We start from the raw sequence: 116,184 nt of genomic DNA, 5'->3' as shown, positions 1-116,184 counted from the left end.
CTCCTTTGCTCAGTTGCTGGTGTAAGAAAGACTCAGTGCACACTTTGAAAGTACAAGTCATTTGCTTGAAGCATGTGCAATTCTCCTTTTATCACAGCATTTCTCTTTAACACAGTTTGCCTTTACCCTCTATCTCTCTATTATATTCATTTGTTACAGTCTATAACTCTCTAATTCTCTTACGAAGGAATATCTTTTAATTTTGAAACATTACTTCATGAACCTTGGAGCGTCTATGTATCAGAAGTAACATTCATAATGACGAGCTGAATGAAAAACATGATGTAAAAACGGTTTTTTTGTGGTTAATAGTTTTTCCACCCCAGCAAGTATATTGATTGCTCCGTATTACTCTGTTGGTATCATTTACGACAATCAACTTTCTAAACACGAACCTTCAATTATTCAGATAGCAAATGCTAAGCACGATCATTCAGTGTTCCATTTCTCATTACATTTATGAAAATAATTTATTGTAGAGTAATTGTTGAGAAAATTTCTTTTTCGAACTGAAATTTTCTGCGTTTTCAGCCTGATGACTGGTGCACCAAAGCTGTAAGACTTGTAAAAACACACTCCTATATCAGAATGTCCCGATATACTAACATAAATGATAAATTGCATCTTTTATCTTGTTTTATTTCCTAGCCACCTCTTTATTTATCTAATTCTGAGCACTGGCGATGAATTGAAGTCTCAAATATTTACAGTTTGGTAAATAATAGCGGAACTCCTGAAACTTTCTGAACGTTCATTGCCAAAATATGACCTGACATGTTTTTCTTCTACATGGTATTCGAACAAACTAGTATGATGATGTGTTTATATTAGTAGTGTGCTCAATCGCCATTGTTGTCTCTAATCTTTATGTCCAAGTATTCCTGCTTTCCGTATGCTTATGAGACAACATAGCATTCTTTATAGTACAGCTAGGCCATTTGAAGCCACCAGCACATAAATGGATTCGGATGCTTGCATGCGATAAGTTTATGCCTTTATTCATTAATTTTGTTTATTTTTGCCGCAAAGTCAATAAAGGATTATTCTGTAATAAGCCCATATCCAGATTATCAAGCTAATCATGGATGGTTTTTGTTACTTCATATCGCATCATCCTCTTCTATCTACTTTCTCAAGATATTTGTCTTCAACAATTTCTAGTTACAATTTTCGCTGAACACGCATTTTTTCAAGTAACGTACCATCACGTTAGATGACCTAATTATCAGTCAAACGATTTTTATTTGATTTTTACCGCCCCTAGTTTAGAAGTTAGAGGGGGTAGTAGTAACAAACCCTGTAACGTATATGGGAATGCCCATTATTGAGAGATAAAATTTGAAATTTGTTTGCATTTTTGTCCACGATGGGGTTGTAAATGGCTCAAACATACAGAATATTATCATTACAAAGTCGATTAAAATATGTTTGCAATTAGTGATACGTTTATTTATAATATCTGATAATTTTACAGTTTAATTCAGAAGAATAAACATATTTTTCGTTCCAGTCCATCTGGAAGATTCAATGCTATTCTCATCAAAATAGGAAATCCAATATCAAACAGAGCTTGAAGTAACTGTAACGAATCATTATTTGTTTGAACCCCTATTTTGTATTCCAATATCAAGTTACTCACTGTTAGTATTTAAATTCACTGCGGGAATTGGTTAGCTCCGACTTATCATTACAATATATACTTTCATTATTACTTATTCAGTATTTTAGAGTGGAGTGTCACTGTAATCTGACACTTCAGGGTATTTTCTGATGAAAATGAACATCGTCACTTTACTTCCTGAGCTCAAGAGCAAACCTCTAGCAACTGCCAGAGGCTAAGAACTTATATAGCTCCAAGTTAATTCTCCAATTTTAATGAATTCTGCTCGAGTTTTCCACGGATTGTCTACCGGAACAAATTCACCCAGTAATTCCAAAAAACACCTTTCAATCACCAAATACTCTTGAGCAACTTCAAATGCTGTTTACGATGCGAGGTGATGTCACATTTTCTGCTTCTCAATGATTTCTGCTGATTTCCAATGATTGCCAAATTACTGTAAAATCAATATATCTAGTCGCATGAGTAATCTTCTTAGCACGATGAATGTTGCTTCTTTAGATAGTGTAGGAATATTCTTGACGGTACTAACAACCAAATACCTTAGAATTTAAAAAACCGCGAAAAAAACACAGAAATCGAGTATGTATTGTACACAGATTTGTTGATAGTCAATTAAATTTAGATATCAGGAAATATACGGGAGAACGGAGAAGTGGTAAAATTATCTGAAAGGATAATCAGACACATAGTACAATATTGAATTGTTATCAGTATTCTGTTCTTTTATTTACGGAGAGAAAGGGAGCAATAAACCTTCAATATTTATGAAATAACTCATATCTTAGTTACTCTCATATTTTTATAATATACCAGATAGTATCATGTGCATGTATTATTAATTTATTAATTAACTTATCACGCATAATACATTTACACATTTCCCACTCACTCATCCATTCGTTTGTTCATTAATTATTATTTATTTTCAATTTTCTCCTTATTATTATAATAATAAACACGTGCTTCCTTGAGCGTGGTTTTCATTTTTTTGTTTCTTAATTTTTAAATTGTTCTGTGAATTGTCGGGCCTATTGCATTCAGACTCTCAATTTCTATCCTGGCGCAGTCAGAACAATGGCTCTCCGACCACTTATTTATTTGTTCCCGCCACACGTGAGAAACACAAGAAACGGTTGCAGTAGTGAGAGTAAGTACGAGGTCAGCCTGCAAATCTTTTCCTATATTATAGCATTGAGGCATTACGAATATAATGGTGTTCGAAGACTCCTCACCCTGTTGTTCATTAACCAAATTAACACGTCATATTCTAACACTTACAAGAAGAAACAGACAACATCAAAGTTGAGATTTTTTTGTGTTCATTTGAAGAACAAAGCTGCGGTGCAAACGATATGCTGGCTTAAAATAACAAGGAGACTAAGATGGAGAAGAATAACAGTTACAACAACATTTCCCTGTACGGTAATAAGGAACAATCTCATTATAATAGTGCTGTTCCTTCATTTTACATTATACATTATATATGTACATATATAAAGTATAATGTATATATAATATATACATATACATTATATATATTATAATATATGTATATATATATATTATATAAATATATATACTAAACTTTTTTACACAGCCTTTGCAGCACATGCAAGATTTTGAATTTGCACAATCAACAGTATGTATGAATTATCAAACTAAATATAGCCTGAAATTCGAATGAAAATCGAATGAAAATGTATAAGGAATCTTTTGAATATTTAATTTTCCAATTTACCACAAAAGTATAAATAATGAAAATCACTGCAATAGTACGAGAACAAGCCAACCTCACGCCCAATCTCTCATCCGGGTAATAAATCTGAACTGAATTATGAGGAAAGTTTTAAATACTAGAAAGATAGGAAATTGAGTTTTCTATAGATCTGAAATTTCTGATGAGCACTCATCAAAAATGGTCCAATACCAGTTCACTTTTTTTTTTTATTTTATTTTTTTTTTAAATTTTTTCTATATTTTACTTAAAAATTTTCCCTAAATTTTTCACTTTATGAACAACGTTGTTTTGTTCATTCAATAAAATGTCGTCTTTTTAGTATCCAAATACTTTACATTTAATTCAGCTCATTGTTTTTAATGTCAGTTTTATGTTAAGTCTCGCATTCGGGGCACTTTTAGCAATCGCAACTGATTCAGGGCTATCAGGGGGCATTCGGAGCTTTAACGCGTTCCTGAAACAAACGAGAAAAAAATTCTTGTTGAAATGTTAGCATCAGTTAGTCACAAGAAGAGGCGTGGTTTGCGGTGTTAGATTTTAGCAGATCAACTCCAGTTAATCATAGAACATAAAAATAATTAAATCCAAATTCTTCGATAGATCTTTTCATTTAGACTATAAATTTTGTGAATACGAGTATACAATACATTTTTTTCACTAAAGCGATGTAATTCGTATAATAAATAGAGTAAAAAATTCAAATTAATATGATTTGAAAGAATAGCAGTTTTCGTACAAAGGTAGAAAAGTTGTACGGCCGTGGTGCGGACATTATTTTTCGATGTAGTAACCGTCAGGTACTCTATTACGGTTGCGTTTTTCGATCATAAAATTAAACATGTGTTCAGTTGAATACGTGTCCGTCAAGTTTAATTTTATGACCGGAAAACGTGACCATAATGGCGTTCTTTACCGCTAGTACATCAAAATAATATTACAGATTTTGGTGATTGACAATTAGTGCACCACGTTCATAAAAATATCAGATAACGAAAGAATATACAGACACGTAGGTATATATTGAGAGACAGGTTTCTTGAACAGTAAAAAGTGTATCATTTTATTCTGGTACACCTTGTTTCTTCATACTTCAATCAACGACTACAAGAATCGATTGTAATGAACATTCAATCAATGTTTGTATATACAAGTATGAACTCCGCTAGACAGGACTACTGTTATTTATTCATGTCTCGTATCCTTTACTATATGCTTCAGTAGTGATAACAACAGCAGCAGCAGCAGTAGTAGCAGCATCAGTAATTCAACAAAAAAAATGTCGTTAATTTACTCAAAAATTGGATACAGAGGAGAACGTCAAAGACAAGAAAAAAACAGAAAAGTTAGGAAAGTCAACGACTACACCTGTACTCGAGACCTTCACAATGTCCAAAGTTCAATGTACCTCTGTAAGTCACTTAGAAAATTCATTTTTTTTTTTTTTTTTCATCAAATGAGATAAATTCGAGCAATACCTTTTTTGTACTCGAGGCACATATAAATTTCAAGTGAGTAAATCTTGGAAAAATTCAATCCATTGAAACTAAATACTTGATGATATTGCTTGATGAAAACGTTAATTTACACTACAAACCCGGAGTACAGATATCGCCAAACAATTGTGTTGGATGTTCATTCTTTAGATAATTTTTTATAGGTTTTTTGATGTTTCTCAACAGTAGAGTTTAGTTGATTATGAAGTAAATGGGATAGGAAGACGATGTAGCTAGTCCTTTTTCGTTGAGTTGTTCGCAGCATGAAGAGCTACGTTGACGCCTGCTGCTCGGAACTGTTTGACCACTTCACTCTCACCCGTGGCTAATTTTTTTCAATAATAAGTCCATTGACAACAAGAACAAATATAACAATGATACTCTGTAAAACTAAGACTTTTTTCTTCAAAGTATCTGTATTTTTTCATATTCTCATATAAAAAAATAGTAATTATTAAAAAACCAAGGAAAAAAGAAATCTCAAACAGAGTTTAGAATTTGTGAAATTTCATTGTTTGTATGGTGTGAATTTAACCCAATTAGTTTTTTCCTCTAATCAACAGTTAAATGCCATGCTGTACACAGAGAAGATCTCCACTCCACAGGCGCTGGACCACTCGCTGCTCTATTGTCCGAAACTAATCTGCTATTAACAGTTCAAATCGCAGTTTACCAAATTAATACAGATAATATTTCTGTGATCTAACAGAAAGAAATACAGTGAGGACGGTTCTGGTATTCAAGGGGAAGAATATAACAGATCTTTATCCAACTTGTTAGACTTCAGAGTAGCAATGTGAAATGAGCCATGAATACGTGTATAAAAGTAAATCTTTTAGCACAAAACCTATGGAAAATTGTATTAATTTCAAGCATTTTTCAATTTCTATTAAAAAGTAATTCCCACATTTGTAACGTGTAATGATGCAAGAAACATTACGACTAATTGTAATGTTTGAAGAAAATATAAGATTGGAATTGGGCATCAATTAGGAATTTTTATCCCATATCTGTTACGTAAGGAAATTTTTTTTTCTAAGCATTCTCTTTGTCGAAAAGAATTGTAAAAAAATTATTTGTTCCCGGTTATTCTCAAAATTATACGATTTTCACCAATAAAAACTACTATAGTCCAAAGAAAAAATGTAAGCTGTTTCAATTCATAAATATCTATAAATATATGGCTGTGACATATTCGTGTTACTTATGAAATTTTTTAAATACAAATAGATGGACTCGCGCGTTTGTGAAATTCGTTCAATTTAACAAGACAGAGGGACCCTTAAATTTTTCGGCTTTGGCATTATCTCATTTGGACACTAACGTTTTTAGGGCGATGTTCACGGAAGAATACTGAAGACAGTCAAGAGGCGATGAAATGGCCTGGGGGAATTAAACTTTTCATTCATTTATATTAGAATCCCACAAGTCCCACAAAAGAGTCGGTAAGTTTAAGATTTTATTATTCCCAGGCACATCTAGTCTCAATAAAGTATCACACTAATTTGCGCATGGGTCCAACCATCTTTACGAGTCTTCAGTCAAAGTTAGAGCTACCTTATGAAGCGTAGCTCGATTACTCTAGAACCAAAATAAAAAAAATAAAAAAATGAAATACCAGAGTAGTGATCATTATTCCGAATGAATGACCCACCTGGAAACTGTGCTCGCGTCTGTTTGGTGCCAATTTTCCATAAACCATATTTCTCCATACGTGAATTATTATTAATAAAAAATTAAAGTCCAGTCCAATTTGAAATTTACAGATTACATTAAGCGCATATGAATATATGCCCAGGTATAAGTAAAAGGAAATAGAATCGCATTGCAATAATTGATAAGTAGTTTAGACTGTAGAACCGTGATTGCGATTTTTTAACGAATATAGAAAAATTTGAGATATTATCTCTAATTAGTATTTCCCATATTTTTCAAATTTTAATTTCTGTAACTCTTTTCCAGAGCAGGATAGGGTATAAAAAAAAATTGCAGATTATCAAATCACGTGGACTTTGTTTTGGGATAAATCGAAAAATTTCTGGTGCGAAGATGTGTATCTAAATCAATGAACTATATTACACGTATTTTATCGAAGGTAAGAATGACTGAATTTTATCGGCGTTTCATTACACAATTTGACTGCAAATTACAACATAATAATTATTTCGACTATTTTTTAAGAACTCATTATATCAGGAGAGGCATAGCAAGGTGGATGGTGTACGATAGGATTTAGACCTCAGGCAAAAGTCGGACTACATTTATGCATGATTTATTAAATACTTCATCGTCGATGTTTTACGTGTAAGTAAGTTCAACGCACTTCAATGTATGAATGTTCCCTATTTAACCCTTTCAGAACTGAATTAAATCTAACGGTAGAAATTTTATCTTTCTAATATTTTAATTCTGTATCTTTCAATTAAGATGTCTTATTTTTTTTTTTCAGAATTTCCCTAAACCTATGTCAAATGTTATAAATATGTCCATTACAGTGGAGGTGTAATGTTTTCAAGATAACAACTTTCCATTAATAGATGCCGAGCTTATAGTATATATTTTTGTACAATATTCGAGACTATTTTAAAAACATAAATATTATTTTTCCAGACAATAAATTAATTTTGAATAGCCCATAAAATTAGAAATAAGTACAAAAATTATGCGCATCTTTTTTCGACTACTTTAGCTGCACTTTTTCGACTAGAAAACATACTTGAATGAAGAGACAATCTTAAATATATTTTTTTGAGATAGGTACTGGAACCGTTGACAAAACCCATCTCTTAAAGAAGAAAAATCAAATGACAATGAAACTTTAGTCACGAATTCTTGAAATGTATGTCCACTGGAATTGACAACCGTTTTGAAAGGGTTAAGTCGAATTTTATACGGAAAACATAGTTCAGGAAAGAATTGACGAGTAAATTTTAAAGGGTATAAAATTTTTAATTACTGAATATGACTGGATGTATCGGATATAGATTGATAATCCCTAAATGGTCATGGATAAGGCTCTGTTTAATTCTGAATTTTGGCGCGAGAACCTCGATCTTTCGACAAGGTGGGTTGCTTCATATGAGAGTATTAACCAGGTAACCATCGTCACTTGTATGCAGTAGGATGTGTTCCAATGCACGCACCTGTCTGGGCATTGGCTTGAGTAGGTGTTTGACCTTGGCCCTGACCTTGTGGTCCTTGGCTCGGTAGGACTTGACCGCTCGCAGATGGACCGCTGACAGGGTTGAGGCTGGCCCCCTTCTGCTTTAGCATTGTCCAGTCAAATGTATAATCGTACTGATGATTCAAGGTCCGGAACAATATGCGGAACAATTGACGCAGGTACATGTAGTCAGGACTCTCTTCAAATCGCAACTGTCGTGTGTAGTTCAGGTACATCGCGAACTCTGCTGGGAAGCCCTAGAATCATAAATAAATGAGTAAATAAATAATTGTGTTGATATTCATTAAGAAAATTAACACAGCTGATAGGCTCAGCTTTTGTGTCGGAATCTCTGCTACTGTTTTTATTCAGTGGTCTGATATATTGTTTCATAAAGTGTTTTCTTCAGTGCACAATACATAAATTGTTGACAAGATAATATTCTAGATTGAATGAATCACGTTGTGCACAGTTTAAATTATTCTGTCATTTTACAGAATTTTTCTGGCAACTTTATGCAAAGTTCTTTATATTGTAGAAAAATTCGCTCGTATCAGATTCTTTCTAATCTGGTACGAAAATTTAAATACAATTTTTGTTTTTAGACTTGTTTATTAGAAGAAACAAAAAGAAATAATCGAAAACTGCTTTTAGGAGAAAACGAATAACGTTGTTGCTCCTAAATTTGGTTTTCAGAGAACAAAAAACCAGTTTGAGTGGTGGAGAGACTTTCTCAAATCGTGTAACTCACCTTACACAAGACCTCAACTGGAGTGGACATTTTTTTTTCACTGATCTTTTCATATTTCTGCTTTTTGGTAGCAGCCTTGAGCCCCTGCCAAGGCAAGGATCCTCGATTGAAGTACATAAGAACATAACCCAAAGATTCCATGTCATCACGGCGGCTTTGCTCAATGCCAAGGTGAGCGTTAATTGAAGCATATCTTGCTGTTCCCGTCAAATTCTTATCCTCTCTGTATATTATGTGCGACCTGGTGCGACTGTCTCTGTATTTTTTTGCTAGTCCAAAATCTATCATGAAGAGCTGTAAAATTATTTATAAAGTACCGTGAACTTTCGATGGCTAAATAATACTAGAAACTGTAGTAATAGTCATAATAAGATGTTTGAAATGCAGGACTACGGCATGCTGAATTTAAATTAGATTTTCTTTCAGAATGCTAATACATTTATTGATCAAACAAAGCTTGGTTGTTTCATTTGTATATGAAAAAAAGACAAATACCTCACATACAGATGCTATGTTTGAATAACAAGTTATTTAAGTTCTGGTACAAGTAAAAGCTTGTACTAGTATTTAGAGATGTACCGTTATACGTCTCATAATTTTGCTATTTTGACTCACCTTATTGCAGTGGCGCCCGATACCCATCAAAAAGTTGTCTGGCTTTATATCTCTGTGAATAAAGTGTTTGCAATGGACGAATTCGATTCTTCCAATCATTTGGTCAGCCAGCATCAATACTGTTTTTATCGTAAATCTTCGCGAACAGAATGTAAAGAGATCTTCTAAAGAAGGTCCCAATAAATCCATAACGAGCACATTATATTCACGTTCCTGACCATACCTGGAATAGTAAGAGTGTTTTAATTTCACAAAGTTTACAAAAAGCGTAACGTAGAAAATTATCTTGTCAACTGCAAAAGGTTTCCCAAATTAGGAATATACATTTTTTAAAATGAATTTAAGTTCTAACCATTGTCATGTAGTTTATGAAGACTACAAAATTGTAGCACAAGGTTGTTTCATTATTAAACCCTTTGTAGTGACACTGAATAGAATCGACCCAACTATCAACTTTGGACTTAAATATCACGAGGCTGAAGCTAGCAGTTAAAACTAGCAGCCAAACCTTGTAATCTTCGTTCGAATAAGTTAATGAAGTTCGAAAATAAAAAATTTTGTGAAATACCTTGAATGCCCAATACTTCTATAGAATTATGAGAATAAAACTAAACTTCAATCTTTCATTTCCGAAAAGTTTTACACGTTTCGCTTCCAACTCTGGCTGTTAAGTTTGGCTTTATCTAAATATCTAATACCCTTTGGCTTCAAATGAGACTTCAGTAGCCATATATCTAGGGTTTAAAGTATCCCTATAAGTACGAACTATTAGTTACTTGAATCAAGCGTCAGTGTTGATCTGACAGCCGATCAAGCAACATTGTGAGCAGGGAAGATAAAGCTTTTTTTGGAACACGCACTATGCCACTACTTTTTTCTCGTAAGTATCACATGTAAGGAGTATCACCTTTGAATTTTAGTTCATAATATAAAAAATTGACAAAGTTATGATTTTTTAAGTGTAAGTGTCCTTTTGGCACCCTTTATGATTTTTTTTTTTAACATGATGCCATTTCATTTCTTGTAAACCGACTTTTGGTATGCAAACTAGAAGGTTCAAAGCATGTTCTGTAACTTTGTGATCCAAATCGTACGGATAGTTGTCTCACGATCATTTTTTCAAACTGATTGGGTACAATCAATCCAGCGTGACTACCGTGAAATTATTTGGTAATGTGACTATGAAGGGTTCAATAAAATGTAAAGGATCAAGTTAGTGACTTTGGCATGGAAAAAACAGTATTTTGTAATTGCCGAATATTTTTGAAATGAGGAGTTAAATTTGCAAGATACAAATACAATAGAACCTTGTTCATCAAGTTTTCGATTGACTGAAGCTCCACGCTCCCCGTATTAACTTGGATGAACGAGGTCATACTGTATATTGTTTACACTGTATTAGACTTTACTGAAAGTAATAAGTTTTGCTAGAAATCTGTGGTTGTAGTAACGTTATGAACTACCCAATACCGATGATATTTATTTCAAAAAGTTTTGCCATAACATTTCTGATCATGTAATCAATTTCAATAATTGGAAAATGAAACGTGATCATCAAATTACAACACAGGGTGTCCAGTAGCTGAACAATTTAAAATTCCTTGACGAGTGTAAGGTTTTCAAATCGACATGGATCATTTAATATAACAAAGAAATCGGCATTTTATTTCGATCATTTATAAGTTGTAAAAATCTGGAACAGATGTTTTTGCTCTTTTGTAGACTGGCTTCCATTTATGCATGATAAATAGTTATTGCATACAATCCGTTATTTCGTAAATGTGTGCTGTTTCTAAACACTGAACACTTTGTAACACGAATTTCTTTTAATGCCTAACATTGATTGGGAAAAAAATATTTTGCATAGTATTGCAATCATTTGGAAATACATTAAATTTAAATATTTTCCAGTTTTGTTTCGGTTTCCCTGATCTGTAAAAAAATCCTTCTAGAAAAAGCTACTGTTTTTTACTGTAAGCAAAGACTATGTTGTTTTTAATTCGTTACTCTTAATACTAATTTCTGTATTATTGTTATTACATAATAAGTTTGAATGTAATATAATAATTACCATCGTATGTGAGGTATTCCGATTCCGCCGTGTAAGATTTTGTATAATTTGGATTCGTAGAGGAGCTGCGGGTGGCGGGCTCGCATATTTTCCAGTTTCACTGCAACTTCCTATAGAAAAATTATAAAATAATATCATGAGATGCTAACGTCAAAGGTTTTAGTTCAGGAAAACAAATGAATAATAAATATATGAACAAGATGAAGAGCCTGAGCCAATAACATTCGCGACGAAATAAACATAATTGACAATCACCAAAAAAAATGTCATATTTAGGTGCTACGGACTAAGCCCCACGAGACAATACCTTGCAGCATAGTTTTTATCTATATTTTTCTCTACTCGATGTATATATCTTGACCATTCCCTCATTTACAGGCAGTTTAATCTTAAGACTGATTTTTAAGTTTTGAAAAAATATACGTACAATTTCTTGCACCAGTCTGCTGCTTGTTCGAGTGGAATCTAAGCAGTGGAGAAAAAATGTTATCCCCAGACTTCTTCTAAGAATAAATTCTTCGATAGATTTTCAAACAGACCATATATTTTTATAACGATTTTTGTGCACACAGTGAAAGATAAGAAGTGAATGGAATTCTAGCCTCATTGCTGCATCGCCGTGACATGAGAATAGTAAATTCGATGGATTTCAAAAACCAAGAATTGGTTGATACTGATTGTTACGATTTTAAGAAATAAAAAATTCTTGTCCAAACAATATTTCAAAACTTATCATTGTCAGTAAAAGAGCATGAACTATTGGTTTTAAGAAGGTAAAAAAATTGATACCAGAGATTAAAAATTAAGATTTAATACTAGAACGAATCACCAGATAACGATCGACGTTGCCCATGGCAGTCACCATTTTCATGAGTTTGGATTAGTAATGTTAAAGTAACGAAAGGTTGAAATAAAAATGATCATTTTTCAATTTCAAACAGTCTTAATAAAGTTGCGAAATAACAGTGTATTTTTCTCACATTCTCATTTTCTCAGACGCCATCAGTGGACTTCAAAGCTTACAATCTAACAATATAAATGTAAAGGTCAATGATTATATATTAGAAATTAAAACAAAATACAATCTCTTCAACTCAAAAAACACTCTTAAGACCTCAATTAAATATTATTTTCGATTTCATCTCACATTGGGATCCCAGGGAATGAAAATGTTGATCAGTGTGCCAAGGCAGCTTGCAAACTTCAAACAGTTAATATAAAATACGGTCCATTCGCTGATTTAACTGCTAATTTCAACTATTAGATTAGAAAAAGGTATATTTGACTTCCAAAATTTTTATAACGAAAATCATAAATCCTGGTATGCAAAGAAAAGACTCAGCAAAGAGAGCATAGTAACTATTAATCGAATGAGATTTAACCGCTACGATTTAGCAGCTTCTCTAGCTAGAATAAGAGTAATAAATGAATCCAAATGTAAATGCGATAATTAAGATGAAGATTTAAATTACGTCCTTTTTCAATGTTCACTTTACGATAAACAAAGATGAAAGGTACTAAAAAACACTGAAAAATATCAAATCTATCCACCTTATAAAGTAGAATCTCTGATTGTCAAACCTAATATCATATTTAGGGGAAAGGCGGGCAGCAAGATGAGCCCTTTAAGGACAGAATAACGTTAGACCAATTGCGACAACACAATTTTTTTTTTCTTCTCTATGACCTCAAAATACATTTCAAGCGTTATCGACATTTTTTTAAATAATATTTGATTGTATCAGGAGCCCGTTTTGCCCACTCTCCCCTACATTTATTACTTAATTATAGTTATTATCATCTTTCAGAAGCTACTATTGGTGTGAACGGATTTTTCATGTCGTATAAAAAAGATAATCTGCACTTTTTTAAATATTACAAATTATTTCCTACTAATAAAATTGCCCGTATTTATATAATTTCCAGAAGAATTCTGTATGATTTTCAAAAACATACTCGCAAGTTTAATATACACATATAAATATATATATATACACACACGCACACACTATCAGCTGATGCAGTTTGTCAGAGGAACAAACAGACAACAGAATGCAACCTTTGTCTATTTATAAGTATTAATTTTAGTTGATCTATGAATTGCTGACATTGAAGATCAAGATGAAATTTGCAAGCTAATTGACAGAAAATTTCTGTTCAGTACAGGTTTGAAAAATGGTAAGACTGAAAAAGTAGAAGGATATATATATTTAAAAAATTGAATTTTTCGAATGCAATTTTTTTCTGATATTGCTACGTGATTTTTGTTATATCAATTAATGCTGATATAAATACCTTCGTCCTTGCTTATCATTACCATTGCATATTCTGTGAACTTTAACACATATTTACAGAATCAATTCTACTGCTCCTGCATTTACAAATTGCTTGCAAAATCTGAGCAGTTTATTGAATAATTTATTCTGTGTAATTGATAAGAATATATAGAGTTGGAAATACATTTGTAATGAAATTTTCAAGTGTATCTGATGCCTTGGTACAATGAGGAATGGCATACTTCAGTGAAAGAATTGCAAATTGATATTTGATAATTTCAAATTCAGTTGATGTTTTTTGTACAGAGTTTTACTCTATTCAGAATTCTCTTCTGTACTAATTGCAATATTGCAAATTGCTAAGACTATTTCGTCATTGGTTGTGAAAATTAGTCAACTCTAATAGCAGGTCGGCAAAATGATTACAAATAACGGAAATTACGTGGTAATTGCAGTGAAAATTTTTATTCAGTTTGCGGTTTGACGTGAAGACGGAGTTTCAGTTCGGAAATCGATTTTCACGATCACCGTTCAAATAATACCAATCTTATTTGCTTATGGTAGCAGTGCAACGAGGTGTCATGTCACTCTTCCTGATAACTGTACAGCCTGTAACCTACTTTAGCGAATCGTAGAAAATGCGATTAGTCAATCCCGTCATGTATAACCGTGTATTGCATGCATTTTTTTTTAGTTTTTTTTTTTTATCTAGAGACTCAGCAACAAACAAGGTCGCGCATTAGGTTTGACAATAAAAATGGTGACCAAATGGTAAAGTGAGTTTTGATATAAATGGATTAGTAGATTATCGCTGTAATTCTGTCATGACATAACGGTGAGTGTCGAGTTTTGTTGTTGCGATGGCGGAGCGGGGAACGGAAAATTTAACTGGCAATTTTGACAGAGGAGAGTTTAGAGGAAAAATTGGGGTTTTAACTAGTGTCTTACTTCGCCATTTGAGATGTTGATCCCGAGATAAATATCACCGAATGATCCGGATCCAATTTTCCTCATCAGTCGATATTTTGCACCCACGATAAATTCAACCTTTGCGTTGCTGAGCGACATGTTGGACTCTTTTTAGTTACCACACAACGACGACGACGCGACGACGACGCACAAAACGCCACAGAAATAATACCGTCCCGCGTCTATTGGGTTGATAAATGTTCTTACAGAAAATTTTCTGAATAAAGAAGGTTTCACGAAATAACTAAGGGTTCAAAATAATGACTAATAATTAGAAATTAACGGGAAACGGAGGCGAGACGGGCGACAGTCACTAGTGGCACAGCAGCCCCCAACGTGCCGACATTTTCCCTTCGCTCGACAGTCACAACTGATTACTGACGTTACGGAAACGATGCATTCTGGGAAATGGGAATAACAGTTACAACGTCAAATAAACAACTATCTGAATGAAAACACCATGGTTTACCGTTTATTCGGACCAAAATCATGAAGAAAATACTTTTGATATTGTTTTTACATCGGATATATGGCCCGAAGAGGTTTTATTCTATCAAATATTCAAAGTTGTTATAAATTTGGTTGGTCGTTTGACTCTGTAGTGATCGTACTGACAAGGTCAATCAATAAATTTGAAACAACTGACAACTAACAATTCAAATCTGAGATGTTCTCGTTATTCGAAATCAGTAAATTAACGTTATCCTACAATTATAATATAATTCCAGAGGAATATTTCAGCAGATAAACCAATCAATCAGCGATAACAAAGGAGGTAAACGACGCGCGGTAGTCACCGTTACAATATGGCGATTTATAGTGTGCGAAACGGGCAGCCGATTCATAATTTTTAAACTGTAAACCGTTGTTGCGCAATAGGTAGGTGGCTGTGAATTGAAATTTATGCCGATAAATGGCAGTAGCTCTGTTTCGCGTGGGACGAGGGCTGACTCTGACTGGTGTCGTGAGGAATATCACGATTGAAGAAACAGCAAAAGGGTCGAGAAGATCGATCATGACTTCTGAACGAAAGCTCGAAAAGGCTTTAGACGAATTGAAGACGAATCCCTACTTTGAAAAGTATGCCGAGAAAATAGCTAAGCTTCAAGAAACGAGCCCTGAAGAATTTCTGAAAAAAATTGCGGAGAAAGAGAGGCAGTTACAAGTCGATAAAGAAAAACGTGAGCAAGTTCGAAAGTTTCAGCAAGCTTCTCAGGCAAAACCGTCCTTACCAGGCATCGATACTGGCTTGAAAAAAAAAGAAGCTCGTCTTAACGATGTTATGAAGGTTGAGCTGATAGAGGGAAAAGACAGAGATGAGATTATTCAAATATGGCAGGAATATCACAGGCAAAAAGACTGCATATCGGGAGCGATGTCTGCGGAACAATACAAGAAACTATTTGAGCGTGGGAAACAGTATCCTACATTTTTGCTCCCCTTGCCTCGTTCAGAAGGGTATGAATTTATCATGTCTCAATTTTATGATACGGAAATACACATGACTCCGTTATTGTGGTATCAAGTTCACAAAGAAAATGCTCCAGAGTGTCTCTCAATGACGCATTACGCCGAACTTGCGGAGACAAAAGATCTAGTATTGATGAGAGGAGAATTTGACACAAACTCAATAAACGTCCAAGAAGCTCAGTGTTTGGTGAATGAATTGCAGCTGTATTATGCTACCGATGATTCTGACCGGCTAAGATTACTGGAAAAATTCACTAAGAAACCCGACGAGTTCAAACATATGGATTTAATAGCAAATTTAGAAACGATTTCACTTGTACCTAACTCTGAAGCGGTTAATACTAGTTAGAAGCCATACAAATTTATATTTATTTTGTATATAATTTGGTAATATGTATAGTCGAATAAAATAATGCCATCTGATACATGTGAACATTGTTATACAACTGTGAAATCAGATTTGGATACTAACTGCGTTATTTTTCTGAACAACAATACTTGACTTTGAGAAATAGGTAGGCAAGAAGTGTTTTGCTCTGATTTCCAACAATTTTACTGCAGCGCAGACATCAAAAGATTTTCTTCGCACGAAACCTTTTTTTTACAAAACATTTCTCAGCAACGTTTTACAATTTTTTTTTAAAAAAGATGTCAGTGAACGTTTTGTTCAATAATCATAGGTGTGTTGATTTATTAATTACTAGAAGTATCTACTAAATAGGAAACTCATATAATAAACCAGTACATAAGGTCCAACTCAAATTGTTAGCTCAATGTGACATTTTAAAACAATCGCTCATAGGTAAGATACCCGTACACATCGATACGTTGATTACTGATATCCCTTAGCTATTTTGTTTAGATTACTTCCAACTTTTCTTTTTTATCTTTAACTAATACAATAACGCAAATATGTATATAACATCTATTTGATTGTGCTCCGGTCCCTTCTGATATTCGTTACGATAGTTTTCCCACTTATTGAAATTCGCGAGTTTTGAGAATTAATAAAATTGTTTGGACTAGTTTCACTATGAAATGCTTAAAGTTGTATCGACAAATGAATCCAATAATTCGCAATGGGGTAGCATATTAACACAATAAGGTATTCAAAACAATGTTGATCATCTATTAATTTTTATTAAAATCTTTGTATGAACTTATCAAAATGATTAAAATACATATTAGAGTATAAGAGAATACGCTTAAAAGTGAAACGATGAGAATATTTCATTACTGACTTGCTGTTACAGATTTTCCGTAACAATAATTTAAGTGAAATTACTAATTCTAATAATCATAATCGTCAGAAAAGTGTTGAAAGCATAATGACTTGTTCTTTGTTCACTCTAAGAGAAGCAAATTATTGGAAAATTTTGAAATCATGTAATTTCACGAGAAGTGAGCAGTAAAAAGTAGCAACAGATGCATTTCTCACCATCCAAGCATTCTGATTTGTTAACTAAGGTTATGTTAGGTTAGTCAACCAATCAGGATGCTCGGATGGTGGCAACGTTTTGCTGCTCATGAAATTCCAACCTAAGGGTGGATTCACATACGCGCGATTGAGCAGTAACCAATCAAAATGCTTGAAATGTAATAAACAACATATGTCGAGCATTTTGATTGGTTACCACATGACCGCGCCACCCCTGGTATGTGAACCCAGCCTAAGGATTTTTTATATAAACGGCGTAAGCCTAAAGTGTGAGAAAATGAGTGGGCTGTTGATACTAGAATCGTTAGTAATTAACTTGAATAAAACATGGAAGCAAAGATTAAACAGACATTATTCGAAAGTAGCCTCATCAAATTTTTACGTGACAACACCAATATTCTACGTAAATGCCGGTAAGTTTACATAACCTCTTCTCTTTGTATACATTTGAAGTCCCAAGTTTGAAATGCGGTTCTATCGAAGTTTTGACCATTTAAAAAATAAAGTTTTGATAAGAAAAAAATTACTTACTGAGAATTACAACTTATCTTGAATTGATAATCAATTAATGCTTAAAATACTTATTCACACTATATCAAACAACCGCACGTGTCAATGTCGGTGTAAGTATGTTTCAAACAGAGTCAAGCTCAATTGTTTATAAATACACTTGCTCAAAACTTACATTACTACTACTACTTGCCATTTTTCTAGGACCTCACATAGGCCACCTTTACAGTGCTATATTAGCCGACTCGTTGGCCAGATATAAGTCGATGCTTGGATACTCTGTGCAGCTAAGTACTGGCACAGATGAGCATGGGAATAAAGTAATGCAAGCTGCTAAAGTGTCAAAACTTGATACTGGACAGTATTGTAAACAGATATCGCAGCAATTTAAGGATATGTGCGACTTATTCGACGTTGGATATACAGAATACGTTAGAACGACAGAGCCACGCCACACAAAAGCTTTACATCATTTTTGGGTAGATAGCATCTTGTTTTTTTCACAATAATGTTCAATTCGTGAGCGACGTGATCAATTGTATAATCTATGCCTTACTTTCTGGAATGCATCCAAATATAGATAGATATATCAATCTGGAATATCACGACAAAGCTATTATTTCTGTCATAATGATATTGTGGGTAAGACTAATATGTTCATAGAAAACACAGATTTTATACCAGAAATATCTGAAACAGTCATTTTGTAAGGATATTTTATAATAGATAAATAGTGGCCACCCATCAAGACAAAAATTGAAATTTACTGGCACTGTATGGGATACTCAATGTGCTTCTCACATTTCAGAAAGTGTTGAAAGAGAATGGCCACATTTATTCTGGAAAATACTCAGGGTGGTATTGTGTAGCAGATGAAGCATTTTTAACTAACTTGCAATTAAAAGACATCAAAGATAGTGAAGGGAAAACTGTAAAAGTTTCAGCTGAGTCAAACCACCCAGTTGAATGGATTGAGGAAGATAATTACAAGTTTCGACTCAGTGCGTTTAAAGATGATTTGAAACATTGGCTCCGGGATGGTATGACAAACAAATATTAACAGCAACAGATTGAAAATATCTTGATTGAATATGCTAACTATTGGTAAATACATAAATCCCCAGTTTTCCCTCAGAATAAAGAAAGAAATTAAGTCGAGGAAACTTGGGAAATTCGTACTTTGTGAACTTTTGCTTTAAGTGGAATTTGCTGAAAACAGAAACTTGACCTGTGAAAAATATTACATATCTAGTGCATATAACAGAAAGTGTATTTATTTACACACTAACGTTTGGCTGCATTTCAAATCCGTTCATTTCTGTAACGAAGTTGGAAGTTAATACTTTAAAATACATATTTTAAAACAGTCTTCAACTGCATTAATTAATTTAGTAGGTACGATTTGTGGCCTAGAAATCTACTATTATCGTAAATAACTGCTTAGTTTTATTTACTATGTTCCCTAAAATTATTTGCTTTCTTCAATTTTTTTTTGTAATATTATGGCTCAAAGCCCTGTTCTCATAAAAAAGTTTGTAAAATATAAGAATTTCAGTAAGAGTCAGCTGTTGTCATAGAAAGTAAAAAATATTTTTTTGAAACCTTTTTTCAAAAAAATTTGAGAGGATTTCTACCCACAATGTCCAATTGAGAAAACTTAATGGACTTAATTTACATTTGAGATATTTTTCCAATCATGTATAACTCAAAAGGAAAGATATCGAGGCCTCCCCCCCCTTCAATTTCGTCCATTTTAGGATATGCTCTTCTTCATCGAAATCTAAGCAACACGTATTTTGTGGTGGTAGTTTAGCAGTTTTGCATGCGTCCAGCCGAGGTATTTGAATAAAATCAATTGGAGGATAATTCTCATGGCGAATAATGAAAAATACATTTTATCCGATTACGATGCAGTTAAATGGTCGAAAATTACAGGGATTGAAAGTTATAAATTATTTATAACTGAACAATGTAATCGGACAAAATGCATTTTTCATTATTTACCAGGAAAATTATCATCTAATAGGTTTTATTTAAATATCTCAACTGGAAATATACGAAACTGCGAAACTACTGCTGGAAATTACCAACTTTGGGGGTTGATTTCATTCCTTCAAACCGTTTTCCACCGTTAAGAAAAAGTAGGCGTCGCTTAAATTTTGATGAAGAATAACATATCCTAAATTGAACGAAATAGGGCGGGGAGGACATCGATACCTTTCCTCGTCGGTTCAATAATTGATTTCAATTGGCTGCTTCAACAATTTCCAGATAGCGTAGTCCAACCGGTAAAGTTTCATAAGATTTTGTCAGACTGGATTGAAGAGGGTACTTGTTTGGAAGACCTTAGTATTTCCAGGCCAATTACTAGGGCACCATGGGGTGTCCCAGTTCCTGAGGATAAATCACAAAGTATATATGTGTGGTTAGATGCTTTGGTAAATTATTTAACAGCCCTCGGATACCCTGAGAAAAGGTATCAGGAATTCTGGCCTCCTGCAGTACAGGTTAGTATCCTAATTCAAACAAAAGTACAAAAACTGAATTTAGGGATGAATAATGCTCACCGTTCAGATCAAAAAGTTGAAAAAAAAGAAAACGCTATTCAAAAAATCTCCAGCAGTTGTTTACGCCAATGTCAGTGAATGCAAATGAAAGATTTCGATTTGATAGAAATGCATTTGAGCAAATTTGAATGAAACAATCTAAGATATCAACAATTTCAGATTATTATACTTTGCAGTTAGTACAGGAAGTTGGCTATTCCTGACGAGTGCGAAGTTTTAAACACGAGTTAGGCTAGTGCAGCATTTTTACGAGTTATGATTTGCAAATCTGCATCAGTTACTGATCATATGTATTGCAAAAAAGGTTTTACAATTAAAATATTCAAAATGACTAAACATTTGTGTTTTTGTTTCTGTTGGAATGTTTATTTTGCTTCCCACAGGGAATTCTAGGGATCATTTGAAATGACTTGTAAACGACAATAGATGTTCGTAAAGAGTTATATTTACGTGTTATAACTGTACAATAATATCTGATTTTTTTAATATCTCTCAGACAGTTTGTGGAAGTCTCGTCAGCGAACAAAATGAGCTCTAAAACATTGGAATTGGACTGAAAACACCCGATTTGAATCATTTTGAACGTTCTTAGTATGAAACTTTCCTAAATGGTTGATATTCTCAAATTGTTTCACTCGAATTGCCTCAGATTCATTTCTATTACTATATTTGGAAAGACTACCGAAAATCTGATGTAATATAGTTATATGCAGTTGTTAATTCTTGATTCATATGTTATAGTTAGTTCCTTGCATTATCGAATTAACATTTTATTTGTTGAAGGTCATTGGGAAAGATATTCTCAAATTCCATGGAGTATTTTGGCCAGCATTCTTAATAGCTGCAGGTCTTGAACCACCGCGAAGTATATTGTGTCACTCGCATTGGACTGTCGATAGTCAGAAAATGTCAAAATCAAAGGGTAATGTCATTTCGCCATTTGATGCTGCGGGTTTTCTCACAGCAGATGGTCTGCGATATTTCCTCTTGAGAGAAGCCGTACCACATAGTGATGCAAGTAAGCATATGAATTAATTGGCTAACTTATATGTTACAGGAAGTTGGTTTCCATCGTTTTCCTTGATATCCATGATCTAATAGCTGCAAATTATGATTAGGCAGTGATGCACGAAATTGTTGTCTTCACTGCGATGTAGACAATAAATTTACAGAAACGCGTGTTTTTTTTTTTTTACATTCATGTAAACATCCTTTAATTTATTCAAACTTGAAACTGCAAAGTTCCGAAAAAACTGTCTACTGTGAAATTGAATTAGACTTTCGAACTTGCTTAGACTAATAAAATCAAGATTTACTTTGATAGTGTTTTAACTCCGTGTGATATGATCATTCTAATATTAAAAAATGTTGACATCATAGTTTAGTGTTTGACTGAACTCTTTATTCCACAGATTATAGCAAAACCAAAGCAATAAATGTTGTAAATAGCGAATTAGCACACACTTTTGGAAATTTGTTGAGTCGATGTGCGGGACGTGTCATCAATCCTAGTAGAGAGATTCCACACCCAGCAAAATATGTGAACATCCTCCAAACCCAAGAAGCCAAAGAACTGATAATTTCATTATACAGTTTGCATACAGAAGCACAAATTAGCTATGACAAAGTTAATCTTCATCATGTTGTTGACTCAGTTATGGATACGTTACACCTAGCCAATCAAATGGTTGAACATCACAAACCTTGGATACTTATAAAGCAAACTGATGATGAATCAAAGACTAAATTGAAGGGCACTATATCATTGGTTTTAGAGAGTATTAGAATATGCTCATTGATTTTATATCCTATTGTACCTAAACTGAGTGAAAACGTATTGGACCTACTGAATGTACCTAAAAGTGAAAGAACTTGGGAGCATACAGTTCCAGCGTTTCTAAGTAACAAGGAATCCAACTTAGGAACATTGGCCACTGATACACCCATTCTATTTAAGAAGATAATGAATTCAGAAGGGTGAATGTGCTTTTTGCAGTTCTTCACACGAACTGGAAGTCTTATATTCATAGTATTTACAGAGGGCAGCAATTTCTTGCATTTTGGTAGTATACATCATCATAAAGTTTATACATACAAGAGTATTTTGAGAAATTTATTCATTAATATTATGCTAATTATTCCATGTTTCAGAAAAACTCGATACTAGATGATAAACACGATGCACTAAAAAGTTAGTCTGTGAATGATTTGGAAAATGGAATGCTTTGATAGTTAAATAAAAAATACAGATTTATTCTAGCAGTCGTTTTGAATCCTTCTTTTCAAATTGAACACCTTACAACTGATCGAAATATTTCATTTCACGGCCTCTTTCTCTTTACGAAATATTTCACCGGAAACTTCTCAAAATAACCTGCGTCAGATTATTATCCGACTGAGCGTGTTGATTTACAAATACCAAACGTAAAGAGCATGATTTTACACGAAGGCAATCAATACTTAATTCTATAATATTCTGTACTATACCTACTGGTGAAGATTATTTTGAAAATGTCAAGATTATACGTAATACATATAAAATACTGCTTTATTATCTAAATGGAATATTGCTCTATTGATTATACGTTCCTTCTATCCCATTTACCGTACCACTTAGAAAAATAAATAAATGTCTATGTACAAGATATACGGAATAAATCTGTCTCACACGCCTGCTTGTTACATTCTCGCAAGCGTTAATCAATTATCTTATGATATCATAACATCTTTGGAGTAGCAACTAATAAACGGCTCTATATCAATTTAATATACAACTGCGGTGTCTCATTATTTCTTGTACAGTTTTCGATTTGCACCGTTCACAATATATTCAAATAATATTATAAACAACGTATACAGAATAATGGACATGTGACTATTTTAATACTGCGATGTCAAGTACAGACGGTAAATAAGAATAATTTTCTCTTGCCTCATACTGTTGATTTATATTTATCTCTAAATAACTCAATATATCGTATAAAAGAAAAGTTGGCATCGATTGTATATTTTTTCTAAAATTCCTGTACGAGTCGAAGTTTTTTGTACGTCGTAAAAAAATGGTTATCACTAATTTTGGAACATTATAATGCTCGTTTCATGTTTTCAATCGTATCCATATAATAAAACTAGCTGCATAGAATATAGGTAGGCTATGAAAGGTATAACCTCTATTCACTTACGTATGTGTTGATACAATACTTATTACGTGATATCATCCCAATAAGAATAATTTAATTAAATTTCTATGTACATATATGTATGGCTACTCTGTGATTTGTATGTCTGGTTTTGGATATGTCTCAAATTAATTTTACATGATTGTCTTCCTAATCATAATTTTACCTCCGAATATGATCTATTGCATTTCAAAACTGCAGCACACAAGCAAAAATTCTTATCTCATTAGCAAAGTGAATTATTTGATTAACGTTTTAAAAAACTGTTGGGTAAAGTCGTTGAAACGTAACTATGTGAGCAATGTTCATCTACATACTATCAGCCGATTGAAACATTTTATCAAACATTTCAATTTAATAATTTCAACACTTTTGCGGTCTGTAAACATTTTTGGCTGAATTTAGGTATTCATACTTAGAGTCTTGTATTTTTTCTCCAAATTCTTTCGCATTCTATGTCATAATTTGCGGACTTCATAAACGTTAAAAAAGTGTGAAGAGAAGGATTAATTTTAGTGATTTCTTAATCGTCCGAGAAAATGTAAATTTTTGTTCTTTTTTTTCATTTACGTTGAAAATAATGTTTTGGCAAAACTCTTGCGCTAAGGTCGATAGGAACGCCATGGAAAAAAGTGTGAACTGAGTAATTCTTACTTCTATAGAATCTCACACTAAATAAGATATCGATTCGCACTAAGCAAAGGCCATATGATGACCTCTGTATCTTATTGTTAGATAAATGCTACGTGAATAATTAATCATTGTCACTTGTCTGCGTTCAGAGTCAAGCGTTATTGGTTTTTGATCGCAAATGAGTACATGAGGGTAAAAAGTGAAAATTAAAAAAAGGTTATATATTTGTCGTAGCCCTAAGACCATAAAAATATCAATTTTCTAACACCTGGTTGGAAAATTAGATTTTCGAACTGTGGAGCGTTCGTAAAGTTGCCCATTTCCGAACGGTGCGGTAAAACGCTGTTCGCGTATTTCGATTTTACAACGTGTGTCCATTAACCGAAGATATATCTGTTCGCAAGTCTGCATAATCCAAAGAAAGTCCGCATATGTAAAACATAGCATTTCAATCGTGCGCATGCGCCAAAATTTTTTCTGCTCTGTACGGAAATGGGGCACTTCGTGCACGCTTAACAGGCTTAGAAAATCGATACCCGCGAGCAGGTGTTGGAAAGAGCGACTTTCGATCGAGACAAATATTTTTCTCATATTACCAGAGGTTATGGAATGTATAAAAATCTAAATGAGGTGACATTGCTGTTACATGATTCAGCTTGATGAAAGATATTACACATGTGTGTAATTTCTAATGTCTACAACTATTAGAGATGAAATTGGAAATGAATTTTCATTGATTGTTAAAAACTTGTTAAATGTTGCGACACGATCAGATCACTGCTATATATATATATATATATATATATATATATATATATATATATATATATATATATATATATATATATATATATATGTATATATATATATTTTGTTAAACATGTATGTACTTATACTTAAATTTATAAATTATTCTACGATTAATAACATATCTACAAGACGCGTGAGCTAATGTATGATACAAGTAAAAAAAGGAAGAAAGTGATTGAGAATGAGAAAATGAAAAATGGTAACTCTGCACCTTAATTTTTTTACCAAATTTTTTTTGTTTCGCATGTCAGAATTAATCTAAGTGTCCGCACTTACTTACTATACATATCTATACATGGAGTGGAGTATATATTGACATTGGAATTGAAACGCATCTGAAGAATATGGTAACTGTTTTTTATGACGCGATTATATCGCGCTGACAATCGTGTCACGATGTTTGTTTGCGCCTGGAGCTACTTGGCAGCTGTCGGCACTCGATCTGGGACTAATGTTGCATTCCACGATCGAACCATTTCGTTTCTGAACGATAACCGATCGGAATTCACCACATTCGCTCGTTGACGGTTGATTGCATCGACCTCTTCCACCCCTCGTCAAAATTCTTTTGAAAGCCTCTCGAAATTCGGTGTTGAAGATACTGTAGATTATCGGATTGAAAGCTGAATTGCTGTAGCCGAGCCACGTCAGTACCTGAATGAACAAAGTCGTTGAAATTCTTACTATGTACAATGCCTTAAGATGGTGTAACGTTGAATTCAACAGTCAATTTAACATGTTCGTTTTATAATCATAGGTTTGATGGAAGAGGGCCAGTTGAGAAAATTAAATTTTTTCGAAATCAGCTGGCAAATCTATAAGATGTTTAGACTATGCATTTCTTCATAGCTGGCACTCCGGGGATACTCAAAAAGTGTAAAAAAATGTGTATTCCAGTCGTGTTTGAAAACAAACTTTTTAGATAAAAAGGTTTTTATATTCGTACGACATTCAGATACGACTCAAGCAATTTTCATAAAAATCCGACTATGTAGTTCTAAGTTCCACAAAATTAAAGAAATGCAATCGGTTTCGAGTCAACATCATCAGATTTTGTTCAAAGTCTAGTCAGCTGTGAATGAGGAGAAACGATACTCATGAAGATAAAAATCATTGAAATTCATTTATTCGATCTCGAAACAGTTGATCACACATCACACATAAAAATGTACAAATGCATGCACATTATCGGAATTGATTCTCGTAACCTCAAAACGATGAGATAGGTTGAAAACTCAACGCATTATTCTTGGTGTAATTACAATAACTTTCCCTCTAGTTCTAATAATACAGATACATATGCAGAAAGTTAAAAATTGGAAGCCTATACATTTAACTAGTAGTATAAATTTGTTTTTATCATTTTTTGGAGGGGATCCGTCGTATCCCGGAAATTTTTTTTTTTTTGGGTTTTTAATTATGGTAAAAGAATTTGTAACGTCGTATTATATTTGTATTCTTTTTAATATCCTGTAATCTTTATAAACCATTAAATTCTTTTGTAACACTTTATAATCACTTGCAATCTTTGGAGTCCGTTTTAATTTTATTGTGATCTATAAGTTATATTTTACGTGCCATCTTCTGTAATACTTAAAATCCTGGTAATATTGTGATTAATTGTAATTTTCTCTTTCGTACTATAAATCTTGGCTTTTGTAATCTTTGAGATACTGGTAATCTCTGTAATCACTTACAATTTCTGTAATTCGTTATCATGCCGCGTAATATATTTTTTTTTTTAATAATCAAACTCATTTCTGCAGCTTCTATAATTTTTCTAATTCCTATAATATTTGTAATCTCGTTGTAATCTTAGCAATCTTCGTACCATCTCTCTAATTTCTGTAATCAATTTCCAATCTTTTTCATCGAAAAAGTGTCCGTCATGTTTATATGTATAGTGAATAACCTTCAGTTCATTAATCTCATTACATTATTACATCTCTTTTATTGTTAATAATAATCGAAATTTCATTTACCGCTTGGATAGAAATGGGTTTATTTTAAATCGTACGTATAATCTCAATGCTTGAAAAATTATAACCTGTCTGGGTCTGATTTCAATTAACTTCAGACCTTTGAGATTTTTCTTCATCTCGTGAATTAAAACTTAATTAAAACGGCGAAGGCGTAGGGAGTTGAAGAAGTATTTATTAAACTCGGTACTAATTTGAAATCGTTCCGTGTGGTTGTGTACACTTGAGTGTAAAATTGACCCGAATCGTAGTGTTCACGGAAGTGTTGACAATTCGCTGTTCAAAGCCTATCGCAATTACGTAGGTGATTAAGACTATCGAAGCCGATTCACATGGATTGATAACCGGTGCCATATAGGTATACAGCGAAACTACAAAATGTGTGTCCCTAAATTCGGACCCACGAATCATCCAGCGTGATACCTGGATGAAATCTAACCGAGAATTTCTTTACCGGAAGCTCGTCTGACGCATAGTTTTTGAATTATAAGAGATAGCGCTAGGCCAATTGGTCCGCAGCATTTCATCTGGATTTACCGCCACAGAAATTATCATTTTGTTTTTCTGGGTGAATTATTATTATGAATTTACGAATTAAATATCGACACTTTTACACACACGCTCGTGCGTGTGAGCAGAAGCGCATCTCCAGGTTGATAATACTACGAAACACACATCTATAACATGAAAATAGAAATAAATCTCCAAATAAATCAGGAAATGTAAGATTCAATGTTGTAAAATGCTCGCAATCATCGCTGTATGCATAATGGGGATCTCAGATGATTAGCATGCCGTGAGAATCCGCAATTGCTCATTTAATCAAGCAGGTTTGAATCATCAGAACATTGTTTATTCTACATTTCTAGTGTATTTGTAACGGAAATTATTCACTGGTGTGAAAGTAATCGTCAACATCCGATTTTTGAGTAATGCGGATATAAAGTGGCAATTTACCGCTAAGCACGGACATCGATCGTTTTTTTTATTGCAATCGATTCAGTGAATTTGCAATGTCATGTCGCGAAACTCATCAAACGAGTAGAACAATCTCTTCTCGAATTTCTGGTTCGATGTTGTGACGTAGGTGACAATAGGAACACAAGTGAGGCTACTTAAGTAATTAATCACACCACAGGTTGAAAAGGTTGTAAATAATTTGCCACCTCCTGCTAAAAATTTCTTACGTATTTAAGGGACTAACGGAAATTTTGGATTCTTGCACTCGTCCCAGAATTTTTATATCTCTACTCGACGACTTTAATTTCAACCTGAATACCGAGGGGGAAATGACTCAAGATTTGAGTGACCCATTAATTTCAAAGGTTAAAATAATTCAGGACAATTCTTTTAATTCAAATAATTGAATAGTCTTGTCTTCAACTATCGATAATTCACTTTAATTCAAATTAATTCATTTACTTCGGCACATTTAAAAAAATTAAATTCAATTATTTTTTCCCAACACTCCTCCACTACTTGCCCTAATCGACGTTAATACCTACCTGAAAATTTTATCGATTTCTCTTGAAATTTTTTATGAATCCAAATTAATTATTTCAATCCAACTTAATTTTTTCATTTTGGACTATTTTTGGCCTCTTCAACGTAATTTTCTCTTATCCCTCATGCTAGTTCGAGGTTATTTTAAGATTCCTGTAATATTACCATTATTCTGGTACCTTCCGTACTACGAAATACAGTTATTACCTGGATTAATTCTCTGATAATCCTCATTGAGGCCTTGCGTACGTCTAGGATTATCAAATAATCGATTTTTTTCAAAACAGATTGTTGTTCTCTACAGTTTTAGGCTTATTTCTGTGAAAGTCGATTGCAAAAATTTCCCACAGATTCAAAGTTATGGTAGAAAATGTGACTGACCGCCGAAAGAAGCCAGAACAGCTCGTCGACTGTAAAAAAATAAGCAAAAACAATTAACTACCGACAAGGAAAGCATACGATACGAAGACGGAATGGCAGATTAAACGTAAGTTTACAAGACAAAAGAAAAAATTCATAAAGTTCTTGCTTTAGCTGCGCGTAACTTCGAGCAAAACGCACTTAAAACTTGAAACACGTTTTTCTCGGAACTACTTTTTTCGACACGTTCGGTGTGATAACTCATACAGTTTTTAATATTTTTTTATGCGTTTTTGTTAAATATTCGGAATTGTTTTCTCTATAGTCTGTTGAGTCGGATTTTTGATATTTTGATTTAAAAATTTTATAAAAATAATTGAAGTGTAAAATTTATGACGTAAAATGCATACTTTTTTTTAAACTGCCATAAATTGATCAATTTTTCGAAATAAAAAATTCCGTCTCGACATACTATAACTGCAACCTTATTTTACAATCATTTTTTTAAATTTTGCAGATCGATCAACATTTACTGGAGATATGATGCTGGCCGTGGAGCAACTTTTTTTTCTCAGTGTTGTGGATAACGTGAATTCTTATATAGTAATTTTAGTAAAAACAGAGTGAAACAAAACTTTTTATAACTTTCAAATACCAATAAACAATCGTATTATTTATTTTCATAATTTTCTCTATTGTTATCCTTACTAAACAAAAATTTTCTCTTATCGCATTTTTGGTGCTGTTAGACGTATGTAAGGCCTTAATTCAATTAATTTACTATTAATTCTCCGTTAATTCGATTAGTTCCCATTAATTGAGGTAAAATTCACTGTTAATTCAGTTAATTCTCATTAATTCAAGTGAATCATGAATTAATTTATGGGCTATTGAGACGTCAATTTAACGAGTTTACTTTCCCCTCGCTGAAAATTAAATGGCACTCGAAATGAGTGTGTACCTTATTCGCAGAGATACATTTTTGGGACATACTCTTCCCTCGACCAATGAGTTTAAAGAGCTATTTTCGATGAAACATTCTTTTTTCAATTCAGCAACACCAAACAAAAAAAAAAAAAAAATGGGATGGGATTTCGCAATCATGAAAAATCGCTGTACTCAATTCCAGAAACATTATTCCAATCAAGTTTGATGATTCGATGTTATGACAGTTACGTAACGAGAAACATCGGAAGGTGTTCCCGTTTTGGTCTTCGATACTGACAATTAATCGTTCTTTGCAAAACTGTTTTGTGGCTCTGAAAAGTGCCGTTTTTTGACTTTGTGGTTACTAGGGCAGCAGTTCGAAATGCCCGCCGACTAGTTGGAATTGCTTCTACGATTTTTGCCACTCCACAAGTTAATGCTTCACCCAACTTGGTGGCTCGACTCCCGAACATTGTGCGGGTTTTCTTCCGCCCAGTGATGGACGTTGCGGATGTTGAACAGCCCGTCCCGATCGAAATTAGACTTGTCCGTGAACAATATGTTGAATATGAAAAACAGGTCGACTTCACGTTGCTCCAATACCCAGGTGCAAAAAGCTCTTCTAGCTGCATGGTCTGGCCCGTGCAGTGCTTGGACCTTTTGCGTGCGGAACGGCCGCAGTTAATTCGTCCGCAAGACCTTCTGGACCCTTGTCTTATCCGTTTCACTCTCCGCCGCTAAACCTCGGGTATTTTTCCCAGGCGCCGTGGCCACGTCCCCGAGTATTTCTTCTTCAACCTCGACTGTCCGCCTGGATCTCGGACGTCCCGAATTCGTTTGGTCTGGAACGAAGCCGCCGGTTTCCACGAGGCTACGTTCCAAGAGACTGAAGACTTTCGCGTCCGGATTTCGCCGCATCGAATAGCGGACCGCGTATTCCCGAGCTGCTGCCCCAGCAACGTTGTCGCACCTACCCATCATCAACATCATGTCATACATTTCGCGATTCGAATACTCCATGGCACCAAAAGGAATTCGACGTGGCTGTAAAAAGTGTCGGTATTCAAGAATTTAGTTCGGTTACACGAGCAAGGCCGATAACAATATGACTGAAATTAGCCGGTGAGTGGAAGCCGTGGAAACGAGTTGTTTATAACAATTGACGATCGAGTTGCTATGCACTCGCATGAAATTCCGTACATAAAGGGTGTGTAATAAATGGGAGTCCGATTGAGAATGAAATATTATGAACTTATTTCAACGTATGTGTGACGAATTTCTGAAAATCATCGACGTATTATTTGAATAATCAGTAACTACTGAGAAACTTTGAAGTCGCGATTGGTGCGACAACGTTGCTGGGGAACCGTTTTTCATATTCAACATATTGCTCACAGACAATTCCAATTTAGATCGGGTCGCGGTGTTCGACATCCGTAATGTCCATCGCTGGACGATAGAAAACCCGCACAATGTTCAGGAGTTGAGCCACCAAGTTCGGTGGAGCATTAACTTGTGGGGTGGCATGTTGGACGATGATTTGGTAAGCTTGCTCCTAGTGCTTGAATGCAGGTATAAATTACTATCGTCCGGTTAGCTTCGTTTCAAAAGCTTTCAATGAAGACCTGCTTTATTGCTGTTGAGAAAAACAACCTTGGTAAATCGGTGAGATATCACGGATTGACAGAGGGAAAGGGAGATCGGACTTGGTTCGGACATTTGATTTATATTAAATATTTGACTAATCAATGATTCAACGAGTATTGTGTAATCATTATACAATTACTTAATATGGGTTAATTCTTGCTACAGATTGATCTCTGTGTTCTACCCGCAAGATTAGACGGAAACGCGTATCGTGAGTTTTTGGAAAAAGAGCTGCCGGACCTGCTCGAAAATCATCCACTTGAACGCCAAGTGACCATGTTTTTGCCAGCACGACGGTGCACCAGCGCACTCTGATTTCTGAAAGAACGGTTTCCGAGCAGGTGGATAGACCGTGGAGGTCCTACTGCCTGGCCACCGCGATCACCTGATCTGAATCCTTTTGATGATTGCCTGTGGGACCTGATCAAGGAATTCGTTTACAAGGACCCACTGAATTCCTTGGAAGCCCTGGAGGCAAAAATCGTAGAAGCAACAGCAACGGTGAGTCCGGAAATCGTTTCTACAGCGATTGGCGAGCTGATCGAACGCTGCCGGCCTTGCCTTCAACGAGGCGGCAGGCATTTCGAACTGCTGCCGTAGTAATTACCTGTCAAAAACGGCACTTTTCAGAGCCTCACAATAATTTTGCAAAGAACGATTAGTTGTTAGTATCGAAGACGAAAACTAGAGTGCCGATATTTCTCGTTACATCGAATCATCGAACTTGATTGGAATAATGTTTCTAAAATTAAGCACAGCGATTTTTCGTGATTGCGAATGGAAAAAAAATTAGTAATTTTCATCCAATATTCTCCCATCCCATTTCTTTCGCAGTGTTGCTCAATTAAAAAAGAGATGTTTCCTCGAAAAGAGCTCTTCTATACTCATTGGTCGAGGGAAGAGGATGTCTCAAAAAATTTATCTCTGCGAAAAAGGTACACATTGATTTCAAGTGTCCCTTAATTTTCATCTCGGTGTTCAGGTTGAAATAAAAGTCGTCGAGTAGAGATATAAAAATTCTGGGACGAGTGCAGGAATCCGAAATTTCATTTAGTTCCTTAAACTCGTCAGAAATTTTTAGCGGGAGGTCGCGAATTATTTACAACATTTTCAACCTGTAGTGTGATTAATTATCTAAGTAGTCTCACTTGTGTTCCCATTGCCACCTACATCACAACATCAAACCAGAAATTTGAGAAGAGATTGTTCTACTCGTCTGATGAGTTACGCGACATGACATTGCAAATTCACTGAATCGATTACAATAAAAAAACGATCGATGTCCGTGCCTAGCGGTAACTTGCCACTTTATATTCGCATTACTCAAATCGGATGTTGACGATTACTTTCACACCAGTGAATAATTTCCGTTGCAAATACAATAGAAATGTAGAAGAAGCATTGTTCTGATGATTCAAGCCAGCTTGATTGAATGAGCAATTGCGGATTCTCACGGCATGCTAATCATCTGAGATCCCCATTATGCATACAGCGATGATTGCGAGCATTTTACAACATTGAATCTTAAATTTCCTGATTTATTTGGAGATTTATTTCTATTTTCATGTTATAGATGTGTGTTTCGCAGTATTATCAACCTGGAGATGCGCTTCTGCTCACACGCACGAGCGTGTGTGTAAAAGTGTCGATATTTAATTCGTAAATTCATAATAATAATTCACCCAGAAAAACAAAATGATAATTTCTGTGGCGGTAAATCCAGATGAAATGCTGCGGACGGATTGGCCTAGCGCTATCGCTTATAATTCAAAAACTATGCCTCAAACGAGCTTCCGGTAAAGAAATTCTGGGTTGGATTTCCTCCAGGTATCACGTTGGCTGGTCCGTGGGTCCGCATTCAGGGACACCCGATACAATCGATACGAGCGACATAAATGGTAAACAAAACAGAAGAAAACCATTGTGTCAGTTACGTTGCGGTAATGCAATTCCAACCATGTTGTGAGTATACATGGTGTGCTTAGAATTCCTACGACACGCCCCTTTCTCTGAGGTCAAAGCCTTCAAGTGAGATGTGTACCAACTGTCTAAAGAAATCCCTATATTGTTAGGGAATTATTTTACTGGCGAATGCCACCCTGCTCGGTAGTGGCATCATGTATGGTTGTGATGTGAGTTATTTAAAGTCCCGTTCACTTTTTCCCTACGCAGATTCAACGTCACAACAATTAATCACCACCGATCTAGGGTATTTTGGCCCCGTTGGTACCCATCTTACTTAAGTCCAGTCCAGCGTGAGAGAGAAATTTTTTTCGAGAAAGAAGCTGCACTCCTAGGCACACCATGTATACTCACACCACGATTTCAACTTTAATTCAATACAGCTGTGTGGTAATAAATTTCGTTGTGTTAGAAAGATATCAAGCAACGACGGTGGAAATTGTTGAACTGACTAATTTGACAGTGCACTACCCAACAAGCATAAAATTAGCATGGCATGAAAATTTCAAGTTCAACGATTTCGAACCGGAACTTCAAACTACACGCTATATGCTTTCGCATCCCCTCATCGGTTTAGAATTTTAGAATTTTTTATATGTCACACCAGAATTGTGTTCATTTCGTAGAAAAAAAATATCTCCCAAGTACGAAAATTTCCGGATAATATTAACACGTGTCAACGGGTGATTGCAATTTCAAGTGTAAAGTAAATAGAAATTTTTAATGTTTATTATTAATTTTTCTTTCTTGATAAATTAAAATGGATTAAAAAAATTAACCTGACGATTGAAAACAATTTTTATACTTCCATCTAGCTAACGACAATTAACTGGAATTAAATGGAAGTGGGAGCTTTTCCTTTTTGTTGTTGCAGGTCTGAAAGCATACTTAGGCAGTAATTCGCCAAGGTGTTTGATCGGTTTTACCTTTAATACGTTCACTTTCGCGGAGGACCTCGAATTAAGAAAAATTTTAAAACCACCCTGGAAAGGTATATTTTGTCAAATATAGAATAATTTGTGAGTTTTTGAAAAACGGGTGTGTAGAGAATTTCAAATTAATTCTGATTGGCCAAAATTACTTTAGTCAAGTGACGGGTTCGATATGAGAAACGTGAAGTAGAAAGAGAAAGGATATCATCCTACTGTTTTTTATAAATATGATAATAAGGGTGGAGTTGTAATTTCGAATTTGAAAATTACCAAAAGTGACAAATTCCGAATTTTTTGGTGGTGAAACTTAAAGTAGAGAAATCAAACTTTGACGAGACATCAAAGTTTCCAATGGTCCGAAACCCGATGCTCAAAGTTTCGAAAGTGCAAGGTTCCGAACGAACAAAATGCTGAGAAGGCATAACTCCGACAAGTTAAAGTTCCAAAAGGGCGAAAATAAGAAAATTTTAAAATCTTAACCATCGGAATTCTAAATGATCCAGGATTTTCAGTTTTCTGAATTTCTTGCTTGATGATATGACATCACTTTGATCTATATTTGCTTTGAATTTTCGATATTTTAACGTTCGGCATCCTGGTCATTCTGATTTTGAGTTTTTCTGATTTTTCAGACCCGTTCTTCGAGTAAACTTCGCTGTGTGAGTGTATTATTCTAACTTTCGAAATGTTACTCTATCGAATTTTTATTCTTCAGAATTTCACTCTATCGTGACATTACTTTTTGTAACTTCGGAACTACGGAAAGAATAGAAAATTTTAAGTTACCATATAACTCCGCATGTTTTGAGACTCATACATATTGCATTATCTCGTAAGTCTTAAAGATCTGAAAAAGACCGGCCATGCACAGTAATGTTCAATAATGCCTTATGCATTTCAATGAAAGACTTTATTCCTACAGTCGACAGTCACACCCATGAATTCCTCCCTTTTGTTTACTCACAGAAAGGCTAAGAGAAAATAAATTTAATCCAAATTTCATACGAAATCCGATATGATAAATCAATGATATGATAAAATCAATCGTTTCATGTTTTATATATTTTTTAATTCATATATAGTTTGAATTATAACGCAATCGAATGAAATCCAATCTGTAATACATACACAATCCCGTCTCTATCCAATCCCATTCGATTCGTTTGTACATACAAATGGATGAGGAATATTCCAGATGAATTTATTTTTGAAACTCAAATATAAAAAAATTGGTAAAAAGCCAAAGCCGTTAACATGCATATTCAAAAGAATAAAACGATTATTTTGCATTGATTTTCGTATCAAAAAAGCTGAAAAGAATTCTGACGTCATAAGGGTGTGTATACCTGGTATTGTAGACACGAATACCTATACGTAGAGCAACACCCTAAACATACCTGGAAGGTTCTGTCGGTAATACAGGTTTTGCAGAATGCGGCAACAATATTGACGCAGAAGAATGGTACCCAACATATCAGGAAAACCCCCATAATTACACCGACAGTTATTGCTGCCTTGTGGTCGGACACGTGGTACGGACTTGTGGGTTTCGGCTTCGTCTGTGGTTTCGGAGCTTTGGTCCTCCTGGTCTTTGTGCGAAAGCTCTTCGCCAGCGAAGTTTCCGGCAATTTTGTCACCGCCCTGATGCTCCTCACGTGTTTCTGCGCGTAGCAATATAGTCTGCAGTAAATGCCCACCATAACGAAACAAGGCACGTAGAAGGAGATGCAGGAGGAAACCATCGCGTAGGTGGGCGTCAAGTCCAATGCGCAGGTAGGATATTGCTGGAAGATAGATAAATTGGTTTCGTCAATGGTTATGTTCAATTTCATGAAGGCGCCTCACGATTTCGCTAACACATCATTCCTCGACGTTGTATATTCTTTGAAACAATACTATCATAACTCTAAAGTGTAGAATGACTTTACCAGCAATTTACTACACGGAGAGAAAGGATTATTTCAGCCAAGCGATATTAGTTTGATTCACCTAAATGCTATAGTTAATTGAACAAATACTTTTGTCCGATGAAATACTTGCGACTACCTTCAATGATCATGCTGATTATCAATTTATTCAACATAACACAGCGCGATTTCCTTGGAATAATCTGAATTTTGTATCAAGAAAATGTGTGATTGGAATTACCAAGAATCACGTTTTACGAATTTTTTTTATCAAAACAAAGTGACCTTGTTTCAACACATGTTTTTTTGAGTTCAGAGTTCAATGGGTGAAACAGTTAATAGAATTTGTTGTTACAAAAATCTTTTACATTGACTGTACATCAGAGTTATTCAAGCGAACAAAACTTATTCTTCGAATGATATCATTTTTAATTTTGGTGATTGTAGAAGTATAAATTGAATATGTGTCAATAGTATTATTTAATATTTGTAGTCAATATCAATTTCGATGACACGAAACTTGATATTGTGCTTGTTTCGGCTGTAATATTTCAGATAATAATTTTTTTTTACTTAACCATTATCTGACTTCCTAGCCAACTTCCCGGTCTTATATTTATCTCTAAAGCTACTTCCGCTGCGAGAAAGTTTTCCGCCTAGTGGCCGTTTACAGTACTAGTATACTGATGTTTACGATCAATATACATATTCACTATTCTTTCAAAGCATGTGGCGTTTCTTTTACGCCGTAAACAAATTAGTGGAACTGATTCAACCAGTTTCACCAAAGAAGCTTCGGTTGAATCGACGAAGTATGGTATTCAATCGACATAAATTTTTTTTTTGGCTAGATTCATGCACTTATTTTATTTAAAGAATCGAAGCGTTTCTGTCAGCGAACGTGTGAATTGAAGGAAATATATATGAACTTCAAATGAAATGATGTTCATAAGTTGACTAAGCGCGACAAGAAAGGCTTTTGTTGAATCAAGGAATGACTTTGGTAAACTAATTGAATGTAAATCGAAATTATTGAATTAAAGTCTTCGTATTTGGAACAAATAAGGGATACTAGATCGAAGTGAATGGACTCCAACAAAATTTATCTTGTTGGTTCACGAATAGCTTTCCCTCCGTTTAGAAATGTAACGAAACTGTGTTGATGTCGGATTCTAAGGGAAGCCATTTAGTCACAGAAGAGTGCGCGATTTATTCTTCAAGCGATTTGACACCTGGCATTATGCGAGTCTTTTTGTTAACGGACGACATTTGTGATAAATCGAGCGATTCGGAACGAACGGCGATAGCAAAGCTTTGTAAGAGTTCGATTTGTTCTTCAAATGCAGATTTGACAGCTGGCATCTTTCACTCCTTTTTTTATCTCCTAAAGAAGATGGATGTTCACGGGAATATTTGTCGTCTATATGGATTTCCTTATCCAAGGTATCGATATGGAAAATTTCACGTTAAACCGCACAATAATTGACCACGTAATTTGTAAATCGATTCAAACATTTTTTACGCAAAGTAAATGAGGTATTCCACTCCAACTTGACGGCATTTGACTCTAACTCTCTACGATCTGTTCCATTATTTTTTATCTTATTCAACCTACAGAAAAACGTATTCGAAATTTTTTCCACATTTTTCGAATTAGACGCTTTTTCCAAAGTACATACATGTGCCTAAAGATGTGGTGCTATACGTATTGTACACAAAAAGTGTACGTGAATGAAAAGAAAAGTTGTCTAAATTATAAAATTACATGAAACAATAAAAAAAGATAATTCGATTACGTTTTATGCCTCGAAATTTTTGTTTTGCGATACAGAAGGGGTGTAAATTTTTTCAAAATTCACGGAATTAGCGTTTTTTCTTCAAGAAGTGGATTCATCAATTTTTTTTGAGCAACTGACTGATTCGAAAAAATAGTGGGAGAGATCGTAGAAGGTCAGGATCAAATACCGCTGAGTTGGTTTGGAATACCTTATACGTGAAAAAAGAAGAATTATAGGTATTTTTTTGCTCGGGAAAAAATATTTTTGGTTTGATAATTCCAGAATACTAATTTTTTGGAAAAGTGAGTGCAGATCGACTTGATAATGAAATACATCTCCGGTTCTATCCAAAGTAGAGGAATGAATGAACTTGGGTTTCGAAACTGGAAGAACTGACTTTGAAAAAAGGCAATTACTCGAGTTCAGTTAGCTCATGCCTGCCACGCGTGGCATATCATTTTCTCAGTTAATAAAAACAAAAGAACGTAGATTGCACCGAGATTCGACCCTGAAAAAATATGTGTCTTACAATTCCGAATAGAGATTTTAATAATTTTTATTTTCTAATTCTGAAAATTTCCGCAATTGATAAAAATTGATTCACGCATTTTAAATATTAATAACGATTCGAATAACATTTTCTTTAGGATCGTTATGTTTTCCAATCTCGCTTCCTTCTACTCCAAAGTATGTATTCATTTATTGCTCTACGATAGGGGCAACCGGAGATTTTTATTGCGATGGCCTGCAAAAAAATATTTTATTTCAGTTCCATGGAATTTTTTTGGTAAATATGACGTTTTTGAGTATCCTGTATCCAAAAATAACTTCCATTTCCCTCCATCACGTACAGTATTTTTGAAAAATACAAGGTGTTTGCATAAAAAGCATAACAATAATCGATATCCCACCATTTTATTACAATTAACTGAACAAATTAACTAATACAAAACTAAATTTAACGTCCCGTGTTTATTGTTTTCGCCTATGAAACCTATTCTACTTCTCTTTAATTCTTCTCCGAATAAGCTTTCGCTTTTCATTTTCTGTTTCCCTATTTCTACTTATTTTTGAGTCTCACTTTAATACATATTAAATGAAAGTAAGTAATCGCTTTTGCATAGAATTTTTAGAATCACGAATAGGATATCAGATGTCGAGTTAAACAGGAGTTTTACTTTAAATTGAACTACAATCACGAGTTCAAAAAAAAAACCGACGTGACAAAATTTTTCGAGTCTTTTTGCCTGTTTGCAGTGAGTAAAAATCTATAAGAAACAGTATAAAGAATCTGTACAGTTTTGGGTTGCAAACCTATATTATTAACAATAAACTAGACGACAGACACGCTCACTTAAAATAAAAATAAAATGTTTCAAACAAATAACAAAATATGTGTGTTACTTTTTATGTGCACCTTGCGTGAAAAAAGTTTCAATCGATGCGAAAAGTTTAAGGTCAAAGAATCTTAAACTCTGTTCGGTTTGACGTGGAATTTCCAATAGAGTTACTAGGAATTTTGTACATTTTCCCACGATCGCAGGTTTCGACTTTTATGAACAAACGTGATAACTGAAAAATATGAAAGCAGAAAAAATAGATTTTCGACTTGTTGCAGCAGTTTGCCGAGTTTCGGCTAGAGATGAAATTTGAAACATGGCAACTTGTTGTTCCGAATACCTTTTCTCCGTCGCTGTACACTAGCGGCATGGCAGGCCTGTGAAGGCCCAAGCTGATTGGCACAAAAGAGATTAGGCCAGCGAGCAGCCAAACAGTTGCTATGCTGCCAACTGCTACTCTCCGAGTGACCCATCTACTGTACCTGAAAGAGAAATTGATTAAGAATGGACTGCTTTCAGCCTTTGTTTAGCCTTTTTTTTCATTTTCAAGGTTAACTACGGGCTACAAACTTTAAACCTACCGCGGCTTACAAGGTGTCCAGTATTCATGGAAATTATGGAATCAGGGAATTCTCAGGGAATTTCATGTCCCCTAGAAAAAACCTGGAATTCTCAGGGAATTACGTTTTCACAAATAACTGGACACCCTATTACAGTGATTTTCAATGTCATGCGACTCGCGCATTTGTATGCAGGTATTAGTTGGTAAGCCAATCGATCGATGCATTGCAGTCACGATACGAAAGTTGTCTAACTAAATTGTAGGACGAGGTGTTTTCTTTTGCCCATGTTTGTCGACTCTAATACACTTTGGACTGTAAATTGTGAACTAAACCCAGCTGTGGCGTATTGAGTATTAAAACTTTCAGTCGCGATTTCTTACCAACGTTAATTGGATTTCTTCAAACTCTCAACTTTTTCTTTTCCAATGTTTGAAGTCTAGTGAAATGCCAAAACTTATCAAATCTAATTTTTTTCAGTTTTTAGTTGGGTGATGGGATGATATTAAAATAAGAACAGACAGGAGAGAAGTCGTGTGTGAATTTGAACGAAACAGTTTATCTTATTTGATTAGGTAAATTCAGCTGTGAGTCGCAAGCTAGGAGATGCGACTTGTAATTAGGTGCGATCAGGGTGAAATGGCCATAGAGATAATACAGATAGAGTGGGCAAGTGGATAATAAACAGATGAAAGATCGAGGTATCCTATCACAATTCTTTTCTATCAACTCATGCGCAGTGTGTTACTGCTTAGAGGTTATGTTATCGCCTCCTGCACTCTCTCAATGTTATAATATTTTTCAATTGCATTGGCAGTTAATTTTTTTCGAAATACTCTAGTATTTAACCTGATCACTCGACAACCTGTTTTTACACCAGTTAAGTGTATCGGGGGATCGAATCGACGTCATGCAAATGAAAAAGACTCAAAACCGTCTTCTTCAAAATCTGAAAAATTCATACTTTATCATAGAATTTTGCAATATACATTTTTTAAAAACAACTTATTTTATAAGTAACAATAAACACATAAGCTCGTGAAAAAAGTAGTTTTCATTAATATTTCATAACTCTGAAACAGATGTATGAAATGGAACGTTTAAAAAAGCAAATTAAAGATCAAGAGTGTGCCTTACATTAAAAAAATATTGCAAAATCATTTTATGAAATTAGAACCCTTATTTTTTCACATAAATATATACATTGTTTGAGGTGTGAGTTTAGGGGGTTTTGGTAGAAATTATACACATTTTTTTATGTAAAACAATTTATTGATATAATATAATGTCTGAGTTATTGTTACTTAATTGAATGAACATTATAATTTTATTTTTTAGCACTTCACGTAGCAGTGTAGCGTTTTTCTGTCTTTTTTTCGGGCACACGTGTAAGTACCACACGGAAAGTCGAAAACCTCAGTACCGCCCTTCGTTTTACTATAAAATTCGACAATTTCTGACTTATTCAAATCGAGAGGAGATTTGCCACTTTTATGCAGGCTTGCCAGACGTAAAACTACTTTATTCTTTTTTTTGGTAGTACAAAACAAGTACATTTTTGCAATCATACGCATACTTATCTAACAATATTCGCGAAGGCTATAGCCTTGATAGATAATGTTATTTCGGGCTTATTTTTGCGAATCGTACCTACCATAGAAAATTTTTTTTTCACCCATTTCATTGAATTTTTTTATAGATGCGAACCAATTATCTATAGTGACGCGTACTTCGCTGGCTTCCAACGAATGTAAACACGAGCATTGAATTTACCTCGGAAACCCAATAACTGCTCGTCAATCGTCATGGTTTTCGACGGTATATAGTCTTTTCGACGTTGTTTGTAAACAGATCCCATATCTCGCGAATTGGAGCTAACTTATCGATCTTTCGCCTATTCGAGCGAGTTTCTTTCTCATCGAAACGTAAACATTGAAAACGTCGTTCGGACATAACGCTTCGGTATAGGTAAGAGCTACGTTCATCCAACGACACTTCACTAGTTGACACATCTGTACTTTTTGGAAAGTCCCGTAAAATAGAGCAATCGAAAAAAAGTTAAAAATTCATCTTTACCGACGGCTGCAAAAGTTCCAGCGGGATCTTGCTAAAGAGTTTCTTTGTATCGATCGATTTTTGCGTTTGTGTATTTCACAATAATATCAAAAATATTGCCAGATAATAACGAATTCCAAAATTCCAACGGCGATTCGCCTTGGCATCCATGTTTTAGTCCTGGTAATTGTAGAGTAAAGCGATTCTGCTACGACATTCCGGTGCTTCCTTTAACACTTATACCCATTTTTCACATATACGAATTTGCGACCTATTCTCGTTGCTTTATTCTCCTATCCTTCTCTTTCTTCTTCTACCTCTCCGTCCGACTCATCAGAGTCACTATATTCCAATGTTGAGTCGTGATCTTCTTCAAAATCAACTTCGTCCTCGCTCTCAACTTCAAAATAATTAAAAGCTTCACGCAGTGGAGTGTTCGACCCAAATCGTCCCCAGAGTGTCTTGCCATTCTTGAATTTAAATCACATACGCACAGGGTCATGGTTTTTGAATTTGAATATTATCAAATAAAAATGCACTTTATCAAGTAGACAAAAGCGAGAAATGATAAACTTATCTGAACTATTGTCTGTCAGAATTTCAACGTTAAGTTTATCGGGGGGTTGAATCGACACAAAACTTATTTTATACATTCAATAATCATTCTTTTTCCTGCTTTTTCCTTTCTCACTCTTTTTTCACTCTTAAAGGGGTGAAAACGGTCCCCAAAGATAGGCACTCAACGGGGTGATTTCTTGACGTGCTCCATGTATTTAAATGAAACCAACACTGAAATGTTTTTCTAACGAATAGGAAAACTTTAGCGTTAATTTCATTCAAATCCATCAAGCGCATCAAAACATCACCTCATTTGGCACCCATATTTGGGGGTCGTTTTCACCCCTTTAAACCGTTTTTCCGCAGATGAAAAAAAATAGTTCCTTGTTAGTGTTTTGAACGAATTCGAAGTGAATATTCTGCAACGATTTTTTCACTCATTGAAACAAATCATTTGGTGTGAGAATTAGAGCTTTGGTTCCCATTTATGATGAAGCTTTTCTAGCTAATCTTTTATCTGAACTTAGATGCTGGAGCTTCTCAATCAGGAATGGTCAGAGGGACTCAATCAGTGCATTTTTCACCTTTTCACAATATAAAATAAATTTAAGGTTTTCTTTAACTTATGTTCCTTTATTCATTTTTAGAGTGCAAAAGATAGTGAGAATGGAAAAAAATAATTATGGAATGCATAAAGTGAATAAAAAATTTTCATTAATTTCTCGTATGTTTATGGAGAACTTACCTCGAAAATGACGTGCATGATGTGAAATTTTCTCAACCTGTCTCAAAATATATTCAGAAAATTTTCAAAATTTGGGTAACGGCAAAAAACAGCTTTTTAGAGTTTAGACTCAATTTTTCAGGGTCACAAGGCCAAAAAAGGAGACACCAAGGTTAGCAAATACTTGTACGGCAACTCATTTGTTATACAGAATGGCAAACATTGTTTACATCATGTATCACGCAATTGACAAATTGTTTACGAAATGCAATATTCAATCAAAGCTCAGTTTTTTGTATGTACCATCCTTGGTCCTTCACTCTCTACTCGTATCAGCTCACTTCTGTAGGTGCCGGATCTACGCTTCTTCGGTGAATCTACATGTGAGTGACAAGAGCTGCATGCTTGCATCCACCTGTCGAACAAGATATTAAATTGATGATACTTCATACATATTTTATGGGAACACGTACTGCTTTGAACATACCAGCTGCCACCGCACACTCATGGCATTTTGAAGTTTTTATTGATTGTTGTTCTACAGATGCTGAGCTGAACGACATACCTGGATGTACCACATCGCTGAGTCTCCATAACTCTCTCGTACAAACCTATATTCTAAAAAGGGTATATCTGTCAGGTTATATATGAGGAAAATGTAGATGCTCATTGATATTAACAAATAAACAATTTAGAATTTATGTAGAAAACACAATGAATGAAACAGACTGCAATTTACATTCATTTTGAGGTTATAATACACTTTCGAAACCGTTACATGAAAGTAATCTTCAGAATCTAAATGAATTTCACACAGATATATGAGAGAGAAGTTACGATTTATGGACCAAATCTCAAAAATTTAAATCGATATGAAATCCCGACATCCACAAACACAAATGATATAAAACAGTACTCACCTACTACCATCCCCGGATTAATGTTCGGCACATTGTTCGAGGTTGCCTTTGGGAAACCAATGAAGGTCATAAATTCGCAAAAACACTACTTATATAAAGAAAGATTTCAATGTCTTGTGATTATGTTTATTATTAGGTACATTCGCTTGAAATCTGAAGGGCAGGACGAAAATCTGGTTCGAAGGAGAGGACGAAAATTTTTAATCGAACTGACGATTTCTACCATGTTGGACTATTAGAACTGGTATATTTCGGCTCTCCGTGCATCGATCGTACTGATTGTTGCATTCGTTTTAAGGTGTTACATAAGGGGCAGGAAAACTAAGCAAATCTTGTCGAGGTGCAGCCTGACCGAGTTCAAATCTCAGCTTACTGATTTGGAGCCTGAACGACGCGACGTAACCTGTTTCACAGTTTTTGTGAGTTGTCGCTCAAGTCCTCATTTGAAGCCAATAGTTGACTACATATCAACCATACGTTCACGAATGTTCGCTGGATTGTCAATTCACAGTCAATAGCACACGAGTCAACTGTAATTTGACGTGTAATCATTAAAAAACAGTCAAACGACTTTTTGAAATTTCAATAATTGTCGGGTTTTCTTGATCCTACGATGTTTTATACTATATTTATGTTTTGGTGGTGTTCTGATTTTTACATTTTTTAAATTTTGGCTTATTAACAGCCGTTACTACGTCTCAGGTGAAACGTTACCGCTTTGTCGACTTCCTAACAACTAGTAGACAAAATTTTCGCTCGTGGGTACTATACTGGTTTTAAATTGTCAAACGATAGTCGACATTTTGACAAATGTGCCACCTGGGAAATATAGTATGTATGTACATGGAAATAGCATAATTTCACAAAGAAATATCGTGAAAGTGTGCACCTGCAGCACGCCAACTTGCGTGATACTTTCAGCCTCGGGCAACGAAGTTGATTGTGAGACTAATCGCAATTTATATGTATAATGTGTGTGTTATTCTTACCTCAATGGATCTTTGATATGTATGTATCTATCAAGTGATATGGCGCATAGATTGAGAATGGAAGCGGTGCTGCACATCACGTCGAACGCCACCCACGTGTCGCAGAATCGGGATCCAAATACCCAGTATCCGAGGAGGTCGTTCACACCGGCAAAAGTCATCACCAGAGACCCGACGAAGAGGTCAGCAATCGCCAGAGAGGCAAGAAAGAGATTACCAATCCTGCGTAGACCTCGGTCAGTGTATATCGCGACGCAGACCAAAATGTTCCCAGCAACGGATAAGAAAAATAAAATAAACAGTAGCAGGCCTGAAATTGAAAAGGAGAAGAAGTTCTTTTAGAACACATCTGGAGCTTCTACGTCTCTGTTGGATTTAGTGAATAAAAATGATGGCGAACCAACTAGAATCACCGACAGTAACGAAAATGTGTTTTCCGGTACTTCATCGCCATCTGTAATATTCCCCTGAAACAGAAAATTCATTCGATTAGCAAACTCAGCGAAATTCTTTCGACGAGTGTATAATATGTGAGACTGCGGAAAATTTCAGATGGTTGTGGGAACGTAGTAAGAATCGCCAAGAATTCCATTTTTTCATATTTGACCAAACACGATTTTTGTTCGTAAAGTACCTTCTTTTATTGTGAGTTTATTACAGGTATCTTCTTACTTCGATAAATCGCCTGAATCTTGCAAAAGTGGTATCTTAATTGGCTTGGAAATGCTGAATTATTCACTATCATTATGATTCTGTTCATGGTTCTAGAGTTCTCGAGACATTCTGAAAAAACTGCAACAAATCGTAGGAAATTCCAGGAAATATTTCAAAGATTTTGAACAGCTGCCAAAAGTGGTTCTATTATTATTTTTGAATCTTTATTATTATGCCTCGAATGTTTCGTAATGTTTTCCTCAGATTCTCCAAAACATCCGAGAAAATCTAGAATGTAATTTCGGTTAAAATTTTCTATATAATCTTTTCAGGATCCTTAAACTGACTCGAAAATTTCAAGTTTAACAGCCTCGAACTTTGCAACGGTGAGTGATAACACAGTGATAACTAAAGTTATAACAAAATTCGGAATGGAGTCAGTTCGAGGTTTAATGAAACTTGTACCTAGTGTGGAATTATCCTCATTACATATAGAATTAACGGCGCTGGAAATCCGGGAACCAGGAACCCCAGGGTGTAATGCCAACGCTTTATAATCGGGCCATTGTTGGCCCACTAGTTTTATCCTCTTTGTAGCTCTATTATTCTATAACTCCAACTCTATATATTCATTATGGTCGATTTTACCGGCAATTGCACAATATCGGTTGGTTGTTTTCGACGGCGTAATAATCCGATCATTGTGAGCCCCACGTTATCATTGCCAACACTGGGTCATGCAGCATTGGTAGTTATTATGTTGGACAATCGGCTCAATAATTGGATTAACGCCTGCCAAATCGTTATGCCGATGGTGCATAGAAAACTGCATCTTTCTCTTCCAATCTGCAGCCTATATATATCGTATAATCAACCAAGTTCTTCAGCGTTCCAGAAGTCACGGAACATCGTTACAAATCAAGATAGGCGGCAGCGAAACGGTCTAACTATATCAAAGATGCTATGTTTGTCTTCATAAATATTGTACCGTATTTCGAAAACCATTGAATATTTTTTATTATATACTTCAAAGATGATTGATGAATTATTGTTGCTATTGTCATTCCTTTTTTCTGGTTACATGCAGTTATGTACAGTAATATTCACTATTGCCTTCCCCTTCGGCTAACTTGTTTGTGGTTTGAAAGAAAATGCGAGTTCATTTCTATACGAAATATGTGACAGTGACTCCCAATCTCATTGAATCGAACTAGAATTTTGTTTCGGACCGAAAACATTTATTTAATGAACATTACTGTACTTTAGAGGAACAATATAAAATAACAGTATAAAACACGTTATAAAGAAAGCTCATCAAAATTCTTTCTTTACCGTCATTGATGAACGATACCAGATACTTTGAGCGAAATCCAATGATGCGCAAAGAAGTTATCTATGACTTTGTGCAAACGTGCTGTCAAACCATGTCAAGAAACTATGGCGTCAATCGAAACACCATACGCAGGAGCTTGAAGTTTTAAAGGTAGAACCTCGCAATTCACATCTTCGCCCTATTGACTTTGAGGAAAATTCAATTATCTTGCCAGAGGGATTTTTACTTGACGATCTTGTCGTACGATATTAATTGAATCCTGATTCAAGTCAGGTTAGACATTCATCTTGCCAACAGCTAGTTTAAGTTCATTCATCTTATCTTTGGCATTAAATTAGCGGTGAAAGATGTCTCTGTCAGTTGATTTCAGCCAAGTGTCGACAAAATTTTTCTCTTCACTTGGAAGCTACGGCAGTAGAGAAACCTGAATACAGATTTACTCTTGAATTTTAAAACGTGTCTAACGTGTTTTGATTGTTTTCAAAATCGAGAACTTAAGAAGGTAAATACAAAGCATCTGCCTGGGCTTATAGAATTCCACTGAAACGGCACCTTTAGATTAACTCACTGAATTATAAAATCCATCATATCTTGAGAATCACAAGAACTGACGGACCAAATTCTATCGAGGTTTCTATTTTCTTTTTTATTTGCTAGATTGCTGTTTTGTTTAGTCTTTGTATAAATATGATCAATTTTATGTAATAATTTCACTATTCGTAGTCCCTCACCCTTGCTAAAATGTTTATGATTATAACTCGTAATTCAAATCAAAATTATAAAGAATATCTAATTGTTTGAAGCTCGCTAATTTTGTACACCCTAGAAAAAAATTCAGCAAGGGTGAGGGACACTGAATACGTGCAAGAGATAAGGTGAAAAAACAAAAATCTCTGCGTCTTTTAATTCATCATTCCAAATATTTTTTCAAAATCTAAAATCAGACGTGACTTGCAAAATCTGAAAAATAGCAGAATCCAAAACTCATATCAGCATTTCTATATGTTCGTACGCGAATGTCGATGTGAAATAAAAGGAGATTGACCGATAAAAACTGTGCAAAAAACTCCATTACATCGCCTGGAACATGACACGTGAATTTCCAGGCAGTCGTTGCAGGACGCCGTGACGCAGTAAAAGTTAATAGAAACGAAAAGCTGCGCAACCCATCAAGAGACAAAGCATTTTTATTTTTGGTGTGGTTAGTGGAAAGAAATTGCATCGCTCAAGGCGCGATTTCTCGTCATTTGTTTCTACATTGAACACAAATTTCTGTTGGGCCTGATTTCCTTCAACAGCAATAGCGGGAGGCTGATGGTTATTGCTGCAATTTATTTAATCCTGAAATTTCTAAGGAACGCTGTGAACCGCAGGTCGGAGGATTGGATGAGGATGTGTAAGGATGAAGCAGGAAAAAGTCGAGTCGGAATGTGAGGCACGTGAATCGTCCGATACTATAATAGCAGAGCTTCACGGGGGGTTGAGGTAGGAAAAACGTGAGCAATTGTACGGATAAATGTCGTCTTTGAGGGATGAGCCGGGCAGAAAGGAGTTCTTCAATTTTCTTATGCACGAAGGATATGAAACAGGTTGGACTGGGAAGATTGGAAAAGCTTTCCTTCGCTTTTCAGCATGCAGATTGTGTGGCTCCGCCGATGACGTCGAAGTTATTAATTAATCAAAAGTTGAAATTATAAATAGTAATTAAAATCCGCAAAGTTTGTTCGTTTTGAACTGTAGTTTCGTCCGGTCTAAAGCAATTTTTCATCCCGTATTTCGCGTCTAAATTAAGACTTGCAAAACCTTAGGTTGCAGTCAATAAAAATGCAAGTTTCATGGCATATTTTAACCGGAATTTTCTTAGAATGCTTTAAGTTATTTTTCCGGGATACAGGGTATAGAATGGATTCCGTCTATTGCACAGACTGATGTCAGCCCAAATATGTTAGAAAAAGTTTGAGTGACTTCTGAGGTACGTTTGCAAGTCACGAAAGAGTATTTTTTACGCAACAACTTTCATTAGATGTTTTCCACCCATTCCAAGTGACTTTCTTGCAAATTTCCTTGAATTGCAGTTGTTTTTTCGGTCATTAAGGATTTGGAAGAGAAATATCTAGGATACCTAAGAGCGTTTTAATACAGACATTTCGTGTACGTCTCAAATCAATTTTATACTCTCGACGAAATTCGCAAGGTGCGTTTGAAAGTTAGGAAATCTATCCAGGGACTTCCTAAAGTGACCGACAGTTTTTCGGGAATTACTACATATTTCTGCATCAAGCTCAATAATACTTCGAGGATGATTATTCTGTACAGAACCTGTTTATTCTGTGGTAAAAAAATCCAAGTAAAAATGGATCGAGGATGATAAAAATTATTAATTTACAGTAAACCTACTTTATTTTCATATTCTGTAATTTATTGAACATACTTACTCAAATACATATATTTTCCCGGACGCTACTCTAGTCAATTGTTGTATTTAAAGGATAACCTAAACTGCCAGAATTTTTCTTATAATACTGCTTTCTTATTTGTGCTTGCTGTAAGCAAAACATGACACGACGGGCTATCATATCCTTTGAATCTAGGGTTCACCAATCCTTGCGAAATCATTCAAAATCTTTTGAATCCCCGTTAAAAGTTTTAAATCTCAAGGAATCGTTTAACTATTTAACCCTCAAGATACACGGTGCGAATTATATGTCTTTGTCCTTCATAAATGATAATGTTAAGGGGATTAAGGTCGGGGTGGGAAAGAAGTCTACTATCTTCACTACAGATCCCCCACCAGAACCATCATGGGATATGAAAACCAACCGATCGTGAGCTAAAGTCTAATGTAGTCAGTATGTAGGTAGATGCTACCCAGTGCTATTGTAACGGCATTATTTTGACACTTTATCCAAATAAATGTTTTGTGCGAATCAAGTGTTTTACTGTATTTTTTAAGTGGTTAATTATCAGAGCGCTAAAATAACTCTTTCGAAATAAACCTGATAGATATTCAATATCGTAATTCAGTTTTATGTGCAAGGAACCTACTGCTAAAATTTGTTTGGAAGGTACCATTCAATTATCTTGTACCTATTTTATAACAGTGATACTGTTAAAAGTGTTTTCATTATTAAAAAATAAATGACTTTCATGCTTAACCAAGAATTATTGTTTCAAAATAACTCAGCTTTAGTTTACTACATAGTAAAGTAGGTAGGTAATAGCAGTCAAATAACGTAATATATCTCTAAAAGTGTGTATAATTACCTTTCAAATGCCGTTGAGAAAAATTTTTATCTGTTAATTTCGCAACGATATGATATTTTAAAGAAAACATCATATTTTGAGAATTTTTAATGAATTTTTTCCTTTTTCTTGTGATATCAAAAATACTCTTTTTTTATAATCATTCCGTAAACACTATCTTTGTCTACACTGCCTGAGATATCGATTGCGAAGAAAAAAATTGAATCGATTAATTTTTAATTAAACAACGGGTATCAAATACTCATGGCTTCCGAATCTGGAAGCTGCGAAAGTGCGCTTCTTGAGGGTTAAATCTGTTGAATTTCACATGAAATCTCACCTCGTAACATGTTTATAGAAACAATCAAAATTTTGTCCCATTTTTTTCCAGAAATTCCATAACTTCTTGAGATTATTAAAAGAATATGGACGTGCGTTAAATCGTTCTATGACGATTGGAACCAGAGATATTAATTGTGAAGTTCGCCGATGCGACTTACTTGTACTTTTCTGAAAATTGCATATTTTGTCCTTATTGAGAAAAAAAATGTCAAACAAACAAAAAGATACGTGTCTTCTCTTTTTACGTATATTATATGCAGAAAAAAAAGTTTCTACCGATTTAAAAAATGCGAGGTCAAGCTACTCTTAGTATCTTTCCGATTTGTCATGAATTCTATATGCTCATTTATATGCTCTATTTCCTTGCTTGTCTACTCTATTCATCTATCTACTTGTCTATCTCTCATCGGGTGTTCTAATTCTTCGGGACATCAAAGTGATCATGCGCGTTCACGTATACTCCATGCATGCTTGTGGCGCCTGAAAGGTAGGTATAAGGTAGTGGTTCGACGACCATCCTCTTACGGGACCAACCAATTAAAACTTGGAAGTTGGTGAGCAGAAGTTTCCCCTTTGCCGCAGTTAGATAAGAGGGTAACTCCTCGTATGAGAACGAAGTGCCGTCGAGTGTCGAGAGCTTGGCGAGCCAGGCCTCTATTTCTTAAGAAAGCTTCCACTGCCTACATATACCTATATGTATATATTTACTATCTTATATCCCATGCCGATAGTAAATGTGGTGTGAGTATACACGGTGTGCCTAGAACGCCTGCGATATTGCCCCTTTCTTCGAGGTTAACGCGATGTAGCAGTCCTACCTTTACCGACCGAGTGAACTCATTCTTTTTCTTTCTATATTAATTGAACAAACGATCGGAATGGGTTGAAATTTCGAGGATACGTAGCTCTGTTGTAGCGAAATCGAAAAAAGTTACTCATATTCCGAAAACGTCAAAAAAATGTTTGGTTTTTTGACACGTGTCGCTATTCCCACAGTTCCCACATTCTGGAAAGAATTAGCGACACCTGTCAAAAGGCAACACATTTTTTTGACGATTTTCAGAATATGAGTAACCTTTTTCATTTCCGCTACAAAAGAACTATGCACCCTCGAAATTTCAACCCATTCCGATCGTGTTTTCATATATAGGAAGAAAACGGATGAGTACGCTCGGTCGATAAAGGTAGGACTGCTACATCGCGCTAAGGCCTTTAACTGAGATGTGTACTAACTGTCTAAAGAAATTCCTATATTGTTTGGGAATTATTTTTCTGGCGAATGCTGCTCTGCTCGGTAATGCCATCATGTATAGTTGTTGTGTGAGTTATTTAAAGTCCCACTCATTTTTTTTGCCACGCAGGTTCAATGTCACAACAATTAATCATCACCGATCTAGGGTATTTTGGAGCCGTTGTTACACATCTTACTTAAGTTCAACCTCACTTATTGTGTCTATTATCAAAAGTTACGCACCACTGATTTAATGTAAAAATATCGCACGATTCTACATAGAATATTAAATGAATTCTAATACAAATATCAAAAAAAGTTCTGTCTTAAGCAACAATAATGCCAAGAAATGTATTCCTGTAATTGAATTAACATTTATTACAGGAATACATATTCTAGAGTTATTTTCACGTGCGCAGCAAAAAAGTTTTTGGATGGTTTTGTTAGGCATTCCATGTAAAATTGCGACGGCTACGGCATTTTCGGATCAGTGCTGCGTAGGCTTTGATGACAATCTAAATAAGTGACGTTTCACTCACTCAGTCGGTAAAGACTTGACTATGGCGTTCTCTCAAGTCACCCTCGCGAGCACGCTGCAATTTACATCAACTTCATTAAGTCTGTAGTTGTCATACCTTGGCGCGAAGCAAACACTGCGAGCAAAAGGCTCTTCGTAATCGGGAATGTCTTTGAACTGCTTTCAATTGTGTAGTGTGTCTTGTGCGTTTGACGTTTCACAATACTGCTAACCCACAGGGTTTTAAGCTCGCACGTGCCAACCTCTGATGGTATGATGTATATCTTTCAACACATCCGGGTGATTTGTTGCTTCTGCTAAGAGGATTATTTCAACTGTTTAAAGGAATGGAACGCGTGAGGTTCAATACCTTTTGGATCAGCCTTTAGTTTAAGCTGGAAACATATAATTCCTCCATGCACATGCTGTTTTTCCATTTTAATGGATTCATTATTCTTCTGGACCTTGGAACATCCAGAGAAATGACGATTTTGATGATGTTTCATGCTTAGCACAGTGTACGAGGTTTCTCTAACCTCAAAACGTTGCTTTAAGTTGGTGTCCAATAGTCTCACTTGAAAACATAACTAGTGATTTATTTGAATTGAAAATATATAGTTGGCACTAGGCACATGAAAGACGCCTTCGCTTGAATAATATGTAATTGGGCAATTATTGGGACGGTAATTAGGTGGTAACTTGTTGGATTGCAATTTCCATGGTAACTTTTGTTCTCTACGCTCTCTAATGGCTGTGGAATTTTTTCAAAGTTTTACGATGAGAATTGTAGCACAAGGAGCTTTTCGAAAAACACCACTTTCTGAAGGTATTGAAAAAATAACTGAACACATGTGGAACTGATTGGAACCGAGTGATAACCACTTGTTTTATGGAGCTTCATTATGAGTTCAATTTTCAAGCAAATCGAAAATTTTTAGAGTTTCACCGACGAGCCCCCTTAATTGATGATAGTGTTACGGGTTCATTCTTCTTCGACATTGCTCTTGTCTACCATTCAATCTGAGCATTTAGTAGCTTCTAACGGTGTCCCTTGATTAGGCTATTAACGAATGTTTTCCGGCTCAACCCCCAAATCAACTTCAAATAATTTAAAAACAATTGCCTAGTTTTTTCAGATTTCTACCTCAACTCTACCCCGTGCCATCAACAGGATGGATTTCCCCATTTAAAATACACGTGTTTAGGACACATTTTCAGTATATATTTTATTGTAAGAGTAATAACGTTCAAAAAAATTTGTAACTGCGAGATTTTAGTAGGCATTAGTGCTACTACCTGAGACAAAATTCACATCATCATACGAGACAATCTATAATCATTAATTGCACTTTCTCTAAATAAAGAAAAAATGAGATTTCTAGGATGTGGAATTCGTGTGACAATGTGAATTTTTTAAGTTTAAATATTTAACTGGCCGTCAAATGAGAGTGCTTAAGATTTAGAAGTGCTCGTACTCGCATCGTGGAGGTTTTTGGAATCATTGATTCCAAATGGGAAGCTTAAAAAGTTAAATTCAAAATGATGGATTTAATATGACCGATGAAATTCGGAAAATTGATGGGATTTGCTTTAAATTGGGCTGACGGGGGTTTTTTAGGTCGCTGATTTCGAATCTGTACTTAAATGTCCATCGTTCTATTATTCACACGTGGTCCCGGGTTTTCATCACAGAAATTCCGTCCTAATAACATTCTCATCGCAAAGATTTGTATAACAGACATAAAAAGTGCAAAAAACAACTTGACGGCTGAGCAAACCAATCTCCAAATTTTGTTGAAAAACAACAACAACGCATCAAAATCAGCAACCTTAAAAACGCGTAGAAATCAATATTCCTGAACATCGAACGAATTTCTCTATCCAGGCTATTTCTGCCGCAGTCATTCCGGATAACGCCATTTTAATTTCAGAATTACAATTAGTAGCCTGCAAAATGCGTAAAAAATTAATTTTTATAAAAATCGCACCATTCTCCTTATTTTCTATAGATTTATAATCGCTTATCCCATTGTATTTTCATACCGTTTATTTACGTATAGTGTTACTGGTCAACAGTGGTTTTGTTGCCATTAATACTTGAGTCGTCTTAGTAAGATTTGATGTCAACGACCCTAGAAGTAAGCATAATTTTTCGTTGTTCATTTTATCGACATTTTCGTACATGACTAAAAATATTTAGATAAAAAATTCAATAATTCTTTCGGTGTCTATAGTTTCTCCGTTATAGACATATGAGAATTTGGATTCGGCCTCACACCCTCATATCTTCTCGTAATTTTTTGGCCTGAAAGTCTTGATCGAAAAACAGTGTTCCAATATTTTTTAGATATTTCACTCTTTTATTTTCGAAGTTATTGTTCGGGGTATTCTATATAATTTTATAAATCTTGTTTTATTCATTTTTTTTGACGTGAGAAAAGAAAGGATAAGCAGTTCCGAAGTGTCGTTCTCAGATCGCAAAAATGCATTCTTGCCACTAACTATCTTGTCAATACTGCACCGAGTGGCCTCTTCAAGACCAGTCGTCTTGCACTGACGCAGCTAAAAACCAATCGAGAGTCTTTCCAAGACATCCACCTTTAAAACTAAATTGGTGCAACAGAGTCATCCTTTAGACATTAGTAAAGATAGAACTAAATTAAGCGTCAAAGAACACAGAACAAATTCGGACTTCACATAATTCAGAACTCTTCGAAATCAAGAACAGATCATTCTTAATCACTGAACGCTTATATCGAGAACCTCCGAACTTAATATAACTAAATAAGTTAACAACATCACTGTAAAACCAAGTCTCCAAACTGGTTACAAGAACATAATATTGTTAATAAATGTGTATTTAAATTAAAGTGTTGAGTATGAATAATTATTTCAATCACTCATAGTCATAGTTGGCACGGCCCGATACATAATGCCAGATCATCGAAGCATCGAGCAGATAATCGAAGTTCGTAAACATGGACACCTCAAGGTCTGTGTATCCAGCTTAAACCGAAAATCACGCAGAAAATCAAAGATTTCTCACGACGTTCTTCCCAGAACGTAACAATGGCTGTGAAAAGTTCTTAAAATCGAGGTTAAAATCTAAAAAGCTGTTTTTTTGCCATTGCTCAAAGTTTTTAATTATTTCCAATATTTTTCGAGAAGCCAAGGAAATTTTACATAACTCACGTAATTTTAAAGGTGGGATTTTGATAAACACACGAGAAATGAATTAATGAATAACAATTAAATGTATAATCTGATCCCTGGTCGACTCTAAGCATACGGCTGGAGGGGCTGCTACACCACAAACGGGTAACTCTCGCCTACCAGGACGTATACCTTTACAATTTGTCTGTTGCTTTTACTTGACATCATTTTGACCGCAAAGTTGAAATTAGTTAACCTTAAATTTATACTTAACGGTCCTGAAAACGCAACATTTCGCTCAAGCTCTAAGGTCATTGTGACTTCTGGAGGTTTCCGAAATCGAAATTTCCTTTCAAGAGAAGATTTGAAAATATGAACGAAAAAACACAGCAAGCGACGAGGGACTCATGGTGCATTTCCAAAACCGAATTTCAGACGTGCTTCAAAAAGTGGGAATAACGCTGAAAGGAAGTTGTGGTTTCCAGAGTTGACTACTTCGAAGCGGACATCATCGACTTACTGTCAGACTAGCTTTAATTTCTCTTCGTGTAGCGTTAGATCAGATACTTTCATCATTCAGACAATGAGACCCATTCCCCTTGAGAAACTAAGAATTCCAACCCCGACGCGTCTACAAGCTTTTAATTTATCAACCAGATTCTGGAGGGGGTGGAAAATGACAGAATGTGCGTATTCAACGTATAAATATGCTTTCCTTCACCAAACTTCATCCCTAAGTACTCCTGCAATCATAACCTTATTAACTTAAAGCTTTGCAAACGCCATTATACTGATTACTTCTGATAAGATTTTTTTTATTTGATGTTTGTTATACTTCTTAGACACACCCCGCAGCTTACGGGATCACACATTGTGTGTTATACGAGTATTTGAGAGTATAAATTTATTTGTAAATACTTTCGACGTCAAGTACTTCTTAATTAGCAGGATCAACAAAGTCCTGGGCGCTGACGGCCAGGCAGCGATGCAGGAGGAGTTAATTTAACCAGTATGCACCTAAGCTGCATTAAAATACGATCAAGCGCAAATTGGAGCAGGACATGACGTGAGTTAGTGTGGAACAAGTTTGTATTTATAAACTATCTTAAACTTATTTCTGCCATTTTGTGGCTATCGGGTTGTAATCAGCACGTTTTGTACAGAGAACTTATAGGCACTCACTTTTTCGTGAGTGCTGTGTTTTCGTATAGGCTACATGATGATTGGACGGATGATCGAGCACTTTGAACTGGGTGATCGGGCGGAAAAATCGCATCCATTGATTTCTCAATGAACAGATGATTTCCCGAGTCGAAATTTTGATCTACGGTAGACCTGCAGGTACTAAGTAAGGCCTTCTTGAATCCTTTATGGCCCTGAATTATATTCAAAACCTTGAGAGACATATGTGCTCGATATTTATAGCCATAATATCCTAATCCTCTTACGTGAAAGCCAATTTACGGCCTTGAGGTCCTTGCGGATTTAAAGTGTTGAATCGACAAGTTTTATGTCGGAATTCAGACTTACTTCTGTGTAACTTGTGCGTCTACCGCTAGGGGTTCTGCGGCGCATTTTGTTCCCGCGTTTGAAAATGTGCAGTGGATTAGTATCAGGTGAGCGCGAGAACTGACGTCCCACATACTTATTTGGAAGAACGCAATTGACTGGGTTTTTCTCGGACTCGTACGGCAAGATACTGATTATTTTCAGATCTTATGATAAACAAGTTACAAATGGAATCCATGGTTACACAATAAAAATTGTAAACTTGGAGTATCAATTTCATTATTAATCAAATATTGGTATCATGACAAGGAAATTCCTATTATGTGATCATTTCTTGAAGGAAAACTCCATAGTTCTTAATATCTCTTCCATAGATTCTATTTTACCACCTACCGAATGTAGGACTTTGTAGGCTTACATTAGGCCCAAAATGTCGACTTGCCAGGTTTTACTTTGGTTATACTTTGCCCAGGTATTTCCTTTTACCAGGTAGATCAGTCGATAAAAGAGGCAAAATTAGAGCAGCAGTCGGTAATGAAGGAAAGGAGAGCAGGAATCGTCTAAGTATAGAAAGAAGGTGGGAGAATGAGAAAGTGGACTAGTGTTCAGTTGTGTTTCAGTACGAGTATGAAAATAATGATATAAAGTGTAAGATTAAATGAAGTAAAAGAATGAAACTAAATTAAAATAAAATATTTGATATAAAATCCTTACAGGATTGTCTCGTGTTCTCGGCACGTAGTGCCTCTTGATTTTTAAATCAGGGCAGCAGTTTTGTACATTTTTTTTAAATACTAGAGGTAATTCGCGCGACTGATACTGAATTTTCAGAATGGTATGAGCAGTAAAAAGCTTTATATAACCATATAACTATGAAAACAGTCGCACAGCACTGTGTCGTGACAAGCACACATGATTTTGATAAAATGACCACAATAATATTTCATACAGTTAGTTTGGAGGATAAAAGTTACTGAACTAATACATACATTCATTTTATTGTTCAAATATCATATCATTAACGTCAATATCAATAGGCTTGTTCACTTTCATTGTCAATAACCTGAAGATATGAAAATATTTTCCAACTATTTTATCTCATGATGAATATTGAAATAAAATGGTTTGATAATTTTTGCATTAAAATTCGTCAAATTACAGTACGTATGCGTTTCGTCTTTGATAAGAAGGCTTAAACATCTTCAACCATTACAATGACTTCCTGCATGGAAACGAACATATATCTTGAAATAAGACCTCGAATTAGAGTTATCAGACGATTCTAACCTTTCAAACACGGCCTGCTTCGACATTCAGAATTGTAAAAAGTCAGTCGTCAAAGAAAAAATTTCACCTCCGAGTTATATTCGCGTACAACGAGCCTTCAGTATGATCAAATAAACGAAAACATTTCTTCTGTATCCAATTAACTTGCGGATACTATCTCTGTCATTCACCTATCAAACTCAAATGTTTTTCTTCCAGTTTTTCTTTCGTCTAGCCCACTACTTGATGAGGTTTTTAGATCGAATGAAAATAAATAAAGAAACGAGTTGGCTAAAGAAACAGCGAGGCTTTTATTTCGTACACTATGGGCAATAGTGAGCATAGCATTATGGCTAACTATTTCAACACTTCTGCGTCTCAAAAACGTTATTGCACATGACGTGACACCTATGGTCTAATGCACATTAGCCTTCGAGGTAGAAGAACAACCATGCACGTTTTAATCAGGACACTAGCCGAAAAAATTTCCAGACGAAAAGGTGACCCTGATAGACAAGAGTCCAGATCAAGAAGTGGAGCGTCTTGCACGAAGAAGCACCAGAGCGATGGAACGGGAGATGAAAAAGTGTCGTACGATGAGATGTCGGACCAGGGCGTAGGCACAAAATTTTTTATACGAAGACATAAATGTTTCGATAGAAGTCTCAAAAGTATCAAGTCCCTTCATATGTAGATACTCGTATGTTGCATTGATAGTTTAATGCTCAAGTTAAATGATGATTTCTTTGCGCAAATCATCAGGTTTACTTCGTTTCAGTCAATTATTTGATTCAATCTATGGGGCTACCAAAGCTAGGGATTTTTTTGGAGGAAACTGATGTTTTTTTTTTATGAATCGCAGAATGAATATTTTTTAGATAAGCTCAATTCGATTTGTCGAATCAAATAAGTCTACACCTTTGGAAACTTTTACTGAACTAATTTTTTTTATCAAGTAAAGAAAGGTACAAATAATAAAACTACACAGTCTTCTCGGAAAAATGCTCTAACACTGCTCCAATCACAAAGAAACCTGTTCTTCGGGTTCTTCGTGAGGAGTAAGATATAAAAATTGAAAAAATTACTTCATCTCCAACACACTTATACATATATTATCGTATATAAAGTTTTGTATAATTTTATAAAATTGTATAACAATTTTTTTTTATGCAAAATGCTATTTTCATTCAAAGAAAGATCATTTTTCTCACAAAAATTGAGACCGGATCAAGAATTCTTGTTGCCAAGTGAAACTTCATTTATATCTTGTGTCTCTAAATAAGTAAGAGCTGACTGGAAGCACAGAAGGCGAGTTAAAAACGGAATGAATCTACAGTTTAGGGATACTAAAAGAGGCGTTGAGGGCGTTACATCTGGAACTGGCGGATGTTTTAATAAACGGTTACGACAGGGTGGAAAAGTAGAGAATTCAACACTGATAACGATCTCTCACTTGAGCTCAATCAGCCTACCTATACAGTACCAAAAGCTTTCTGTTAACTCCTAGCAAGCCTTGCCAGGGAAGCTTGCACATGGGAAGCTTTTCAGAAGCTTCTAATAAGTTCCTAACCAAAACTTCTAATAATCTCTACAGAAGCTCTATGTAAGCTATTCTATAAAGCTTCAAGAGAGCATTGTCGAAATGTACAAATATCTCGCCTAACAGGTTTCTACAGAAACTAAAAATTCAAGTTTAAAAATTTGGGATGGTGGGAAGATCGATGAGTAAGTGAATTGTTGTAAAGACCCTCAAACGTGCTCAAAGATTCAGGGATCAATATTTATACAATTCAGATTTTAGAAAGAATAAATGGATGTTACGTTCGTGTCAATTTGTAGTAAAAAACGAAAGAGAATTATAATCAGATAAAAAATTGAAATGAAATGAAATATTCTCAAGTAATGATGAAAAATATATTACAAATATGTTAGATTTGTCATTGGGTCACAATATTTCCAAAGGAATTCCGTAAGAGCTTTCTGCGAGCTGTGTACGCTGAGTTACAAAGGAGCTCAAAAGTTGTTCCGGGAGAGCTTCCTCAAAGATATTGAAAATCAGCTCGCATGAAACTTGTTTATTTAAAAGAAGTTTTCTGGGAGCTTCGCTGGAACTTTGTGCTATCTGGGTAGGCATCGTGTGCAGACTCCTGACAGAGGAGGGTGGAGTAAATAAGATTGAACATCAACCGTTCTAAGCTCCCACCTAAGCCAGATGGCAAGATTCGAGCCCCTTCAAAGCTGATCGATGCTAGTCCGCGTTGACTTCGGAAACGTGTTCCGATAATGTTCCATCGAACGGCTTGGGAAAAACCTTAGTTTAATTTTTTCCGTCTCCTTTCCCAAAATTAATCCCGGATTTTTAGGGTTGCTAAAAACGAATCTGACGTCAAAATGTCAAAATTCAAGATGGCGGATTCAATCGTATTTGGTGACCCGAAAAACCCCTGACTGTGCATTTTTGAGCGATTCCGATCGCTTTTACAACTTTTAAGTCCGTCGTAGTAGATCAGCCATTTTGAATTTTGAAAATTTCTTAAATTCTTAAGGAATTTGAATGCATTTCAGGATATACCTTCCCTATTACGGAGGGTTTTCAACCACCAAATCCACCAAGCAGTTATTTGCGGGCCACGATACTTCGGGGAAACTGCCTACACTAATTCACCTACTGTACCTACGCCTACCTATTACTTCTAGTCCTCGATATTCCGGCACTAAAATCTACTTTCAGGGTCGAGAGGTCTCTGGGGTGCCACCTAATCCTTGCCGGTGGCTTCCGTTAACACCGCTGAAGGGCTTGACGCAGAACAGCCACACCAGCACATGTACATACATATATATAAAGTTGAACATAGAAGTTTAGCTACGTGTTTAGTGGGGCACACGAAGCCGATAACTGCTGACCCATCCTTCATCCTATTCCTGAATTCTTGGTTCATACTCTACAGTTGATGAGAATTATTGTATATAAGAAGCGATTGGTGTCCTTATATAGGTGTGAAAATTGAAATTCAGATAAAAATTTGACAGGTTTTATCGTCTCCAAGCCTCAAATTCCACATCTGTTGTGAATAAATAGCACAAATTTTCAAACTAAGGATTCGTTGCAAGGCGTGGGAGTAATTGGCTCCTGAGTGAAAAGCTTGATGTTCGAGGGATTCACGCTAACGACTTAACCGCACGTTTAAATCAAATTAGGCTCGGTCTTCTGCAATGACGGAGAAGTTGTCTGTAAGATTTTCAGCGACAAAAAAGTACAGATTTTGAGAAATCCAAGAAACTAGGGAATTTTTCATCAACTTTCATAACTATTATCATGTTATTTTATACAGATATTTAATGAAATGCGATTTTGACAATGGCGGCCCGCACAATACCAACTTGAATTTACACTCTGGGACCATCCCCAAACAATCTTCAACGTAAAAAACGTAAACCCACTTCGATTGACCCCTCAAGCTTTCGGTATTACTTATTCACAGATGCCATTCTGTATATCGTGTATAACAGACGCAAGAAGTTATTTCATAAGTAAATAACACTCGGTACATTTGGAAAACGCTAGTAATCAGTGACGAGGGTTTAGATAAATGATCGAGAACCCATAACCGTCTTCAGAGGTTGAACTTTACAAAGGATTCCACGGGTTTGAAATCAGAAAAGTTCATACCTAACGTCAGCGACGCAGGTTTTTACAAGTTGCCATTATTCGTCGGAGAGAATACAGGTGGTGTTTAAATTTTATACTATGGGGTTCGAATTGTTCGCCATGTACATTATGAAAATCGGTAAAACCTTATGCAGATTTGTTTATATAATAACGACCACGAATTTTTTCTAGTTGCGCATAGGGTGCCTCTACAATAGCCCATATCTAGATAAAAAAAAAATTCTAAAAATCATAGTAAAACAAGAATGCGACGTCGTGGGTTATGAAAAATTTAAAAGTCATGCGAAGCTTGTCGCTCGTCTTATTCGAGGACGCAGGTGGGAATTGGGGAAAGTAAGGTCGGTGCCGAGGAGTAATTGTCACGTCAAAGAATCAGGCTCGTCGGCCACCCTTTGGTTGCGATGGTTACGACGACGATGGAAAAGTCTCCTTTTAGAGTAATGTATTATCGCCGAGGTCTCCTGGTCCCGTGGGAAGCAGGCTCCAGTCGTCAGCCGATAATCGCATGATACCATTTCTCCCCGAATCAATTTTCACGAGTTCTGCAATCACCTCGTTCCTCGTCTCTGAATGAATCTCTTGTTACTCGATTTTTCCAGCGATTTCACATTTTCCCTGATGCAGACATGTCTTTCAATGAAGTCAACCGCAATTCGCTATAAAACAAGTCATCAAATGTTTTTTCTGAGAATTTTTGTAGATTTAGAATTTAGATTTTTAGATAAAAGAAATGAAAATTTAGACGCACAAATTTGAACTTTTTTTTTTTAAATTAAACGCGTTTCGTTTCACTCCAAAAATATCAGAATATGTCTCCTTTGATTCCAACAAAATTTATTCACCATCAAATGAGAGAAATTTAACAAAAGCATCCAGATGATTTTTATAATCAAAGCGTTTAGAAATGTTTTAACATAAATTAAACATGATTGAAAGAAAATGCAGCTGATTCTCTTCTGCCGATATTTTGTACCAACTGTTTCGAGATACACGACCCGAAATAAGATATCAAAAATCTGAAACTATCGATTGTTCAGAGCACTAAACAGTGTCTGCACACCAAATTTCATGCAAAAATTTTGAAAATTGTAGAAGATACACTTTGAAAAATCCAAAGTTTCAATTTTGAAAGATTTTTCAATGCCACTATTTTTTTTCGTTAAGTATAGCCAATTTCATGTAAAAAAGGTCCTAAACTGTTTATAGCTATCATGGATAGTTTAGGCGGTATGAATTTTCAAAAATAAATTACAGTAATGGCAATTGTAAACTTCTTTTCGATTGTGACCGGGTTCTTCATCGTGCTGTTATGGGTATTCATATTACACGATATGCGGAACGAAGAAACGCATAATTTCAGCGGGCCTCATAAAATTGGCAATATCAAGGCAAGAGCAGAATTTACGCAAAGAATAGTAACCTACCTACGGCGCGTGAAGATTTGAAAAATGCGATGTATTATGGAATGATTTTTCTGTGTTCAATAAATATACATCCTTGAAACTTTTCAGGAGATAAAAATTTATCTTTGAATATTCATATCTCCTAAACTATTTGTGATAGCTATAAACAGTATCGGATCTTTTTGACATATATTATTTTTAAAAATGAATGACACAAAATTAGCTTGAAACTATTTTGAAAAAAATAGTGGCATTGAAAAATTTTTCAAAATGTATCTCCTCCTACGATTTTCAATATTTTTCCCTGAAATTTGGTGTGCAGACAGTGTTTACTGTTCCGAACAATCGATAGTTCTAGATTTTTGATATCTTGTTTCGGGTCGTGTATACAAAATCGGCTAGAGTCAAATTATTTTTTCCTCGCCGTGAGCTTTAGGCATGTTTTTTGGAATACAAAACAGCATTCAGAAAAAAAATTGACAGTCATATGCGATCTATAGTTCTGGTTGCTACTTTAGTCGATCAAGCCCCCCCCCCCCCCCCCCCCCCCCCCCGCCCCTAACGCCGGCAGGCAGGTAATTCAACGTATGCGAGATTATTTTTATTCATAAAAAACTACCGAACCACCGATGAGATGGTGCGTAAATTTTTACGATTTGAAGTACGAATTGTACACGTGCAAACACGTCAATATGTCAAGCTGTCTATTCGGAGATGTGAAAAGAAAGGAGTGCCGTGGAATGCTAAACGTCGCAGCAATGCGACAGAATAATGTTCGTTTCTGTCGATAACAGATGTTCAGAGATTTCAAACCTCTTTAGAATTTGTCGATCACCGCGCTGATTGCATTTCGAGACGAGTCAATCCTGCAGGCATTGTCATGAATATGACGTGAATAAAAAATGCTGTTGGTAATCCGTTGGCGGAAGAGCGTTAACGTCACAGTTTTCTACATAATTACAACAATCAACCCACCGGAATGTAGGCACGTGTATTCGATATCTTACAGTGAAATGGAAGTAGTCTAGAAAATAGGAAATTATAAAAAAAGTTTCGTCCGATGAATGTTAAAATTAATAAATCGAGGCTCCGATGTTATCTTCATTCAAATATATGTATTTTGCGTTCATCACACATCAGTAAGCTATCATCGTCAGTCAATTTTCAGCTTGGAATACTGATTTGGTTAGGAGAATATCGTCGAAGAACAAAAACTGGGAAATATTTTTTTCCTTGGAAACTATTAGACTGATTTTTCCATCCAATTTGAGGCTGTGCACCACCAAGTAGTAGGTGCAATTTTGAAAAGAATTCAGACTTTTTTGACCGAAAAAAGTTGTAAAAATTGTTAGAATTATTCAACATTTTTTTTTCGCCCCTTTCGAAAGTATACCTCCAAGACGTTTTCTCAGTGATTTTTGCGACCGTTGAACTAAAACGGTTGTACTTTCGAGAATTCCGGAAGTCGTGAAACAAGGTGAATATCTAATGAAAAATAAAATCTAATATTTATTTACTATCGCTCTACATATATGTTATATCCTATCCCCCTATGTTAAAAAGTAGATGGACTTGTTTTTGACACCTGCAGGCATTTTGCTATAGTTTGTGCTCGAGTACACCCCTATTGAGCGTCCTCGGATTGTCTTGCTTTTTTTTTCTTTTTTTTTTTGATAGAGACTATTTAGTCATGTTACATCTGTAAGGTTATACTTCCAGGCCCAGTTTTTTAAGTTATTTCTAAGTTAACCTAAAACGAGAGTTCCCTGCTTGCGCATTGTCAGAATTTTCGCATTAGAAATTACAAGAGGGTTGTTTCATCAGCATGACAAAACATTTCATGACCTCTGCAATGAAAAACAATGCGCAGCTAATGGTACTACAGCTGTGGTAATTTCTATTGTAACGAATCCTGTGTTTTGGATAACTAAAATTTTCAACGATCTTCTTAAAATTAAGGGCAGATTTTACATTATCAGGAGAATTGCGCACCGTGAAGCTTATCCGTGAAGCTGTATGAAGGATATCTCCATACAGTTTGTATGCAATACCTCACGCAGCGTGGATATAGTCGAGGAATTTTTTCGGAATGAATATATTTCGAAGAGAATATAGTGGAGCGTAGATTCATTATGTCCGGATGGTCACACTCGTATGGAGATGTTCGTACACATCAGCGCCAAGTATTGGATTCGATTTTACCGCAATTCCAGTGTTCAGGTGAACATTTTGAATAACTTTCGTCTTCACTGCGGAAGGAAATTCTATCACTGGGCAATGTGGCCGAGCAAATCGATCGCTGTTATCAAGCTCTTTATGTTCATGGAAGTGAAAATTGTAAGAAAGTCAAAAGTTGAAAGGGTCCAGCTCAAGCTAATTGTCTTAAATTTGAAAGAAAGACGTGTGCATTGTATTGATACAGAGAAAACGTAACATCATCTATGTCCAATAGTTACAAGCCATCCAGATTATAAACAACAATACGGCTTACAGACATTGCACAATTCATGACATGTAATTATCTGAAATTTCGGTGAAAAATAACTCATCGTGTTCGTCAATGAATCCTATTTGGTCACCAAAGATAGATTGTAAGTAACAGTAACGCTTTCTCTTAAAAATCATAAGTTGACTGTTTATAACGTGTGATGATTTGATGTGGTGCATTTTAACAATTGTGAAGCTCAGGAGATAAATCTTATTTTTCAGATTCAGAGAACACTGTTTTAGGTAAATTCACTTTTATCAGCCTCATTCGATAAGGCGACAACACTCTGAAGGTTCTCATCAATTTTAATTAACAAACACAATATGTGAAACTGTTTGACTCTCTATTGACTTAAAAGGCGTAAGTTTTTATTCCAATTGTTTATCTTCGATTTTTTCAGATTGAAGGTAAGTTAGCATGCTTATTTGGCGTGAAGTACAGATAATGGTCTCTGGATGATACAACCACTGCTTGAGAAGCTTCAGCAGAATCCCCGATCCGAATGCCTTATTTTCTCATCTTGAGTGTTTTATAGAATATTTTACAAAGCGGACAACGCTTGTGGAAAAATTTAAACTTCTGGCACTAATTAGATCTTTTTATACCTATATAAAATGGACTAAGCCTGACATAGTATAAATTAGGAAAATCTGTAACTGAGTCTATAACAGTCGGAAATGCTTCGACGGTTTGGGATTTCAATGTGATTGAACAGTTGGAAAAAAATTTTATCCGTTGAACGATTATGCGGCATCCAGAAATGAGTTCATTGCAGTTTACACAGAGTAACGGTGGTGAAAAAAAGTTCATCGACAATATTCCCGTAAAACAAAACCAATATACAAATCTATACATCTATAATTTGAAATGTAGTCGATATGATCTTTGGACTACTGAACCGCTTCGTTTCAACGTGCCTGTAAAATACACGCCTGATAATAACATTTTCTCTCAACCGTCCGATCATACGTCGGGTTTAGTATTGGCCAAGCATAAAGTCGAGGGCCAAACGCCCTGGCTATGTACACACACTCCCCTGCATCCTGATCGCTGTAGGTTGTGGAGTGTGAAACAGAAATATGCGGTGCGGTTCAAAATGCCAAATTCATCCTCCAGTCCAGTATTTCGTAACGGGTTGGTCGGAATTAGACCCCGTAAACTTATATGAGTCGATGCATCCTTGCTTGGACTTCGTTACGACACGGACTTGCGACAAGAACCCTACCTCAGAATATTGCCTTGGGTACGCGATTAACTGGAGGTTTGAACTGCTGGACTTGCTTTGTACAAACCAATGTGCCAAACACGGATTTACATACAGGTCTGGAAACTCCAGTAGAAGGGGTGTCGTTTGTCAAAGACACGTTGGTAGTTCATCAGTCACCACTTACGGGGCATGCATATCTAAAACCGTGATTTAGACAAAGACAGGACTAATCAGCCATGTTTCTATCTATCAGTATTGAGGTTATGTATATCATAGTAATCATAGACTTATAGAGATAGACTGCGGGGTCCGTGCACCAAGCTGAAGCCCGAATTGAAAAGAGAAAGCAACAGTGGGGTCCGACCTCTCTGTCGTACGGTCGAAAGAGTGGGGATCAGCCGCTAGGCAGGGAGGTATACTTATATGAGCTAGGTGGTTCCCCCACTGTTGCTTTCTTTTTCTAATTAGGGCTTCAGCTCGGTGCACGGACCGCGGAGTCTATCTCTGTAAGTCTACTAGTAGATAGTAATAGAACTGGAACTATACCTAGTGGCCTCGCTAGAACCAAAATTTCCCTTTGCCAAACGACGCACATAATCGTGACTCTCTGCATTGGAGTTCCCAGATCTGTATGTAAGACCGTTGAACCGAATATACACTTTCTCGCTTCGCCACACCCAGTGCATATCCTTGACCAAGCTGTGGGCTTCGTGCGGCTGCTGTTGCAGGTTATCTGCGCTTCGATGGTCGAAGTAATTAACTAATTACTGTTGTGGACTACTCTGATGATGGTTTCAGATTCAAACCTCTATACGGAGCGTTCGAAACTATGTTAGTTTGACCATGATGCTCAGTATTTTTAATTTCATTCTTGTGTTACTGTATTATTGTATTATTGGGCTTTACAAATAATGTGATTTGCACTGTTGTACAGTTCTTACAAGATGACTTGTAGCCATAATCGACTTTTACAAAGGTTAGAGAGTCTGTTCTTCCTAAATTGAAAGACGAAAACGTTGGATCTGTACCTACTCCGATAGAGAAAATTATTGTGTATGGAGTTTGGACGTTACAAGTAAGTCAGTTAGAAATAAATACAGAAATTCTATTGAACCCGAAAAAGGAGCTTTACTTACGTTATATAAATTTTATTAACATCAATTATGGCTAACAATGATTTTCGTCAATCGTGCGGTGAATGCGAAGCTTATTTTATTATAGACCTACTACTTGAATATCATGCTTTTTAACGTCCTACAACATGCTACCTAACAGAAGAAGTGAATTAAAAATTGTGAGGGTCACGGACGGATTGTAATTACCGACATCGCTCCATGTGCAACTGTCATGTTTCTAGGGGAATCAGTTTCGTTATTTGTTAAGTCTGACAATGAGTTCGTTTCTCGTTAGAAACAGCAATTGAATCGAAACCTCTTTTATAACGAGCAATTCTCAATTTCATTATTTTCAAAAAGTTACGGAGAGGCTACATGATCAGGAACCATCTTTTGTGAAATAAACAATTTACAGGTTAAGTACGGCATTCCGTTAATCCATAGAATAACTAGATAACTTTCCGTTTCTGTAATTTGAGTTATTGTAATCACCCCGATGATGAAAAATTTTGATTGAACACTATTAGATCAATCTGACATCTGGAGTTCAAATGCAAAAAAAATATGGGTTTGACTGCAGTTCCATTTTTGACTCAATTTCTTTGTTTTTTAAAATGGCTCACAGAGACTTATGACCGTTCCATATTCCTTTTTGCGAAATTATTTTGTGTTGTCATTTTATTTCATCGATCATACGATCTCGTGCTTCAAGACCGGTAAAGATATGAGAATCGCCACAAACTTCAAGTAATTTGATACTGACTCAAGGTGAGTGAAATAGGTTTTACTGGATTTGAATTTAGTGTGATAATAAAAGAAACTACTAGTCAAATTTCTGTGGAAACTGTTTAACAAAGACTTTCATTCGCGATGATGAAGGTAGTGCAAACGAGGCTAATGGCTTGACGTTCGTCGACAAGGGTTGCTGCAATGAAACTATTAAACTTTAAGTATTCCTTATGTAATAAGATCCTCGACTGTATCCTGGGTCCTGAGGGACGCTCTTCGAGCGACTTGGGAAGCGACCGAGCTTTGTGGACTGAGGGTGCTAAATTTTGCAGTTCTCCTGTGGAACGGCCAAACCGCCAAGTATAAGTGCGTTGGAGTGGTGACAAGCAACATCCCCCAGGACACACTCTTTCTGGGAACCTTGGAAGGCGCTTATTCCAACGTTTTATACTTATTTTACCAATTCCTTCTCGAGAAAAAGGCTGAATAGCTTCTGCCCGATTCAACTAAGATTTTTACACTTTGTTTTTTTAAGTAATTCTCACACATTGTCATAGGATTTTTTCCAAATTCTCACCTGCAAGTGAGATACCCTAAATTTTATGTTGAAAAACGACTCGTTTTTTGTCATGATTACATCGATACATTTTTGCACTCTGATAAAATTGCACTAAGTGCATCACCCTGGTACATTAAAATCAGGATCTAATGAGGCAAATTTACTTTAAAGATTTGAGAAATGCATACCAAAAATCTCTAAAATTTTCAACACTTTTCCTCTATGAGAAAAAAATTAACCGAAATACCCAAGAATTTCCTGAAACTTCTGTCAACGTCCCCTTGACGGTTACATGTTGGGTTAAATAATGAATTCGATAGGAGATATATGCATGTGCATATTTATATTCACTCTATTTAGACAATCAGGACTACAATAACGTACAAATGAAGTTTGTTTCTGTAAAATTGTCCTGAAAGATCTGCCGGGATACTATAAGTATACGACGACTTTTCATCCGTTAAGTTAGAACAACACCATAGAAGATATGGAAGCAAGGAGGATACGGTTTTCCTACAATTTGTTGAACTGACGCATAACAAGCCATAGACGTGTACAAATAAACATACTGGTGGGAATGTAGTACCAACGAATGGCTACATTTTGGAAGACTATGGTGTGTTATCCTTTGATATTGGGACAGTGTATTATATGGGAAAAATCTCCAAAATTGAATTGAGTGAAGTGAACCACTCAATAAAAACGTACCTACGCTTCGACGAGTGCTCAATTATCCAGCAAAACAATTCTTGAAAAACAGTGAATTTCGATAATCCAAGTATCCTGTACACCCCATCCAAGGCACAGACTAATTATGAGCGGTAGCATTGATTTTGGTTCAAGTCGGGACTTGAACACAACTGGCCTAACGGGTGGTGCAAATTGGTTGTGAGAATAATCAGTCCTACCTCAGCTCTGATTTAATTAAAATAACATAACAGCTGACTGTCGAGGGATAAATATGCATGAAGTTAACGAGGACATATACCTATATCTGTCTGTAAAATGTGGGATGTGGAAAACATCAACGAACTGAACCGAACCGAAACATTTCCAAGGCAGTGTTTTATTATACGCTCGATGCGTACCAATCGGACCGCGTATAAATTCCTGCAAATCCATGGCTCACATGTAAATAAAGTCACATACGTACAATACACGAATGAAATGTAGGTGTGGATACTAAATTTTTAGTATTTTCACATTTTTGTAGTGACGTTAAGGCCGAAAGTTAACTTTTTACGCTTCGAGTTCGCGTAAATTTTTGGAAACAAGTTAATGTGAATGAACCAATGAAGAATTGCAGGCTTCCGATAACGGCTTTGTTGAAGTGGAAGGAAAGAGTCGTGAAACCTATCCTCGTAAGAAGATCAAAACTTTAAATATTGATCCATTCTTTTCTAATTATTAACTCCTAAATGGTAACGTCTCACACCGTCTCACGTTTTCTTTTGTTTATATGATTATCTTGTTTAAACAAATGATCAAATCAGCAATATAGTGATTGGTCCTTATTCTAGGATAGTTAACGAGATTTCATGAATTTTTTGGAATGTTTTAGAGCACTTTAGAGCACTTTTTAAAGCACCAGACACGAGTGACTCCCGTTACCATTTAAAGGCGCCGCAAAAAACACGTTACCATTCAAGGGTTAAATCTTTCAATAAACAACGTCATTATGTACCCGCATGTGTGTTGAATCATTCTAAATGTTTGACCATTCTTTTCTGGGACGTGAAAAAATGTAGGCAGTTACATATTTGTTTCAACGGTGTGTTAAAGCGAGTTGAGCGGATCAATATTTGTCCGTGAATACAAAGAGCGGGTAATTAAGAAGAAAAAAAGGTCGTTTCAACGCGTGCTTGGAAAACCTTGACGTGGTCAGCAGAAACTTGGTTCTGAAGTGAAATTTACATAAACGTAACAATCTTCGTAGCTGTTGCACATGGTCTGATATAAGGTTTGCCGAGGAATGCATGGAAACGGTGCATAGAAACGCACGTAAGCTCGCACAAGCCAACCTATGCACTTGTGCAGAGTCAGAGACCTTACGCTATCGACCCGAGGCAGTTGTGCCAGGCATGCCTGGTGACGTCATTTCGCATTTTAAGTGATGGGTATTTTACGGTTTTCGATGCTTGACGCGTCGCACGTTTTTATCGCAATGGTTGTTGCGAAATTTTTTATCTCTCGCATATAGTTGACCTTTTCTAAATGATCTTTGACTGATCAGCCATAACCTAAAAATCTTTTGCCCTATCTGCTTTGTTGTTTCACACTGGCTGCAGGTTATTTGCGACAAAGATTTTGGCAGGAGCATTGCTCGGAAGCTGTGTATTCAAGTGGAATGGAACAAGTGTATATCCGCTGTGTGAAAGGATCCTAAAATCCTGTAATTGGATCGCTAATCCTAAGATTAGGCTTCTTTTTGTTCACCTCTCTATAGGTATAAATGGAGGATCGGAGGGAGACCATCAGTCTCTGTATCACGGTTGAGCACAGGCACTACTGGGCTGGATTTCGTTCTTTAAACTTCCACCCTCCGATCTCTGTAAATGCTATCTCCGTATTTCTACGGCTATTCGACGACTTCGAATCCCTGTAATAAAGAACGCCTGACTGGAACTTGTGCAGTTCGAAATCTGTTTCAAAGGTTAAAGTCCCACTGGTTTGAGAGTGAATTAGCGAATTCCCGAGAAGCTGTAAAGAATCGATTTTCGTTTACACAGAATCAGTCTGACCAGTTTTTAAGTTCATGTAATACTCCTTCCTTTACCGACTTAGTAAATTTATCCTATTTTTCCCTATACGATTTTGTTTACGAAATTATTGTAATTCCGAGTTCTCGTCCAACGACCTCAACATTGCATGAAAACAGTCTCACGGCGGCTCAGTTTACTCCTCATTCTTTCCAAAACTGCGCTAAGTATCTCAGCTATGCACTTTTTGTCTCTGAAATCCGGGAAATGTGAGAATAGTAACACGTATTAAAAAACCACAAATTTTTTTTTGACGATTTTCGAGATATGAATAACTTTCTTGAATACCGTTACAAAAGAGCGATGCACCGTGAAAATTTAAACCTTTTTCGTTCGTTTGTTTAGAAAACGGGTGAGTTTGCTCGGTCGGTAAGGGCAGGAGCACTATGTGACCTTAAAATAGAATTCCACGCGTGATAACGTTGGATGCTCTATAATGACATAAATTTCTTCCGCCGTCGAGTTTTGATTCCGAAATCTTTGCAGTAAAATACGATATAGTTAGTTGTGAAATGTAACAGCATAAAACCCAAGGAATTGTAGTTTCATATTTTGTTTTAGGGCCTATTTACAAATGCGTAAGCACTTTTTTAGTAGCAAGTTTGCGTACAGCTAAATTTCATCGTGTGGTATGTGTGTGTGTGTGTGTGTAGTGTGTCTTATCTCAGTATCTCCTCAAGATTCAGGTCACTAATTTCTGTGAGTCAGCGTTTTGCGGAGCTTTTAGTTGATAGTTGACGTTTAGTAGAAGAATTAGAATTTCAGATGTGTTTCGATTAGGTTAAGTTGGGTGTAGTTGAATGAGTTTAAAACTGCAGATAACGACATTAAACGTTCCGAATCAGATAATCATTAAGCTCTCTTTCTGACTTGTAGCGCAACGAACGCGCTGATTAGTGTTAGTCTCAAATTTTCTGATGTGAATATCGAGTTCCTTTTTTTTTTCTTTTGTCAAATCTAACGTCTGATTTCGATTGGAATTGCGAAGAGCAAATGTCTAGCATTATTTTATTATTGCTTCTCTATTGTTGTATCCTTACTCGTATGTAATATACGATTTTTGTTTTATTTTACGAAATTGTGGTGATAGCGAGTGTTTGCTCGCTCCCTACAAAAATTACCCTTCCGCTCTTCGTGGTACTGATTGTGAGCTACTACCGAGTGCAGCAACAACTGAGGTATCGCGAAGGTAGAAATTACGAGGCGTCTTAATCACGCCAGGCGTCCAACCGGGTTTCGTGATATTTTTCTTAATATTCCAGCTGTCGTGACGTGGTGCCAAATTATTGTGCACGAGAAAAGCACTTTGCTCAACTTCTCCGGGTAGGTTTGTTAGGAGTAGTGAAAATCCGTGTCACAGAGTAGAATGCAATTTTGAATTCTCTTAAAGAATCAAGGTGAAATTGAATTTTCTAAACTACATTTTTATGGACATTCCGTTTTTTGAATTCACAACAGTGGCTTTGTTGTCCGTGAGATTCGACTGGCTTAGTAGGATTTCATGTCAACGACCCTAAGAGTATGCGTTGTTTTTCTGTACTGGTTATTTATTTTATCGACATTTTCATATGTGACTCAAAGAGTCTTTTTTTTCAATATAAAATTTATCAACAAAATACTACAGAGATGAACAAAAAAAAAGTTTCCTCTATTTTGTTTATTTCCGTGAATTTCGGTGTTTGAGAACGTAGAATTTATGAATAAAATCATGGTTATACTCAAACCAACCCCCCCCCCCCCCCGCACTCGTTTAATCTACTGCAATAACATAAAAACCTAGAGGCAATCTAATATAAACATCATTCGAGTCGTAAATTTTATGTTGACAAACAGCAATATTCACGGAAAAATCAGAACAAAAGATAATACTTTTTTTTCTTATTGACCTGTATTTTCAATGAGTACATTCTGCTCAATGAAATCTTTCAAACGGGTTGTCATTTATCGGTGATTTTTTGCTCCGACAAATTATCCTCTAATTTCAAATTTTTTTGAAATCGAATGATTCGAATTACAAAATACCAGCGTAATTTAGATTGAATTTTTTTCTAATTTCTGATTCAAATATCGACCCAAATAAAATCGCACATAAGTTTACATCACAACGAATAATATTCATGAATGAAGAATAGGCTCTTACATTTCTTTATATTATGCCTCTTATTATGAACGTTACGAATTGACACCGGTAGGCGTCGGCAATAGAAGGTTGGTTATTTAGAAAGGACGTTTCATACACATACATATGTGTCTAACTTGTCTATCCGACCTTAGTCTAACTATTTTGTATTCAGGTTACAACAATATGGTCGTTTATAATTAGTGATATGTGACGTGGTGTGAGTATACATGGTGTGCCTAGAACTCTTCCAACACTTCCCTTTCTTCGAGGTTAAAGCCTTTAAGTGAGACGTCTACCAACTGTCTCAAGAAATCCCTATATTGTTGGGGAATTATTTTTTCCTAACAGCGTGCGCAAAGTTCGTTTTTGCACACTAGTTTACGTGCGCAAAGTAGTACTTTCCCGCACGCTAGTACTTTCCCGCCTCCTGAGAGAGAGAGAGAAAAATGGCGGAAGAACACACAGCTTTCAACCCTTCCTTTTACAAGTTAAAAGTAACTTGTTAGGAAAAATAGTATGCGCAACACGTGCGCAGAGGTGTATGTCGCACTTGTTGCGCAATGTACTATTCTGGCGAACGCTACCCTGCTCCGTAACGCCATTATGTATAGCTGTGGTGTGAGTCATTTGAAGTCCCGCTCATTTTTCCCCACGCAGATTCAACGTCACAACAATTAATCACCACCGATCTAGGGTATTTTGGCACCGTTGGTACACATCTTACTAAAGTCTAGTCGAGTGCAAGAAAGAAACTTTCTTGGAAAAAGAAGCTGCACTGCTAAACACACCACGATTTGTGATTTGTTATCGAGTAATTACAATATTGCCAATCACTGGTTTCTCATTCAGAAACTAGCCGACGTACACACTGTCAAATCGTCGCTTGTTTACTGCACCGACACAGACAGAGTCAAGGAGCTCCTTCCAAGCGAAGAGCTTGCTTCACTCAGTTTATGCAACGGCTAGTTAGTCTCAGTTACAGGAATGTTGAGTCGGATCTCACTAGCATGAGACCGTGGTTAACCGTCGTCTCTAGGGTATTTCGAACGGACATGTCCTGTATCATGGTCCTGCGTACGTGGAAAGGTTTCGTTTGAGAGTTGGAGCTGAATTGGAGGGAGAGAGGCCAGTGAGACGGCTCGGTAGAGCGCTAGAGTCTCTCTTAATTACCTCAACAACCTCTCGGTAACATTTCTGGGTGAATCCGTCGAGCGGGAAGACATTCTCATGCTTGGATTGAACTACACGCGCATCGAGAAGATCGCGGGGGAATTCAAGGACCATCCAGGATGATAATTGAATTTCCACGGGCGCGTTGGATTCGCAGTGATCCTTCTACTCTGCAGGACATATTCGCTTCTTGCATCCTTCTTAGAGGAACTCTATTTCTTTAAGGTCATGTAGTAGTCCTACGTTTACCGACCGAGAAAACTCACCATTTTTCTGCCTGTATTAAACAAACAAACGAACGGAAAGGGTTCAAATTTCTACGGCGCATTGTTCTTTTTTAGCAAAATTCAGAAAAGTTACAATGTTTTGAATAAGATTTGAATTTCATATTTCAAACGAATAGAGGTGTTCGGTTTATAACTTTACGATAATAATAAATTTGTTTAATATTGTCAAATGTTGAATGGTTTTCGTATTTGTCTACACATACCACAAACACATAGAAAAAAATCATCCTGTCAAGTTGAGAACCCAAATCGCGGTTCTTGTTACTTTTCTTCAATCAAATATTGATTCTCAGCGATTGCAAACATGAAATTGGTTTGGGTATTTCAAGCATGTGTAGATATTAATTTTAACTCCGTTATTGATGTAAAATATCTACTGTGCAAAACCAAATCAAAACCATTTTCAGATTCTATTTGCAATAGAAATTGAATAAAATTTTATATCTTTTATTTTTAATACTTTCGTGAAAGAATTTCAATTATCCCTAAGACGTGTCCTAGTTACATATATTTTATCCCATTTTTGAAAAAAGCGTGGTGAAGCATTCTTGGTGTCTCTGTAAATCAAAAACGCGCCTATTAATTATTAAACATGAGCTACGTCTGGATTTATGTAGACACTCGACGAATTTACAAGCGAAACTTTTGACAAAACTTTATTCACATCGAGTTTAGTCTCTCCGCGATGTATAAACGGGATGACCAAAAGTTTTGAAATCAATTTAAAATCATTTGGTATGAAAATTCTCGGCGGAATTGGCAATTGGTTTTTCCGGTCTTTTTTCTCCGTGTTTCCAGGACTTTTCGAAAATATTAAGAACTTTATAAAATATTTATCGATCTGCAGTTCGGTCACCCTGAAATTTTTGATCTCTTGATCTCTTCTCCAAAGAACATCTGCTTGAAACGTTTATCGTCCTTAGGAACTTTGCGACAGGTTATTCCGTGTAAATTATCACTTCAGCGAATCCGAGGGTGAATCTTATCACAACTTTTAGAAAGAAATAATGTTAATTCAATTTTCAAAGGTATTTTCTTTCAATTCCACGAACAAATTTATGAACCAAAAAATTGCATTTTTAGATTTTCATACTCTTTCAGCCAAGTTTATGTAACAATCTCATGTCATTTTATCTTCGAAAACTCATAGCTTCCTTACAATAGACGGTAGAAAAAAATTAGAAGATTTCAAAAATTTATTCAGAAATTTGTTTTGTATTTAGTTCTTTTTTTTCTTGTCGACATTGTTGTAGAGGCTCGAAAAATTTGAAAAAGTATAAAGTATACTATTTAAACCTTGACTAACAAACAACAACAAAAAAATCCTGCATCGCTTGTCTTTCATTTCGGCTAACGAAATCCACGAAGATCGATATTATTTCAGATTTTCAGATCTTCCTTAACAAAATAAAAAAACACTGCGAAAATATACATTTCTAAATAATGAATTGATCTTTGTACGAAAATTTTATTTCTGTCAAACGACCATGAATAAATGTGCGTGCTCGGTGCGAACAACATTTTTTTGTTGACTGGCTTACTAGGAACATAATTTTTTGAGCACGAACGAAAATTTTTAAGATCGCTGGAAATTTACTCAACATCAGTTATGTATGGGGAATTCCATGTCAACTCGACCCGGCTTGGATGACATCATTTTTCATTTGCTTGAAATTGTTTTACAAGTGATAGTTGAAACTGTGCGTTTCTCTCGATTTTCTTTATTTTTTGAGCGTGACCATTCTTGAGTTATCAATAATAATCGAACAATTTCTTAGTTTCGTCATTTTTTAAACTCACAAAACAATCCAAGATTTCTCTCTGAAAACTCAATACGCATCACTGATGTAAAATTATCGCAGTTGGCGAAAATCTACATTCAATGCTGAATATGAATGTATCTAAAAAAAAGTTTTATTTTATGCAACAATAATGAGAAAAGATGTAATCCTATAATTAAATTACCACTTATTGCGGGGAAACGTTTCCTAGCATTATTTTTGCTTGAAACAAAAACGTCTTTGGATGTTTTTGTTCCGCACATAATTATTTACACGTGACCAAAATTTGGAAATTTCGAAGATTTCCTTAAACTGTTTGGCTGAAAAGTTAAATTTTCCCAATACTACAGTCTAGCGAGATGTTGTTAGAATCCTTGACAGGACTAATCCGCTTCGCATTGAACAATCCTGTCAAAAAATATTGTCCTGCCATTCCACCAGACGATTCTCTACCTCAAAATCGGCAAAAATCACTTCCTCATATGAATCTGCACATTCAATTTGAGCCAAATATTTAAGGCCGGAGTGGGTTGCAAAATTCCCATTAGCTTAAAAATTCTGCTCGTTGAGAGGATTAAAAGTCTCTTTGGAACCGTGGTTCGTAAACAAACCTTTTTAATCGTAAAACGTTTGCAAAATTAAAAAAATTTATCATGATCGTTCAACGAAGGGGGATAAAACAATGCACGCACGATTTTGTCGAGAATGTATTTTTATACATATGTGTCATTCGAAGTGAAATCGAGGAGTCATTTGCCTCATGTCATCAGATCCTTGCATAAATTTTTTTGCATTGATTCCACTTCAAATGAAGCATAATTTTTTGGAAAATTTTCTCGCTACTCCTTCAGATGAAGTGACGATCGCTTTTGTGTAAAAAAGGGATAACTAAACAAAAACACCATTTTTTAAATTCTGCAATTTTTCCCAAAGATTCTGGGTCAGTTGTTATGTAAGGATCTAATGACATGAGGCAAAAGACTCCTCGATTTCACTTGGAATATCCCATATACATTCACATTTGCATGTACCAAAATTTCATGTCACTTAAATGGGAAAATTCTTAAGCTTTGGGGTAGAAACGAGAATTGAAATAGCAGCCTAGGGTTGTGGATATATTCTATAAAATTTATTTTGGTTCAAAAAATCTTTTCGGAGCTGAGCTCCACTTTAAGTTTCATCTTCAACCACGTGATAATCCTCATGATACCACTATACCTTACACGGGTGGTGAAAATTCTGCTCGTTTTCTCTGCCAGGTTGCCGAGGTGGAGCTACAGTTTGTTTTTTTTCTGTTGTATTCATCCGATACATGAAACGGGAGCTATAAATTACTCGTTGGGGGTGTAGCGAGAATTTTATGTTCAATAAAATTCTGTCCGCCCCGCGCTTAGTATTGGAATGATCCGCTCAGAGTGATGCTAGTATCTGTGCACAGTGAGAGCGCAAAGTTTTACTCGAAAAATAAAGTTTACGTGCATGTTTTTTCACGGTACTTTTTCAACTGCCATGTGAAAATTCATATTCCACGTAAACTGAGAAAAGCGGGGATAGTCGAAGACAGGCACCCCGAGCGAGCTTTTTCCCTCGATCGTGACTCATCTATAACCAAACTCCGGTGAAACCGTCGTTTTGAACGAGCTTCCATTGGCATCATGGTTTGAGAAACGTGATGCGTCCACGTCTGCGCAAGAATACTGTAGGGGATGATTTATGAGACGAGTATTCTCCCAGAGCCCCTGCACGGGCTGCGGAGTATTAAAGCAATAAAAGTGCTACACGTCCAATTCCCTGCAGCTCTAAGGAAAATGAGGGAATTTTTGGTCTTGAGATGTGGAAATGGCAACGGCAAGACCTTCGAATGGAGTAATTGGATTTTTATGGCTCGAGGGATCGGTGTCCGGCATAACGGATAATGAGCAGATGTGCCAGGGCAGCTGCTTCGTTGTGTGCTGCATTTTAGTGTGAAGCACGCGATATTAACCCTAGAACGGTAACGGGAGGTAAAAAACAACCCGAGTGAATTTAAATTTCCCGCCGTAAGAGAACAGCTTTCATTTTCATCCATTTTTTTGAAACTCACGCAAAAAGTTTTTTGATCTACGTGATTCTTTATTCAAGAACAGAGAAAATGAGATTTTACAGGACCCTTGACGATATGATGTACCCGAGAGATGGAATTTACAAGATTGGGGCGTTTTTTTGACCCGTTACTGGAATAGGTAGAAAAAAAAAACGCTACTGTTCTAGGTTTAAATGTAATTTGTTAATAATTGATGCTAATTACTAATTAGGTGAACACCTGTACCAAATAAATCATAAATTCCATTTGAATTTCATAATTTAAAGGTAATGAAATTCAAAGTATATACGTATTTTGTAATTGAGGCGAAAAAGAATGCAAATAACTCGTGTAGGTTTTAATTGGAAAGACAGAAATTACAAATTATGTTTGTCCAAGTGAAACGAAATACACATCACATTTATAACTAAGAATTGACTTTGGTTTAATCAAAATTTTTGCGTGCGACTTATTCTTTATTCGGATCAGTCACAATTTTTAAATGTAACCGATATTTATATTCGATTCAATAAATTTGTTTTTAAGATAATTAATCACTGTACTAAATTTGAAATTTTTCGAAAGTGGCTATCTATGGGGATATATATGGATCTTTATTTCATCCTAAATACAAAAGACATTTGTATCTTATTTCTCCATATATACCGCGTATCCACAAAGAAAGTGCGCACCTTATGCGCGTGCATCAAGTCGTTCGAATTTTATTGGCCGACAGTTACCGCCTGATTGAGTAGCCGACGCAATACCAATCACGACTTTCAGAAAATATCCCTAGGAGCCCACCGTTAGCTGTGTGTGATTGAGCAGCGGATGCAATACCAATTGTGACTTTCAGAAAATGTCCCTAGGAGCCCACCGTCAGCTTTGAGCTCTTAGAGACACTTTCTGACAGTCACGATCAGTATTGCATCGCCTCTTCAATCAAGCGGTAACTGTCAGCCATTAAAATTCGAACGATTGGCGCACGTGCATAAGGTGCCCGCGTTCCTCAGGGACACACGATATATGTTTACTAAATTAATAAAAAAAAAAAAACAAGTAATTTCTATTTTATGCTGCATTTTCTGTCACCATAACTATAAAATATTGCTGCAATTTGTGTTTTATTATAAGCTAATCACAAAATATATGGTTAAAACTGTAATCACTGTAATTGAATTTGTATATTATAACTAACGCGATATAAGATACAAAACTACTTTTTTACTCTGTAATTAGAATAAAATAAAATATGAAGTCTGCTCGAAATATGTAATTTGTATTTGAGTAATTAAAATTTTCAATTTGCACTTTAGTCATACGTTTTCATACGTCCCTCCAGGACCAGGACGAGCAATGTATAGCATCTGAACTTGGCGCTTGGTGTGTTACCACGGAAAGTATAGTAGAGCCAACTGTTGCTGATGGGATTAAGTCGAGTACCCTCCAGCGGGCTTGTATATGAAGGCAATGCGATGTGGCTTGGTATGAAAAAAAAGGTAGGGAAGAGCGTGGCTCCAGTTTCCTCTACTCACTAAATTAAAACTCAAGTCTAATTCTGAGCGTCTGTTTTGTTTATCCATTTCCAAACCCGGTAAAGAGACTTTTGTGAAAATACCGAGCCTGAAAAAGTTTTTGTTACAAAAAAAAAAAATTGAAAATGAAATTCCACACCGTGGAGTTTTCGAAACGCAATTTGCTTCAAGTTTCAGTCTCTTGTCTGAATCCTCTGCCCTTGTGATCACGGGTAAACTGCCGTTCTAACCAAATTTAGAACTAATGAGAATCCCACACATGTATCCTCTACAGACCGATCTAATAATTTGCGGGTGAAGGAAGGTACGAGCTGGCGAATCGACGGGAAACTATGTATTTTCCGCTGAGTTGTAATTAAACCCACTTAGCGTAGGTCGTTAATCGTTCCTTCACACCGACGACAAGTTGTCAGAATTTTCACACCCATCTCATTTCCATCGAGCATACAGCCGAATTGATCGGGGACGAAATTTGCCTGTCGGTCTAACGAGTACGGATAGTTGCTCGATACTCGATCTTAAGACGCCGCTGAATTGGTTGTCATATACATATTTCGTGACGTCACTAGCGGGGAAATTTCCTCGTTAAAGTGTGCGAGAACAAGGTTACCAATCTGGCTAAGAAAATTTCTAAATCGTAGCTTGAATAAAAGTGGTAATGTTTATTATGAATAATGATGAATAAATAAAATTACGTAACATCAAACATGGCCGATTGGAATCACCATCTTGTTGAATATTGATCGCTTCTACGACTTCAGAATTTATTTCACTTCCGACAAGAAGTTAGGAATCTATTCCATCAGTTAGTTTTTCGTAAATATGGCGTGCTTTAACGGGGAAATTTTCAGGTGACAGGAGCACGTTCATGATGGCCACTTTCCTTTTACGTCATTTTTCTGGCATAACACGAGATCGAGTGAATTTATTGGCTTATTCCGGTAGATCCGACCAATCAAATCACTTAGTGTGCACAAGAAGTCTTTAGTTCGACGTACAATGTCCAGGAGCGCTGTAGTGCTTATGACGTCACGAAATGTATGTATGACAAGCGCCAGTTCAGCGGCGCTTTAATGTGTTTAATTCGAAAATCACATCACGAAGTTCTGACACAAAATCGTAGGACTTAAATACCGGCAACTTTCAACTACGATATCTTATCTCATTGTACAAAAAAATATTTGAGTGCTGGCTGATAACCCACACGCACTTAAGGTAACCTATTTTCCTGCAAAATAGGAATTCGCAAAAAATCAGGATGATAAATTATCTTTTTGACGCATTGCTGAATTTCTTTGTAATACTAAAAAAAATTTTATTCGAAGAAGAGAAAGAAAATATGATCAAGTTCTTCATCTGCCGATACAAAATCAATAGAATCGGATGAACTGTATGGACTTTTCGGTGATACAATTGTGAAATAATATGACTTTTCTGACGTTATTAATAACAAGATTTTTACAGTTCAAATTGATTGTTGAAACGTTTTAGTTCAGATGTCAGAGATTTTTTTCTAATCAAAATCAACTTGATCAGCTTTAGTTGTCTTGTTTCACCTTCGTTTTATTATTATATTGATTCGATATATTTTAGACTAGACTATACATTCCATACATCCTTAAGTCTTGCACTATTTTGTGAATCCATTTAAACGTAAGATGTCCTCTGATATTACTCTCAACATAGCTGTAATCGATTCATTCAGTGTTCATTCGGGTCGTAAAACAGCGGGTGGTAATGTGATGGGCGTAGGTATTTCAAGGAAATAAAACACCGAGTACGATCGGCAGAACTACCCCATGAAAGTTCCCACTTGTTGGTACTGAGGCGATATACGAAAAAGCCACTCAAATTCTTCGTGGAAATGGAAATGGTAGAAAAAAACCGCGGAAAAAATTCCCGACACAAGAGTGTCACGGTTCTCAATACAAGGGTAGGTTGCAGGGTATTGAAAACGCATAGAATCACTCAGAACGCATATTATAATTGCATTTCGTACATGCACATATAATTACGCGGAAAAGCATACGCAAGTTAAGTTGACTCGAAGGTGAAAAAATTAAAAATTAATGGACCATATTTGTACATGAGATTTCGAAGAGTCAATTAAAATTGAACAATTAACCCTTTTAGTCACAGTGGGATGCTCAGAATCTCGCCTCAAAAATTTCACACTTTATTTACAACTTCAAATCGTCTTTGTTACTTTGTATAACCTCAAAAACTCCCGAGTAACAAGCGTCTCGATTTTACATCCGCCATATTGGATTCGCTATCTTGGATTTAGAAATTATTTAATTCTGATTTTAGATTCGTGATCAGCGACCTCAAAAACCTACGAGTAACAAAAATTGATCCAAAATATTGAGTTGAAAAATGTGTGACTGAAAGGGTTAAGACCTAGAAACCTGAAAGTTCAGTTTCCAATAATCTTAACTTTGAAAATGCGACAATTTCGATACTCCGAAGCGGGTAAAAATCTCACGAGCATACCACGTGAATACTAATGACCAAGCATCATGACATCTGCAGCTCACATCGTTCGAAGACATTCGATACGTGGAGGGTTGAGCGCGTGTCTAGACTCACTAATTCCGTGAGCACTATCGCCGGCATTGTTCATTAAACTCGAGATTATTGCATGGCGTCTCGACTGTCTGCTAAATGCTGTCTAGGTTAAAAGATACGTTATAACTCGACGAGTACTTCAGACGGGACTTTTTTGTGAAGCAGGTTATGACGATTGCCTTCTGCATCACGTGACGGAAAAAACAATTTATGGATCACATCATTCAACGCCGCTGTGTTTGAATTAGCCAATCAAAATCTGGTTTTTTGTCTTCGAATTTTAGGCGCAGCATTTTGAAATGTGAAAAAAATGAAAATAAAAAAAATTGTCGGATCGAAGATAACATTTATTCCAATAATCCTTGGCAGATAATTTATCCATTGAAAAAAATATTCGTGTGATCGAATTAAAATTATTAAATTTCAAATACACTCTTCTTGCTACAAGTAAATAATCATTTGAAATAATTGAATATCTTTTTTTAAGGACTGCTATTGGAATGATTGAGTATTTGTAATTTGTTCTGCAAATGCAGTTTCTTAATTTTCATCCGCATTTGTTCGTAATGTTACTCATAGATTAGTTCTCAGATAAATTATTTGATTACGGATATTTTGAGTAAAACTTCGTTAAATCAATTGTTCTAATCATCGTCGTAGTTACTCTTGAAAGAATTACTCCTGAAGACTTCCTGATCTAGTCACTTTGAATTATTTACTCAGAGATACTCTAAGAAAATGCTTAATACGTCATTTCACGAATAGTGATGAACTTTTGGTGAAAGTTTCGAAATCAACGAACTTATGAAACTTAGTTAACGTGGAACTATTCACCCATTATTCCAAAGTAACAAGCCTCCGGACCTTGGATTCTGATGAAACTTTGAAGGGTCTTCCTTTGGCCCAAAATTTGGAGTCTCTGATTTGCCGTTTGATCTTATAATGAGTCTTCCTTTGGTCGCTTTATAATAGAGATCGGACACCGACGATTTGTATAAGTTTCTTCACTATTGATCCGAAATAATATATCCGTTTACAGTTGGATCTATGAGATCCTATCACTGAAACTTCATCACAGAATGTTGCATTATTTAGAACAGAAATACTCGAAAAATGAATGTCGACACCCAATTCGTCCGGTAAATGTTAAAAACGTGTTCCTTGAATTTGAAACAAAAAATTCGAAAATCGCACTTTTAGAAACAGTCTTATGCCGTTTCGTCGACGTCACAAACTGTCCCGTGACGTCGATCGAATAAGGAGTTGTAACGTTAAATACGCTAATATTGGTTTCAAAGTTTTTCAATTGTTTCGAAGGAATGAGTTTTAATCGAAATTTCGCATTAAAACTTGTTTTACGCGAATGTTGAAGTAATTTTCGCTTGATGATATACCCACGGTCTGAACTTTGTGCGCGTCGTTTGGAACTGTGTAAGAGAAATCTCGGCCTGGGTCGTTTCGTATTAATTAAAATAAATACCAAAGCTATATCTGCGTTTCTTTGAAGTAATGAGCTTTTTCAATAACGTCGAAAATTGAATTTCTGAAAGTTTGGAAAATCGATAATCCACTCTGAACTTATTACCTTAAGTTCTTCTCGCAGATACGATCGGTATGATTCAAGTAGGCTTTGCACATTTTTAATGAAATTTGTGAGCGTTGTAAAAACGGAATAGATTCAACGCTCCTGTAGAAGGTTTTACGACCGATATCTATTATACAAGTTGTCACTAATTCCGGTAAAGCTACTTTGCGATTTTGGGGAATTTATCGAAGGGTGTTTAACTGGTACTTGGATTTATCGTAACAATGAAGATACAATTAGTGAGTTAAATTGGGAACGACTGAATCTGAATGATTGAATCAAGAAATGGATTGATATGAAAGTTGAATTCTGAGTGTTTGCAGTATGGAGAGAAAAAGGTGAACTTTCATGTTGAGTAAATGAAAGGAGAATCAAGTGGGCACTTCGTAAAATTTTGAAACATTTTCGGTTGACAAGAAATTCAAACTATGGCCAAAGTTTGCGGAAACAAGTATTTTCCTACTTTTGATTGATTGTATTCAGTAAGTTCTTAGATATCGATTTAAATAATTGCGAAAATTGTTATTTTTTGAAAAAACTCTTTACGTCGTAACTCTTTGTCAGAAAAATTAAAATGACTCCATCGCTCTCCTCGTAGTCGAAAGAAAAATTTGTTCGGTGTTCAACAAGTTCAAATATATTGATAAGTAATTCTCATCGCAATCCCTGTGATTTCTACTTAAAAAAAAAATCTGCATTACAGTATCACCTTTAGATCTCACCTGATTTAATTAAATTAACATCGTAAGAATATACAGGCAAATAAAATTACGCCATTTAATCCGTGCGTCTACTTAGGTAGCTTGTTCGTGAAGAGAATTAAGATAAGCGAAGTGAAAGAGCAGGGAAGAAAAAAGAAGTTCGTCAGAGAAAGAACAGGCGTAATTCAGGTTTAGTTAGAAAGCTGAACGAGTTAGCTTTGCACATCTAATCCCTTTTCCTTACAAACAAAAAAAGACCAATTAAAATTGATAAACTGGTTATATGCTTTTTAAAATGTGTAATCAGCATTTTTTCCGGAACAAATCCGGAACGTAATTGAAAATGTCCAGCGAGAGGTAAAATTACAGCGAACAACGTACCTAAGTATTCTTAAACTGCTTGGAACTTCGGTCGAGAATTGAAAGTCAAGAACAAATAACTGGCGAAACTTTTTCAATTGCAACGATACGTACTTCCTGTTTCTTTTTCTTTGCAGCTACTTTTTTTTCATAGAAAATGGAGAAACGCCTGAAGAACTTGGCAATGCTTGTTTCCTTTTGTTTAAACGTGCAACGCTTGTTTTGCGAGAAACAGATACCAGGGACACGTTTTATTTCAATAAACACGATTTTCCTGAATAGTATTTCATTGAATTACGTCTTTTGAAGTATTTCAAATTAAGGTGAGCCCATATGATAAAATTTCTTGTATATTCAAATTCACCTCGACAGAGGATAAATTTTTCATTATATTGAACGCAGATTCAAAGCAGTTTCAGCAAATTAATTCCTTCGTTGGCCACCCAGGAACAATTCGTCCCAGGCTATTTCTTCATCCCCCTTAGGGGTGAGCAAAAATTCTGCAAAAATTGAGGTAACTAGTGTTTCAGGTTTTTTTTTGATATTCCGCCAGTCAGCGTAATGAAATATTTAGTCAAAAACTTATTTATTTAGCTGCCTGAAAAAACATATTTTCTTAGGTCTAAATTTCGACAAAATTGAAGTTTTATTCAAAAATCAACTCTGTATTCATAAGAAGTCTGAATTCTAAGTTTAAAAAAGTTAAATTTGGATTTTGATAGGTCTTAGAACAAAATATTTATACCAAAAAAATTATAAAATTCATATGAATAATGATTCTCTTCTTCACATCTACTCTCCTTTCCTAAGATCACTTCATCATACTGTGGTTAACATTTTCTTCCATATTGTCGAATATACCTTTTTCTTTAAATATAGATCACTGTAAAACGATATTTTTTTCGATTGGTTAATATCGTTAAAAAATGTGAAATTTAATAGGGAAATACGAATTTTGAAAAATTTTTATTTACACGAAAACCTAACACCATTGGCTCCCTAGGACCAATTCGTCCTTTCACTAATTTTAAACCGCTCATTGTACAAGAACGCAGCCACAAAAACTAACGCACTTTGGCAAGAGGCTCTGTGGTAAAAAAAAATTTTTTCATGGGGTGGTTCGAGGCCACCTGCGCCATTTCTGAAATACCGAGGTAGGAAGAAGTACGAGTGGACGAATTCGTCCTAGATGGTCTACGGAGGGTAAAATGCAATATCTATTTCACTGTCATTTACTTTAAAATAATCTGAAAATTTCAGACGGCAAGTTTTCACGATCTTCTTATACCCCACACGTGTGGCAACTACGAGGTGAATGAATAACGATTTCTTGAGTAACACGTATAATATTCAGCGCTGAAAAGCGAGGGTAGAAAGTCCCTTGTCAAGTGGGCACTTCTTCAGACTGTGAATCACTCATAACGTCGTAAAGAAACAAAGGATGTTGCAAAAACGAGATATGAAAGGCTATACTTTGCGTTTTTGTGCTCCGAAGAACGGACGCGTGGCCCCAACGTTTTTCAGGTTATGTATTCCATTGTACTCCAATAGACCCACGAAAAACCAGGGTAAGAAAAGATTTGTGACCATGTAGCTGCATGCAAGCACAGAAATAACAATCGTACCTAACAGCTATAGAATATAGAATGTCTAATTTGGAAAAAGATTTGAGATAGTTTTTGATGATTTTGGAAAAGACGTGAGATAGTGGTACCAGTTTTTTTTCTATGTCAAACCTATCATTTTTAATACATTGGATCGTAGGCCTTGGCAAAAATTCAATAGAACAATTTTTTTCGAATGCTTTCAAAAACTTGGAACGCCAAAGAAACTTGGCACTGAAGTTTGAAAATAATGTCCGCACATGTAAGTAGAGTTTAGTGAAGGACCATTTGGAGCCAAAAAAATAACATCATCGCTATGGATTTATTTGAAGCTTCTAATTTGTAAGCATAAGATTTCATAAGAATTTTGTCATTTTATAACTAAAAATATTGAAATTTTTTAAAACACTTTTACAAAAGTTACAAGTTACTTGGTATGAAAAGTAAATGAAAATGGAAGCGGAGAAAAAACACAAGTCACATTTAATGAAGAAAAGCTCTAAAGTCAAGTTACAGGTGATAAAAATGTAACTTTTCGAACGCTGACGCTGTAATAACTTCGTGGCAGTTTAAAGTTATCAGACAAGTAACAGAAGGGCAGCGAACCGGAATCAGCTAAAAGTCAGACTGCGGGAACGTCGAGTTTACAGTGATCCGAAGAAATTATTTATCGAACCGTGCATTTCAATATAATCCAGCGTCAACTGGAGCGCGCGTTTGCTATCCCGAGGGTGGATTAGGTGCAGGCTCAGCGAAAGGCTGACCCAGCATAAGGTTTGCAGTCGATTTTCAGCTGTTTATGGAAAACCCTAAAAATAGCAAGTGTGAAATATTCGCATATGTCGACTTGGGACTAAAGAAGATGTGAATTTCGAAATTCACAATAGTCTTGAAAAGCAGAATTTTTTAATTTCATGCATTGGTTCGTTATTACTGTTAAGCTCTCTTCCTTCGTGGACTTTCGTTTTATTATATTTTGACAGACTGTTGAACGAGTCAATCAACATGAATTCAAATTTGAAGTTTCAAGCTTACCGAAAGTAAACTGAAAGGAATTATGATATTATTTTCGAAAGAATTGCTTATGATCTGGAGTATTCAACCTCGATTGGTATTGAACGTCTCCTGTTAGTTTATCGCAAATTTTTACATTTCCGCTTTAGTTTGGTAAGAAATATAGAAGCTTAATGAAAAATTGAAGAGATTTATTGAGCGTGGGGTCTAATTGTAAACACAAAAGTGTGGGAACAGAAAATTAAATCGATGACGTAAAAGGTCCGAAAACTGTCATTGAAGTCAATCAAAATAAAGGGGTCCAATTGTTAATCTTACTTTGGAGAAATTACAATTCCGTATATTTTTCCACAATGAAAATAATTTATACGTAAAGTTTGATCAGTTTAAAGTAACTATAGTTCACGTATAATTTTTGAATGAATTCTTCAACAATTAACCGCCCTGAATTTGTTTTGCTACGACCCCAATTAATCACCAAGACTTACCTTATAATTGCTTCTGATTAAAAGAAATTTCGCCACCATGGTGTACAGGATACTTTATGTAACAGGAGTATGGTTTGACAGTCCATAAAATGCATACTTTACCTATCAAACACACGCATAAAAAAGTGAGTAAAACATGGCACCATTGCATAAAAATATTATTTTTCCAGCATCTGCTTGCATACATAAAGTACCCCAAGTCCAAGCAGTGGAGTAAAACGGTAACGACGTGCTCGATTTTACACACTAGAGCTTTCTTTGGCGCATGCGCACTTCAGAATCACTCAATATTACGCACTGTGTTATGAAACATAAGTAATCGAATCCCAATTTTATGCGCTATCAGTGGCATCTTCGTTGCTTCCAAAATCAAACTTTTCTTCACAGTTGTTGGAAGAAATAGTGTGTGTCACTCGTGCGGATTGGAAAACTTCACACTTATCGGAAATCATCCGCTTTCCGCACTTTCAACATAATAACACAAGAGAGGTTAAGGCGTTTTTTTTTTGTTTGTTTTTTTGTCTGAGGAAAAAGAGCAATTTTAACGCCGTAGTACTACGATAGTATATTGTGTCACTAGTGCAGAAAGTGGCCGATTTCCGATGAGTGTGAAGTTTGCATCGAAAGCGAAGGCGAGCGTTGTAAGTCCACGAATTAGGCATCACCCATCCGCACGTGTAACACATATTATTTTTTAACACGATGTGGGTTTGGTTTAACAAGAGGAAGCAATGAAGGTGACACTGACTTGAAATGACTCAGTGGTTGAAATCGAATTGTTCGAAAGTGGGCAAAGAAAACCCTAGTGTGTAAAATATATCATTTCAATTGCGCGCATGCGTCAATATTGTTTTACCGCACTGTTCGGAAATCAGGCGCTTTACGCATTCTCGACAAAGATCAAAAATCGAAATTTCCAAGTTGGTTTTACAAAAAATGCTTTTTGTACTCTGCGATAATGAGAAAAAAAAATTTTCAATCATACTTTTGTTACATGATTATCGTGTGCAACATGGAGGTAAAGTTTGTTTATGTTTCCTGTATTTGCAATATTCGTCTTCGGTTCATGTACGCGTTCACCTACGACTTATATTGCAAAATTAGACTCAAAGCCAGACGATCTACTTTAGTTTCTTCCAGTGCTGGACTTGCACACGAAAAAATATAATAAGCAGTCCATTCTTTTTGAATTACCAAAATGGTAAATATACCGCGCAGCTAATCGAGATTCAATAATTTTCAAACGTGTCCCAAAAAATGGCTGCTTATCTAAAATTAAATAACCCGGAAATTTACACATGGAACCCTTTCGCAGAACTCTTGCAATATTGCCTACCGAGAGCGGAGCAACCATCATAACCTTAAAACGTTATGGCGGGTGAAACTCAAGCACTTTTGAAAAAGGTTATATCGAACAATCCATTAATTAAGGGGACACATCCGAGTAGATGGCTAGAAAAGTAGGCGAATTTTGAGAAGTTTCATTTAAAAAACTGTTTATTTGATTCCGTCCGTTTTTTTTATTTTAAAGTTTATACATTCACGTATATTCAGTAATTTTTTTATAAAAATTTATCCACTCGTAGCGTTGTTACAGTGGTCGGTGTAAAACATGTTCCGTACTGACACGGTTTGCGGTGTCTAGGATCTTCGACATTCGGTTGATCTAAGATAAAAAAAGTCCAACGGGATCTTGAAATATAATATATTGAGCCACTCGCTGCATAGGGATTTTTTTTTTATCAACGAAACGGTGCACGATTCGACTTTAACTTTCGGCGAATCGGCAGCAACTTGTACAATTTTTTGGATTTCATCGGGCAATTTACACACAATATTCTTCATATTTCAAACTTTCAGAAACGCGAATAAAAATGAAGTCAACATTTAAAATATTTTACTCGGATGTGCCCTCTTAAAAACGAATCAAAAATAGATACATAATATCGTTGTCGATAATTTTTGTTTCAGTTAAATTTTTTAAACGTAATACAGATGTTCCTGTTATTTCGAAAAAAATAATACCGCACGAGTTACAAAATATTGATAAATAAAGCTCGTACATCAAAAAACAACATCAAAAATAAAACAATTGTATTCAATGATTACCCTTTATTATTATCGAAAGTTTTAAGCAATATGACAAAAAAATTGTTATTCCAATAACTTTCAAATGCACTTTTCTTTAATATTATTTTTCTTATGCTGGTTTATTTTTCTCCGCATGTAGTATTTTGCTTGTAGATGGGAACTCTGTCCTCTGCATGCTTTCCTACCAGGGTTTTACCCTAACTATTTATTATCATTTCGTTTTATTTATTCTTTTAGCGGATTATTCGAGGGTGCAAGGATTGATACTGATCCGTTAAAAAAATAAAACGCCAGCGCTGATTCAATTGAATAGCTGACTTAAATGCATTCGCTTTTTTGTACACAACAGTTCACAATATTCATTTTTGTTTTTTCACGATTTTCTCGAGATATACAAGATATTAAATAATTGTTAAGTACACGAAATAGGAAGAAAATTTTCTGAAAAATCGATTGCTGCTTTTTATTTTGTAAAATCATTCTCACGTCGCGAGAAAAATGCAAATTTTGACAACAAAAACAAAAAAAAAAAAAAAAAAAAACAAGTTCAATGTCTGAAACATGCTCGAAACATCTCAAAACTGTCCAAAAAAATGCATTTTGAGTAATATTTTTATTTAAAGTGAACGGGTTAATGCATTCGGCTTGGTCAAACTCCCATAAATATATTGCAAGAAGCTTGGACAAGAAAACATTGAACGGTAAAATGAAATCCAAACCAGTTTTCATGCTCGCGGAATGGAATATTTCGTCGGAAATTCCGTTTAAGCCGTGTTTCTCTGACAACGAATTTGCGGTTTAGCTGCATTTCGTGGGCAGACAGGCTTGTCTGTATTTCGCATTTCACTTTGGCTGCAGCAGCACCTGTTGGTTAGGCACAATTCAGGTGAAATCGATAACACACCCTGCGGTTCAGAGTGCAGCCTGGTGCCTTACATACCCGGAACTAAAAACTTTCTTCTCCCACACCGCGAGAGGTGTTTGATAAAAATTATACGAAGATTATGAAGGATCAAGCCCTCAGCGTGTTTCGTCAGAAATCGTGGTTGGGTGTAATTATTATTATTGTTAATTTTTATTAAATTTCTAAAAAAATTGTAACAACTCGCGCTTATCAAAATTCCAAATAAATCGCACAAAAATTATGACAGATTTGCTTGCTTATATTCAACGATTACGATCTAGTTTAGTTTTTATCTTTTCAAAATTTTGCTAAATTTTGAAAAATGAATTTCACCTGTTGTATAATTGGACGTGTTTTTCATAGAGGTACGAATATTTGAAAATTTGTTTCATATTTTCAAAACACTAAACATTCTTTTGCAAAATTTTTAGTGCTCAAAAAATGTGCAAAAAAAAAAAAAATTATTCTATCATAAACAGAATTTCAAAATGATCGCGATACGAAACATGAAATTTTTTAAACAGGTTTTGAGAAGCTTAAAAAAGGCGCTACGTTGAGGAAGTTTGAATATCCGTAACTTGGAAGCGACAAAGTAAAAAAGTTGATAAAATTGGGGATTAGGAGATACGACTATCTGAAAATTTTTCAATAAAATTAAGAATAGCAGAGATCGAAAATTGATAGATTTGCGTGACTCGGCGTACTTTGGGAATGATGACTTTTTTTTCTATACCAAACATTTTTGTTCCAAATTATTTATATCACAAGTTTTGTTCACTTTATTTGAATGTTTGAATTCTGTACTGAAGAAAAAATTTTAATTAAAATACTCTTTACATTTGAAGTAACATAAGTATTGACAAAAACTTCACACCGGTTATGTGATACTATCCTCTAAAATCAGCAGATTGAATCTTCAATTGAGACTTAAACAAATAAATATTGATTGCTTGGGAAACGAATAACTTACACATTTAACAGATTCAACTTGAAAATATTTGTTTCCAGTAAAACATTATAAGCATATTTTTATCTCGTTCATTAAAGGTAATATTGAGGAAAAAATCAAAGCACAAATCAGTTGATTTGTTTAAAATTATTCGATTTAAACAAATCTCATTTCGATCTCATACTTCGTTAGTACACTTTTTACACTAAATAAATTGTTCGGTTGTTACGCGATCAAAAAAATAAATATTTAGAGTTACTTTTTCTGATATCACCGTTTTTTTTCTCGGTTTGCAGAAATTTTTTAATTTCCTAAAAGGTCTGTTGAAAAGTTTTCCTGGATTATTCGCGCGTGTGGATTATGTTAGGATGTGCAAATGAGTACGTTTGATCATAAAAGTCTCTGAAAAAAATTCAAAAGTTGTAAAGTCTTTGCCACAGTGCATAATGAGAAAAATTGTAAGAGCTATAAAATAAAAAAATAACTCACCATAAAATTTTGATTCCTGAGAGAAGCAACGCCAGACATTTATTTCTATATATATATATGTATATATATCAACTGAAAGGTGTGTTTTCAACCTGACTAAATTTAATTAAAACAATGTTTCATCCACACAGTGAATTACAACTCAAAAAAACTCGACTATAAACAATCTTAGAATGATTACATCGTTATGCAGTTTGATTTCAGCCTCATAAAGCGTCAAAAATATTGAGCATATTTCCATGAATTGTGAAGTAGGTAAAGTAAATTCAACTTTGAACCGCGTAACTCTTACATCGTAGAAGAAAACGCAATATCGGGAAAAAACTGTTTCACAGACCGCGTATATAATCCCGCCTGCAGGTGTAAAACGCGGCGTGCACTCTACGTGTTGAAATTCATTTACTTCTTTTTTTTTTCACTCTTCTTTATACTCAAAGTATTATGTAAAGTGTGAATAATTCATGAGCCTTACAGGGCTATTAAGAATGAGACGCGCCATCTTGTCACGGGGTCAGAGAACCAGGGTGAAAAGTTCGCGACGCTATAGGTGCACTTAGCTCACACCATAAACCACCTTGAGCCGCGAGCGGCCGAGTCTTTTCCGTTTATTATACCCATGGGAGTAAGTTGTACATTTTAGACCGGAATAAACTCAGACTTGGCCAGTTTCGCCGATTGGTCTCTGCCACAGCCAATGCGGTAGGGACACTTCGGTTCGCGATCCAACAGCTGTAACAACTCTGTTGTGTTTTAGATCCCAGCCGGACCTTCGCAGACTATCGTTATTTCACAGGGCACCGGGTCGAAATCCATCCTCCTTCACAGTTGTCAAATGTCATGAACTTTGTGGTTGAGTAGAAGAAAATCGTACGTACCTTAGATTGTTAGTAAAAAATATTGTAAATCGGAATTTGGTTCAACGACATCGTGTCTAAAGTAGCTTTGTTGACGTTATGGATAATGGTTGAAATTTAAATAGAGACGTGTAAAAATTTCAAGTTAATAAAGAATTTGCGATCACCCTGAAAAACACTATGTATGCTAATCTTTCACATTGGCCTCAGCTAGTTTTAAATCTTATTTTTTAACAATGAATCTTCATTATACAGTGACGAACAAAGAAGGTTTTTTTTAGATTTTTTTCATAAGTTTTAACTGTCAATATTGATATAGGTTTTGTTAGACTTACTAAATACACTCTCGAATTACATGAAAAAAAATTTTCTTATTGATTTTACTTACTGTTTATACACGAACATCGTAGTTGAAAATCAGTCTGAAAAGAAAGGTAGGTCGGCAGTGTTGATGATTTTTCGGAGATGGTTAACCTAAAATAAAAAAATCGAACGGTTTTGGATTCAGGATGTTAATGGCCTTAGAATGAATCATACGATTTTTGATGTTTGCAAAATTAACAAAATGGCGGCCATTTTAGGAAAAAGTTGAAAACGATCGCTTTTTTATACCGTTTTTTTGCAAAAAAATATAGTTAAAATCATAATTTCAAAAAACGTATGATTCGTTCCAAGGCCATTAACATCCTGAATCTAAAACTTCATCCGAGAAATCACCAACACTGCAGACCTACCTTTTTTCAGACTGATTTTCAACTATCATTTTCGTGTATAAAAAGTGATTAAAATCAATAAAAAAAATTTTTCAACGTACTTCGAGATTGTATTTATAAAGCCTAACAAAGCCTATATCAATATTTACAGTTAAAACTGGTTAAAATTTTTTTTGAAATTTTTCAGTGCAAACTCGACCTGCCTAAAATGTTTAAAGATTTTTTTATATAGCTGATTTTTGTTGGAATTTTCGGAGTGACTAACTTCTTTCTTTTACGGTACGAACATCTGATTGTGTTTGATTTCCTCTAATTTTCTCAGATTTTTTGGTATGGTCTGCCATTATTAAAAAAATATAAAATTGATTTTTCAATCTATGTTTCACATAAAAGAGTAATTGAATCATTTAATATACAGATTGTCATCATTCGATGTTTTTCTGATAAATCTCTCGGGAAATGAAGTCGTTTCATACTTTGGAATACAATAATGTTTGCTGTTGTGTTTGCATACAGGCTGTACATAAAAGTTTGGAAAATTGATGAAACAATATGAAAAATATTGAAATTATTATTCATGATTAGATATCATTGGCGGTGTCATCACCTCAATGAAGCGAGTGAAAACTGACAATCATTTCGGTAATGTGAGAAGCCTAATTCGTAAAAATTGATGTTACCTTGTCTCACAATTAATTTTTCAGTTTTATGTGGTTCACACACGTGAAGAGTTCGGTCCGTTAATTATGGGTTCCTTTTTTCATAAATTCACTGAAAATTTTTTTTTCACCTTGGTATCGTTGAATATTTAATTCTACAATTGAATACTTGAAGGAAAGTTGGTTCTCTAGAGAAAATAGTCGTCTGAATAAATTGATTGACATTTGAGAATTTTGAAGTGATTTGAAACGAAAAATCGATATCTAAGCTTTTGCTTAAAAATTCCGTATTATCTATTATTTTTATTTCAAAGAGATCTTCATATTTTATTCTTACGCAAACTTGAGATGAAAGCGGGTAAAGAGATTTTGAGGAAAGAATCAAGGAAGGCAGAAGCAGTTTTTGCTTTTGGATAACTTTTTTTCTTTGGTTGCACTTCATTCGCTCGCATAAGATATTGTATTTCCGAAACTACTTGATGTTTAGAGACCGATTTTTTTTCGTACTTAAACTTTTGTATGAATAATGAATATACATCTCTACATTAACCTAAAAAATATAATATTAAAAACTTATAGTTTGTGAAATAGGAAAAGGAAGCTCAACGATATTTTTTGGAGATATAAAAAAGGAAAATTTCGAAATTGGAAATATTAGGCTATCATCTGAATTTCAAATCGTTCGTAAAATTTTAACGAGTGTAAAAGTTCTGTATCAGAATGTGAAAAGTAATGGGTTCAAAAATATATTCCGTCACAGCCATTTCTGCAACATTTTCAGCAATGATTCTTTAAACGATTCGTAGTTTATCGCGATAGTTATATTTGCGATTAATCATAAAGTTTGTGAATAGTTAAGATAATGGGAAAATATGATAGACAGAGAGAGAGAGAGAGAGAGAGAGAGAGACAGAAAGATGCAAGTAATTCAAGTAAGTGATAGGACAGGCCATCAGGAGTCCCGACGGTTTAATTAGACCGAGTTGGAAATGCCTCGAGTTCCTTATGCAGGATCAAAATGCAGGAGTTGAAGGATCGCTTGAAATTTAGTTCGTATGGAGAAACTCGTAGTATAAATGGCAGGTATGCATACGATGTTATATTTATATTCGGAGCACATCCTGCATGTCGGTGCCTAATCGAATTTCTGAGATGTTTCGAGATTTCGGGTGAGATCCGGTCGACGGGTAAGCGGTTTATCGGATCCTTGAAACCTCCTAAGAGGATCCGCACACAGAAATATAGGTACAGACACTTAGATTGATTCTGACACGTTCGATATCCCTAGAAATTTTAGCACCAACGGTGTTGGATGAGCACCGTTTTACACTGTTGGCCGCGTGTCGCAGCTCTTTTGTTTGCAGCTCGGCTCGAGGTGCAAACGGTGCTCATCCAACACCGTGGGTCCTAGAATTTCTAGGGATATCGAACGTGTCAGAATCAATGTAAGTTACTGTACGTGCGTCTTTTGAGGTTAATTATGCCCATGGGCTACCCTCAACAAGGCATCCCCCCCAATCGCCGTCAAGAAAACAATGCAAAGTCGATGGTCTTTGGAACGTGATAAATGCATCATAAAAAATAGCTAACAGCTGATTTTTTTTGGCCTTTATTGCAGCAAAGTTCTTGATAAGCTTCTCAAATGAGAATTTCTCTAGAAAGTGTGAATTAGCTGCAAAGGAGCTCAGATTCGAGAGCCTTTCTTCACTCGTCGAGTTACGCAAATGATTTTTTACTCTACTTAGTATCGAGACGGAGTACTTCCCACTAGCATCTCATCTAACTCATCTTCCACTGTCTTCCAGATCATCCGGGTTTATTTTAACGATCTTAACTGCTAGCTTCTTGACGTCATATACTGGGAGCTACGACAGTCCATTGAGAAATCCGAATTTTGTGTCAAACTTATAATATAAAGCACTTCTGCGCAGAAATAACAAAAAAAAAAGTATTGATCTGTAGATCATTATGAGCATCGAAAACAGTATCACCGTCGTTATTGGACTCGTCACATCGAAGTCTTTGCTTATTACGTTAGATCTGGAGCTTAGATCCGCGCTTCGGTCCTCTACGTCTTATTGAAGACCGCGGGAGACCCCGTGAATTGCTAAGCATAAGATCCTGCAATCTTATTTGTCCGTCACATTTCTTCCGTCACATTTTGCTGTTCCGAGGCACAGGAAAACCCCCTTGAATATATCCATCACATCGTGAACGTGAAAGCAAATATTGAGCTCCTGTTCGATACAACACGCAAGGCCCATTGGAACCACTTTAACCTGCATTGTATGGTGGTTGTGGACACGAATGGTTCGGACTACACACCCTATCATGTGATTGTAACTGCCTCGACTTGTGGCCTAGTCTTTGCTGCAGTATTGAATGCCGGTGTAAACTGATTTGGTCCGAAACTGGACTATTGATACATTTGGATACGAATTCGGATTCGAACGCCATGGATCGATAGATTATTTGGCTCGGAACTACGTTTGAATGTGAAAACGTTGCTGCAGTTTATTTGGTAATTCTTTGAATCGGGGATTCGAGGAGTTTGTTACTGCGCGTCCTCTATTTGCAATCGAACGAATTATTGCCAGCGATTTTTATATATACTTCGTAGATAATTCGGATCTGGATTTTATTTTAACTTCAGACTGAACACAGGACTTATACTGAAAATTAGATCATTCTAATTCCATGATTGATCACTGAGTATTCACATAGATAAGCGGATTGTACTGTAGATTGTGTTATAAGCTTATGAGATACTTGCGGACTCACAATTGTTATTAATTCGCCAAATTTACCATCATACTTAGATAATAGATTTAAGGCATATTTGGATAAACTAAACTAAACTAAATGTCGTCATGATAAATCCCTTCGTGTGGTTTCGGCCGTTAAATGAATTAACGCCTCGCTTCCATGCGATAATACGTATTATTGGTAAGTGCATACACAATCACACGAGACAGTAGTTCGCGAATACATTAAGGCACGCGAAACAGTAAATTAATTAGATTTACGCCACATTGTACCGCGACTTTTTTTATCTTTTAATTTTCAATCGTACAGAAGCAGAGTAAATTCCGAACAGTAAATCAGTGCTCTTTATTTCGATTCTTTGATTTTTTCTTTTCACTCGGATTGGAAGGGATGAAAATGATCACTGAAACTTCTACATACATACACGCAATATTTGTATCTGCCTTTGATCAACTGGATCTGACTATACAGCGTTGGATAACCACAATTCAAGTCAGATGAAGTCGTAAGAATCAATACGTATCTATTCCAAGAAAAATTCATCGAATCGATGCTAATTTGGAATACACATATTATACTTGCTCATGCGTCTGGAAATTTTGATATGGGATTGAAAATGTAGCATTCCTTGAACGGCAAAATGGCTTTGGATGCACCGGAAACAGCTGAATTTATACGTCTCGACCGACAGATTCTAGATGAGGTTTCATATTCGCACATAGCCATGCTACCTTGGCTTATGAATAACTCGAAACCTGAGATGTGGTTTATATTCCCACAGCCATACGCCTAACGTATCCATCACCCATACATAAAACAGGGAATAATAAAGGGGTTGACTACCTCTGAGATTAGGATAATAATACAGGGTATTCGTCAGGCTTTCGCAACACGATACAATCACTAGAGAAGTGATGACAACACGGCTTCTATCTGCGTCTGGTGGGTCACGAGTATTATGGTGTTCTAGGGAAATAACTACGGAAACGGAAAATATACTAGAAGTATCCACCACTAGCTGGCTTCTATAATATATTACGTTGCACGTACATAGGTAACGAGTATACATGGTGTGCCGAGAACTTCTGCGACACGCCCCTTTCTTTGAGGTTAAAGCCTTTGAGTGAGACGTGTACCAACTGTCTGAAGAAATCCCTATATTGTTAGGGAATTATTTTTCTGGCCAACGCTACCCTGCTCGGTAATGCCATCATGTATCGTTGGGGTGTGAGTTATTTAAAGTCCCGCTCATTTTTTCCCCACGCAGATTCAACGTCACAACAATTAATCAACATCAATCTAGGGTATTTTGGCGCAGTTGGTACACATCTACTTAAGTCCAGTCCAGTGAGAGAGGGAAATTTTTTTGGAGACAGACGCTGCACTCCTAGGCACACCATGTATACTCACACCACGATAGCTAAGTATTCAAACCATGTTGAAGGGAATGAGAAGAGGTACAAACACGCCGTTCCAAAGCAAAGTGAGAGAAATAAAATAGAAGAATTGAGAAACAACGAGGTAGGGTCTGCAAAGCTCTCTGATTAGGGTTAGCCGTATTATTTGCTTGAAGTTTCCTGTCGTATGATAATTTCACCCACTTGTCCTTGTTCCAGGGTGCAGCTATGGGTGAAAGCACAGCAAACTTCGTGACATGACGGTGGGCAAAAAAAATCAAAACGTCCGCTAGAACATTTTTGAATATTTTCAAAAAAATTATCAATAATTGTACTTATAACGCGTTTGAAATTGTGAACCAAAAAGAAATCCGTACATGCGTTACAAAAAATATGGTGTTTGCACCAAGGGTTAAGCGGGCTTTTTAAAAAATTCTTTTGGTACATAATATACTGCTTTGTATATTCGAAATAAGGGTCGAATGTTTGTAGATACGAAATTCAAAATTAGATGAGTTTTTGCTAAAGGTAATGTATGTATTCAATCGGGTCTTCTAATAGCCAAGTATAAGAACCAAAATCAAAAATTTTCACAGCTGATGATATAATTTTGGACACAGTGTTTAAAATCGGCGGCAAAAAAAAAAAAACTGATATGTTTATGCATGGTCATGAAACCTGAAGACATTGTTACAATGGTGTTTGCATAATTTTGAATTCATACACAATGTTCATTTCAGATTTCATTCAGTGACACAAAAGTCATCCGGATTTGCAACCATTTATATCGTTTGGGCGCTACGTACTCTGGGTAAAAGATTTCAATTTAGTAAAGCATTGCATGTTTATCGGTGACTATACGATTCATTGAGAATAGTCGTAGAAATAAAATTCATATATCTTATTAAGATCGATAAATAATATCTAAGCGTAAATTTCGATGTTTGAAACCCCTGTCGAGATATTTGGAAAAAAGGTGAAAATTAATTACTTTCTACACTTATTCTTAAAAACTTGAAAAAACCGTGGGGTATTGTTATCGAAGAAATAAGTTATTTAATGACACGAATATTAGCTATTAGTACGTTAGTTGGGCCGTAATAACTTTTTCAAAGGTCGTTTCTGGGGTACATTTGGCAAACTAAGCTTCAAGCTTTGGACAAATTTGTTGGGAGGAAAAGTTACGAGGCTTCGAGCTCACAATATTTCAAGGTATACAAACGGAAAGTGTATTATTAATGCCCATTGTTTTCTGTTTTTAAACAGTCACCTGTTTTCTTCACTTCACAGAAAAAAGAGAATAAAGGAAGTCATTATAACCACCCGAGGGGTTAAACACTCGTGAAATCTGGTGTATATGTTTTCGGAAATTTTGTGAAACCTTCGAAATCCATTAGAATCGTTGAAATCTTCTGAAATCTTCTGAAATCTTGAAAACCCTGATATCTTTTGAAATCCATTGAAATCTCTCGAAGTCTCTAGTAATCATTTGAAATCTTTGAAATCTTCTGTAATTCTGGAAATCTTTTGAAATCGTGTGAAATCTTTTAAAATCTTTTGAAATAATTGTAATCTTGAAATCAGGTGTACATCAAATCGATGCGAGACTAACCTTTCGTAATTTTGCTGAATTTCAAAGGATTGCTAATTTCAAAGGTATTTACTAAAATTTCATAACGGCTTGCAGATATTTATTACGGATTTAAATATTTCGGAGAGGTTAGGAATTTCGGATGGTTTCACAAGATTTCACAAGATTTTAAAAGACTGTAAAAGATAACAAAAGACTTTATAACTTTTCAGAGACTTCACGTTATTTGAGAGAATTCATCGATTTCACACTTTTCAGATGATATTGGATTATTTTAGAGATCGTGAATTACAAATCGGAACTAAGAATTGAAAATTCAATGTGGGGGATCCAATATGGCTGACAAAACTACATCAAGTTAGGTATTTCATTTGGATAAGACATTGTACTCGAGGTTTTATGTGGTCACTGAGCACAAATCTAAAGTCAAAATTCGTGATTTTCAAAAATGCTTTACTGTTTAGAATCGATATTTTTAATTATAACTTCAGAGACGTAAGCAGTATTCTCAAAAACCTCCCTGGTACCAAATTTCGTCTGCAGAGTTATTTCTTACCTCTTAGACCACTGCATATTGCAACTGCCATCTTGAATTTACAAAATTTCAATTCGAATTCGTAATCGGTGGTAATTAAATTTCATTTACACTTTACTATATCCTCATATTTTATCTACTATCCTTGAGTTAGGGGATTCCTGGAATATAGGGCGTCCCATTTAAGTTGACGCAGCAAAATATCTTGTGAATAACCCATTCGAGAAAAAAATGTTTGAAATAAAAGTTTCATGGTTCGAAGTGGACAATCCGCACTCCGCTATTATACTTTTCATTAGGTGGACGTTAACGAGGTCATTTGGAAGTTACTATTGCTTTTTCAAATAGGAACGTGTATTTTTTTTATATATTTGTATTTTGCATAAAAAGAAAAGTTAAAAACTCTTATTCTAAACGGTTTTTCCTAGTACATCAATTTTTCAACAATCATTACAACAATCGTTGGATTCGCAAAGGTGGATCAGTAAATTGGCCTGCTAGATCACCAGATATATCTTATAAGTCCTAATTTCTTTCTCGTAGGGCTACCTCGGAGAAAAATTTTACAGCGTGGTAAAAACTACTTCAAAAAATATGAAGACGTGAATCAGAAATAATGACCGAGCCATCAAACGAGAACATTTACTACGATGTCATGTATCTTTCGGGAAGCGTCTACAAATTAACGTATTGAAATTAACGGGCACAATTTTGAGCATCTATCGAAATGAATTTTTTTTCTCAATTTACCGTTTCATTGAGCAGGTACCTTTACTAACTTTGAGATATCGCGGTGCTAATTACTTATTCATACACCCTATGAGTATGACGACCTTTTGGCATTAGCACCGCGACATCTTGAAAAATTGATGTCGTGGGAAAAACAGTTTAAAATAAAAGTTGCCTATTTTTTGTGTAGAATTCAAACCTGTGAAAAAAGTACACACTCCCATTCAAAAAAGCAACGTTAACCTCGTATTGGTCTTTCGAAGTACATATTAGACTTTTATTCTCGGGACACCCTGTACATCTAAACCAACCACAATGGGGAGGAAAGTTGGAGTAAAGACTTGGAAAAATGAGATCACCACGTTGGACGATGCGCCGCGGTATTCTTTCCTTACTTTTATGTTCTCACCTCACTGTTTTTCTCTCCCGCTTTTTCTATCTCCACTGGCTATTCACTTTCATCGTATATATATTTTTCCCACTGACTTTTTACACCGCAGAGACGTGATAAGAAATGATAATTTCCTGAACGGTTGATTCCTCGGCAATTCGTTTATCCTCCGAAAATTAGATGATGTTGTTGTTGCATTTCGAAAATAGGTTTCATACGAGATTCTCTCTTCGAATTGACGGAATTCTCACAAGGAAAGACTTTTTCAATTCTCTGACTTGTTACAGCGAATCAAAAACATCAGACGGCTATCTTTTACGTCGTGATTCGACTGTTTAAAAAAAGTAACATCCTTAATTGTCCGTTTTTCTACTGCTTGTCTGTTATCCTCATGAGAAAATTTCCTAATTCTATTTCCAATTAACACTGCTTCTGATTAAATCGCCCTCAAACGAATCTGTTCGTAGAAAATCTTTTACCTGCATTTCTTCACCAGGTATTACAATTTTTAATCGATTTTACTTATAGACTTGTGCTTCTGAAGATTTATGAAATTAACTTCAGGTGTGCGCGCTCTGGGATAATTTAGTTGAAAAATTCATTACCCGAAGAATTTATAATCGTTTTGAATCAATTTTTTTAGAAAATAGTTGTCCAAGTCACATATTAGTTGAAGAAAACACGATAAATTTCTCTTGAACAGAATTGAATTTCTCATTGAAATTAAGACGTTTATCGTGTAAACTTTATAGGATTTCCGTTTTTCAGTTAAATTTTCTCCTAAATTATTACCTTTACGATTTATCGCGTCACCTTGAGTTATCATCACTCTACAGTTTCCGGTTTAGATTGATTGTGAGTTTTTTCGTCGTTCCAAACTTTCATCAAACTGCGTGAAAACATTGCGCTTAAAATGGTTTTTCATTTTTCAATGATTCCTAGGATCAGACTACTATTTCGATTATTTAGAGATAGATTAATAAACGAATCAACTGACCGACAAATTTTGTCGACAGAACTTTTTCAGGCACAAAGATCCTATCTTTTCCATAATCCTTGTTGGTGGGACGTTGAAATTTTGTTTTATTGAACGCTTTAAAACGGTGTCAAGATGTTTTACCGACAGATCTTGTCTGTGTGTTATCAGCTGCAGGGAAAGTATTTTAACGAAAGTAAGTTTCCGCGTTCTTTAAATTTCCCGCCATTAAACTAAACTTCATTATACTCTTACGAATGATGAACGTCACGGGTAGTGATAAAAATAAAGATCGAAACGATCACGCCTCAACACGAGGGACGGCGTTTTCCACTTGTCAACACATTAGAGACAATGTCTGCATCATTGTACACGTACAGAAAGTAATTGCATAAGTGGAACATACGTGTCTTTCTGCATATGGCGGCGTATTTGTCTAATTGAATCTTAAGGTCATGTAGTACTCCTACCTTTACCGATCGAGTATTTAGCGATAGATTAATAAGCCAACTAATCAATTATTTAATATAGGATGAAAAATGATGAGTTTACTCGGTCGGTAAAGGCAGGAGTACCACATGTCCTTAAATACAAAAGTGAATGTCAAATTCATGAAACATGCAGTTTTGTCATTGCATTGTACAAAGTATTTCTCTATTAAAGTATCGAGCTTTATCAAATTGCAATTTTTCTCTTTGTCACTATAAATCGAAACTGAAATTTGTATTTTATTTTCATTTGATTACAAAATAAAATTGTATTCGTAATTTATCAAATTGGTTAAATAAATCCGACTAATATAATAAATTGAAAATTTATAACTAGAAAAGTTTTTTCGACTTGGAAAGAGGTTTTTTTAGTTTTCACGAGAATAACGTCACACAAGATCGCAGAAGACATTTCACCGTCAGACAGTCTTAGGAATTCATAAATTTTCTCTGCCCGCTTCCGCAACCTGGTTTCTCCCAGCGCAAAATAAAAGGACCGCAACCAACGAGGAAGTCAACTATAAAAAACTGGATAAAAGATTCTCCTCTGACAGCATGGTTCCTGTACCTGTGCGACGTGGATATTAAACAATTCCTCGAGAAGGTTATGCATAAAATTATCGCGCAATTTATAAGGACACTGTAGAAGTACGGATAAAAAGTTTTAGCAGATCTTTATCCGCTGGTTTTATAATTTCAGTTTATGCACCGCACTTTTTTTTCTGATTCTCACTGAGATGAAGTTTTTTTTATCAGGAAATAATAAATAAAATCATTTTTGAGTTTGGCTTAACAACAAAAGATTACTGAAAGGATCAGACGATGTCGGGGATCCGAAATCCGTACATATTCGGACAAAAAGGAAGTAATAGAAAAAGAAAGCACGGAAAGGACGAAGAGATCTTCGAAACTGATTGTGAGACGTGAATCAATTCAACTGAAAATTTCCCGGCGATTCATTCGGTATCGGGGTAGAAAGTGATGCACATCACGCATCGGTAGTTTCAAGAAAAAGGTTTCAGAGACAGATTCTATCTCGTTTCCGAAAAGCTGAGTTTCATTTCAAACAGGACATGACGAAGTTGTCGGTCAACTCGAGCAAGTATTTTACATTGTAAAATGAAAAATTTTAACCTTTTCACGAGACGTATTTATGAATAAATATTTTTTCCAAAATATGAGATCTGTATTGAGTATCACCGCTGTGCAATAGATGACGTTTGAAGAAAATTGAAGGGGTTTTATTGAATAAACGGGGAAGGGTTGAAATTCAGAATTTGAAAAGTTCCGAAAGCGATAAATTCTGAATTTTTTGGTGGCGAAACTTAAAGAAATCTAACTTTGACGAGACATCAAAGTTTCCAATGATCCGAAACCCGACGCTCAAAGTTTCGAAACTCCGACAAGACAAAGTTCCAAAAGGGCGAAAATGAGAAAATTTAAATATCTGAAAAATCGGAATTCTGAATGATCCAGGATTTTCAGTTTTGTCAATTTCTTATTAGGTGAACTTGTACCAATTTGATATTTTTTTACGTTCGGAATTCTGGTCGTTCTGGTTTTTGGTTTTTCTGATTTTTTATACCCGCTCGTTGAGTAAACTACGCCGTGTGAGTATATTTTTACTTTCGGAATTTTTCTCTTTCAAATCTTGATTTTTCGGAATTTTGCATTTCGGAGTTTTGAGCCATCGGATTTCCGACCATTACAAACTTTGTTGTTTCGTTAAAGTTTGATTTCTTAACTTCAAGTTTCTCCACTAAATAATTCGGGATTAGGCGCTATCGGAACTTTTGAAATTCGAAACTTCGACCCTGCTCCGAATAAGCTTGCACTTCTTCAACTTCTTTCAACAAAATTAGGTTCCAGTTTTGTGTTAAAATAATACGATTGAGTTAAAGCAGGAAGGAATAAGATACGAAACTTATTTGTCAATTATTGCAATAATTGCATTAAATCGAGTAACAATTACCTGGAACCATTCAAACTTAAAATCTTTCATAAAATCCAGCTGCAAAAACTTTTGAGATCAATATTGTGGTTCAGTTCAATTATGAGGCTCACAACCTTCGGCGTCGAACGAATCGTGTTCCTTATAAATATTCTTCTGCACCGGGTAAAAGTATTTTTTTGTGAAAATTAATTCGACGGCCTGAAATTGAATTCACTTCGGAAAATTTTCGTGTAATTTTTTATGACCAAATCTAAAAAAGTACCAATCCGCATAGCTTAGAAGAGTTTTACAGAAGCACATTTATGTCGTCTGAAGAAAAATTCAGAGCTGAATCAAATTCAAAGATTTTTGAAATTTAGGCGCGATCGCAAAGCAAAGTGGCCGTTAGATTTGCTGTTACGAGAAATTCCCTTTCGAAAATTAATACTCTTCGGCCTCAAAACACGTTTCATCCCTGACATAAATCTTTTCTAGCATTTTGCAACGTTCTGTTCAACGATATTTTAAGAACGAAAAAGAATGATATTTTAATGAGTTTTATTTTGCTTAATGCGGTTCTGCCTGATTAAAAAGTGATTAGATTTCGAAATAATTCGAAAATTGTTGGAAGGATTTGAATGGGATTTAGTTCACTGGTATGGATTCATTTAACTTAAGGTTCATCAGTTTTTGAGCAAAATTAGCTAAGCCACCTACCAGTTTTTTGTAATAATAGGAATATTCTAGATCAAACTTCCTATTTTTGCAAATAATTGACGGATTTGTGGGCACAATTAATTAATGGAAGGTTTGCAACAACGATCGCAAAGTAAGCTTAATGAGAGGTCAAAGTGAACCGGAAAGAGAGACGGAATCGAAATATATTTGAGTTTTTGAATAATTGCAATATTTTGGATTTAAATTACTTAAATAGTTGTGTTCAGATTTTGAAGTCTGAATTTTTTATCGTTCTCGTAAGGAATTTCACGGGGTGAAAGGCGAGGCCGCAAAATGCTGTTTGACAGAATATTAATATAAATTAAGAATAAATTCGAACGGTTTCCAAGTATCCAGTATAAAAAATTAATAAATTCGGAGTTGTTTCGAAATGAAAGTAAGAAAGAAGACTAAATTATTCGTATCTTTTATAAAAGGTATGTTAAGTATCAATAAAAGAATTCAAGGTTTCAACCAAATGATTTGAGAAATTCGAATTGTTCGAACTCGAAAACCGAAGTCTCGAATTATTCAAAGAGTTTAAATTATTAGAAAAATTGGAATTATTTAAAGACTTGAATCATCTTTCAATTCGTGATTTTGAACCACTTAATCGAACGGTGTTCTCGTGACAAAGTGAGTAGTGAAAAAGCTATTTTCCGGATTTGAATTGGAATGACGAGTGTGTCTCTAAGCTGCGAGTAAATCGACTGCCGTCGGATTCACGTTATTGTGCTCTTTGCTCCGACACAATGCCGGTGGTGTTAAGGTTAAGGTGTAGTGCGATGTATACAATGAGTGGATAAAGAAGGAAGGAAAAGAAAGAAAAAAATCAAGGAAAGCACAAAAGAAGGAAACAGGAACAAATATCGGGTGTAAGGTATCGGACGTTTCGTGATCGTCGAATGGTCGAAGAAAATTGCTAAATTCCAAAGAACGAAATAAGAATGTTGCAAGCTTTCGCACAAGTTTCTCTTATCGTTTTACACGCTTGGGCATGAAGCGAATTTCGTACCCGCGCGACTGAATGACGAATAAACCGCTCCACTCGCAATCTAAAACTTTAATTTTTCTTCGCAATTTGGCTTTCGATTTTTCAAACAGAAAACTCACTTCGAAATGTAAATACGGTATCCTTAGACCCCGAAATACGTTCTTTGGGAAGGAAAGAGGCTCGAGAGGCAGATGATGTTTACCTGACTAAACCAAGCATCGCTGAAGGAGTAAGTATTTCCTCATTTTAATCAACATAATGTCTACGCAGTTTGAAGAAAGGATATTGATCAGCTCAAAAAGAATATTCAATAATTTGCCTTCTTTTTAGAAAATCAGGATATATGAATACAATAATTTGCTATTTTAAAATGGGTTTCAAAGTTTCTTTGAAAAATGTTCAACTTCATTAGAAAGTATGCTTTTCTGCAATATATTTGGTGAGTAAGGGACCTATATTTCACCTCGAGGTATACGAAGGAAAATCCGTCTCTTGAAAAATTTATACACCGATCACTTAATTTTTGAATATGTACTCTCTTTCAACAGGATCAAGAGTCTGAAGGCTTATTGTCTCATATTTAAAACATCTAGCCTAATTACAAGATTGAACGAGGGCCATACAATTTGAATAAAAAGTTATGAGAAGAGAACGAGAAAAAATTTTGAAAGCTCTCCGGTAATTCTATTTTCGCAAATGACGGTGAACAAAATAAAACAATAAAAATATATCCTCAGTATGCAGTATAAATGGTGACGAAACAAACCGAACAACAAAACTTGTGTAAGATATCAGAACGACTTGAGAGAAAGTTTTATCATTAGAATGTTTCAACGCTTTGAACTCTGGTGTTTTTTTTTATTGTTTTTTTTTTTTCTTTATATTAATCTCCTCGGGCTTATTTTATAAACCTTAAAGGTCTCCAGAGATGATCCGAAAAAACTTTTATCAAAAGTTATCTTTCACAGTGGATAAAAACAGATTAACATAAGTACAGTTGAGACTATGAAGATTTATTGATATGCCTATGAAGGTATAGTTTAATGCAATTTATAGTGTTAATTTTACATTGATAAGAATCTCACTATCATCCATATTTTCTATTGAGCACAAAAAAAAAAAAAAAAACAGGGTGTCCAGTGTTTATGGAAATTATGGAATCAGGGAAGTCTCAGGGAATTTGATATTCCCTAGAAGAAACCTGGAAATCTCAGGGAATTTCATGTCGAATCTGGAATACACAAATTTTTATCCTGGGTTGATAAAAATCTCGCTTTTTGGTGAGAAAAAACATTTTTCTTTCAACTTTCAGGCAACGGTTATGAAATAAGCCTTGACTTCTTAAAAATTGTACGTGCTAACCAATTCTTATAAATTAGCCTCACAATGAGGTGTACTCTCGTCAAGTATAGAATATTCTTGTTCGTGTGACGATTGTGTTTTTCATTTATTGTTTATATGAGAACAAACTAGATGAATTATGATTTTTGCTTGGAGAACCTGGAATTCTCAGGAAATTACGTTTTCACAAATAACTGGACACCATGAAAAATAATATTTAAGCCAAGGATTTTTCAATACCATTTTTCGCTCCAATATCTATGTCTTTTCTAGAAATGTTTGAAAAGTACACCTTGAGAACCGTTAGGTATTCTATCATCGACTATGGCACAAAATTTGGTTTTCGTGTACGGAATATAAGGATAAAATGTGTTTCTGACCGCAGCTTTGACCCACCCTGTCCGACAAAGTAATTGAATATTTTGTATTCTGGTTCAAGAAAGGGTTTGAAACTTTGAAGAATTATTGTGTCTCTGTTATACCACCTTTAACCTTTTCAGTCATACATTTTTCAACTCAATATTTTGGCCTGAATTTTGTTACACGGGATTTTAGGGGTCACTGATCACGAATCTGAAGTCAAAATTTGATACTTTCTAAATCCAAAATGGCGGATCCTATGTGGGAATGTAAAATCCAAGAAACTATCAAAATTCTGATGAATCTGATGATTTTGGCCATTATACTTGGTACCTGAGGGTTTTTGGGATCACTGATCACAAATCTGAAGTCAGAATTTGATAATCTTTAAATCCAAGATGGCGGATTCTATATGTGGATGTAATATGAAAAAAAGTATCAAAATTCGATCATTTTGGCCATTAAACTTGATACCCGAGGGTTTTTGGGATCGCTGATCACGAATCTGAAGTGATAATTTGATAATTTCTAAATCCAAGATGGCGGATCCAGTACGGCGTGTGTCTGTGTGTGCTTGGGTTCAATAATGTGGAAAAAATTAGAAGAACAAAAAGATTATTTGAAATTGTAAATAATTTGAGATACGGTTAGGCCATGAGAATTTTTGAGCTGCGATGCTAAGCATCCTACTGTGACTGAAGAGATAGTGTATAAAACCTGATTTCCCGAAAAATTATCAAACATTTATATTAATATTTCGAGCAGCTGAAGTGGTGTAGCAATATATATAATCCATTTTCAGTAGATTGAATCTATCGCTTATTCTTCAACGATAACGACGCATCCCATCAAAATTCTACTCAATTATTCCCTACAATAAATGAAATATCATGAAAATTCTAGGATGAATTCCAACAACGTTCCTTTTGTAAGGAAACATTAATTAGTCGATTCAAATTTCACGAAATCACTGAACAATGAACGCTCTTTGAACAAATTGTAAATATTGAAATTATTTGAAATCTTATAGCGATCAATGGACAAAATCTGAATTAAATCAGCCACGTTTGAATTAGTTGTAAATTAAACGCTTCAGCAGAATTTTACTATATTAATCACTTTTCACTTTGGTTATAATGTTTCATTATTTTCACCTCAGTTACAGAAAATTATTTCATATCAAACCACATACGACGATATGTAGAAAAGATTTTCAACGAAAAAAGAAACTCGGTAAGTAAAATTATGAGTAATTCGTTAAATTATCACGCGTTCCGACTGAATCAACAATTGTATTTACACACGGCACATTTGTTCTCTGGTTTATCGCGTGTAACAAAGGGCTGCCCGAGCTTTGTCGCGCCAGATTCCTTCGCACGAAACTGTACAAATATAACGATCATGACATTATTGTTATACGATTAAATCCGATATTCCATCGGCCAAACCTCGAGAAATTCACCCCACGAATACCGATTTACATTGTTTTTAAATATTCACTTGTAATTTGTTACATTTTGTCACAGATAAAAAAAAAAAAAAAAAAAAAAAAATGCAGTCCTAAAGAAAGAAGATAACAAATAATAACGAATCTCTAGGTATGAATACACGAGCAATGATTACTTAATTTATCAGATATTGATTCGTTGCTTTACTCTCAATAATAATCAGTGAGCTTTTTAAACTCTAATTAAGTCTAGCGATTCCTTACAATAGAGTCACCAAGTGTACTAAGAATCCTCCCTAGCGAATGGCGAACAGTGATAAAAACAATAACAACGACGTCTCGAAAAGACTTTTCTCGGGGGGCAGCCATTCGAACTGCAAAACTTTTCGCACAAATTGAACACCCAAGCTCCACAGGCAGGAGATTAATCGCAGGCATGACAAAAAGTTTACGGACCAAGTTTTTAATTTTAATTTTTATTTCTTTTGATTTTGTCAATTTGTTCATATTTCATTACGGTCATACTTTTACTCTCGCTCAATATTCCACGTTCTCGGGCAAACACACGTCAGAATGAATAATCGAATTCCGTTTAGCTTGATTACACGCGGGCAGGCAGATTGGCGTGTGTATTTTGCACATAATTCGCTTGGTCATTGCTGCAGTAAACGAAAAACCGTCGTTGCGAATTCGGAGGCGAAGTTGGAATCGCCTGTTGCACCGAAATTCTAGATTCACTGTATAACTCCTGATGGGTGAAGCAGGATATTATCGGCGATATTTTATTTTCCAGTAAAACTCTCTCTCTCTCTCTCTTTCTCTCTATTGCACTCTTTAACAAAGTTTCGCTCGACTTATTTCACATCATTTCACTTCGTTGCTCGATTACACACATTTTTTTTCCCCCCATTCCTATTTTCCTTTCAGCGAAACGACGGTCTCGCTTTTCGAGAATCCCAAGTTGATCAGTTCTTGTTGTCTAATCACTAATCACTGCACCAAATTGTTACTTCAACCGTCAAAATATTCCACCAATAATTGATTAATCATTTTTAATACATTTTCTACGTGACTTGAGGTTATTCATTCGAAATCGTTGATTCACTTACGGTGCCAAATTCTTTTTAATTGACAATCAAAGTTGAGAAAATATTTCCAATTACTTACGTAGAACGAAGTATTAAAAAAAGATAAGAATAATAATATTCGATTTAAATCAATAACTCGGATTTACTTTTACTTTTCAATTTATTCTTATTTCACACTTTTTAAAACGAAATCGCGCACTCATCGCCGTGTTTATTCGCAGGGTGCGGGAAAAAAAATAACTATATATATATATAACCCCAACCTGATTGTCGACGAGGTAGGTGGGACAGCGAGTTTAATTCGGTGAGTGAAATCGAGACAGATTTTTTATTAGTGTGATTTACGACAAGTATCATTCTTCGGTGAGGGATGAGGGGGAGACGAGGCAAAATGGGGGTGAAACGATGGGGCGGAGGGGGGCTTCAGCCAATTGAAAGAACACAGAACCGAGTGCCTGTTGCACGGGACAGATTTGTCTGCCGTCGCTTTAAGGAACGCTCAACGAATCTCGGCGATAAAGGGCTCGAGTCGTTGATCGTAAGCTCCTAGGCGAGACTGAGACTCGTCACACTGAGCGAAGAAAAAGCACAGATTTGATTAAAAACGGCAGAAAAAGAAATTCACATGATGATTTTTGGTGAAAAATTCTCATATCAAAAATATTTTTTAGCATAAATGTATCAGATTTTTCTATGCGGAGAATGGTTTTCACTGATGCTATACGAAAAAACTTGACGTGATCTTTTTTTTTTCCCGTAGTTTTGAGTAAAATCTGCTTTTTTCATTCTCTCCGTGGTTGGATTTATTTGGGACTGTGGTATCAATCGAGACGGAATTCAAGCCGAGAATGAATGGAGCGATGTTTCAATCGCGTTATTGTAGGTACACCCGAATTAAACCTCTCTTGTCCCATAACCCTATCCCACAAATTGTTGGCCCACCCATAGTTTGTCGGTAAGTGCAGACGATCAACTTGATTGAACAATCGGCCCGTCTCAACGGTACAACTCGCAATTGTTGGCGAACGGCTCCGGTGCTTGAACACCATTGTTTCTGGCACCGTCTAACGGAAATGTATTCTCGTCTGCCTTTGAATCGTTGAGTAGCGATGACACGCACCAAATATGTACGTTACGTGCTGCGTTTTTTAATCCCTTTTTTTTTTTTTTTGGCACTACGTGTAGGACGATCGTAGAAACAGTGATACATGGTTTCGGCACATAACAAACATACAATAAACGTGAGAATGGATCATGGTGAGCGGAAAAATGGTTTCAGCATGCCTGTAGATGATGGGAATGGTGTTACATGGAGAGGACCTCGAGCTTTTTAAAAATGGTTCCAGAATTTGGTGGAATATTTGAAATAATATTTTGGATGCCACAAGTATTGGTAGCTATTGACACGTGCACAGATATACAAACAAAGACACATAGTCATGCTTGGAACAGTGTTTTGATTTTGAGTTTTGTTTTTCTTTTTTTTGCTTTTGCTTTTGCTTTTGCTTTTTTACTCTTTCAGGACGACTTGTGTGGGCAGACATCCATGGAGAGAGCGGTTCAAGGGGGATGCTTTGACATGGCTTGATGACCATAGTTGCTCACCTGATGTAGAAGCATGGCGTGTGGCAGCGGGCGCGCCTCACCGCGCACTGACGGCTGCCTGCGCGAGGCAGCCACCCTGACGCCCCTCGGCGCCATTCCCTCTGTCGCTCTGCACCCCGTGCCCGGCGGTCCTGCGAGGAGGACAAGGACCCAGGACCGAGAAGGTGATGCGAAAAAAGGAAGAAAAAAAAAACGATCCTCAGAATCGATCAAATTCTATTGTCTGATCTGAGGTTTCGGTGTGAAAAAAAGTCTCGATAAGACAGGCAACACACAGGTTAAGAAAATGAATTTTTATTTATTTTTTTTCTTCAGTTTATATTTGAGTGAATAAATTTTTATACTATACATCGAATGATAGATAAAATTTTTATTTATTACTTATAAGAGTTCCTTTTGTCGTTTTTATATCGATAAATATTACACCGCGGTTAACACGAATTTTTAGAACGAGTTATAGATATCAAATTCTTATTTCTTCCACGTAAGTAATAGAAGAAAAATTTGTTTTATTGAAGAAAGATTACTTTATTAAAGTTTCGCGAAGGTTAATAAAGATAGATTATTAGGTAAAATTACATATTTTTTTTAACATTTATTGTAAATAACAAATAAACAAACTTCAGTTTCGGATTTGAATCACTTTTATTAAGAAATTTAAAAGCAAAAGTGCAGTTTGTTAGTTTGTTATTTAAAATAAATTTTTGAGAAAATAAGCACCTTTTTTTAAAATCCGAAATATCGTTCTGGTTTCTATAAAAGTAAACTTGATCTGATAAAACTGTTTCTTTTTTTATGAATTACGTGGAAGAAATTAAAATTTGACATCTAGAATCCAGAATCAAAATTCATGTTGACCGGTGCAATCGATAGAACAATTCTAATTATGATGATAATGGATTATTTTATTGCTGTTGTATAATAGACTATTTCGGATTAGAGCATGTTATTTTCTAGTGGGGAAGAGACCTGATAACGTTGGTTTCTACTGAATTTAAAATCTGATAAGCGAAACCCCGGAAGTGTAGGATTCTTAGCTGAAGCTTAAGATGTACCTCATTTCATACGACTCTTACCCATGAATCAAAAACGCATCAAACAATATATACGTATTTTAGTTTCTGCGCGTAGAATTTTCTGAAAATAACCGTGCAGCACCTACGATTTGATAGTGGAACTAGACTGGATTTCAAACGTTAATGACTTTGCTGTCTTAGACTTTTGAAGGTTAATTTCAGTCCACCATTTTGAACGATCCTTGAAA

The 116,184-nt window shown here is 35.5% G+C and overlaps 3 protein-coding genes across 6 annotated transcripts; 1 reads left to right on the top strand and 2 right to left on the bottom strand.

Moving 5' to 3' along the window:
* Window positions 1-3,216: 3,216 nt before the first annotated feature.
* Window positions 3,217-15,081, bottom strand: LOC124408968 (casein kinase I). Of its 4 annotated transcripts, XM_046886353.1 has the most exons (7): window positions 14,680-14,816; window positions 11,883-11,920; window positions 11,456-11,565; window positions 9,385-9,607; window positions 8,770-9,063; window positions 7,999-8,275; window positions 3,217-5,186 (listed from the first exon to the last, which is right to left on the bottom strand). In XM_046886353.1, the coding sequence occupies exons 3-7, from the start codon at window positions 11,539-11,541 to the stop codon at window positions 5,089-5,091; spliced, it is 978 nt and encodes a 325-aa protein (XP_046742309.1). In that variant the 5' UTR covers window positions 11,542-11,565; window positions 11,883-11,920; window positions 14,680-14,816; the 3' UTR covers window positions 3,217-5,088. The 4 variants fall into 4 exon arrangements, with proteins under 4 accessions (XP_046742309.1, XP_046742281.1, XP_046742290.1 ...); XM_046886325.1 differs by lacking the exon at window positions 11,883-11,920 and having other exon boundaries at window positions 14,680-15,081; XM_046886334.1 differs by lacking the exon at window positions 11,883-11,920 and having other exon boundaries at window positions 3,217-3,816; window positions 14,680-15,081.
* Window positions 15,082-15,275: 194 nt separating this feature from the next.
* Window positions 15,276-22,941, top strand: LOC124409269 (methionine--tRNA ligase, mitochondrial-like). Its single transcript, XM_046886786.1, has 7 exons — window positions 15,276-16,514; window positions 17,665-18,021; window positions 18,323-18,597; window positions 18,927-19,158; window positions 20,390-20,625; window positions 21,469-21,703; window positions 22,098-22,941. Exons 1-7 carry the CDS (start codon window positions 15,614-15,616, stop codon window positions 22,664-22,666), a joined length of 2,805 nt encoding a protein of 934 aa, XP_046742742.1. The 5' UTR covers window positions 15,276-15,613; the 3' UTR covers window positions 22,667-22,941.
* A 2,423-nt stretch (window positions 22,942-25,364) lies between these two features.
* On the bottom strand, window positions 25,365-114,941 carry LOC124408222 (dopamine receptor 1-like). Its single transcript, XM_046884994.1, has 6 exons — window positions 114,830-114,941; window positions 45,849-45,915; window positions 45,449-45,758; window positions 39,983-40,124; window positions 36,015-36,401; window positions 25,365-25,961 (listed from the first exon to the last, which is right to left on the bottom strand). Exons 1-6 carry the CDS (start codon window positions 114,908-114,910, stop codon window positions 25,677-25,679), a joined length of 1,272 nt encoding a protein of 423 aa, XP_046740950.1. The 5' UTR covers window positions 114,911-114,941; the 3' UTR covers window positions 25,365-25,676.
* Between the last annotated feature and the right edge of the window lie 1,243 nt (window positions 114,942-116,184).

The sequence above is a fragment of the Diprion similis genome, chromosome 1 (assembly GCF_021155765.1).
Source record: "Diprion similis isolate iyDipSimi1 chromosome 1, iyDipSimi1.1, whole genome shotgun sequence".
NCBI classification, from domain to species: Eukaryota; Metazoa; Arthropoda; class Insecta; order Hymenoptera; family Diprionidae; genus Diprion; species Diprion similis.
The sequence above is the reverse complement of the archived record's forward strand: the minus strand, read 5'-3'. Positions and strand labels throughout refer to the sequence as shown.

Bases quoted from the DNA above. Each gene is read 5' to 3' on its own strand.
- LOC124408222 (XM_046884994.1), bottom strand. From the start codon at position 114,910: ATGGTCATCAAGCCATGTCAAAGCATCCCCCTTGAACCGCTCTCTCCA. The intron at 45,916-114,829 runs GTAAAAAAGCAA...TTTCTGTTTCAG, and splicing joins ACACAAGTCGTCCTGAAAGA to GGGAATATTACAGATGGCGA. The intron at 40,125-45,448 runs GTAAGAATAACA...TTTCTCTTTCAG, and splicing joins CATATCAAAGATCCATTGAG to GTACAGTAGATGGGTCACTC.
- LOC124408968 (XM_046886325.1), bottom strand. From the start codon at position 14,799: ATGTCGCTCAGCAACGCAAAGGTTGAATTTATCGTGGGTGCAAAATAT. The intron at 9,064-9,384 runs GTGAGTCAAAAT...ATAATTTTACAG, and splicing joins TCGGGCGCCACTGCAATAAG to CTCTTCATGATAGATTTTGG. The intron at 8,276-8,769 runs GTGAGTTACACG...TTATGATTCTAG, and splicing joins CAGTTGAGGTCTTGTGTAAG to GGCTTCCCAGCAGAGTTCGC.
- LOC124409269 (XM_046886786.1), top strand. From the start codon at position 15,614: ATGGCAGTAGCTCTGTTTCGCGTGGGACGAGGGCTGACTCTGACTGGT. The intron at 18,022-18,322 runs GTAAGTTTACAT...CCATTTTTCTAG, and splicing joins AATATTCTACGTAAATGCCG to GACCTCACATAGGCCACCTT. The intron at 18,598-18,926 runs GTAGATAGCATC...CTCACATTTCAG, and splicing joins AAGCTTTACATCATTTTTGG to AAAGTGTTGAAAGAGAATGG.